At 41.2% G+C, this 107,215-nt stretch overlaps 2 protein-coding genes across 7 annotated transcripts; both read left to right on the top strand.

Annotated features, from left to right (window-relative positions):
• Positions 1 to 1,078: 1,078 nt before the first annotated feature.
• Positions 1,079 to 21,834, top strand: SYNM (synemin). The gene is made up of 4 exons (XM_066558927.1): positions 1,079 to 1,880; positions 7,153 to 7,277; positions 12,979 to 13,049; positions 14,549 to 21,834. Exons 1-4 carry the CDS (start codon positions 1,095 to 1,097, stop codon positions 18,187 to 18,189), a joined length of 4,623 nt encoding a protein of 1,540 aa, XP_066415024.1. The 5' UTR covers positions 1,079 to 1,094; the 3' UTR covers positions 18,190 to 21,834.
• Positions 21,835 to 40,505: 18,671 nt separating this feature from the next.
• LRRC28 (leucine rich repeat containing 28) lies at positions 40,506 to 92,952 on the top strand. Of its 6 annotated transcripts, XM_066558931.1 has the most exons (11): positions 40,537 to 40,597; positions 41,016 to 41,130; positions 42,879 to 43,096; positions 46,797 to 46,837; positions 49,398 to 49,435; positions 50,579 to 50,716; positions 73,139 to 73,345; positions 79,560 to 79,662; positions 83,074 to 83,249; positions 85,458 to 85,617; positions 88,456 to 92,952. In XM_066558931.1, the coding sequence occupies exons 3-11, from the start codon at positions 42,914 to 42,916 to the stop codon at positions 88,526 to 88,528; spliced, it is 1,119 nt and encodes a 372-aa protein (XP_066415028.1). In that variant the 5' UTR covers positions 40,537 to 40,597; positions 41,016 to 41,130; positions 42,879 to 42,913; the 3' UTR covers positions 88,529 to 92,952. The 6 variants fall into 6 exon arrangements, with proteins under 6 accessions (XP_066415029.1, XP_066415028.1, XP_066415031.1 ...); XM_066558932.1 differs by lacking the exon at positions 41,016 to 41,130 and having other exon boundaries at positions 40,506 to 40,597; XM_066558933.1 differs by lacking the exons at positions 40,537 to 40,597; positions 41,016 to 41,130; positions 46,797 to 46,837; positions 49,398 to 49,435 and having other exon boundaries at positions 43,050 to 43,096.
• Positions 92,953 to 107,215: the final 14,263 nt, after the last annotated feature.

Consider the following 107,215-nt stretch of genomic DNA (forward strand, 5'->3'; position numbering starts at 1 on the left):
GGGAGCTGTGCTGCCTTGTGTGAAGCAGCAAATCTCTGCAGAGCTCCCAGTGCTGCAGCACTGGGTGAAATAGAAATGTGTGTGTGTCAGAGAGGGAGAGAAGAATGCCTGGGGAGATGAGAAAGGCTGAAATGAGTCACTCCTTGTCTTTTTTGTCTAATTTGGTAGATAATACAGGGTGTGATGCTTCACTGCCTCCTTGCTGAGTTCCAGGCAGTCAATGAAAGGATCCAGCTGGATCCAGCCCTTATATGGTGCAAAATGAGGCCGGGAGAAGCGGGCACAGGGACACGCAGGCTGCAGGCGCCTCAGCCCCGAGGTGAGATGTTCTTCTGCCGGGCAAAGGTTTATGGTTGTGACACGAAGCCAAAATTGGAGGTGTTCCACTTAAAAGTAGTGTTATGAAGTGGCATTTGACACTTTATGTAAACATAAGCCCAGGCACGGTGCAGTAACAGCGGCAGGTGATGGCAAAGAGGGTAAATCCAGAAATCCCTCGTGGGGAGCAGAGCACCCGGGGCTGTGCTGGGAGTGCAGGATGAGCCCCAGCAGGGAGGAGGAGGAGAATGCCAGGGAAAGGGGATCAGGACAGCAATGCTGGGAGCTTCCTAAGCAGGGCCGGGCTCCTGACTAAACAGGCCTTGTTCTCCGAGCAGGATTTGGCTCCCTGAGCTTGACTTTACTTCCCAAGCCTGGCCTTGCTCCCTGAACTCAGCTCCCTGAACTCAGCTGCCTGAGCTCGACTTTGCTTCCCGAGCCGGGCTTTGCTCCCTTAGAAGGGCTTTGCTCTCTGAACGAGGCTTTGCTCCCCGAGCGGGACTTGGCTCCTTAAGCCGGGCTCTGCCCCTTAAACCGGGCTCTGATTCCCGCCCAGGAATTTGGCGGGAGCCGCCAGCAGCCGGCAGGGGGCGCCGCGGAGCAGAAGGGCGGGGTCCGGGGGCGGCGTCGAGTGCGCGGGGGCGGGGCCAGTGCTGAGGGCCGGGGCTGAGGGGCGGGGCCTGTCCCGGTGCCGCGCAGACCCCGCAGCTCCCGCCGCAGCCGCGCAGCGCCCGCAGCCCCAGGGCCACCGTGCCCCGACCCCGCGGCCCGGCAAGATGTGGCGGCGCTGGGAACCGGGATGGGACGAGAAGAGGGAGCTGCAGGAGCTCAACTCCCGCCTGCGGGTCTTCGTGACCCGCGTGCGGGAGCTGGAGGAGGAGAACCGCTTTCTGGCGCGGGAGCTGGCGGAGCTGCGGGAGCAGGAGCTGATCGGGCTCCAGGTGCCCGAGCAGGAGCTGGCCTGGCTGCGGATGCAGCTGGAGGAGCTGAGCCGGGCGAAGCTGGAAGCGGAGCTGGAGCGGGACGGGCTGCGGCGGGAGCTGGAGGAGCTGCGGGCGCTGGGCGCGGAGGTGCTGGGGATGCGGCGGCGCCTGGAGCCTGAGCTGGCCGGGCAGCAGGCGCTGCTGGAGCGGCTGCGGGGCGAGTGCGTGGCCCTGGAGGAGCTGCTGCTGGAGCTGCAGGCCGAGCACGGGCACATGGCAGAGCGGCAGCGGCGGGAGGCGGTGGAGATGCGGGAGCTGCGGCTGAACCTGGCCGCCCTGCCTCCTCCCTTGGCCGGGCTGAGCCTGGAGGAGTTGGAGGAGACCTACGAGATGCTGCTCAACCAGAGCTGCCGGGAGACCCTGCTGCGCTACCAGGAGCAGATCCAGGTGCTGCAGGAGCAGGAGGCGCAGCGCAACCGGGAGAACCTGGAGCTGCTGCGGGAAGAGAGCCGGCAGTGCCGGCAGCACCTGGAGGATCTGCACCGCCAGGGCCAGGAGCTGGTCGCGCTGCGGGAGCGGCTGGAGCAGGAGATGCTGGCCCTGCAGGACCGCCACGGCGCCGAGCTGGAGGAGTACCAGGTGGGTGGCACATGGGCCCCGCTCCCGGGACTCTCCCGCTTCACCTGACGCTCCTGTCCCTCGCGTTTTCCCTTCAGTTCTGATCCATGGCGCGATGTGAGCCCGACTTTCCCGTCCCTCCTCCTCGCTCTGCTCCGGGAGCTGCTAAAGCCGCTCTCACTCGGTGTGGTCCAGGCTTTACCACCCCGCTTTCCCTCCTGGCAGTGGGATTTCCCCAGGCTGGAGGAGGAGGTGGCCCAGCAGGAGCCTTTTGCTGCTGAGCCCTTCTCTGTGTGGGGCGGGGAGTCCCTCAGAGCCCCGGGGGTTTGGGGAGCGAAGGGTGTGACTCAGAAAGGGGACAGTGACCCTGAGGACATCATCCCGGTGACAGGTGCTGCCTTCCCAACCTGCCCTCGGCAGGTGGCCAAGAGCATGGAGCGGGCACACGGCCTTGCCAGGCTCCTGGCAGGCTTGGCAGGAGCGCTTGGGACACGGAGCAATCCCTGGAGCAAATGAACCGTGGGACACGGCCCTGAGACTTCAGGGTGGCCTGTCCCCATCACAGAAATAATCAGGAATTTCTTCCTGTTTTACGCCCATTCCAGTGTGCCTTGAGCCTCGGGAAAAGCTTGTGATCCCCAGCATAGTTAAGAAAAGTTTGTGTAAAGGTGAGAAGATGTTGGAGGTGTCAAACAGGGCCTAGAGCATGTGCAGCTGGGGGTTTGTTTGTGTCAGGGTGATGTTCCGTGTAATGTGTGATCCCCCGTGTGTGGGAGGGGATCAGCTCCTGCCGGAACAGCGGAGTATCCGCTCATCCAGCTCGGAGTGGAGAGCACATATTAGATCATGCAGCCCATCCATCCATTTCCTGAGGGTAACAATTCTTTTGTTCGTTGTTAGACCCTTTATTAACACCCTGCTGGAGCTCGGTGTGTGCCCGAACCCCGTGTTTGCCCAGCTTTGTGCAGATTATGGCGATGTTGGCAGCTGGGAAGGGACTGGGACCTGTGGCTGTGTGCGTGTCTGGTTTTTGTACTCTGCTGGATTGTTTGGAAGCTGCATAGTTTGCAGATGCTGTGAACTGAGACAGATTAGGTATGTAAGAAGTAATTGGAAAGGCTCTTAACTTTTAAATAATTTTTTTTTTGGTTTTGACAGGACAATTCATTCTGACAGTCACATATGTAAACATTCCCAAAGCTGTAGAAGATGACATATGTAAATCCCTCATTAATTAAATCTATCCAACAGGCAAAACCTACTGAAAATGTAAAGAAGAAATAAACCTCTTAATTTTTTCCATTTTATATTTAAAGTTTCTTAGATTTCCAAAACATGACCTTCTTTCTGTCTGTATTTTTATTAGGGTTTTATAAGGAGAGTAATTATTGCTCAAACGGAAGGCCTCTAAATATGGAGTAAAGAGAGCATTTTGTATAGCTTGCTGTCCCATGCCACAAGTTTTTCTTCTACAGTCAGTGAGAATAGCTTCTATTTAACTTTTTCAGCTCAGGGAGGTGTTTTTAAACCAGTTATCTCTGTATCTGGTTGTATTTCTAAAGAATTTGCTTTGAAAGGGCAACTGGAGAAACCTGTTGTAGATGACAGCAGTCTATTGCAGAAGTCAAATAATCCAAATCAATGGATGCTCTTGAATGGTCCTGATGCAATGCTCCAAAATGGATTGTTATTTTGACACCAAAATTGCAGACTTCTCTGGTACTCTCATGAATGTTTGGCATCTTTAGATTTTACAGGAAAAATAGTTTCAAATCTTAGTAATACAAGAAGAAAAAAGTGTGTTGAAAATATCTGACCATTTTCACCAGAAATGGAATATTATCTAGATATATATTCAAATATGTCATAGGGTTTATTAATTCTGAAGGATGTTGTGTTTGGGTTTAATGAGAAAGGCCTTTTTGCAGTTGCCAGTCTCCTGTACATGAGAAATAAAAGCTTTTCCTCACATCCAGGAAGAAAAATTATGGAATGCGTAGAAGCAGCTGTTTCAGGTTCCGTTCTTGGGATCAAAGCTTTTTTTTTTTCTCACTCATTTCTCTTACTGGTTGAAGTATGTTCAGCATGGGTTTTAAACTGCTCTTTAAAAAGCATCAATTCCATGCTTATTTATTGTAGCGTGTCATGTAGAAATGATATGTATGTGCAGATTAAAGTCAAGTTATTATTGTTCATTGCAGCTGCAATGGCAATTAGATTTATTCATATTTTCCATATATCATCCAGTTGCCTTATATGTTCATCTTTGCCTCCTGAACTGCCCTTATCCTCGCTGAAGCTTTCAGCAGTGTTAAATAGAAAAAAGTATTTGGAGTTATAATGCAGCTGAACCAGGCAGGCAGTAAATCATACACTGGAAAATTTTCACTGGTCCTGAGTGCTAAAGGGATGAACTCAGTAGATCTCTTACTTCCATAATTTTAGCTGTGTGCCATGAGAATAGTGATACAAAAACTCCTGGTGGTTTGAAAAGCCTGAATTATTTGTATGTAAAACCATCCATGGCCCATCCTGCTGCTCTGAAATGAGGCAGATATTTTTAACTGATAAGAGTGGATTTAGGATCACTTCCTGTGTCAGTGCTGTGAGCTCGAGAGAAGGAGAAAACATCTTGTCAAATGCACATTTAATGTTGATATGTCGTGTGCCTTTCTCTGTGTAGCAGTTTCAAGCCAGGCAAGTGCAGGGTGAGTTCCTCCCCTGCTGAGCCATGAATGAGCTATGGGATCAGTAAATAGTTCCAGATGGAAAGGGCTGGGGCCTGGAATCCTCTATTCCCTCAGTAGGTACAGCTTGGACAACCCAAGGAAATTCTTTCCCCCCTGCTGCCCTTCTAAAATTTCCCAGTGCTGCCTGGAAAGGAGCACATGAAGGGTGAGAAAACAGTTTCTATTCCTTTACTTAGTCCTAGCAGGACATCACAGAGATTTGGGGGCTGTGATTGATGTGGCTGGGAAGCAGATCTTTCCAAGAGAGTCCTGTGTGAAGAAAACACCAGATCTGCCAAGTAGAGGTTACCTTTTGCAAAATGGGTTTGTTGGCTCACAATCTGCTGGACTTTGATGGGTTGGTTTCTGTGCTTTTTGGTGTGCTTGGAGACAGAAGTTGAGGCCAGTTGTCTTCTGCTTTATGTTTGAGCATCAGTGATGGAGGGCTGGGTGTCTGCCACCCAGTCTATAGAGTGTCTGCTCCCACTGGAATGAATTCCTTTGGAACTACTGCACAGCTGGCTGGGCTCTGTGCCCCCTTATGGTAATCATGAGCTCCAGCTCTTGGATCCCCAGTGCTCCCCAGCCCCATGGGCAGAATCCAGGTGGATTTTCAAACCCAGACTAAAGAACTTGAGGGTGAGGGACTGAAGCTCCTGTGTTGTTGGATAGGTTTGAACAGCCCCTGTCTTTCAGAGCTCCCCATACTCTGTAGTCTTGTGTAGAAATTTCCTGTATGGATTTTTCTGGGACTGCATTTTAAAGCTCTGCACACGTATAGGTTATTCTGAGTTTAATTGTGGAGGCAAGAAACATCTGCATCATTTAACTTTTGTATCAGAGCTCTTAGGGATTGGTTTTCTTCTGCACCTTCTGCTGACTCTTGGTTCTGTTGCACCCTGGCCATTCCTGCTGGATAGCCTTTTCCATTTAAAAACAGTACTTGTACTTTTCTTGCCTTCTCACCTCGGTATTTTCCATTGTGTCTGTGCTGTCCTTGACCAGGATTGTTCCCTCAGAGCTGCTGAGGGTCTGCCTGGCCATGGGATGGTGCCTCCACTGGGGTCTGCAGGAGGCTGTTGAGGGCTTTGTGGTGCTCTTTCAGATATGCAGATATGATTTGTCTTCTGCCATAAAAGGGGAATTTTAAGTACACTGAAGACTGTAGGCAAGGATTGTCATATCAGGGGAAACATCAGTGTAATCATTTAGCAAGAGCTGCAAAGGCAAATGAAGAAAGAAATTCATGTGTTATATAGAGAACTGTACCCACGTGTATAGGCAAATAGAGGCAGCTTCCTGCATAGAGCTTTCTTTTTAGTTTTACTTAAAAAACCCCAAAACTATTAATGTTTGACATGCCAGCACTTTATATATATTCTTAGTTCTTACTTCTGCCTAGCACATCATGCTGGTATTAACAGCAGAGTCCCCTGTATCTTCATTTTTATGCTATTGCACATACTGTGATACTGGAGCACTTGCTGCCTATCAGTGATATATTTTGAATTTTTTAAAACTAAACCATCAGTGCCTTGATTTTCCAGTTTGATTGCAAAGCAGTTTTCAGCATGAAATCTAAAATACACTGTTGTGAATTCCTGTTCAATGTTGTACATGTGTATGAGGTTTTGCTCTGTAAATGACATTTCAGAGTTCCTGCATCGTGCAGAGTGATGTGAACAAAACAGAATTGGGCCTTTGTTGATATTTAGTTTCTGTCTTCCCAGCCCCCAGAACAAAGTGCAATCTATAGCATTAGTTAGCAAGGTTAGATTTGGTGTGTATATATATATATATATATATATGACAATTCACCCTTCATGTGAGAGGCAACACCAGTGATTAAAGCACTTTCTATTATTTTCTTCCTTCTGCCATTTAGTGTAAATACACATAACCTTTTATATTTGTTTGTGCTGCATAAGGTCATATATAGCCATTGAGATGAAAATGAGCAGTCTTTTATCCATCTTCTGAGCAGCAGTTAGGAGAGAGCTGTGTGGGCCTCAAAGCAGGTGTCAAAATCCTGCAGAAGACTTGAAGGAATCAATGGAGATTCATCTTTTACCTTGTGGGCACTGTGAGTGTCTTCAGATGCTCAAATTCCAAAACTGGTTTGAACCCACACATCTGTGGAACTGAAAATACTGATTAGCTTCTCATGGCAAAGCAATTGCTGAAATTTCTGATCTCAAGTGTGATTTAAGTGTGTCTTAAAATGACCAAATGAGTCACATATAAGTCTTATGAAGAAGTGTATTTTCCTTGCAATGTGTGCTTATGAACTTTTGCACAGGGCATCTGAATGGGTTTGACTGAAATAATTTAACCAGCTTAGTAAGGAATAAAATGAATTTAGCATAAAACTTGCTTCAGGAACAATTTATTTCAGCTTGTATATGAGGAGGTCATGGAGCTGATTTCTTCTGGTTTTTGAAGTGATAGAGCATTGATGTATTTTTGTATCAGTTTTTTTTAATTAAAATTTTTATGTTTTAAGGCATTGAAGTGTACAGATTTTTATGTTCTTTCAAAACTAAAAATAATTTTTTTCTGTTCAGAGAATAATTGATGCCCTGGAAGAAGAAAAGCAGTTCCTGACCATGTCAATCACAGATTACCTGAGGGACTACCAAGAACTCCTGCAGGTGAAAGCAGGCCTCATCCTTGAAATTGAAACCTACAGGTAAGATTTGTGGTCACACTATTGTCTAGACAGAGGATAATTTAAATCCCTTTTTATAGATATGGGAGCCCCATTCATCTTCTTTCCAGCATTTAAAATTTAAACAGTGACTTTGGGAGTCTCAAAGCTCTAAAGCCAATATAATTAATAGGAATCCTATTAACTTGGTACAAATATCGTGGCATGTAAGAAACCTTCTTAGTCCTGGTCGAGTGGATATTAGATTGATGGGGATTTTTGGGGCAATATTTGGTTACAAACTGAGGAGACAATATCCCTAAATTGCAATCAATAAAACTTGAGGTTATGTAGTTGCCATCAACTTACATTGCACATTTCATTGTTTAAATATGTTGATTAGTGACCACCTGCAGCTCTGATGGTAGCAGTGAGTTCCCCATCCTTGGTGCAGTTGTAGGATAGTGGGAAGATAACGTAAAAGTCTGTTTGATTAAGTCCTGGATTTCTCCATCCTTGATTTGTCATGAAAACATGTTTAGATCAAGTGTGAGATAAGAGCAAACCACATCTCTGTTAATGAATCTTCAGGACTATACCTCTCTCTACCAGCTGAGTAGTTGTGGGGTTGAAAATCCAAGAATCATGATGTATGTGGCACAAAACTGATTTGGAATGAAAAAAATCGTAAATAATCCAAAACTGATGAACTGGAGGAAGACCCTTCCTTCTTGTAAAGATGATGTGTTTTTTCTACAAATAGCACAATATTTTCAACAAATTTCATTGAGATACTGATCTTCAAATACAGAGAGATGTGCAATTATTATTGAGGAAAGGGATTATTTGTGAAAATTTAGTATCAGGCTACTTCTGTATTTTTTTGAGGAGACTGCCTCTGACATTACCTTGTCTACACTGGGTGCATTATTAATATTCAACCTGTGTAAATAGATGGGGTATTTCCAGTTAAATATAATATATGCTTCTGTGCATATATTATATTTAATAAATAAAGCCTTAATGCTGTGTCCTGAGTGTGAACCAGTAAGTCTGGATAAAGATAGCACCAGCTGCGTTATGGGTGAGGACTATCAATCCACTGATGCATTTGAAATTTAATTTCAGTTGCATAACTGAAAATATGGGAAACTTGAAATAACTTCTGAGTAGCTTGATAAGGAGTAGTGAGCAGAGAATGTCTTCATGAAGGAGCACCAACAGCCTGTTCAAGATGCCTTGTCTGCAAGGAGGCACAGACCAAGGCTGGTTTCTGGAGGAGATAAAATCACAGACAGTGAGGGACAAGTGATCTGCAGTCACTTGATAAGCAACAGTGTGTTTCTTCATGTTTGTTGGAGTGGGATCCCTGTGATCCTTGGGAAGCCAGTAGTGTCTGGAGCATTACTGTGGAAGTGGTGGCCAGTTGTGATCCTTATCTGGGTGTGTTAATTCTGTTAACTTTGCTAAAAAACATGATTCTTCTGAATTTAATCCCAGCTCTGTTGTTGACTTTCACTGCTGTTGTTAAACTTTCTCCCTTGGTTTATTCATCTGCAAAACAGGATTGGCACTGTCACAATAACAGAATTATCAGAGTTGTTTTGATGATTAGTATTCATCCAGAACTAGGAATGATAATTCCCAGGTATTCAGTTGTTTGAAAACCTTGTAAGCCCATGAAATTCTGGAATTTCTCTACAGTTGTATCACTGATTATCTGAGCATTATTGGTTTGTCCAAGGATTCCCTGTCCTGGTTAATGAAAGTAGAACAATTCAGCATCACCTGCAGTGTGTTTGTTGTCCAGTTCAGAAGCTCCTTAATCCATAGGATTTCTTCATCTGATGGATGTGAATGCAGCTTGGGTCACTGATGGCCTTGGCAAGGCAGATGTCAGTGGAAAAATTAGCATCTGCCCACTGAAGATGAGATAAGAATAAGAGAATGGGCCTTGCTACAGATAAAAAACTTCCAAATGCCAGTAAACAAACTTCATTTAAAATATCAGAAGCTGAAAAGCTATTGTTTTGTGGTTTTACATTTATGCAGTTTTACCTATTCCCCTTCTCTTCTTTTTCTCCCTTTATTCAAGAAAATAGTTCCTTTCTTCTTGTGTGTCTCTGTCAACCCTGTGTGGGAGGGGACCCAGTCCATAAAGTCAAGTAGGACAATTCTGGACAGCTCACTCATGTGCTTTTTCAAATCCTGTTCCTCTCCCAGGTCTTTTTACCTGTGGAGAAAAGGGCTTGTGAGCACAGCTTTAGCTGGTTTTCACAGAGGATGCTGGCAGATACCCTGGCTTATGCATACTGGAAACAAAAGGCACCTATTCACATTCAGTCCAGCATCCTGAACTTTCCATGGAGAGCTTCCCACCAAGGCCCTGGCATTTCCTTTCCTCCTGGCCCTATAGGTTAAGGGTGTGGTAGCTGCTCATGGAGCCTTCTTTCTATCTCCCACCCTCTTTCTTTTCTCTTTGTTTCACAACTCCTGCAGTTCTGTTACAAGGTCAGTTCTTTCCATTAGTCACCATTGCTCCTGGAGTGGGAAGAAGGATCACTGCTGCAAGGAACACCCTTCCTTAAGGTCCAAGTGTATTTCCTCTCTGACTCTGCTCACCCTTCCTGCTCTGGGAGCCGAGATTCACTCAGGAACAGAAATATGTGGCCTTGTGGAGTTACACCTCATGGGAATATTCATTCCTAAGCCCTTTTCTCACTGTTGAAGTAAATATTTATCAAGTGTCTCACAGTTTTGTTCTGTGTCCTTGGAACCCTTCAAAACCACAGCTACTTAACTATGCTTAGGTTTTATTTCCAGAGAGAAGTGGTGAATTAGTCACCCTGTAAAAATCTTGATTTTAAAAAGAGATAGAAAACCTGCCTAGAATCTGAATTACTCTCAGGCCTTTCTCCTTAGCTAGCAGAAACTTCTCTTCACATAGCAGAGGCTGCCCAGAGCCTGTACCAATAGGTTCAGGAGCTTTTCTGTCCTCTCTAAAATATGTTGTTAAGGGGTAAAATATTTCACTTTGAAATTCCAGTGTCATACAAGTGTTCTGTTCAGGTTACCACCCTGCATTCTGAAGCACCAAAGGCTGCACAACTTTATTTCCATGGTCATTGTTAGGATCTCTGAACACACTTGCCAGGTGAACTTTGACTTGTACTCCTTCATCAACACTTCTGACCCTTCCCATGCCTTCCTCTCACAGAATTATCACCAGCATTAAAGCTCCTCTGATCCACTCACCACAGCCTTTTCAGTCAATCTCGTTACTTCCCCTTTATAACTTGTACCATCCAATAGGTTCCAATCCTGTATGGGTTTTATTTTGAGAACACGCTGAGTGTTCAACACCTGGGGAATTTAACATGCAGTTACCTGCTGTTCTTCACACTCCTCATCCTCCCGTCCTGGGAGGATGGAAAAAGGATGTGGAATGGCCTTGACCTCCCTTCCTGGAGAGGTGGGATTTTTTGTAACTCCTTAGCAAATACCCAGGATAGAGAGGATGAGTTTTTATGGCTTGCTGGCCAACTGCCCCATCTGAGATTTTGTAGTGTTGTTTTTTTGTTTTTGCAGTTGAAATGAAGTCATTACTGTCCTGAATGCCCATAATAAAATTTGCACTACATCCTTTTGTTCTCTCTCCCCACCCCAACCACCTTATCTCCTCCTCCTGCCCTCATGGACTGGTTGTTTCTGTTGTCATCCAGCACAGGCTGACGAGCATGTCCCTGCTAACTTTAGATAAATGACATTAATAATGAGATGAGCTAATGGTGCAGTTGGATTATTTTCTGGTAACACTTAAATTAAGTGTTAACAAAATAGGAGTATATGTCATTTGGGACCCGATTTCCAGGAAGTAGCTGACATGGTTATTTTTTTTAGAAGAGTGCTGCTTGGAGAAATTTTTTTTTACTATTACTATGAGTGCTTTAAAGTTCATACAGTTGAAATTAATTCTTTGGGCAGTTTAAGTTTAAAAGCAGACTTTACTACCAAGAGGCTATTATTAGGAAAGGATGCAGAGGAATAGAGAAGGAAAATGACTTGCATAAACTCAAGCTATGGTCAAGCTGAGCAGCACAAGCACAAGCTGAGTTTGCTGGCTCAGTACAGTACCCTGCCCTTTCTCGTGCCAGTTTAGTACGCCAAGCTCTGTTTAACATTTTCTTGGGTTTCTGATAAGTGTGAGGTCATACATATTATAAAGTGCCCAGTGAGATTCTGATTCTCTGTCCAGTTTTACAGAGGTTTCAGGAAGCTTTGCCTTTCACTTTCAGTAGTAACACTTCAGATCCAGCTTTTCTGTGGGCTGCTGCCCTTTGCCATATACAGTTACCTCCTGGAACTTATTTTTAGTGACTTCATACGTTGCTGCAGCAACTGAACAACTGTTGTTTTAACAGCAGCCAGAAATCCTTGGTCAAACTCCCCACATTCCTGCTTTCCTTCGTCATGGTTAACACTTTCACTGCCAGCTCCTGGATGTGTTTCTGCAGTGTCACCACCAGCTTCTCTGGCAGGTCAGAGAAATTTGTTTGGCACTCACTGGCTCCATCAGATCAGATGTTTGGTCTTGGGAGCATTACATGTGTTGAAGGGATCTAATTCCTCTGAAGCTTCTCTCAGCTTGGAGAAAGATAAATTGCTTTTACTGTGGGTTTTTTCAACTCACAAAATAGAAGGAAAGATGCCCCTCTGAGCCTGTTTTAGGTAGTTCTAACCCAGCTTTTTTTCTGGATCTAGACAAATCCATCAAGGCAAAGAAAACCTTGCTAATGATATTTTGCTAGTGCCAAAGTGATCAGTCATGGGAAGTGTGAAATATACAGGTGATGCTTAGAACACCTGCTTTGTCAGTTTTGACATAAATGTCCAGCAGAGGTGTTTGTACCCCAATCCTAAGTGGCTTTCAGCTCCTGCCCCGGGGAGTCAGAAGCCTCGGCTATCACAGTCCTCCAGCCTTACTCTTGCCAGCTTTGATGTTGCAGCTGTGTCTTATCAGTGCAGAACATCTGGCATTCCCAAACCCAGAAATGCTGTCACTGGCTGGTAGGAGCAGCACAAACCCACCAAGTCACCGTGCTGCCTGCAGCATTGCCTTGCACAGGGAATGACCTGATGTAGCATTTCCAGGCTGCTGCCCTGGCACTTCCTGGAAGTGTGGGAGCTGTTGCAGTGTCACTGCCAAAAGGGACAGGGACAGACAGAGATGGCATTAAAGGAAACCAAGCAGCTTCTGACACAGAGAATTTCCCTACTCCTTTTTTTGTGAAATGTGTTGTGCTGATTTCCAATGGAATAGGGACTAGGAATAATTAATTTAACACTGTAAATTGTTTCCTCCAGCACTGTCTTTGATAGCAGAGGTTATACTTTCCTTCATTTTTCATTTCAAAATGATAGAACTTGCAAATCCTCCTGTAACAGTTCCCTCATGTCACACTTCAACACCACCTTTACTACTCTTTTACAAACAGGAAGGTTGCTGTCCTTTTTTCTTTTTTTTCATTTTTGCATTTTCTTTGTAAAACATCTTGCCCAGAGAAGCTGTGGCTGCCCCATCCCTGGAAGTGTTCCAGGCCAGGTTGGATGGGACTTGTTGCCACATTCCGCTATTCCAGGTTTCTCCTACAGGATAATTTTTTCAATTTCTAAGACTTTTAAATGTAAAATATTATGCTTATTGTTCCCAGTATTTTAATTAAATGCCCTTTGTGTTTTGCAGAGCTTTGTTAGAAGGGGAGAGCAAGCCATGGATTATATGGAGAGAAGAGTATGCAGGGAAACTGCCTCAAGGTAAAATATGAATATTTTAAAATTAATTTTGATTTAAATTAAATACAACTAGAAATTATTATGTTATACGGTTCCTGATGTATATTTTTATGGGTGTAGTGCAAAGTGAATATTGAATTTGTTTTGAGTGTTAATATTTTAAATCAACATATTGCTCTTCTATGTGAGATACCTTACAAAATCATGGCTTGAGTGGAGGACGTAGGGAGTGATATTTTGTAGCTCTAAAGAACTTCTGAGTGCCCATAGGTCTTAAGAGAGTTCTGAAGTATAAAGCAAGAGGTGTTTAACAGCACATGTAGTTAAAAATATGGAGTTCATCATCCTGAGGCATTGTGAGTGTTCAAAAGTTCACATGGGTTTAAAGAGATATCTTAGCAGAGTAAGGAAAGACAAATCAAAGACTTACTAAACATAAAGATGCCATTTCTATCTTAGGAGCTGCAAATCTCTGGAGGCTGTGAGAGTATACAAGGGAAGTATCACTGTTTATTTGCCCTGTTCTTATACTCTTCCCTGTGTATCTACTCTTGGTGCCTGCAAACAGGGTTTTAGATAAGATGGACCTTCACCGTGACTGCTGTGGCCATTGCAATTAATAACAGAATTAATCTGGATAATACTCATGAGTTTAACAATGTAGGGTCATTACTGTAGTCCCAGAAGACATTTGAAGGCTGTGTGCGTAGCAGGAAATGCAAGAGGCTCAGGCTGAAATGCTCACAGAGATCTGCCTGTGCTGTTAAATTGTGAGCACTGTGCCTGCATCTGGGCAGCACAGTTTGGATCTGGACTAGCCAGTACTTCTGCAGACAGTGCTCAGCATATTCACAGAATAGGGAAGGAATTACAGAAATAATACAGGGGACAGTGCCAAAAGTCAGAGGAGATGTGGTAGCTTTTTAGGAGTGAGAGATGTGAGTGGTGCAGTACTGGTTGGTCTTGACTGTCAGATATTCCTGGCACATTGTATTAATTTCTATAGATAGAGCCTAAAAGGTTCTTTGTTTCTCTCCCTTGTTGTGCTTTACTGTGTAGCTATGAAGGGTTGTGTGTGTGTTTGCAGCTTCTAGTATGTGTTGGCAGTGTGCCATTAAATGTCAATAGGAACTAAGAAACTTCAGTGATGAAGCAAAAAACCCAGCCTGTGATATTAACATACATTATTTAATAAGAAGTTGTAAATGAACATCAGTATAAATACAAAAAGTGTAATTCCTCAATAAATGCCACAATACCCAGTAGTGCACAACAGGTAAAATTAGCAAGATCTTGTAACTTGAGAAAAAGCTTTGCTTTCAGCTTTAATGTAATTTATGCACAGACTTAATTAACAAGCAAAACCTACAGGAATGCCTTTACAAAGCTCCACTGAAAATGAAGACATTATTTGTTTCATAAAACATAGTGCATGTTTTCATAGTTCATGCCGTCTATTTGATGAGATTTTAAATACAAACCATTATTTTAATGCTTGGTCACCTGTGTTCTCTTTGCAGATATTATAAACACTTTGTATAACTACACTGATATTTACTCTACTTATCAAGAAAGTAATAGAAGTAAAGCTTCACCAGCTCCCAGGATCACTGACACGAGGCACAGAATGCCAGTGACAAATATGAGCAGCTCTGCACATTACTCAGCCCACTCCACGCACGCTGGATCACACACAACAACGGGGGGAAGAACTTTTGGAAGAGACCTGCTTGGTTCAACATATCGCCCTTCAACCACTGTCACAAAGGATGAAAGGATTGTAACAGACCACAAAGAACTAAGAACATTCACTCCAGACTACAGTAGCTGGAGAAGCACTGAAATGCAGCAAAAGAGGATTCCAGAAAGGAAGAAAACAGAAGTTACAACTTCATCCACAGTATCTTTTTCAAAAGAGTCAACACATGCTGAAAGATCAGACAAGGACCACAAGCCTGATGCTGAAAGAAGTAAACCAGGCTTCACTAGATTTCCAGCTTATGAGCTGATTACCAGTGCAAAACCATCTAAATATGAAGAAACTATAATTGAAACTCGGACCACGCTAAAAGACAAAAGAGGAGGCAGCAAACCAACTGATGAGAAGACATCTCTGCTGAAAGAAAAAGATAAGCTGGAGAAACAAACAAAGGATGAGAAAAAGAAAACTGATGAGAAATCTTTTATAGAAGAAACTGTCGATTTTGGGAGGAAGACCGAGCAGAAAAAATATATCCATGAGGAAGTTAGCCAGAAGGTAACAGGGAGCGATATTTCTGCTGCAAGAACTTTGAAAAGTGAATCAAGCAAAAAAGATGCAACTGTGACCTTGGAATCAAGAAGCAAAGACGTCATTGAGATACCAATCAGCATTGAAAGGCCTGTTCCTGACAAAGGGCCTCAGAGAAATAAAGAAATAAGGGTACAAGGTGTTAAAACTTCCATAGGAAGAGAAACAGATGAACAGGTAACTCAGTCTGCTGAAACTCGCCAAGTGAGGATTTCAGAAGCAGAGTCCAGTGTGGAAGATCAAGAGCAAATTAGGGATGGGAGCCATAGAATGGGAGCTCTGCCAACCGAAAGCATAGCAGAGAATATTGTTGCTGACATTCTTAAAAGTTTCACACAGTCTTCTAGTTCACAGATGTCAACAGACACCAAAGTGACCTATTTTGATAAGAAAGAACAAGAAGATGAAGGGAAAATCAAGACTGAGTTCACAGTGCAGTCTCAAGTTCAAGAAGACATAGCTATTTCTGATGAAGGTGACTTAGGACAGCTATCAAACCAGGATGTTAGAAAAGTGATTCGAGAGGGCGTTGAGGGGACTCCTTCCAAAGAGGAGATAGAAGATATTGTCCATCACGGCCTGAAAGGAAGCGAGAGCGGAAAGAACGTGTCTGTGAATGTGGAGATTGTAGAGGAGCCACTGGATTACACCACCGATGAAAGGACTGATTTTTCAACACCTTTCCAAGTAGAAGAAGTGGAGGATTCATTCCCTGAGAGGGAGAGGCGTTATGGTGAGGAGGAACAAAACGTCACCTTCACGTATGAAGATGTCAAAAAGAAGAAACCGCGCCATGAGAGCTTCACTCATGTGGAAGAAGTAACCGAGGAAGATGACTCACCTATTGAACAGAAATATTTTGTATCTGTTCCTGATGAGCATCCTATTATTAATGAAAAAGATGATGACTCAGTCTATGGGCAAATTCATATTGAAGAAGAATCAACTATTAAATATTCTTGGCAAGATGAATTTTTGCAAGGCACACAAAGTAAGAGAGAGGAAGGTGCGAGGTCTCCAGAAGAAACCTACAAAGTGGTGGGGGAAGAAGCGAGTGCCCATATTTTAAAAGAGCATCCTGAAGGTGAAAGATCCCATGTTGAATCCATTGTTATTGAAAAAGAAATTAAAATTCCCCATGAATTTCAGACTTCAATAAAAGGGCTTTTATCCAAGGAAACAAAGGACCCTAAACATCAATTGAAGGAAGCTTTGGAGCAGTTGGAGGACAGTCTCCCAGAAAGTGTGAAAGAGGAGCTCTCTGCGTTAACAAAAGACAGCAAAGTGGATGCTAGTAACTTGGCATTTGATATCAAAAAAGTTGATCAGAAGGAGGAGGGGGGCTCAGTGACCATCGTTGCTGAAGTCAATCTGTCCCAGACCCTAAATACTGATGAATTTGATGTAGATCAGCTTGGTGAAGTAATCACAAGCGAGAAGGAGAAGGCAACATTACACTCCCTGAAGAAAGAGAGCTCGGATAGGAGCAGTGTAGAAGTTTCTTCACACAGTGACAAATACACTCCTTTTGCTGACCAAGAGATCTACAGCTCCTCCACGACGAGGCGGAGTGGTGGCACTGGCTATCACACCACTGAAAGGGTCGTTTATGACGGTTCGGTTTCAGAAACTGCAGATTATGGAGAGGCCTCTCACTCATCACACTCAGCTGATGAGACCAAGTCCCAGAGGTGTGTCAGGGTTGGCCCAGCAGAAGTCCAGGGGTTTGAGCAGGTCCTGTATGAAGGGCCTGGTTCTGAAACACTGGAGCTCAGTGCCTCAGAAGATCTTGTTCAGAGAGAGGGGCTGTCAGAATTCAGCCAATCTGTGAAGCACTTCAAACTGGGCCCCAAGGAAATCCAAACCACAGAACAAGTTATTTTTACAGGCCCTATTACTACAGTTGTAGAAGAGATGGATTCTGGAAATCTTTCTCAGAAGGTCTCAACAGACTTCAGCAGGACCACAAGACGTGTCACAGTAGGATCAAGGCAAGTGACTGAAGACGTCTCTTTTGAGGGGTCGGGTTCAGACTCTCTGGCACTCAATAGCTCAGATGGCCTTTCCCAGGCTGAAGGGGCTGTGGATGTCAGCAGATCAATGAGGCACTTCAGGCTGGGCCCAAAAGAGGTTCACACTGAGCACGTTATCTTTGAAGGACCCATCTCTGGTAAAGTGGAGGTCAGCAGCACGAGGGACTTCTCACAGGCAGAAAGTTCAGTCAGACAAATCCAGATGGGTCCCCAGGGATTTATGACAGCTGAAGAGATCATCTACCAGGGGCCTGTCTCTGAGCACACAGAAATCACTGAACTGGAAGACCAGACCTTTTCAGGAGGCTCAAGAGCCTTCAGGCACGTTAAAATAAGTCCTGCAGGAACTCATGCTGAGGAAATCATCTTCTCAGGACCCATTGCTGGAGTGGTGGAAGATCTTTCACAAATAGCAGAGTCCTCTGAGAGCAGCAGCTCTGTGAAGCATATTAAAGTAGGCTCCAGGGAAACAGCTTACACTTTCCAAATGGATGTTTCCAACCTGGGTGGAACATCTGCAGTGAAGAGTGCAGAACAGCAAGAGGCAGGGCTGGTGTCCAGCAAGCAAGAGCCTTCTGCTGGGCAGCCACAGGTCATCGTTGAAAGCAACCAGCTTGCAGGAAATGAAAGCACAAGAAGTGGCTACGTTCTCTCCAGTTTTTCCCAAGATCAGGGTGAAAAGGTGGTGGAACAGTCATTTTTTGATCAAACTGTGCAGTTGCAAAGAACGGTCGGCCAAAGGTCGGATACTTCTGAAGAGAAGAAAGTTGCTTTTGTCTACCTGGACCATGAGGAGGAAGATGATGAGGAGAATGATAATGATGGACAGTGGTTCTGAAAGGACTCTCTGATGAAGCCTACATAGCAGTTTGTTTATACCTATTTTATATTATCCTTTTTTTTAAAGAGAAAAAAAAGGGATGGGGAAACACTCAAACTATTTTGATTATTAATGCTGGACTGAGAAGTGTTGAATTTAAGCTTCTATTCAGCACATTTTATTTTATTGGAAATTTTATTTTTGGGAGAGATCATGCTATTAATATTTTTCCTCAGAGTTCTGTGTCTCATATTTTCAGATTTTTCCACCCATAGAAACAGGAATTTGCTACTGGGGAATTCAAAGTATTCTATTTTTTTGTTTGCTTTATAGCACACCAACTATTAAATGTGTGCTTGAATAGGACTTTTCAAATTATTTTTTTCTTAATACTGTATTGTACTTGGTTACTACAATATTACTATGCAATTCTATTTGAATCTCAAGCTACTAACCACAAATTTAACAGAATATGAGACTAATGAGTGGTAGTAGCTGATTTTCAGTTCCATTTCTTTGTGCTTTCTATATGCAATACCTAATGCATACATTATAAGAGACAGTTATTACAGCTATAAAATTAAATATGATCCTGTAGGATCAAACTAAGCATAGCAAGAATTGACAAAAATGACATTATTTTTATAGCTTGAATGCAGTGCAAAAAGAAAGAGGTAACACTGAGGTAAGAATTTCTCACAGTATTCCAGATGAGAAATAGTGAATTTTATGGTTAGGCAGTAGTATATTTAATATCTCTAAAATGAAAACAAATTTAAAAACTAGACTGGATAGTGTTCCCACTGAGGTAAGGAGATCTCCTTACAGATTCAGTGGCTGTGTACATTAGCAACCTGAACTTACTTTGCAGTTCATGGGTTACCTGATACTAGGTATTGCTAAAGGCAAGTGTGAAGTGTCAAACATGATTACATAGTGCCTAATTTCCTAACACAGTGAAATTAGCTGATATGTGTCCTGTTAGGAGGAAACTTTTACAAATGACATTGATGACACTTATGACCATTGTGTGTCAGCTCATTCCCAGATAATCCTTTGTTTACAAACAAGATGTCCTTTTCAATCACTCCCCCTGCAAACCCAACCTGAGATTTGAATTTGTTTTTCTTCCTTTTTTTTTTTTCCCTCTGTAACATGTGCCTTAGGCCAAAGTTGCCTTCTACTTAAATCATTTGCAAATAAGCTAATTTCACTTGAATTGCACATTGGTTGAATGAAGGACATAATTTCACTTTATAATTCAGTGACTTTATAAGTTCAGCTTGGAAGCCAGCACAGCACCACTGGCTGGCCTGACCTGGGCAGTGCTGGCAGTAACAAAAATAGCAGCCAAAATATTGTCACTGGGGTAAGAAATACCATCCTGGCCACGTATGGAAGTAACAAACAGAGGTGAGAAGCTGCTGTTTCTGCACACACACACACTCACAAACACAAGCACACACTCACTCACTGTGCCCACCTCTGCAGAGCAGACACACACCTGGCTCGGGGTGGCTGAGCAGCGCCAGCCTGGCCTGTGCTGACTCCCAGATTTTCTTCCTGTGGTTATGTAAGCCTAGTTTTGTGTGTGCTGATCCATCTTAGAATCCAGTTAGACTATCTTAGTCTGGCATGACAAGTCACTTTCAAGATTCCTTACTATTAACAGAAGTAGATTTCTCAAAGCTGACTGCTGCTTTATACTATGAATGTAAATGCAAAGCTGAGAAGCTCCGTGCTGACTGACATACCCTGCTCTCTCAGATATAGTACAGTTTAATCCATGTGTGCCTTAGTTTTACTAAGTTTGAAACTGTACAAAGCTATTAATGTTCCAAAGATTAACTCATGAGGTTTGTCTGCACTGCAAAATTTTCTGAACGTTTTCCTCATTTTGTCTGGAATCATTTGTAGAAATTGGAAATTCCACCAACAGCTGGAAAATGAATAGGAAACTGAGTTGTGTAGAAGCACTAAAGGCATGTAATCTAAGCTTATTTATACTGTTCACTGTGTAATAGATAATATTTTTTCAAAATTATTCCTATATGCTCAGAAAAGAGCTTGTGCTTCCATTTATAAATAGGATGTTAATTATTGTAATACTTCTAATCTCATCCTATACTTTTGTTTCCTTAGTTGACTGTATGATTTTAAAGGTGGCAACATCTCTGTGTTTAATAATCATGTATAAGCCAGAATTTTCCAGCTAGATGCCATACTGCCAGTAATCAGATTCTGTACTTCAAGTGTCAAATAACTGCATGAAGGAAGAAGTCAGGTCTGTAGAAAGTAAGAGAGGTAAAAATAATGAGGTAAGTTTTCTTGGAATTTTATTCAAGACTTACCATTCTCTGTAAAGCAGATACAAGAATATCTGCAGAAAATATATTTAGCAACCAACAAGAAGCTACTTAAAATGCCAAGCCCATTTATGAATACATTGTGGAATCTCTGACAGATTCAGGTGCTCCTTAGGAACAGTGATGCCAAAACTGTTCTGTTTATCTTCACCTGCTGAGAGGATTATAAGGTAAGGTGAGGGAATAAACCAGTGAGGAGCAAGTGACTCATAAAATTGAAGGATTTAAAAAAATTAAAAATCAGTGTTGCTTCCACTGAGGCAACAACAGCTCTTCAGAAATTCCTTTGCACATCACTGTCAGATGCAGTAGGTTATGCCAAGATACATTTCTGTTTTGATACATAGTCTGGAGGAAAAATTTGTTCGGTGAACTTTATTTCTATTTAAGAGCTGGATTTTAATCAATTATTGGGAAGCTGGGTTATTGTAGAGTACTGGAAATGTGCATTAGCATGACTTTGAAAAGATTTTAACATTTCAGGCACAGTTCCTTTGCATTAAGAAAGGCTGTAAAAACAAAGTTGCCTCACATATAAAAATTCCAAGTTTTAAAAAGGTTTTAATATAAGCAACCCATTTTCCACTTAGTTCTTATTAACCTGAGACATTTAGACATAATGGTAACTTTTGGATAATTCTACCTTCAGACAGCAGAGTGTTTTTAGATGGACAGTCATATCCAGCACGCTCGTGGCTGCATGTGCAGAACTGGGGCTGTAGGTCCATGAATTACTAATGAGAGCAAACACAACCTACTCCCTGGTGTACTAACTCACCCAAGGTGATCACTTTCTGCATAAGGATTATATCCTGTGGCTGAGCAGATTGGTGACACACCCTCAGTCAGCATGCACTTCTGAAGCTTGCTCATATTATGCTTTTTATTAAATAGAAATAACAAATTTACCGCTGAGTTTGGAATAAACAAAACGCTTTTCAAATATAATTAGTATTTTGGGAAGGGTAAAAACTCTGTATTTCTATGCTGATATAGACCAGAAGTGGGGCACTGTTTTTTCAAATGTGTAAACCACTGGTCTAGGAAGCAAATAGAGCATAGAAGATCAAGAAGGATGTGTGAGATAGGGAAAGCTCTGTGCTGCTGGTGTTTGTGAACAGCAGGTGTTTCAAAAGACGGTCAGAATGTTGAACCTGGGTTTGTTGATGTCAGCTGTGTGAAACTTTGCAGGCAGCTTGTGTTCTGGTCATTTGCAATGAAACTGCATTTTTTGTGGTGGTATAAGCTTTGTGATTTTACACTTTTTCACTCTTGAGTATTAAACAATGAAAATCAATGCAGATGTTTCTCTTTCTTCCTGTCTGATGTTTTTAAGGCTGCACTGTCCAAGAGAAAGGACTTAATGTCTGTAAATACCTTGCTCTCAGACTGGGCTAATTTTGGTTCAAAGAATGAACCTAATTTTTCATTCCAGCAAAGATTCACCTCTTTCATGCTGATCATAGAAATGATGGCAGAGCATGGCATATTCCTTATTCCAGCTGCACACAGCGCGTGGGGACCAGCAGTGGTTGTGGAGTGCCACAGGTAGTGGGAGAGGCAGAGTATAAAGCAACACAGAAAGTGGAATTCCCTGAGATTTCAGCATCATAATTGTCCTTGGAGCCTGGCACTTGACCAAGGTACGTCTTAACTTTTACCCTTTTCTAGTAAAGAAAACTGTTTTACACCCATTTAAATCTTTAATGGAAAATAATTATATATATATACACACACATATATATTTAAATGATACCCCTCAATGTACTGTAAAGTTCCTTTTTCTCTTTAACCATACGATTGATTTGTAATGAAAATATCACTCATACTTTTAACCCAGTTTTCTCTTAAATAAATGGGTCAGAATGAGAGTTTATGTGAAAGAGACTTTCTGAAGAGATCCTCCATTTTTAATACACTGAGAAAAAAGCACACATTCTCCATATATTGGAAAACAGGGAAGAAAGTATCTGAAAGTACTGTCGAAATCACAGCATAGTCTGAAGATGGTTAAGTGATCAGCAAAATAGTTTCCACTGGAAATGGCCTCTGTCAGAAAAAGTATGTTTTCAGGCTCCATTAAGTGAAGCAGTATTGCTGTTAAAACTCTCAGTGGTGAAGATCTGATTTCTCTGAAACTTGATGTGTTTGTCTGAGCAGTGAGGAATGGCAATCAAAATGGGTTGGCTTTCAATACATCAAAATTTCAGTTTCCTGGTTTTGACACACTTGTCAATTGTGATAACTTTTTAAAGATGCACTGCAAATATGGGGGTGTCTCAATATTCTAAAAAGAAGAGTTTAAATTTCAATGGAAATAAAAGATGTTTGTTGATACTCCAAATCTAAATAGTTTAAAAGGTAAAATTCTTTTTCCTGATCTACCTCTGCAACCAACAAAATAACAAGCAACCTTTTCTTCAACTAGGAAAAACTCTGGGTTTTGAAAGATATTATCTCCAGCTATTGGGTTATCCCAAACCACTGGTATTGGTTTTGATTTCCATTTCCAAATCATAACGTGAGGTTGGTGTGGCAGGGATTTACTGCTGGAATCAAACCTGCTTGGTCAAGTTTTTCCAGGTGAGAAAGTTAAGAGATGCTGAACCCTAATACCAGGTAGAATTTGCTTCACATTTTATAAACCTGATAGGAAAAGCAATACACTGTAACCAAAATGCTTCTGACATGCTGGAATTTCTATTTTCCTCTTCCTTACATTTGTCATAATGTGATTTGGGTCAGGAGTCAGAGGGGGACTCATGGTGGGTTGATGTTTCAGTGTTTTGGTCTGTGTTATTTGACCTTTGCTTTGTCAGCCTTTTTGTGGCCCTGCAGAACACGCAGGGAGGTGTTCTGTGTTAAATTTAAGGACAATGTTACAGGCTGTTGATTATTTTCAGCTCAAAGTTGTTTGCCACTTTAGTTTAGTTTTGTAGAATGTGCCTGTAAGAGACCCAGCTACTTCATATAAATTTTTAAAAAGACAACCTCTCTGCATAATTGGAAACTGCTGCTTCAGATTGGTTGAAGTTTCTCTTAATTTTGGCTTTACTTTCACTTAATGCCATTGTTCCATCCTGTGAAAACACAGAGATGCTCCATGACCAGCTCTGCCACAATTTGCTGTTATCACTTAAGCAGAGGAATTAACCAAGAAGATCAGTGATGGCAATGGTGGCACAAATCAAATCTCTTCAGGCAGTGGCTGCTAAATCAGTGACACATCTGACATTTAGTGGAGGAAAAAGCCTGAGGAGTGAGTGAGCAATCTGAGCTGCTGCCCAGGGAACTTTCCAACAGTTTGACTCATCTGTCTTTTCCATCAGGCATTTGTGTGACTCCCTGTGCCTAAATATCTCTGAGAAGTGCAAAGGAATAGAGATTCTAACAGGATGCAAGGAGATGCTCAGCCAAGAAGGGATCTAATTAAAACCTTGCTCTGAATATGTCAGTGGTTTCTCAAGTTGCTGTCAGTCCTTTTTTGTTGTGGGTGCCAAATGAGATTTGGCAGTGAAGATAATACAATGTGCAATTCTATGATACAGATTTCTTAGGCTCTCACTGGAGTAAACTGATAGAAAAAATTCAAATATATGTATTTCCCACTAGTATATACAGATGAAAAATAGTGTTACTCTGAGTAACACTGTAATTGTACAGCAATGCCTTGATATCAGTCTTTGCTAAACATCTGTTTCTTTGAAGAGGGGAAGGGTTAAAGTTTGGAATTCCTATAACCTAAGAACTGCCTATATTATAAAGATTCCTTAATGCTAGGTAAGCTGCACCTTTGCAGAATTTATTTATTCCATAAGATCCTGTTTCACTGCATGGTAAATAATTTGGTGGGTTGGATAGCTGGCAGTCTATTCTGTCCTTGTGTGAGACAGTAATTACATATAATGTACAGTATTAGCAGGTACTTTTTCAGTATCATGGGTATTAAATAATTTTTTCTTAAGCCTTAATAAAATCACCCTATTATTAGATAGGTTATTAGACAATTTGTACACTGGGAGGGAGAAAAAGCAAGGAGGGGTAGGAAGACTGCCACCTTTTGGTGCCACTCTCCAGACTGAGCCCTGGGCACCCGTGGCAGTGTTTCAGAGCAGGATTTTGGAGCTGGGCACTGCCTGAAGCTCTGCTCAGGCCCCAGGGTGAGCTCCCAGTTTGCTTTTTCCATTGGACAGCCAGAGCGCTTGGCGTGCTCACACCTACATCTGGAAAAACTTCCATTGAAATGGTTTCCAAAGAGCTCTGCTGGAAGCTACCCCAGCAGCTGCTGGTACAAAGCAGAATGGGCTGTTAGAGCAGCCACAAAGGCAGCCCATGCTGAGAGACCAGCCTCACTGTTTGAGTCCTGAATTGGGCAACTTTTGGGGCGTGGACTCGGCTTTGCAAGTTGTGTCTCTTTGTTAGATGCTGCTGCTCAGCATCAGATGAGCTATTGCACAATTCTCATTGAAAGATCTCTCTAAAAATTGGTCAGTTTAAGAAACCTTTTCCAGTTAGACCAATAACAGCACGATATTGTGTAGGATAGTAGAATGTTCCTGCAGAAGGAAAAGATCAGCTGCTGAGCAATGTAATGGGGAAAAGAATTAAGTTATTACACTGTTCTGTATTTTAAAATGTAGTGAGCCATAACATCTCTTAGACTGCTATAGACGCTTTTATTTTGAAGATAAAGACTGCACATCCATAAAATCCATCAAGCTACTTTAATATTTGTGAAAACTGATTGCTACTTTGCATATTGAATTTGCCAAAGAGGGGAGGACTAGCAGGATAATTGCTTTGTTTTAAAGAGAGAACATTACCAAATATAAAACATGATGTTAATTCTTTAAAGGGAAATGTAACACCACCCAGTTTTTCTTTAATAACTGTCTATCTTGTACTGTGGTTCTACTAAGATGAAATAGCATGACAATAAGTCACTTGTATTATAAAATCTGCATTGGAGATCTGCTGTTTATTCTTTGTGACCCCAAATATGGCTTTGCTTACTTGTGGGTGAAAATAGATTGACCTGATCTGAAGCCTGGGAGTTCAATTAAGTGTTCATTAATGCTAGAGTGAAAAAAGGCAGTGAAACTGTGCTGGCATTCCCGAGTGCATCTAGTTCTCTGTCAGAACAAAGCCATAAGGTTCTGTAGTGAATGTATTCATTTTCTCTTTTTCTGGAAATTTAGGAAGGACATGCTTGTTATTACAATCAATCCACTGAGTTGTTAAATTTAAGGACAATGTTACATGTAAAGCAGTTGCTGGCAGTCCAATCAATATATTGATGACTTACTGATCCCTCCTATCCTGACACAAACCTTTATGCTTGGGGAAAAAGGCAAAGCATGTTCCTGAGCAGTTGTTTTAATAGGGTGTTACTAGTAAAGAATGCCTCAGACTTGGGCCCTGGTCTCATGTCATTAAAAGAAATAAGTGGGACATTAACTTGATATAGGAGATGATCAAACACATCAGCAGGGAACCCAGCAACTCCGTTTTAGGACTTGAACAAGATTGCAAAGATTATTTTTGGAAAGCAAGTAGAAACATCCCCTCTCCTTTTGTCTGGAAACAGCAAATATTTTGTGATAACACAAATAAATCTCTTGCTGCTGGCAAGAGGGCAGGGGAGGAATTCCCCATTATCTGAGCTGTGCTGTGAGCCACCAGGCAAATTCATAGAACCACAGAGCCATGGAACAGGCTGAGTTGGAAGGGAAATTCCCAGGAGTGGAGGAGACTCTGGCAGATGGGCCCTGTCACCTGAGGAGGGTGCCCTCAGTGCTCTGCCAACAGCTCTCCTGCATCAAGGACACCAGAAGGGGACAAACACAGCTCCTTCAGCTTCTGCAGGTACAGCACGAGGGTCGGTGTGAGCTCAGGGTGACACAGGGAATGTGAAACTCCTGTTCAAGCCATAGCTGGGTCCCAGTGGATGGACACCCTCCCTGCTGTCCCAGTGCTGGGCACTGAGGCTCTGCTGGTGGCCACCATGCCCTGACTCACAGCAGTGTCCCCTGGGAGAGGAGCAGCTGCCTCCCGCCAGGCAGAGCCTTCCCAAGTGCTGATGGAATAGGAAATAAGCTGCACACAGGTTAAGATCAGATGGCAGAGCTGAAAAGTGTAACTTTTTCCATGAGTTACAGCTTGCAGATGCCAGCATTGGATCCTCCAGCAGAGTCAGCAGCAGCTACAAATATGGGATTTCTCCTCAGTGCCTGCTTTTGCACTTCCCTGCTTCTGTGGCTGCCTCGGATGAGCCAAGTTCCTGTTACTGAGATGAAGGACCCTGGCTCATTACAGAGGCAGCCAGAGTAAGATGTGCCAGGGTATAAAATGCCTATCTGAAAAGCATCTTCAGAGCACTGCCAGCTCTCCAGCTAATGGTTGTACCTGCTTGGGTTTCATGTGTGCTCTATTTGTGTGCCCTTCAGCCACTCCCTCGCTCCCTGGCGCCCCTCTGTCCTGGCTCCCTGCATGAGCCAGCCTCATTCCCTTCTTTCAGCAGCACAGTTGCTTTTTGTGAGAGAAACAGTGACCAAAACACTTAAGGGGTGGTCAGAGAGCAGAGGGGAAAATGCCAAGCCTTACTTCAGCTCTTCAGCTTCAATTTTTGTTGTGAAAGAAACTGAAAATAAATTTTACTTGTTACAGAATCCAGGTCTTCCCTGCATCTTAAATGAGCTAAGTTAAGGCAGGACAGGAGTAGCTAAATGAGATGTGCAGGACAATATCAGGTGTTGGCACCTCAATTTCTTCATTTTAACAGAGGAAGCATTATAAAAAAACCACAAAACCAAGAAAACAACCAACCAACCAACCAACCAACCAAAAAAACCCTAACAGAAACCCCTAAAACTTTGCTTTCTGTGATTTAACTTGGACAGGTAATAGTTTCCTGCATTTCTGCCAACTTGCTTTTCAAAACTGCCTCATCCAAAACTGTGTGAATAGAGCGAAGAGCTTGCCATTGTCTTCTGAGTTCCAGTTCGGGACTCTTATTATTATCCTTAGATCCAAATGTATTCACCAGAGATTTTGTCTTTCAATTTTCTGTGCTAATATTTGCGAATATAGAATGTGGAAAAATGTCACTAAAGTCTCTGTTAGGAACAAGAGAAGCAAACTGGGACTGACAAAGCAAATGTCTAATTGTGAAACTTTTCTGCTGTGGAAGGGCTCTCTCAAATTCTGTGTGAGGAAAAAGAACAAACTATTGCCAAAATTTGTCCTCTTCTTTGTATTTTCTTTCTTGCTGTTCATGGTAAGCTGAGTAGAAACACAGTGCTCTCTTTACTATGAAAAAAACTATAGCAAAAAAAGAGATAGAGATAGCCAGTTCAATTATTGAATTATATAAAAAAATCCATTAGGAATTAACTAAATATCAGGTAGTAATCTTTAATGCAAAAAGATGCTTTTTTTATCAGATACATTTTTAACAAACCTATAGTAAAGAAAAAATTAATTTCAATAATCTGTTTTCTAATTTTACTTTGGATTGTTTGAATTTTATTTTAATTTAGTTGAATTATACATTTATACCCGAATTGTCAATTCAAGTGTTGTTTACAAGCACCTTTGCTAGGAATGTGAGTTAAATATAATATAGCTCTTCATAACAGTGAAAAATAAAGCAATTTGCTGTTCTTCAGTATAAATGGTATAAATTACCTATTGCAAAGGAAAAAAAGTCCGGAGGCTTAGCTTTTAATTATAAATCTATAAATAAACATGATGAGCAAGTTAAAAAATATTTGAGAACTTCTGAATATTTAATGATTTCATTAGATCAAGGTGATAATGCTGAATTCTTTATTTCTACTAGAACGTTTTTGTCATGCTGCTTTAAAATGACCTCAGCATGACAAAACACAGAGTAACTGATTTCATTCTGTTAAGTGAAAGAATCAAAGACATTTTCCATATAAATTCTTTGGGATTTTGCTCATCAATTGCCATTAAAGAACACGTTTCAGGATTTTTCCCTTCTGCCGTGTGCTGGCCCTGTGCCCTCAAAATTGTGGCTACATTGTGCTTTCTCTGGAATGTTAAATGCTTTATTTACCTTTCAGTACCTTTCAGATCAGTTTTTCCCTTCCTTCCAGGAGGGTTTAAGGGCAGCAGATAATTAACAGCTGATCTTTGAAAGAGGTGTTTGTAAATTCCGTGCTTCACTTGCTGAAACACAAACACAATTAATTTTTTTGCGGATTTACCTCTGGCATCCTCCTCTTCTAATCGAAAATGAAGGTGAGAAACATTTCACTTCATCCTGCTCAAAAGCAAGCCATGGGATGCTTAGTGCTTTCTGTGTTCTGTTACTGAGGAGCATTAAATTCTGTTCTTGCTAAGTCACCCCAGATCCTGAGTCCTGTTTAGAGCATTAGCTCACCTTGCAAAGCCTTGGCATTTGAGCCAGCCTGTAACTGGTACCTCGGGGCAGCTGTTCCACCCTTTCCTGCAATCACTGCTCACCACCTGGGGAAGCCAAGGAGCTCTGTCCCTCATCTCGGGGAGGTGGGAGGAACTCCTGCAGCTCCTGAGAGCTCTCTCAGTGCTGTAGGGAGGGCTCAGTCCCTGCTCAGCACTCTGTGACATTTGGACATACAAATACATACATCAGAAGTGCCTTCCTCGTTTGTTCTACTCGGGCACAAGCTATTTTAGGCTGACATTTTCCAACCAGGCCTGAGGGAGTTAGATGTCTGAATTAAATCCAGTTTGACTGATTTGGACATTGAACATCTCTGAACTGAAATCCTGCTGATAGGCAGAGAGGCTGTACTAAAACAACATTATTAGCTCTTCAGTTATATAGAAATGTACATCTTGATCTCTTTGTTTTTCAACAAAGTGGACAAATAATTGAATCATGAGTGCAAATACAGGAATTGAACCTTGGAATAATATTTTTAAGTGAACATGCAAGATGTACATGCACTGAAAGTGAAGCTGCCATAGAGTTAAAACCCCTCAGCTGTTTTAATATGGAAATGATACAAGCACTTCCTATGAAAACACCATACTCTTGTCAATTTAAATATGTGTATTTTATTGAGTGACAAGCAAGTAATTCTTTGCAGCTGTTTCTCTCGTGAAAAAGCATCTTTTTAGGTTGTCATATCAAAAACTGTAATACCCTAATTTGTACAACAGTTTTTAAGCAAAGTACTAATGTGTTTAGCATAGCATAAGGGATGATACAAATCGGGAAAGTTTGCAGCAAATAGAACTGAATCCAAAATGAATGTGCCCATGGGCCAAATCTCCTGTGGAAATTCAGCCTTGACCTGGGACAGTGATAACCTGGGAAAGGACAGCAGAGTTAGAGAACCCTCTCTCCTTGTGCAGACTGTGTGCAAATGCTCTTTAAAGAACACAATCTGGAAGTGGCTCAAGCACAGAAAAGCAAAGAGGCAAACAATTCCTAACAAGGCTGCCTGTGTGCAGCTCTGCTGCTGGTATCACCCTCAGAAGGTTTACACTGAAGTGCTCTTTGCCTCACAAGCTCTACTTCAGATTAATATCATTTATGGGAAGAGCTGTAAACAAAGGGGAAATGCCTTGAATGCTTTTCAGTGCTGGGGAGAAGTGTTATTATAGAACTCTTGACACCAGCTGCCACCCTGGTAAGGCCAGTCTGCCTCAGGTTATCATTTTCCCACCCAGCACAGTAGAAAATAACAACAAAACTGCAACCCATAGACTTCCCCTCTCCAAACTGATTGTGCAGAGTTGAAATGAAAAAAAAAAAAAACCACCAAAATGTGTCTGTACTATCTGTTTCTGCATTCATCTAAAGCAGTATGAGCAGTTACCCAGTTCTGCCTGTAATACTTGGAACTGGGAGGAAATGTCCTTATTCTAAAGGCTTTGGGGAGATGATTGTTTGTGGTCAGGGTGGCTTTGGAGTGTCAGGAAGTCAAATATAAATAGTCATAACATGAGAACCTTGATCTGGGGCCTCAGAATGGACATCTGTGCCCTCCTTTGAAATGAACTGAAATTGAGGATGGGTGAGGTTGCCAGCATACTCTACCTTAATGTGCTCTATCAATTTGCCTTCAATGCAATTCAGTTTCAATTTCTAAAGCCCTGAATGTTCTAAAGGCAGGTTTACCTGTGTGATCCCCTCTCATCAGCAATGTTTCAAAAGTCAGGACATTTCTTTAATGTCATCTTCAACTGACTGTCTTTTGGAAATGACAATAACAATCTTTGCAAAAGTTCTCACCTCTGGAAATGATATTTCAAAATATTCTTATTTTTTTCATGCTCTTCCTTCAATCAGCCCAAGAACAGAAGGATGATCTGTTTGTAAGAACTCTTCTGGCTGCAGAAGAGCAGTGGCTTTTCTTACCCTTTTAAGGAAGTTCTCCCTGTGGTCTCCAAGACGTGTAAATAGCTCCAGGAAATTAAAGCACTTGAGATTTTGAAGTGGACAATTTACTTGTGCAGTTGCAGTTTGCTGGGAAAAGAGCTGCTTAGTAATCTGTAGCTGGAATTGATGTGGTATTGCAGTCATCAGTGTTGTTCACCTTATCAGCTGCTCTGGTGAGCTTGGCTGTGGATTGTTTGCCATTGTCCATGTTCATCACTGTCATCCCACTGGAGATTCAGTGCAGCTGTACACACCCAGCTGGAATCCAGAGCTGCAAACTTGCTGAAATGAAACAGAAGTTGAAGGATTATGGTGCTACCTAATGAAGGGACAGCCACAATTCTGAAAAAACCAACCTTGTAGGAAAGCTCTAGTCTGTGATGGGAAATTAGGTGTGAAAAAAAAAGGACAAAGATGTTCAATTCACCATGAGCTTGGGGCTGAATCGAGCTTGCAGTATCCTGGCAAAATCAAAGCTCTTCTCCCAGCCACAATGCTCAGCAAAAACTGAGAAATTTTTTATTTGGAAATTGTTGCTGTGTTTCTTCTGAATTTTTTGAAGCAAGAAAGCAAAGCTAATAATCTGACTGCTAAGTCAAAATAAGGAAGCAAACACAGAGAAGCACATGGGAAATCAAATGGTTTATGGCTTAAATACTGATAGTATTCATGTAAACTTAGATATGAGTGTAGGTTTGCTTTTCTGATTAGTACATATTTCTATTTCTGTAATTTCACTAGGCTTTATATCTAAGCCTTTTGAAGATAACTTATCTCTTCATTGAGTGATGGGAAAGAAGGAAAGTCCAAGGGACCTGAAAACAGCGGGGAACATTGCTAAGTGTCAGGAATGAAATGAGAAGTTTGCTTCTGTCTATCACTTGGGTTGGGAAAGTCAAATACTGCTGGAAAGGGATTTTATTTCCCTTCCATTTGTTTTCCTTTTATAAACTTGCCATCTACAAGTCTTTCATGGCCTTCCTGTCTCTGATCAAGTGAAGCAGCCTTTTAAAATATGCATAAAACTACTCTGCTAGCAGTGCTTTTATTCACCAATGAAATACTGAGCATAAATCATTGAGGGGAAATGTTATTTTCTCCCCACACATTGATTTTAACTGATCTGCTTGCCCTGGCTACCCGGTGCAGGTAGGGAAGTTAAAGAATATGGGCCTACCTTCATTTTTGAGTGACCTTCTGTCTGCAGCTAATATATTAGAAATATTTTAAAATAATTTACTCAGTTCTGCAAGAGCCCTGTTCTACCCTGGTTCTTCCTTGATGCCCATTTCTAAAAACAAGCTTGGTTTCTTCCTTCCTCTAACATTCACTGGAGTTCGGTCTCATTGAACTTCCCAAGATGAGAATCTGTACAATCTGTACAATCCCTTGGATATTTCATATTATTCCACTTAGAGCTATAATGTGGAATCCAATATTATGAACAAATGGAAGAGTTCACATTGAGCTGAATTTCAGCTTTACTAAGTAATTGATTTTCCAAAAAAGATCCTCCCCTATTCTAGTTTTATATAAATAAAACCATAGAGGAATACTATGAGCTTTTGAGATGTGTTGCAATGTTCTTGCAATATTTGCATATTGCTGAGTTCTGTGCCACAGGTAGAATTTGAGGAGGAAAGATAAAAGTGGAAAATCTGAATAAATCAAATAGGAGAACGTGCTGTAGCTAAATTAACAGAGCACCCTACAACAAATACTCACTGTGTCTGAATATCAAGACATATCCCTACTGAACAAGGAAAGTCCCCTTTGCATGGTTCATCTTCTGTGGGTTTTGGACTCTTTTCCTATCAGGTATTGAACTCAGACTTTTTGACAGCAGAGGTCAGAACACTGGGAGTCTTTTAAGCCCTTATGTTGTGATGCTTTTATCTATTAACTTTGCTGTTATCTTTCCATGCTGTTGCTGTGCACTGGTCCTTGACTTTGTCTTTCAGCCAGGAAAAGTATCTTCAGTGGTTGTTTCATGTGGTTTCAGGACAGAAACCAAAGGAAAAGGACAGTTTTTCTAACACAAAGGATTTGCCATTCATCCTGAATTGCTCTGGAAGTCAGGCATGTGTGGTGAAGAGATCAGGGAGGAAACACCTGCAAATGGAAGTAGGAAAAAGTTATTTGCTTCACTGCCCTGGTTTTCTCTGCTTCAGGGATGGCCAAAGTCACTGAGAGCTGAGCCCTCCCATCAGCAGAATAGAACATACCCTGTCATCAACCTCTACACACTTGACATATGCTGTTAAAGGCTGGCATACTCTACCACATAAATCTTCCAGGGAAGTGGGCTTCTCCATTTCCTAATATCAGTTTTCTCTCTTTCTCCACTTATTTAGGGGAATATTAAGACTATTTAGACTGATTTTTTAAAACATAGAGGCCAAATCATGGTGCACTAATCCACATGGTTTTCCAAATCCAGACTGATCCATTTGTCAGGAGTCACATTACAGATTAGCCACCTCTAAGGACTGGATATACACAGAGAATGCCCATCTTTAAAAATATAAACCACACAAAAGAGCTCTGGTATAAAATTCTCCTTTGGTTTTAGATGTTTTTCAAACATCTAAATAAAATTAAATTATTTCCTGATAGCAGTGTGTCTGTCCATAGTCCTACCCAACATGGGACCAGAGTGCAGCACTGAGATGCTGACAGGGATTTATTCCTCAGTAGGCAAATTTTGTGTTTTGTATGTGGCTGGTTGGCTGGCTTCTATTTTATGAAAGAAACACTCATTAATTTAAGGATTGTAATGAAGCTGTAGCTGTATTGGTGGGGCTATTTCTAATTTGTAGCAATGTCTCTTCCTGGCTTAGGGCTATGAAGGTGCCATCACTATAGAGGAGAGCTGTTCTAAGTATATAATGTGTATTTGAAAACTTGAACTCATTGACCATGATGCTAAAAACACAAAAAGGGTTTAACAGACCTAATTATTTCACTGCCCAGAATTTTGGGGTCATTAATCTCTGGAAGAGTCTATATGGCTCTTTTTCCTATGCCTTTGGTGGAAAATAAAAAATAGGTTCAGTGAAATAGTTTCAGCAGAAATGGCTCTGAGTCTTCATTTTACTTTTGAATGAAGGCTGAATTATCTCCTTTGGTCAGGCAGAAGATGTTACCCTGCTCCAGACAGATGGCCTGGAACAGCTCCCTGGGAGCAGAGCTCTGCCAGACACAGACATTTTGTCCCAAACACTCCTTACACCGAGCAAAGGGGGAGCTGGTAACAAATATTGTGCCATGACTTTATAATGTGGAAAGATCTTTATCAGTGTTGTGGTGCAAATGTGACAAAGGCAGGAAGGAGGTGTGGACTTGGAAAAAAGTACCCACAGTCAGCAGTCCAAGACCTTGACCACTGCCTAAGGGCTCCCCAGCCCAGTGTGCCTGGACTGTGGTTCCTGACTCAGAGCTCTCAGGACAAAGTGCTCAAGAATTCCCATGAAAGATTTCTGAGAGGAAACACAGCATTAACAAGAAAAGAAAGATCTTTGGCTTTTCTCAAAAACTAGAAATTCTGTGTTTGACAGGAAACAGCCTATCGAGTGTCTTCCCAACACGTGGAGCATCCTGGTGTATATTTAAGCTATTCCTAGAGTGTTCAATAAAGAGAAAGGTCAGATCCCAGCTGTAACCAGATGGATGGTTGACATGAAAAGGAGAAACCCAGCAAGGTCTCTAAAAGCAAATCTCCCACTGGTCTCAGGAACAGAAGATTTCTATATCTGACTTCCCTCAAACAAGTTCCACAATATGCTTGCATAAATCAAAGAGCGGCATATACACCATGCTGCCCCCCTTCACTATTTATATTCCCTTGGAATGAAAAATAGCTCACCACCTGCCTCATTTCTATCATAATGTAACAGGTCACAGAGTTAACACCCTTCAGAAATGAATGGCAGAATTAAATTACAAAACTGGTCACCTTATACAACCAAGACATTTGGCACCTCACTTGAAACCTTTCCATAGGAAATACAAACATCTCATAAATAGATAAAAATGTTGCTTCAAGTGTGTGTATAGTCACTAAAATACTTTCATTTCAAGCCTATATGTGCTAAAATTATGGAACTGTGTGGGTGAGAGTATAGGGATTTAATATTTTATCAAATTTTTAAAGTAAATTTATGGGAACAATGGAGCTTTGCTGATGATATGGAGTCTCTCTACAAGATATGAATTTGTTTCAACACCAGATCATGGGATTTCTCAGAAGAATAAATGGCTAAGAGAAAAAATAAAATAACATTAGGCAGCAATAGAACATAGATACAAGAATTGGAGTAGGTTTGGTATCTGGAAGAAGGGCAACTTTAGAATAATTAATGCTTAATGTTAAAACTACTGATTTCAGTTGAATTAATAACAACTTTTGGTCAAATTAGATCCAACGAATCATTAGAAACACTTGGGAATCTTTTGACAATTATTATGAATTCAGCAGATCTGTCAGCTGGACTGAAGGGAAATGCAGTGAAGATGAAAAGAAAGGAAACCTGGGGCAGGCAGAAGGATGGAGAGAAATCACCACCACAGAGCTTCGATGGCAGCTGAGGGCGGTAGTAAAAAATAATATTATTGAGGACACATAAAGATAGACCAAAGAACATTTCATGCCATTTGTTGCCTGAAAATAATAAGTGTCCATGTGCTGTCTAAATTTGCTATTCAAGTTTTACTACTTTATTGGTTTGAACAAAGCAAAACTGGAGACAATATTTTAAGTGACTTTAACCAAATCAGTCAAGTTTAAAGAGTTTCATAAAGTGAATTCCAAACAATAAACAAAATTTTATTCATTAATGCATTTGTGACATATAGCAATGTCAGCAAGTTGAAAAATAGTATTTGGTTAATTAAAATTAATTTGAAAGCCATGATTATCTTGTCAACAAGAGGTAACACAAAATACCTCCACATCAGCCTCTTGCTCCTTTCACAGTCTTTAAAGGACTAACAGCTGAAAAGCCATGGGGAGCTGCTGGTTTGGTACCTCTGCAGTGATCCCTTATTGAGATTTCCCCATGGAGCAGAGGCAGAAATGTTGATTCTGCCTATTGTTGTATTTGCTTAACACATTAACAGAGGAATTTGGTTTCTGGGGCAGTCAGTGAGGCATTGTTCTTTTTCCAATTGAGATTAATTAGATCAGTGGGAATTTAGAATGAGCAGAAGCTGCATGATCAGGGACAAAATCCACTGCTTGCTTATTCTGCATTAGGGTTGCTCCATTCCAAATGCAGCCTGTCCAAATGACCAGTGCTTTCTATTACTTCTTCGGGAGTCTATCACACAACAGAATCAACGTGATTACCAGGAAATTTCCCTCAAAAATTAGCAATAAACTGTTTTAAAAGCTTCCATTTTGAGCAATGCTGATTTGAAGCATTCCAGGCAGCACAAATAACTTCCTTTGAAATTAGGTTTTTCACTAGCATTACTGTGCCATTGAAAAAGGAGTCAGTTCGAGTTTAATAAATACAATAAAGAATAAACTGAAAATAAAAAGGCTTGAGCCAAAGGTGGATGATGTCTAAAGGTTGAATACTGGCATGCTGGCACTCGGTGTGCAGGAGCTCCATCTGCCTTCCCACTTTTGTACTGCTGCAGAAAGCCAGAGTTAAAGCATTTATGGAATCAAAGTCAGCAGTACTGTGATGAGTCACTGTAACTCTATTCCACTCCAATAAGAGAGCTTTGTCCCTAAACCAAAATTACTAACTGAAAGTTACAAAAGACTTCCTAAGAAGAACAAGGACTTTCTGGAGAATGGATTCTTTCTCCATTAGTAAAGACCAAACATTTTAGAGAGTTTACTTCTTTCTGGTACAAGAGACAAATCAACAAATGATGCATGATGCAAAATAAACCTCCTGTGGAAAGAATAGAGACAAAATTCTTGACATTTATACCAACTGAATCTTGTATCATTATGTATATGAAATCTGGATTGACTGAAAATATCTTATGTAAGATAGTGTGAAGTGAAAACAAGGGTAAGAAGAATGAAGATTTGAAATTCTACAAGAAAGGATGCAAACTGGAAATGTTCTGTTTTCTTCTTCAAGTCTTTGCAGAACCTGATGATGACACAAGGCGCTGGGCTCTTGTTCAAAGAACAATAGAAGAAATTGAAGAAATGGAAGTTATTAGTCTTTAGATAAGGAAGAAAACCACCCCTTGGTGTCTGTAAGAGCAGAAAATGAAATTGCATATTGAACTGCATAAGAGCTTTCAAAATTCCAGGCAATGTTTATTTTCTAGCAATAAGCAGAAGACAGTAGGACAGCACAAAGCATTCAGCCCCTGTGCTGGAACCCTGCCATGTACAGGAGAGCTCTGCCATTTTCCTTGACCACTCCAAATGTCCCAAGCATGTGTTAAGCAGATTCTTCTCCAGTCTGAGCATGGGAAAGATGTTCTCTGGCTGTGAGAGCTGGCACATGCAGCAGGCTGGGTCACTACTGCTTCACACACTTGTGCTAACACTTGTACACACCAGAACCTAAAGAAAGCTGAAACTCCATCTGCTGATCACTGGATTGATCTGTGCCTAGAAGATTCCTCCAGCCCACAGGACCTCTCTGTACCAGGCATAGCTGCATGAGCTCAGTGTTTACTGATGGATTTGTGCCTCACCATAATTCTCAAAACACGGTGATCTCCAAGATAGCCTATTTTATACTGCTACTTGACACACTGAAGAGCAGAGAATAAAAATACTTGGTAATTACCTGACCTTAAAGGAAAATTCTCTTGCTGTCATGCATCAATCACACTGAATTTTCCTGCTGCTAAAAACTGACCTTTAATTGTGAAGTGGGTATTTTTATCATATTCCAAATTTACAAAGTCTAATTTAATGCACATGATTCAATATCAGTGGTATCCACAGCACTGGGTGGAAAAGACTCATGCAGGATTATTAGGGAGGCAGAACCTCACAGTGTTCAGGACTCAGATTCAGAAATTCACTGAGATACTTTGGATCTTGTAGGTCTGTGTCATTGAGAGCTAGGAAACTTGTCATAAAAACCTCAATAAAAATAATTTCTTCATGTTTCACTCAGCAAAACAAAAGAAAATGTTGGCATAAAGTTTTACTATGCAAAGGTATTTTCAATTGCATCTTCCCAGAGCTGTCAGTCTCAATTAGTTGCCTTGTGTAATAAATCTGGTATAGCATCATCTCTTTTTATTCACACTATCTTCATCTGCCTTGTGTGATTTCAGCATACACAAGGGATCACCAGAGAAGCTGTGCCCGTTTGCTCCAGCCACTGGATTTGTTCCAGTAAACCACCAGATGATGGTGGATCTTCAAGCCACTAACAACTGCAAGCTACTTGAATAGATCTACTTTAAACTGGCATTTCAAAGCAAGTTTTATCAGTTTCTTTTTAGGCACAGATAAGATCAGCCATCCTTCTTAGCAAGATGGAAGAGCCAAGTTCCCCATGCTCCCAGAAGCACAAAAATAAGGATTAAATTAGGGTAAAAAAACAGTAATATTTACTTAGCAGAGAGATTGCACCAGTGTGACAAGTTAGATAAGAATGCCTTGGCAACCATGAGGTAAATGGTCTCCTCACCAGAAGATCAGATTCCAATATCCCTGCTCCACTCATCATTTTTAGCCTTGTGACTACACGAGCAAGACTGGACACCTGTGCTGGGCAGGATCAGAGCTTTGGGGATCAGCTTTCAGGTCTGAGAGCAGCATTTTTCAGAGATCACCATGGCATTGGCTGAGGGGGAAAAAACAGAATGAATGAGTGTGATGATTCAGGCTACACAAAACAACAAAGAGAATCCTGAGCGACCTTTCAGGGGGAAAGACACAAGAAAAAGTGATGTGTGTTGGTGTGAGCAGAAAAGAACAGACAAAATTTGCTCTCAACAATATCAGAGTGCAGTAGTCTTATCTCCTACCTGTTACTCTCTCAAAAAATCTCCAACCAAAAAACCCCAAACCATTACAACTTATGTGTAAATAAATACATTAAGTATCCTGGCTCTGTTAAGAGCAGGTCACCCAGGAAAAAAGCTTCATCTTTCCTTTTCTATTTCAGTAGAAGACAGAAACACAGTTTCTGTCCTGATCAATGACTCAATATTCTAGAGAAGTACATTTGGTTTGACACATTGAATTTTCTCTGAGAAACATGTTGCTAAAAGTCCTCATATTCAGCTTCTACTTTGGTCGGAAATAAGCTTAACTTTTAATTTCTCAGATATTTATAGAGTGAGACCAAAGTGACATTAAGAAGTGTGATGTGTTTGCTGTTTTTAAAACCATGGTGGTCTACAAGCAGACCACTTTGTAACATCAGCTGAAAAAAACAGACAAGTGCTATCAACCACAGTAAGAAATCATGTATACAGAGTGATATAACAAATATGGAGGATGGTGATTTTTGAAGGGTAAATTATTTCAACAAAACCCAATCTATTTTTTTCTGAAAAAAACAGCTCCAAAAAGACTGTGATTGCAAAGTAAGATGGAGCAAATGTAGTTGTCACAATCAATTATTGTCTTTCAAGTGCAGGAAAATGACAAATGAGCCATTAAGAGCTGCTATTCTTTATTTAGAACTAAAAAAGAGAGAAATGAGTCTGCAAGGGAAAAGATCTCAAGCTTTTCTGCATGTTGATTTATTTCAAGTGAAAGTTATGTGAATACATGGAAGAAATATCTTCTGCAAAGTGTTCATCTTGGTAACCCTGCAGACCTGCTGCGTGTATCTCGTTAGGACCAGTTTATGTTAATTTGTCTGTGGAAACTGGAAAGAGGATTCTGCAGCTGAGATTCTTTTTTTAGCCAGCTGTAGAGGTGATCTTCAGCAAAAAGCAACTTTTTAATACCCGGTGATGTTAAATACCCTGAGGATGAAGGAATTAGCTGTCAGCAGAGAACTGACAAGACACAAACAAGCCTTTATGTGTCATCCTAGTCCGTGTGAATGCACGTAAAATCAAAACATTTCCACAGGGCAACTATCATGGGTAAAAATGTCCGTGGTGGGCAGGTGGTGGGTGCAGGCAGAACCCTATGAGCGCCTCCACTCTGTGTTAACACAGAAATAAAAGGCAGGTAGAGGGTGGTCCCTGACCACAACTTCTATCAGCAAATGATGTTCTCCTTTATCAGCGATTAACCAGGGATGACTTGTTAGCACCGTGGGCTGTGTGAACATGGGGGGAGGCATGTGGAGCCCCCATGTTCGCTCATGGAACCGCATCGGGAGGAACCGGGACAGCGGGAACACCCGGAACATCTGAACACCGGCAGAGACCGGAACAACGGGAACACCCGGACACCTGAGCACCGGCAGAGACCGTCACACCGGGATCACCGAGACACCGGCAGAGACCGTGACACCGGGACCGGCCGCAGCCCCTCAGCCCACGGCGAGGGGCGGGCGCGGCGCTGAGGGGGGGCGCGCTCCCATTGGCTAGCGGAGGGAGGCGGGAGAGACGGAGCGTTGTGATTGGTCGCTACCCACGGCGGGGCGGGGCGGTGTCTCGCGAGAGCCGCGCGGCATCCGCGGTCTCGCGCGGCCCGGGCCGGCCCGTCCCGCCCCCGGGTCCCTGGGCCGGCGGCGGCGCCGCTCCCGCTGCGGCGGCCCCGGTGAGTGGCTGTGACCCGGCCGGGCCGAGGGGGAACGGGGACAGGGCCAAGGTGATCGGGTCCTGACGGTGGGAGGTTGTCTTCGGTGCTTTGCCCGTACTGTCTGCTCGCCGGACCGCGCGGGCACGGCACCGCTCCGTGAGGGGGTGCGCGCTATGGCCGGGCCCCATCGCCCCTGTCTGTCCCGTTCCCTCCTTGTCTCCCCGTTTCTCCTTCTCTTCCCCGCGTCCCCCTTCCCTGGTGCCCCTCTCTGCCCCTTCTTTCCCCCTTTCCCATCTCTGTTTCCCCATAATCGCCCCCTCTCCCCCGTACCCCCTTCCCCTTCCTCCTCGCCCTTCCCTGAAGGTCCCGGTCCCTCACGGGGCCACGGTCACTGGGTGCTATCAGCCCTCATCCTTCTTTTTTACTCTCCTTAAAGAGCATGGTTGTGGCTGTTCCTCTTCGGTAAGGCTGCACCTCCTCCGTGGAAAAAGATAATTGAGAGAGGAAAAGTTTGGCTGGTGGTGGAAGGGAGTGGAGGAGGTTCCTTTGAAGTAAGAGCCAAAGTAGATTGTGACTGGACTTTGCATCTGTGGCGTTGCATGTTTGTGTGTCCGTGTGTGCCATGGCTAAATGTGCAGTTGTTTTATGGAGCCACAGCTCTGTGAAGAGAAGCCCACAAGTGCAGGACACCTGAAAACCATCTCTGGACAAATTGGAAAGCTATTGGATATTTGTGTGTGTATTTTGTCATTTCTCAACTTCTGATTTGAAAAAATTCAGAGGAGGATGACCTTTCCTTTACCTTGTCTTATATTGTAGAGGTATTAATAATAAATACTCAGGTTATGCCCATTAAAAATTTTAACACTTTTCCAGGCATTATTTTAATGCTGATCACAGAAGAAGAGTTGGGAATTGTAATGGCTTCATTTCCTTGCTCTTCTGGTCTAAGAGAGCTTTAATGTTAGGAGTGCCAAGGGCCAGTGTGTGTGCCCTGTTCCCTAAAACAGCTAATGAAGAGACAATGGTTAAAAACCTCTTAAAAACTCACAAATGTGTTTTGCTCCAGAAGGACACAGATCACTGCTAAGAGCTGTTATCTGCAAATCAAGGGAACTCCTCAAACTAATGAAGTAGTTTGATTAATAGTATGGTTGGGTTGGCACTCTTTAGTTGGAGTTTTGTGTGCCATGCCTATAACCAGATGGGATTTATGATTCAGGGCCTTCACTTCCAATATTTGTTATGATTAGAAACCTCTCCTTCAGTGAAGGATTGAACTAAAATAGAAAATGTTATTGGTGGGAAGCAGTTCTGAGTCCTTGCCTTTTGTTAATGGCAGTTAATTTATATACACAAGTCTGTAGCAAAATGGTAACTTTAAATTAATGAATAGTCTGGGTTTATTATGTTTTTTATGAGATTGTTGAAAAGATGCAGCATTGCTGTTGTTGTCTAAATCTAGACAGCAGAATAATGACTTGAATTTTGGTTATATCTGAAAAACAAGTTGAATAAAGTCAGGTTTCAGATACAAGTTAATTTTTAATTTGCCTTCCTGTTTTTGTTTTCTGGTTTTGAAATTGTCAGTTAAAGCTTGACACTTTGTTCTTTCTGGTTTTATTTTTAGTAGAGCAAGCTGAAAATCTGCTGTCTTATCTAACCCTTTATAAATTTTCTCACTGCAAGTTTCAGATTTCTCATATATTAGTGTAATATTTTTAAATGGCTTTACTGCCTATCTATCCCAATTACCTCTTCCAACTGGTAAATTATTCCACCAGTTTTATATGGGAAAGCACTTCAAACTTTCATTGCCTTTTGTCTTACTGCCTTAAAAGATAATGGTGATTTTAAATCACCTGAGACTAAAATCCTGTATTAATTGTGTGTTTTTCTTATCTGTGGGTTCTTCTTTTAGCACATGAGACAGGATGTGGGACATCAGTAATGGTTAAAAGAAGTTGCTTTTATTTTCTTCTTGTAGTGGCAATTTTGACAAAATAATCCAAAAGGTCCATTGAACATGTATGAAGCTAAAAGCATTAAATATAAACAAATATAACAAAGATTTTATTATTTCAGGTCCTGTAATGCACTAAAGCTTAATCCAGAAAATAGTCCAAGACTTGCTTCTAACACAGCTTATGGTGTGGATGTTCTGGGGACTTTGTGTATTAACTGGAACAAGTGTGTTTAGATAAATTATCAGAGAATTTGTAATCAGGAACTCTTCCTGCAAAAGAAGCACAGCTACACCTTGGTAATACTGGGCTTTTTTCCTCTTTTTGTCTCCTAGAAATGGCTCTGCTCTGCGAAGAGGCCATGCAGTAGATGTGGTGCTTAGTCATGGCATCAGAACTGTGTAAAACAATCTCTGAGGCAAAGCTGGAAAGGCACAAGAACTTGTTCTTGAATTACCGAAATCTCCATCACTTCCCTCTGGAGTTACTGAAAGATGAGGGGCTGCAGTACTTGGAGAGACTTTACATGAAGAGAAATTCCCTGACCACATTGGTACGACAGTCTCTTTATTGCAATGTTTACTGTCTGTGTGCTTAGCAATGCTGATTTTGAAACAGAAAGAAAAGAGATTATATTATAGATAATCTGACCCTGAATGATGCCATCAGCTGTAAGATGTGAGTATTTAAACTTGCATAGGTAATGTAGAGAATAATAAATGGATGGATGTTCGTGACATTTTATGGTTACCCTTCTCAAGCTCTCAAGACCTCCTGGGGCTTTTCTTGTCAGGCTTGTTGTTCTGTAGGGTTTTTTTTAGCCTATACATTTTACTCACATAAGTGGTCAGTTTCTCCTGTTAGATGATGCTATGCAGCCTATTCTACATTTCTTCATTAGGCTGAATGACTTTTTCCCTTGGTGTGTGCCTAATTTCCAAGGCAATGTCAATCCCAGGGTCTAATTCCAGCCCTGCTGTTAAGGTGCCAGTAAAAACTTGTATCTATGGGCTGCTCTTGAGAGGAGAACACAGTTATATGTCACAGTTAATGTGGGATTTTCTTCTGGGATTTCTTCTTGTTTTGTTGTTGTTCCCTGAACTGAAGAAATTCTCACCCTGAGTCAATGTTGTGACCTCAAAATTCAGTGTGGGGCAGTTAAATAACTGTGAGAGGTGTTCTAAGCTGGTAAGACTCTATAGGCTAGAGTCAGAACTTGCCACTCTCAAGAGGCTCAAGTCTCCAAGTTTTCATTTGTGGTTGCTTGATTGGTTTGGATTTGTTGTTTGTTTTGTTGGGGTTTTTTTTTGGTGGGCTCTTCCAGCATATGAGAGGTAGAGGAACTGTAGGGCATGACTACTTAAAATTCACCAAAATTGTACAGTTTTCAGGGTTTCCTTGAATCAGTCCATACTCCACTTTAGGGGCCAAAAGCTGTAAGGATTCTGAAGATTTTATGCCTTTTCTTCATCTTGAATGAGTCATTTAAGTTGACATGTACTGTAGAGAATTATTTTAGCACTCTGGTTTTGGGCAGTAATTTAATAATGTGCAATAATTTAACAGGAGGAGAGGATTCATGGTTACAAATCAAAACTGCTGTAAAATTAGCCAAAGGCTGTAAACAGCTCTGCCTTGACACTTTGTGAAATTCAGTGATGATTTAGTGCAGTAAGTTCACAAACTTTGCGCTGCTCAAAAGATGAAACAATAAGGAGGGTTTTGTATGTAAGCGTTAAGACCTAGATAAAGAAACTGAAACAAAAGTTAAAATGTAGGTCATACTTAGGCAAAATTGCTTTCAAACAGCGTGAAGCAGAGCTTGATTAGATTCACAGCAATCAGGATAACTTGCTCATAATGTGCCTTGTTGGGCTCTCATTCAAGTGCTCAGCACTATTGTTGGAACAAGGCAAACAAATTTGGGTGTCATTCACTGAGCATCTGTTCCACAGAAGAGATGTTGGAAGTTGTAGTGGACCAAAATAGATCAAGTCAGCAGCATGTTACAAAAAAAGGCAGATGTCTTTTTGGAACGTGGAAAGTTTCACAATCTCCATTAAAAGCAGAAGGAAGTAATTATTGATGCTGTTAAAGCACAAGCTGGAGCAGAGTTTCATACTCAAGAACAGCCTGGGTGAACTGGAGAGAACCTAGAGAGCAGCAGTGAGGGACCTTTAGAGAGCATGTCCTGAGAGAAAAGGTTAAAGGTGATGGAGAGGAAAACCAGGAGGAGCTGGGGGAAACAGAAATCACAGATATTTTTACAGAATATAATTTCATAATGAGGTTTTTCGATGTCCACTACTGGTAGGACAAGTAGTGCTCTCAATTTTAGTACAGTCATAGGAAATCAGGTACACTGGGGCAATGGGGAGAGTGGAAATCTCAGCTGAGAATACTTGAAAACAAATTATTGAAGGAAGATGTGTCTTATACTTCTCTAATGCGAGGTGATGAGCAATAGCTCATCAATAAGCACTTCAAATTGCATGAGCATTATTGAAAACCATCAAAACAGGACCTGAACCATATTTCTCTAAAATTAGGTGGTACTTTTGTCCCACTGGTTCATTCCTTCAGAATTCTGAAAATAAATGACTAAATCAGCTTTTGTTCTTTACTCTTCTCAAATGACTCTTGTCCTTGACAGATGACTCCTATGAAATGTCTGGGATAGTTACTCTGACAGAATTTACCTTGGCTAAGAATAATTTCATTTTTGTCTCCATTGGCAAGATGGAAGTGATGGAGTGCTGTGACATAATGAATGGATCAAGGAGCCATACAGCACACCTGTATCCCAGCCCCAAATCTTCCCACTTCTCAGTTCATTTTTGATCACATGAACCTTCCAGTACCCCATTTCCCCATCTATTAAAAGCAGATAGTTGTTTGCCTTGTTAGCTCTGTCGGAAGCAAGATCAAGTGTAATTGATTTTAATTTCCTACCTCAGAATGCTGTCCTGTTCTGACAGAGCAGCAGGTGGGATGGTGGCAGCAGTTTGTGCTTCAGGTTAACATGCTAATCGTACTGAAGGCAGTAGGATGGCAGTGAAATGGGCTTTTCCCACACTTTGTCAGGGTAGGCTGGGCTGTTTTGTGCCTGAGCCCATTTTCCCGGTTAAGCTGCGGTGTTTGCCCGCTCGGGTCCGGCCCGGCCGGGGCGGTCACTGCACCGCGGCGGAGCTGCCGCCAGGGGGCAGCGCCGGATCAGCGACAGCGCCTGCCGCCCGTGACGTCACCGCCGCGGGGCTGAGGCATCGATCGCTGCTCCGAGCAAATGCGGGCTCGGGGCCCGGGGCCAGCGCCGGGCATGCTTGATACCTGAATATTACCTGTTTCTCCATCTTCACGTTATGAACGCAAAGCCATGTATGCTAGAGAATATGGCTATTTAAGGGATCGTACATCATGTTTATTCACATGAATATTTCTAGTTTTAACAGGAATTTAATTATGTGATCAAGCTGCTTTTGAAATGCAGTCGTTTCTGCATATATCAGTATTGTAACCCTTTTTTTTCATTGAAACAAATCTATGTTAGAGCAGGTTTCTTAAGTAATAAAACTGTCTTAACTTTGAATAATTTTGAGTGTAGTTTCCAACACGACATCTGAAGCTTGTGAAGCCAATTTTGTGATATGTGCTCATGGTTATAAATGCCACCAAGAAAGAGAATTACAGCTAGGGATCAGTTGGCAGTTAAGAAATGATATGCATATTAATATGTAAATATGAAAATCTAGTTTGATGGATTCAGCAGTTCTGGCTTGGTGGTAATTGATCAAGCTACACAAAGATTGTAGGTCATTTCCCAGTTTAGCAGCATTATAAAATACATTCTGGTTAGACATCTTGTGTAGTTCTTGTTCTGCTTGAAGTCTGTAAAGGCTGCAACTTCTTAGCAATCTCTTCCCTTCAACTAACTCATTTATTTGAATATATTTTCAAAAGAAGATGAGGTAATCCATCTTTTCAGTCTCAGAAATCTGACTCCCATTTTGCTGAGGACATGATAATGTCACTTCTAAGCTGTAGTTCTGTACAGTAGTGAATTGCTCACCCAGGATACATCTGAGATTGCCCTGATGGACATTTGGGGTATGGAACCAGGCTATTGTATAGACATTCCTTGTTGCCATTTTTCCTGCTGACATGTTGTAGTATGATGATTAAAATGACTTGGGTACACAATGTTTGTGTGTCTGGTTTTTGTTTAGAAACCTAAAAAATCTCTAACTCTCTTTCAGCCAGAAAACCTTGCACAGAAGCTTCCAAACCTCGTGGAATTGTGAGTTTGTGTAGGAGTTCTAATATATTTTTATTATGCTTATCCGTCTCATCTTAAAATAATCTAGAATCTATTAGTTGCATATAATTTTTCTCTTAAGTGTGGAGGGCTTTCTTGGAGGGCAAGAAAGGGTAATTTTTTGTTGTTGTGTTTTCTTAATTTGTTTGTTATTGGGCTTTTTTTCTGATGGAGGTGTATTAAGTCCAATTTTAATTTTTTAAAAATTTCTTGTTTATTGTATGTGAAGAACTTTATACCACTGTCTCTACTGCTAAGAGGAAAAAACCTTACCCCATAAATTCTGTGTAGACTTGTCACACTGATAAAGCCCTGGAAGCTCCCAGTGCAGTGGTCAGAGGGTGGTGACAGAGCCAGAGTAACAGGTTACAGCCTCCAGCCCATCCCTCGCTGCTCACTCCCACCCCAGCTCCCAGGGGTTTTATGATCTCAGTCGTGCTGATTGCAGTAATCAGGTTTTGGAACCAAGTCACAGATTGTCAAATGGGAGCAGGGATGAGCACGTAGGGGTAGTAACTGTGGAATGATGATTGCTGTAGGCAGAGCAGTTTATCCAGTCTTGTCCAAAAAATGGATGTCCCGTGAACTGGATTGTTTTGACAATTAATTTAATTAAGCCCCTGAGACAATGTTTTCTTCCTTCCCCTTTTTCTCTAAAGTTGTGATTCCCTTCTGTGGTAGGATTGGCAGTGGGGGGTTAAGAGGTTTGTCCTTTTCTCCCCTTTTCAGCCCTTTGTCTCAGTTTCACATGAGTACCTGGTGGAGCTTTGATTGTTTATTTCATGGCCAGCTCCCCACAGGAGGTGTTTGTCTGAGGAGTCCATGCTCTGATCTTGGCATCCTCATGTGGCCCTTTACCCCACCTTGCTGGTGCCTTGTCCACAGTGTGGCTGAACTGGTTTGTAGGTCACTGCAGTCTCTGACTCACTCAAGAGCAAATCCTATCTGATTGTCTTGAGAGCAGTAAAATTAATATTTTTATATTTGATATCATGATTTGCCATTGGGCATCAGGAAACCTCTGTGTTATTTGATACTGCTTTTAGGGAAAACCTGTTTAAATTACAGCTTAAAATAATTTCTTACAAACACTGATTTATAGGAGTCAAGCCTGATTATTTGGTATTCAGCAAGCTCAGTTGTCCCACCATTATCCCACACATTCTGGTGGTCTAGAAAGAGCTGCAATGGGCCTGTGGTTTGTGTAGCTCTAATAGGACAAGTCAGTTTTTAATGAGACAATAAAAGGTGTTTTGTTGTCAGGGAAGAGACCACAAAACAAGGATTTATTTAAAGAATAATTTGGTACAGTAGCTTTCAGTTTTGAGAGACAAATTATTTTGATTTTCCTACAAGTTATTACATCCTTAGTTATTTCACTTGTGTGTCTTTCTTTGTATAGCATGCTCCTGATGCTGGGCTATGAGGTGTAGCTCCTCATAATACAGGGGTTTTTTAGCTTAAGTGAAGTAGTTCACAAATATTTTCAGGAGCTGCAGCTGAAGGGATAAGAGAATGCTCATCCTATCTTTCTACAAACATGTTTGCTATGCTTATGTTTGTTAAGTTTTTAGCAAACTACAATTTTCAAAGAGAAAGAGAAGGTTCAGGTGCCCCATGCAGTTGAAATATTTATACATTTTTTCCCTTGTTCTGTCTCCCTGAAAAGAGAGGTTCCTACTTTAGGAAATGCTCTTGGAATACAGTAGGAAAAAACGTGCCATGAAAATAATTCCGTGTGTGCCTAAGCAATTGAACACTGAGTACTCAATATTCCTTTGCAGTTGGATATCAGGATTGGAAAATTTTGTTACTGTTATTTTCTACAAGATACAATTGTTCTTTTGCAGCAACGATGATTGAAATCTGAAATGTGTAAAATCTAAGATCAGTGTTTATGTTACCAGAAGTACTGGAAGTGCTCCATCAGAGGGTGCTGAATATTCTTAGTGAGAGATCTGGCCACCCTCTGTAGCTGCATAAATAACCATGTGCAAGATTGGGTTTTTCTTTTGTAAAATGTACTTTAAGCTTGAAAAACCCACTTTGAGTGAATAGATCATGTGCTTATTTCTTCACTAAAGGTGTGAGAGTTTATGTGTAGGGGAAAATGTTTGTAATTGTATAACTTGTGTGGGTGTGGGCTTTTTTGCTTACCTTGGCCAGCATTTAGTGTCAAATAACCTGGTGATCAAATATGATTTATTCTGGTTATTCTCTCTGCTTATTCTTTTCCCTTTTTGTTTTCCTCCATATGACTTGCAAAATTAAAGCCTGTTATTATTGTAACTGTGAATGGTTTGTTTTACATAATTGTATGTAATTTTCTTTTATTTTTATGGTAATCATTTAATAATCCAAGTGAAACTTAAGTACCTGTCCATTGCCAGTTTATACAGTTTCCACAGCTTTTGTGGTCATAGGGAGGAATGGCTTTGAGGGTGCTCTTTCAGTCTGAAGCTGGATATTTTGCAAACTGATCATGTAGCAGAAGTCCTTGAGGGTAACAGGTGGTGTCCTCTGCTTTTTCTCCTCCCCCCAGGTACCTTCATTCAAATAACATAGTTGTTGTACCTGAAGGTAAGTAATCTACCAGCTCACGATAAGTGGCAGGAATCATAAAATATTCATTTTTCTTCTTTTGAGGAGACCTATTTTTCCTTTATTTTCCCATAAAACATTAAAGATTTTCATACAAAATATACCAATGTAGCTTTTAGTTGATAATGTCCTTGTTTATGCTATGTTAAATTCTTTTAATGAATTCTCAAATGCACCTAAATGCTGTTTGCTCCAGTTCTAATTGCAGAAAGTGAAAAGGCTAAATGGCACTCATCTGCAGAAACTAAAAATCCAGAGTGTCTGCTGCTTTCAGGCAGTTACCACACTGAATACTCTGCTGGTTTAGATCATGACAGATTTGAAACCCAAAGGAGCAAGAACTTGTACTAGTTTCTTTTCTTTGTCTTAATTGCAGTTATGCTCCCAACCTGAGGAATTTGTGTTCAATTTATGCTCTTTTTGAATGTAAATTGGGTAGAGTCAAAGGAATAGAAGTGGTTTCAGAGCAGAATTGTGTGAGGAGGGTCTGGATGTGGTGGTGTTTGCAGGGGTCTTAGGATGAGGGAAGAGATGAGAATGTTGACTCCATGTTTCAGAAGGCTTGATTTATTATTTTATGATATATATTATATTAAAACTATGCTAAAAGAATAGAAGAAAGGATTTCATCAGAAGGCTAGCTAAGAATAGAAAAAGAAGGATAACAAAGGCTTGTGACTGACTGAGACAGTCTGAGCCAGCTGGACTGTGATTGGCCATTAATTAGAAACAACCACATGAGCCCAATCCCAGATGCACCTGTTGCATTCCACAGCAGCAGATAATCATTGGTTACATTTTGTTCCTGAGGCCTCTCAGCTTCTCAGGAGGAAAAATCCTAAGGAAAGGATTTTTCAGAAAATGTCACGGCTACGTTTGGAGATGGGAGTACTGTGTACATCACTGTGTTTGTTCCCCTGTGTCACTGCCAGCAGAGCTGTTGGTGAGCTAGAGCAGCATTTCCACAATTGATGTCACTGAGCTGTGAGACCGGCTTTAGCACCTCGAGATGTGCTCACACACAGCTGTTGGGTGCTGGGGCTTGTCCTCCTCTCACAGTCCTGTGAAGGTTTCAATGTCACTCCTGGGTCACATTGATGCTTTAATCTGTTCTCTCACAAGCCATTGGCTCCCTGGTTAAGCTGCAGTTTCTGGACCTGAGTGACAATGCCCTGGAGATCGTGTGCCCGGAGATCGGCCGCCTGCGCTCCTTGCGGCACCTTCGCCTGGCAAACAACCAGCTGAAATATTTACCTGCAGGTGAGTGCAGTGTCTGGGGGCTCACAGCCCTCACTCACACACCCTGCAGCCTCACTGCCACCTGATCTGCTCTTGCTGCTCCGAGTGCTACACCCTGCACTTGCAGGATTGCAGTTTGTATTGCTCCCAGTGGGCTCTAGTTAGGGAAAAGCTGTGCTCTGTGTGCTTGCAGAGTCCTGAGAAATGCTGCTGAAGTGGGAAAATGTATTTATTTAACAGCCTTTGCCATCGTATCAAGAAAATATTGAACTTCTTTGAGAAGGCACAAAATGCCAATGACAACTGTCATTATGATAAAATGATGTTTCTTCCTATTTTTCACAATAGAAAGGATTCCGGTCTTTCCTTCCTTTTTTTTTTTTGCCCAACAGCCCCAATCTCATATTTTCTAAAAAGACACATGTCTAGTAGCTTTGCCTATGGCAGTTCTAGCTCATTGTGACAGTAGATAACAAATGTTTGTCTTACTAGTTTATAATAAAAAAGCAGAACTTATTCAAAGTAAATGTGACACAAAATCAGAAAAAGTTGGCCATAGGCAGATTTTGAATGATTTTTTTTGTCTTCTAAATACTTTGATAAGCAGATATAACATTATTATTCTTCTATCACCCTTATATCTGTTCAGATAAGATGATGGTGATTTTCAAATACTTTTTTAATTTTGGTTTTCAATTTTCATTTGGTGTATTTGCATTTTTTGATCTGCAGAGATGATAAAAATTTAAGGCTATGATTTCAAAAACTGGTCTAACTTAATCTAACAGGATTAGCTCTTGGCTCTATTTTAACTAATTTCTCAATGTGACCTTCATGTGTTTTAAGTTCACATTGTCTAGAAATGTTCTGCAAATGCTCCTTGAAGTTTTGGGTGCAGAAATCTTGCTGTCCTTTCCTTGCACTTTTCTAGATGCTTAAAAAAAGTCAAAGGATGGTTATGATTAGAAAGAAAAAAAAATGTATATGACTATGTAAATGCTCTGGAATGAAATTAGATAAACCTGTTAAACATTATGACCCAGGGCCAATAAAATTTCCATCAATTTTCAGATGTCCTACATTCAAAAGAAAGGAGTGACTTGAGTGTGCTTTATGTTCCTCAAAGATAATTTACCTTATGGTGCTGTACCATGAAAGAAAGACTTGTTCAAAGAAAAAGTGACACATTTTCTGCAAAACTTCACACATTAACTTAAAAAGGTTCCAAAAAAGACTTTCAAAAGGATAATTTACATTACTGAAGAGTTGATTTGGAGTCTACCACATTTGATTAGGAACTGGTATCAGCTGAGACTCGCTGCATTAAATTTCTCCTGAAGTTGATAGAGAATTTGGTCCTGAGCATTGTCCCTGAATGTGTTTTTTGTGTGCATGACAAGTCTGCATGCTTAGGAATTGCTTGTTCACTGGGGACTGCAGCAGTGTGTGGTCTCTGTGGTGGAGTCCCTTGTGCCACTGCTGGTACTAATCCTGTCCCTGTCTGTGGTTGGTAACACAAGTGTTACCAGCCCAAGCAGGATTAGCCTTTCACTCACACTGCATCATTTCCCACTGGAGAGTTAATCTCTTGCACTGTTTCCTAAACAGAAGTTTAGGAATTCCCTAAGAGGGCTTCCAAGCATGTTTTCTTAGATGTTCTCTGTAAAATTGTGAAGACTTCAAAGACTTCATTAAAAAAAATCTTAAGAGTTTCAAAATAACACTTATGTTCAACAATTGAAAAAGGAGAGCAAAATAATAAATTTTGATGAACTGTTTCATCCTTAATTATACTGGTAGCATGAATCTTCATTATAGTGTCAGCTAGCATTCTGTTGGGAAAGCTGGCAAAGTTCAGCTGAACTAGGATGGGATGTGATTCCACTGCAGTGCATCATTTTACTGTGTCTTCACTGCTTCTGTGCAGCAGACACTGCACTGCTAGGGAAAGACAGCTCTAAATGGCTCTTAATTTATAATAAGGAGCCATTTAAGATATGACTTAGCTTCTACTTGTGCAGAATTTAAAGATCTGCATTTAAAAAGTGCTTTTGGGTTTAGATGACAGTCATTTATGGAAATTACTTCAGAGTGGTTGCACTGGCATTCCTCTTGGGTCTCCATTCTCCGTGTCTGGTGTTAAAAGTACTGTCAGTTTTTTCAAAATTCCATGGATATCTAGGAAGATAATCTCGGTAATATCCGAAATCAGTTGCTAAAAAATATCTTTCTTACAGCTGCAGAACAGTTGGATGGTAAACGTTTGCTATTATGTGTCTGAACAACCCCACTGTTCTATTGCATTTTAATTCTTAAGAATGATTCTTTGCTGTGTCTTCCTTAATTGTGATTAAGAGCTGGAAGAAACAATGCAATTAATAGCATATGTTGATTCATTATGCATTTTTAATGGTTCTGTTCCACAATTGTGCTCTTAATGTTCATTTTTAGTATTTAAGATTTGCCTTATAGAAATCAAATTTTAAACTAATTGAAGTGGTGTGCATTTAAGATTTAGATTTAAGGCTCTGGTCTGATTGTAGAGATTCTTCAGACTCTGATAGAAGTTGAGTCTGTGCTGTGGTTTATCTGCACTGGGATGGGCAAGGTTTTAATCTCTGAAGTGCTTGTTTTAATAAAACATGGGAGAATTTAATAATGACACCCACTCTGCTTTTCTCAGGTATGGTCAGGATTGTTAATGAGTTTTAAAAAATCATTTTAAGTCAGGAGATGGGGGAGAATGATAAAAATACATGCAGCAGTGTGGAGACATAAGCTTTAGCTTCCTGAAGAAATCAGGCAATAGAGGACTGCTGATGGAAAAGGGGCATTAGGTGAAGCATGGAAATGGTGTCCCTTGGAGATGGGGAAGCACCTTCTGTGCAGTGGCACTCTGGTAGTGTGAGTGAGATCCTTCCTCTGTGCTCAGCAAGTGCTCCCAAATCGCTGCCACCCTCGGGGCAGATGTGAGCTTTGGCCTCAAGGCTCTGCTTGATTTGCCACTGCTCGGGGCTTCCATCAGCCTCCTGCAGCTGTTGTGAGAGCTGCTCAGGGGTGACTCAGCTGAACTTGATGAGAATTAAAGGGAAAAATTTGTCCAGAATAAGTGTGTTGAGACTGAAATATAATAGCAAATGGCTGTAAGAAAATGCTTAGTGGAATTCTCTTAATGTCATATTTTGAATATACTTTAGATAAGATTAATAAGGGGACCAGCTTCTGCCTAATGCAGAGTCTTCAGTATCTACATTCTGGGGTAATCAGAATCCCTGAGAGGTTCTGCCTTTCAGAGACGAGCTGATTAAAGAGTTGCAGATAAGTAAAAAGAGATTTAATGTTCTAAAGTTCTCTTGAGGACTTGTTTTCATTTAAATGCACAACGTTTTTTTGTTCTGCAAATTGTAAATCTTGTAGCTGCTGTCTGTAACAGTTTCTTAGTTCATTTATTTGGCTCTGGTAAATGCAGTTCTTGAACATGAAGTAAGTTTTGTCAAGTTTTCTACTATTTAAATGTAGCACTTAAATAATCTAAATTCTTGAGGGCCATTTGGAAATGTGTGACACCAAAGATGTTACTGGAAGAAGTCAGCACAAATGAAAGATGGTTATTTTATTTTATTACATTAGTTCATGTAAGAGCTTGACTTAGACATGACACTGTGTTTTCACAGTAGCTGAACTTTATTTTTTCAGAGATTTCTCCTTTTGTTCAGTGAATTGATATTTCGTTTTAATTTAGAATCGTAGAGTTAGTTCTATATTCAAGTACTGTCAGAAGGAAATCTTCTGAATCTTTCTGAATTCTCTCACTCACAAATTACTGACTAGAAGGGTCCCCTTTGTTTCTGATGGTTATAATGATACTTCAGCTCCTTTCATTCTTGAGAAATAATATTTCTCTTTGTGTAATAGTTATTGTGTCATTTGAAAAAAAAAATCCAGTGAGATACATTATAAAAATTATTCTTGAAGAGTACCCAAGTCAAGGTTCTCTGTTTTGCTGTTACCATTTAGATTTGGTTTGACTTTAGCCTTGGAGTCTTTTGATGTGTAGTGGTGGCTCTTCAGGTTTACATTTTGGTCTTATAGCTGGAATGCATGTTTGGGTAACAGATGACTTAAAAGAGGGTGGATTATACTCAAATTTGGATTCAAGTTTCTTATTTGACAAGGATTAGATTTTTTTTTCCCATTATTTGAGAGGTACTTCTCTTTAGAAACAGCAAGTTTTGTACCATCTTGTTCTAAGATTTAATTAAAAGTGAGGTTATGTTTACTCAGCACATGCTGGAGTTAATTATAGATTTACTGAAATGAAAAGCTTAATGTTTTGCCAAGTCAAGAGCAAAAGCTAAGTAATTAAAGAAGAGGGTATGGTTTATGATCCCAGCCCATCTTTTGGCAAAATTCCCTTTAAGAAGAGGGGAAAAAAAATCAGCAGTTGTCTTTACATGGGCTAGACCATGGTTCCCTTTGTGTTTGTTGTTCAGGAACTTTAAAAACCAAGAGCTGAGTGCATTGACCAAGAAAAAAAAAAAAAGTGACCAAATAATAGCAAGTTTGTTGTCAGCAGTGGGATTGCTGCTTGTTGGAATGGCAGAGGAAGTGCAGGTGATGGAGCACTGAAGGGATGCAGGTCTGTGCCAGAGTCCAGGCAGGTTCCTCCCAGCAGAAGCAAAGTGTGGCTCCCCTGCACATCCACACCTCTGGGTTGGCTCTGCAGCTTGCATCCACTTGTTGCCATTTTGCTTCCTTCAGGCAGACTGGAGGAAAATGAATTTGTGTGCCTTTGGTGTATTTAAAGTGTAAACTGCAGCAGTGTTAGGGGAGGTTAACAGCACAGAGACCCTTCCTTTCAGTTCTCTTCAAATCCTTTTCCTTTTTAAGGCAAATTGTTTTAGAAATATAATCAGTTTAAGACTCATTAAAATACATTTGTAGGCTTATAAAACTTTATCTTCAAAGCATTTGAGAAAGATCCTGTGAAGCTGATAAGGGAGTGTTATCCTCATTTTACAGAGTGGAAAAAAAGTGTTTTTAACAGAAGTGATTTGCTCCAGGGCACAGCAGGAGTCAGTGTTAGCCAGAAATAGAACTTGGGTGTTCCCATTCCATTTGTTAAGACCACACCTTTTTGAGGCTGATCATATTTAATGTTAGGGAGGATTGAGTCTTCCCACCCATTATTAGGAAATTAATAATTATGTCTCCATAATGAATAACCCTCTAAGTTAATAGGAAATTAATAGCGGTAAGATCAGTGAGTTTTGTAACTGAACCAACTTGTGCTTCCAGAAGGCTGGAAGAGTTCAGGAAGATGAATTTTGAAATACATAACTTTTATAGATAAATACTACATCATTTTCTCTTGCACAGGTAACTTCAGTGTAATGACAAGGAAGGTTCCATCATTACTAAAATTATAAATCAAACGATAATCGTTGATTGCTGCTTTGTCTGTTTACACAGTAACCCTTGGAATGTTGAGTGATTATTGCAAAGTCTGCTTTGCTTTGGAATTTCCTTCACTAATTGGGGCAAGGAGAAACTTCCAGATATGAAAACTGCATATTCATTTCTCTCACTTTTTTAATGTTGCTGTAAAGTACAATATCTGTATTTACTATTCATACCAGTATTTAACTGGTAAAGACTTCTTGAATACCCAACTTAGAGTTCTGAATAGAACTCAATATAAGGGATTTCAGTAAATCTCAAGTAAAGGCACATAAACACAACTTCTTCCCTCCCTTCTTTTCACAGTAGATTTCCACTGATGGGTGCAGCATGCCAGTAATTAAATTCTTACTCTAGACCCTGGCATGAAAGTATGTGGTCCTAACTCATTTTTTTGAACTTGTGCTCCACATTTTGATTTAGAGGCTTCAAAATCAGGGGAATAAATTTGGCTTCTTACCTTTTCTCCCCAGATTTCCCTTCTGCTTTTATTATTGTCTCTGGTTAGGGCAGATTGCTTTGATACTTAATAAAATTCAAAATTTTTTTATAGTGGTTCTGAGCTTAAAAGCAAAGGCACAAACTGATGCAGACCCTGTTCTTTTTTCCAAGTTGGCATAACCTTAGTCCACTCTGCTTTCCTAATTTAGTAACATGGATAAAAATATGCACGACGGGACAGGTTTGGTACGCCAGGCACCCATCCAGGAGCGTGGTGTTTTTAAGTAAATGGACTTGTGGGGATTTGAGGAAAACACAGATTAGGTTACATGAGCTTTGCACTCTGGAAGTATGTGACTATTTAAAGGAGCATGGCCTCCTAAATAAAAATGTTAATTATTATAATAATATGTTGTTTTCTGTGAAGGAGTTGATGCCTAATTATTAAAAACAAGGTTTTCTTTGCACAGATCTGTAAAATATATGCTCTGTTTCATAACTCAATTCTAGCTTCAGTTTGCTTTAGAAAACCAAGGGTCAGCATACTAAGCTTTACATTACCTCTTAGGTTCAACAACAACTAATTATAACTTTTTCCTAAATCAATGCAAAACTTACCCACACTTGCCTTTACTGTGTTGTGTTTTTCACATCAGGCTTAGTAAGGCTTTGGTAATAATGCTGTGTTAATCCAGAAGCACAATAAAAATACCTGATAGTATCTCTAAGTCATTCCTTAGATTTCTAGGAGGAAAAGCTTTTAAATGTTTTGGCTTTGTATAAACTCCAGTACAGCTCTATCCAGGCAGTCTTTAAGGACTAAATTTTTTTAAGGGAAAAAAAAAGAAATTACAGCAGGGAGGAGTCAGGAACAAAATGGCAACGTGGATGGGAAATGACAGGGGTTGGACTCTGAGACAGCCAGAGGTGACCAAAGCACAGGGCCATGTATTGTACAGCTGGTATTCCTTATGGATTAACTTCCATGCACGTCCAAACACACTGGTACCTATTTAATTAAAGGATGTTGGTTGCTTGAGATTTTATAACAGTCTGCCTTGCTCAAACATTTGGTTTGGGTTAAAATCTCAGGAGGACTACTAGTATTTCTGAGTGCTTGAAATTTATGGGGAGGGAAGTGAAGACAGAGAATAAAAGAATTCCACTAAATTCCTGGAAATTTTCCTTAACTGAAGTTTTTCCTGTATACCCTCACCTGTATAGAATGTCAGAATGAGTCATCTGTGCTTAGAGCTGCTCACTGTTCTCTCTTTGTCTGCTTGCCCCTTCTTAGTGTTATTTTCTTTTCCACTTCCCCCCTGTTGAGGGGCTTTTAAAAGCCTCTTTGTTACTATCATACAACATTTTTCAGTGTACCAGGAAGGTCCGTAATGCCACTGGATGCTGGTAACAAAAATAGTATAAACATAGCCAGAAAAATTCCAGACCTATATTTTATGGTTTAAAATGTTGTTCCAATGTAGGCTTTTGTTCCAACACTTCGTCCAGATGGGATTCTATTGGGTGCACTGGAACTGAAATATTTCCCGTAACTGTAGCAGAAATGACGTTAAGAAACAAAAAATCCAACAAAAGTATCTCTTTGAACAATGGCCTGCGGTATTCCTGGTATTCCTCATTCTGGTGGTGCACAGCAGGTCCTCAGAAATGCATGTGCTGAGTATGTATGTGTTGTAATTCAGTAATGTGAAAACTAATGGGAACCAGTTGGAGGAAGCCATCAGTGTCTCTCATTGTAACATTTAAATTAGAGATTCAAAAAATGCTTTGTGTATCAGGCTTATTGGACTAGAAAATTCCATCTTAAAATTTGCTATTCTAATTTTGAGTAATCACTGGAAAATGTATTTAGAAATTAGGCTCCTTTAATGAGCATAGGCTTAGTTAAAAAAAGAAATTGTGATATGGTTCAGTGCATTATATTTTCAAGTACCTGCAATTTTATGAAACAGATTTTAACTTCTGTGGTCATTTCATATCAGAAAAAAAGATGAGGCACACACTGAAACTGAAGCCTGGCATGGAGGCTTCATGTCAATAACTGGAAGCCTAAAATCCTATGGTAGCACAAGGTAATGACCACCAAGTGTTTTCAGTTTTCTAATATTAGCTTTGTAATATTTAAAGGTCACTCAAAACTGTAACATAACTTTATTGATTTTGATTTTTTTTCTTCTTTCTTGCACATTTTAGCAAGATTATAATGATTTTGGCTCAATCACACTTTTTTTTTCTTTTGGCCTCTAGCTTTGGTGATGCTTTAACTTGAAAAAAATCTGTGCCTGATTGAGTTTTGACTGTATTTAAGCATGAGAAGTATGCTGATGTAATTACTGAGTTCATTAATAGATCCAGGAATGTCTGGGAGCTGGGTGCTGTACATCAGCATCTCAGACATCCTTGTTTTGTTGGAATTCCTTTGTATGAACTGGGCAGAGACTTACTAAAATATTCCCTTTTTATGTGGCAATTCTTCCTGGCTGCCAGATTGTAGTGATAGTTATGGTGGCATCACCTGTCTGGACAGAGACATCTCAGAATGACATCACCTGATGTCATTTAGTTCTGATCACTAATTACTTTATTAATAGATTGTTGAGGGTAACGCTGTATCCATGTGAGGCTGCCTGTGACTTGATATTGCCTGATTTTTTTATTTTCCGTTCTGATTTTATTCTCAATTCCAAATCCCAGATCCTCATGTTTTTCATTTAGAAACTGGATTCTGAGAATGGGCCAATGCTGCCATTTGTTCCCTTCTGTTCCATGTGAGATCCTAGTGAAAGTTTTCCATGCATCAAACTCACAGAATTACCCCCTCCAGCCCCTCCCCATTCCTTCCCTCCTTTGAAGAGGAGTTCCTAAGAAACCTTATGAGGTGTAGGTGAAACCAGGATGGGGCAGGAAGAGCCAAACTAATTATTGCCCGTGGTGCTCCCAAGCCTGTTGAGCTTCTGGCTTAGCAGTGCTCCTGAAAATCAGAATCCTTGCAGGGACACGTCTGCTGCTGAGCTCTGGGCCATGGGCTTTCCCCAGAGCTGTTCCCCTCGAGGGCTCTCTGATAGGAGATAAAGGAGTTGGAGCTGCTTCTAATGGGGATACTTGGATGATTCTCACATTCCTGAGAGGATGGGAGCAGATTTAACTGGATTCTCTATTGTTCAGAGATTTGGTGCTGCCTCTCAAATCCTGGCTCCTTCTTCTGCTCCGCAGTCCTTGATTTCTCAAGTGACTGTAAGCCTCGTTTCTCCAGGGCTTTTCCTCTTGTTTGTGGGGGTAGGCAGGAATTTTGAAGATGTTGAGAGTGCTTTAAGTAATCCTGACAACCATTCATCTGAAGCTTAAAACTCTGTGAAGATGTTGGAGGTCTTAATATGACTGTAGAAACGTGGTAGTTATGTTGCATGTTCTTATGCCATTTTATTAAATAAGGAGTCTTAAGTACAACTCATTTCAACACAGTTCATTAAACATAAAATTGCATAACATTTTTCTAGTAAACTCAATTTGAGATTTCTCAGTGAATTGTTAAAATACAGATTTTTTTTTTTTAAAAAGGGAGAGACTTTCATGTCCAAGTAACTTCCAGACTTTGCTTTTAAAAGCTAGTTACATGGTGTATGCAAAGCAATAAATTGAAAGGAATTTAAGATTAAATATTGATTTTAATACTAGAGTGAGAAGCGGTCTTGAGATGACAATAAAATGAGTAATAGGGTGATGTGGAGATGCTGCTAGACAGACAGATAGTTGATACAGTAATGTACCAAGCTGTCATTGAAACATCTGACAGAAGAAATGACAACCTGAAATTTCTAGGGTATATGGGAGCAGAGCCCTGATGGAATTCCTCTCCCCACTCCTGCCATGGATAGAGCTGCCACTTAGGAGCAGAGGGTTTGGAAAGGAAATCTCCTGACCTTTGAATGTCCCCCCAATGTCATGCAGAGCCAGGGGCCACGAGACAAAAGTGGGAAGTTTATAGAGCAATATATAACTTTAGAGAACATTAAGTTGTCATTGCTGCTTTGATCAGTGATAGAATATACTTTGATAAAACTCAGATAAAGGGCTTCAGGCTGTAGCATCAAAACAATGCATTGTGTTCCTTTTAGTTTGAAATATGTATTTCTACAGTCTGTTTTTAAGGAGTGGAATGTGCTCGTGAGAACTGATTAGACCTGGCACACAGACCTAAATAATGGAGGTCAAATAGAATTATTTGTTTTTTACATTTTGATTGTTTGAAAACCTGGGTTTGAAATTTATGGGGAGGACTCGTTGTGACACTATTACATACCACAGAAAAAAATCAGTCTGGAAGTGGCAACAGTTATGTTTGAATTCAGTCATTATCCCATTTGTGGTGTTTGTTCTATGTGAATTTATTGTCTGCACAGCAAATGAGAGGAAGAAGTAGAGGGTCTTTTGTTGCTTTTGGTCAATCTTATTCCTGTGGAGTTGAATCTAAGATATACAAAAACAGACTACAAGAAATTTCATTTTGCAGTATTTCTGTGTATTCTTGCTAGGAGTGTTTGAAGGTGTTAGTTACATAAATGTATCTAGAAATCTATAAAGACTATAAAACCTAACATTTCTAGTTGTTTTAATTTTATGGATTATCAGAGTAGGCTATAAAGCTTAATAGATCATCACTCTGTTCATAGCTCTGGCAAATCCCCTCCCACCTCCCAAATTCTTGGTGGCACCTCTGATAATCTTTGTAAATGAGAAAGTGTGATGGGTAAATGAGGAAGTGTGATGGCTCGTTGCTTGTCTGGCTGCTTTGCTGTGCAACTGTCATCAGGAGTGTAATCACTGTTGTGTTTATTATGATAAAGTGTGTTAAAGATATTGTGGGGGGTTTAGTTTGCTTTTATGCTGTAGGAAAAGTCCAATCTAACAAAAAAAGGAATCTTTAGGATCTTTTACCTTTATTGTTACATAAGAAAAAAATCTACATCAAAGGAAAATTCATCTAAGTTACTGCAACTTCTTTTAAGGTGTCATTCCCCTGCTTTTGAAACTTCTTCCCTCAACATGCTGAACCCTTTACCGAGAGCACAGCAAAGCCTCCCCTTTGGAATTTGATAGCAGGGTTTTTCCTTGCTGGGGCTGGCAGCAGTCGGGTTCTGAGCAGCGCCCGGGGCTGTCAGAGGCGGGTTCTCCATTGTGCAATGCGTGCATCAGCCTGGCTCCATCGGGGAGCAGCGGGAGGGTGGCACTTGGACTAAGTCAGTCTCCCTCTGAGAAATTAACCTCAGCTCAAGTCGTCCTATAGTGCCTCATCTCAGGCCTGCTTCCTAAGTAAAGGAATTGAAGAAAAAGTTGGTTTGTAACTCATCTGTCATCACTGAATTCTTCTGCTGATTATCTGATTGTAAAGATAAGCCTTTACTGATTGCCTGGCTCAAACACATGTGAGATATATGAACCTCTCGCTTCTGCAACTTCAAAACAGATGCTCTTTAAAATACTTGTAAAAGTCTTTGGGTTAGAGCTGTTACCCTAAAGTAAAACTGAGCTTCAAGGGAATTTGAAGGGCGTCTCTCATAAACGTTTGCCAATAGCTGTTCACACGGGTGAAGACAGATGTGTATTGATAAGGCTGAGACCAAACCTCCGAGGTGGGGATGTATTTTGAGAAAGATGTTTCCCATCCAGATGGTGTTGAGCTTTCTGTAGTATGAGAACGTCTTTAATACCAACAGTCTGTTCAGTGGTGTTTAGTCAGGCTTTCAGAGAACCTCAGCTTTGAACAGATACTAAACTGCAGGTGTTTTTTCTCTGAAATTTTTCATCAGTTTGTAAATGTGTGAAAAAAAAATGGTGGTAACTGCTTTGCAGTTTCCAGGTTTACCTCAGAAAGGCCTTAGTGATTTCAGTGTGCTGGACTGCCAAGGAGCTCTTAACTTTGTTTTCCTGCAGTGACTTATTTTGGGAGGGTCCTAAGACAAGTTCAAGTAATCCATCCAAGCAAAAACAGCTTTTCAGGGGGATTATGTCCATGCTTGCTGCCTTTACTGACATTGTTTCAAAATAAATTTATCTGTTAATTCTAACTAAACTAATTTGCTAGTAATATTTCATGTAAAACCTCTTACTAATTTGAAATTTGTGAGATTTTTTTTTTTTTTTTTTGGTTGCACTAAACTAACATTTGTGACAGGAAAAAATAGCTCTTGAAGCTTATTTTTTATAGTTTCTAGGGCTGGGTTTTAAAAGTTAACTGGCTTCCCCCTTAAACTCTAAAGTCTTTATAAATAAAGTTATCTATGAATGTACTTTTTTGTCTCTTCGGTTTCCTTGTTTTTTTCCTTTCTTTCCCTAAGCTCTCCCTAAGGTATGTACAGTGATTAGCAGTATTAACAGGTAGTTGATTTTACTTGTGCATTAAACAAATGCAATTTACTAGTAGGGATTGAGTGCTCAGGGAAGCTTGGAGAACAAAGTCATTCAGTCTTTGAAAGGCAGCAAACACTAACTGTTAATGCTGTGCAATAGAAGAATTTTATAATATATCGATTTCCATTTTGACCATATTGACCAAGTGTAATTTAGTTTTCTGCATACCACTGTGAGAGAGTTAAATTACTGCTTGTTATTGACGTCCTTGTTTTTACTCAGCTGCTCTATTAAATGAATTGAGGCAAAATAAAATGCATCATTTACTGACACTAAATCTAAATGGAAAAAGCCTGTGAAGAGAATGTGTAGAACTCGAGGTATGATGTGAGATTAACCTTCCTGTGGTTCATGTCACACACACAGAGTTTGATACCTGTATTTCAGTTAACTTAATTTTATTGCAGTGGTATTTAAAATAAAGACTTGTGTTTACCTTAGCATTGTCCAAATCTGCATTAAATTGTCATTCTAGATGGAAGGCTTTGATGCCAAGTAAGTGCAAGTGTACTCTAGTTGATAATTATTTAACTTTTGAGAGCTTTATGAACTAAGACTATTTATTTGTGTAGGTAAAGGAATGCAGTTCAGGATTACTCGAATGGGGGGTTTGGAGTGTAATTGCAAGCTGTACTTGTCTGCTTTGTGCTGTTTTGAAAGACTAAACAGCAGAAACTATCACTGATTAAGACAAGACTTGCAGTTGCTCTCAGCATTTATAAAATCAGGACAATGCTAGTGTTGCTTGAAGTCAGATGTCTTCTTTTTTTATTGGTAATCTTAGTTTAAAACTGTTAGTAGTTGGTCCATAGCATTTTTCATGTAGTAACCATGTCACTATAGCAGCTCCAGCCTCCCCTTCTGGGCTGGTGAATTCTCCAGGCTGCTGAGTTCAGCAGAGACAGCTGGGACAGTGAGGAGGAGCAAGAGAATCTCCTGGTGCTGCTGCTAGAAAAGGATATCTGGATCTATAGTTTTCATGGCTATTATAGTGGGAATATTTCCTGTAAGGTTTAGCCAGTCCCTCCCCAGTAATTACTGTTGCAATTTGTAGTAACTGCCAGTGGCCTGGAAGAACTCTTCTTTTCTTAGGACTTAAGACATACCCATCCAGTAGCATTCTTTAAAAAAAACAAATATAGTGACTCCACTGCTGTAAACGTGGCTCCAAGCTAAAGATCTCCCTTTGATTCTTTTCCTTATCCCACACAAATTTATAGTTGCATCTTTTTGTTAGGAAGGCCAAATTTGACCCTCAGGGAAGGGTGTTCTGTGGTGTCTCCCAGTAGTACAATGAGTGAGCCATAAATTGCCTTGCTACAACAGTACTTTCCACTGAAAGATGAAAATTGAACCTGGACTATTGCTTTTGTTATGCATTTAGTGGAGAGGAAGAAAAAAACCCTAACTAACCTCAAGAAGAAGAAAGATGTGTCTGTTGTGAGTTGGCTGGAAACAGTTGATAGCAACAGTCACAACAGATTGGTCTTTGTCTGGATTATTTAGACACCAGTGCTGTAATGAGTTAGAAGCCACTAATCTGTGTTTGTCAGAGAGACCACTCTGTTGTGTTGATCTCAAGTTGTTCCTTGGATGAAGAAAGGAAAAAGCTGTCCTAGAATTTACAGCCAGGACTAGCCTTGTCTCTCTGGCTTCCTGAGCTGTCCTTAATCTCTCCTTAGGATGCTCCTTTTGTTTGCCTTGGTTTCAGTACTGGTTTGTTGTATTTAAGGAGCCATCTTCAGCTGTCTGGCATCGTGAGTTCAAATCATCAGCTCTGTATTTTATGCACCAAGTTTTTCTGGAAGGCTTTTCCCTCCCCCTTCCATGTATTGATATTAGTGCACATTGAATGGTGGACGATGTGCAGCAGTAAAGATAGTCAAACATAAACAAAACAAGAGAAACATAACAGGTCTCATGCTTTATTCATGTCACTTTTGTTTATGTTCTTACCACCCAGAAAAAGGAAAACAGCTGCTCCTCAACAGAAAGATAACAGCAGAAAAACTCCATAAATAAGAGACATTTTCTGTAGAGTGCTAGTAGAATTTTTCATGCAATATATTTGATAAAGTATTATTTTGATTCTTTCTACTTAATTTTGGCTGCTCTAGTCAAAATTTGAGGTATCATTTAATAAAACCATAGAATAATATGAATACATTAATTTCATGTCTCTTGTTTGTGTAACAACAGTACCTTGCTGTGGGGCAGTGAAATAGGCAGAGCACACTAGAGCAAAATGAAAGGATAGGTTGTCTTCTGAAAAAACAAACCAACCAAACAAACAAAAAACCCCAAACCAAGAAAACAGCAAACCTGATAGTTTCATGGCCTTGAGTTACCTTTGTGCATAAACAATTTTTTCCTCTCCCTGTTCCTCTTGCCCTTCCTCCCACCTTTTCCACTTTTCTCGCATATGATAATTTCTGGTATTTTTATCATCTGGTTTATCCTAACTGTTCTCATTGAAACCATCAAATTGTGGACAAAAATGTAATTCCAGACCTGCAGTGAGAGGAAATACAGGCTAATAACCACTGTGGATCTGTGCTCTGTGTGCTGAGAGAAGCCCAGAGTGCTGGGCCCATGGCATTCAGACAGCTGCCAGTTCTGTTAACTGAAGTTTAATTGTGGTGTAAGATGGGGAACCACTGACCTTTAGAAGAATTTGACTTAATGAGACCCTCATACCTGATGTCTATTTTCAGCCATTTTTAGCTGACCTAAAATTACTGTTTAGCAAGGTTGGACTTTATGGAGCCACTTCTCTCACCTTTGCTTGTGAATGATGGCACAAAATAAATAAAGATTGGTACTAAGTTTGCATGTGACATTTAGCAAGGTTGAGGGAAAAAAAGATTCTATTTTGGTATGTTCAGCAGAAGTATGTATTTTTCACTTGGTTTTGGGCTTTGTCTGCTTCTTAAGTGTTTTGGAGGAGAGTCAATGTAGTTTATGGCTGAAGTAGGTGACACCAGGAATTGGGAACAGCTTTGAGGGGTGTTACGTGACTATGTTCATTCACAAAGACTGTCCTGCCCCAGAAAAATCTTTTCCCCTGTTCTTTGCAGCCAGAATATTTGTGTGAAATGCAGCCATAAGCATTGCTTTGAAATTAATAGATTGAAGTTTGATCAGCTGGGATAGAGGCTTTCTTCTTCCATAGAATTTTTATGGGTTTGAACTCTTTGAGCACCTTATTTAAAAGTGAGTTATTCATAAAACAGTTGCTGCAGTATCACAAGATGTCTTCCAATACCTCCTTTTTTTTATTTTTTTCTTCCTTTAAAAACCTAAGCAAATATTAGCCTATATGGGAGAAATATGAGGAAAATCATCCTCAGATCTGTTAGATTTGCAGACCATTTTCCAAGCTCTCTCACCACAATGCAGAGAAAGAGCTGCATGCAGCAGTGTCAAAATGTAAATGGGATTCAATTTGCCTGCCCCTTTCATTGTCCTTAAATCTAATGATACCAATTTCAGTTATGGTTAAACTTCCTTGTTTGAAGATGGCACAGGTCTACCTTAAGTGTCAATTTGTGCTAGAAAATTTAATTTTTATAGGCTATGGAATGTGAGCTGCGTGGTAGAACAGTAAATGTAATGTAATATATAATAGGCTATTTAATTTATTTTAACCATCTTAAAGTCTATTTAAGTCCTCCTGAGACATCCCAGAGCAGATCTAAAGGAGATCTTCTCCATCAAGCTCTCAGCAGTTTAGACTTACACTTCCTGTCTGTTACAGTTTTCAATTGATAATAGTATCCACTTCAAATTCAAATGGCATGTATAGATTTGGATTTTTTTTATTTGTCTAGTGGGACAGGTACTAAGTTCTCTTAAATATGGAAGACTTCAAGCACTTTTCCTCACTGGTGCATGACTTTACAGGACTAATAACGAAATGCATCTTGTGCTCAGGTTCATGGAAGTTGATTAAAACATTATTTCAAGAGTGAAGTAGGGTGAAATTGCACTATTGCCCTTTGGGAGGGGCAAGTGTAGCCAGTCCCTCTCCTCCTTCACTGTTTCAAGCAGAGCCCTGACTTGCAGCACCTTCTTATCGTGATTTTCTGTTCTTTTTTATTATGGTTTTCTGTTCTTTTTCTTCCCATTTCTATCCCTTAAGTCTAGAAGTTCTTGTTTTTCCTGCTGTAGGACAATTTGGTTCTCTACCACATTACTACTACTTTCAATACGTGGGTTGACAGCAACCTGAAACCTAATATTTTTAACCCAGGTACAAAATGAGAAATCTAAACAAAGCAGACCCTTGAGGAACACCACCACTAGTAATATTTTCTCCATCCCAGTAATTTACCATGAGGTGTGATCCTCATGTGTTACCATTAACTAAGAAATTTCATCAAAGAGAGATAAACCAGTATGACATGATTTAAATTTGAGAAGATCTGGGCTGCATTTCTCTTCTGCTTTCTATTTATGTTCCAGTCACTGGTTACTCTTGGGTGCTCTTTCCCCTTAGAGCAGTTGTTATGAGATGCTGAGGAACACTGAGCTCACATTAACAGGTTCTACAGTTCTTCTCCAGCCCCAGGCTGCTATCCCAGAAAATGTCCTATTCATTGAGAACCCTTGTGCCCAAATCTGCAATTTTGATATATAACCCTTTCTTTTTTTTTTTTTTCAGTATTCTGGGATGGAAATTTTTTTAAGCAGCCTCATTTCATTTTAGTAATGGATGTGGTAATTTGCAGTGCTTTGTCCTTGTTCCCATGAGGTATTCTGTCTCTGTCCTCACACACACCATTATTCTTACAGGAAAAAATGATGCAAAAACCTAATTTAATATTTGGTTTGTCCTCCTAATTTCTACTCCTTGTTGACATCAGTTCTTCATTTCTTGCTCTTAATCTCTTGTTGAGAAACCATTTGTTTGTCTGTGAGTTCCCATTTTCCTGGCCTCCTGGCAGTTTGCATTTAACCTCTGCAGCCTGACCTCTGAAGTGCCAGCTCTCTTTGCTGATCAGTCCCTTTTTCCATTCCTTGTAGGTTCTCTACTTCCCCTTAATATCCTGCTTTGAGGTGCATTCTCATGCAGGTAGGTCTGTAGCCCTTTCCTCTCCCTCTTTTTAACTTTACTGGGATATAAGGACTCAGATTTAAAGTAAACCCTTCCCTCCCATACACTCAAATCCAACTGTGTATGTGTTTCATATATCTTAGGATGAAATTTTGGTTTATGGCCCATCAGGGAAAGGTGGGATTACTCTTGAAATGTAAAGAAAAACTGTTGGTTATTTTTGGGTCATGCAGCTGGTGAGGCCTGTACCCCCAGAAAAGATTAAGGAAGTTTGAATTGCCTTTGGCAATTACTCTATGTTGTATAGGCTGCTTATTTCCAGATGGGTGGTTGGTTTTTTTTTTGTTTCCTTCACGTAAAACCATGGGAATTAATTTGAAAAGCTGGCATTTAAACCATCTGAATGAGAAATAGATTTTTTTTTTCTTGATGCTAGTTATGTTTATATAAACACAGTCCATTTTGTTAGAAGGTCAATAATTTTGGACATTCCCTGAAATCCTTTCCTGGTTTCACTTTTTTAAAGAAAAATATTAAAGGTATGCTGATGTTTCTTTTTTCATTATGTTGGGGGCCAAATCTATTTGGCACCTTTTTGTTGAAAACCCCAGCACACAAGAGGACAGTTCACTTTTCCATTTTTCCAAGTAGTTGGGAGAGCTCTTAGAGCAGATGCCAAAGCTGCTTTTTGGAGTTGACTGATCCCTTCTGACTCTGCATATTATCAAGGGAGAAAAGGATGAAATGAATTCCCTGGTTTTGGAGCACAGGCCGTGTGGGGTTTCCGTGTGGTGGGTCCCGTGTGTGGGTGCCATGTGGGGGTTCAGTGTGGTTCCGTTCTGTGTGGGGTTTCCATGGGGTTTCCGTGTGGGTCCCTGTGGGGTTCCGTGTGGGGGTTCCGTTCCGTGTGGGGGTTCCGTTCCGTGTGGGGGTTCCGTTCCGTGTGGGGGTTCCGTGTGGTTCTGTTCCGTGTGGGGGTTCCGTGTGGTTCCATTCTGTGTGGGGGTTTCTGTGTGGGGGTTTCTGTGTGGGGGTTTCCGTGTGGGTCCATGTGGGTTCCGTGTGGTTCCGTTCCGTGTGGGGGTTTCTGTGTGGGGGTTTCTGTGTGGGGGTTTCTGTGTGGGGGTTTCTGTGTGGGGGTTTCCGTGTGGGTCCATGTGGGTTCCGTGTGGGGGGTTCCGTGTGGGGGGTTCCGTGTGGGGGGTTCCGTGTGGGGGGTTCCGTGTGGGGGTTTCTGTGTGGGGGTTTCTGTGTGGGGGTTTCTGTGTGGTTCCGTTCCGTGTGGGGGTTTCTGTGTGGGGGTTTCTGTGTGGGGGTTTCCGTGTGGGTCCATGTGGGTCCGTGGCGCCGCAGGGCCCCTCGGAGGCTGGAGGAGGGCGCTGGGTGCAGAGCCTGTGCTGAATTTCCGTGGGCTGGGGGGTGTTGCAGTCCCAGTCTGTCAGCCCCTCCTGTGTGCACATTGGGACCATATGGGATTGCCCAGCTCCATGTGCTGGCAGCACTCCCTGCAGATGGACACGGATGGAATGCCCGAGTCACGTTTGGGCTCTCTCTGCCTGCACAAATCTGTGTGCTCCTGAGCTGGGGGGTGGCAGAGCTGCTGAGGAGTTGGGGTTTTTTTCTGGCTTCTGGTATCAGAGTGGGGCTCAGTGCTCTGCTGTGTTGATTTTGATACTGTTAACCCTAGAGCTAATATAAATTTTAAATTACACTTTTATGAATTTCATTTAAATGTAATTGGAACTCCTCAGTGTGGTCTAATGGTGATGTATAATTCTTGTCTCTTTCTTACCCTTGGGGATGCTGGGGGAATCTCTGAAAGTCCCTTTGTCAGCTCTTTTTGTTTGGGAATAGCCTTTTTTTTTTCTGGATCTGCTGTAAATTTCCAAAGTTCACCTCTGGTATATCCTAGTGCTTGATGAGCTGACAGCAAAAGAGAGATTTGCAAGTCTTCCACTGTGTTTGTTAGCCAAGGCTTCCTGCAGTATTTATGCTGCAAGACTTTAAAAGCAAGGATAATAGTATTTAGTAACTAAAAGCTTGAAAAACTTATTAATGGACTGTTTATATTTGTGTTATTCCTCTTAATTGTTTCCCTTAGCTTTAATGAGATGAAAACCAATTTAGTGTCATTAGTAAGTGTCTGAGCATGTTCTTCAAACTGAGCTTTGAGCACTATGGTGGGGAGTCTGGGGGTTATATCTTTAATATGAGGGTTATATCCTTAATATGATGGCACTTTGTTGTTTGGCTTAGTCTTAAACTTCACTGTGGGTCAGTGGGTGTTTGTGCAACATGTGGCACTAGATGTTGAAAGTGGATGTTTACATCTGGTATGCATTGGGAGATTAAGGTAGAGAGGATGAAGTTTTGGGTATGTGTTTTTTGGATGAAGGATAAAGTGAGAATACTTTTATTTCCTCTTAGATTTGAAACATATCATTCTAGCAATGCCTTTGAAACTCTGCCAGCTTTGCCAACCGTAACATTTATGGGATTTTGGACCTAAACTGAACTAGAGAACTGTTTTTAGTGGCAGAGAAAAAGGTTAGTGCATGAAAATAGCTGGGCCTATTATTGACTGCATGTGGTCAGTGGTTTGGCTGAATGTAGGTGGCTCTTTTCCTGTCACTGTTTTCAAGCATATGGCTTTGTGATGAATATAAAACTCTTTCGAAATGAGATCTGCTGCAGTTCTTTTTGCACAGTAGTCTTATGCTATTTAGTAGTGATTATTTTCCTTTTGTCATTTACTTTCAATCATGTAGTAAAAAAAAAAACTTTTCAAGTAAAGCTTATTCCTGTTGACATCAAAGCTAAGAGGTTTGAAGAATGTGATCATCTGTGTATAGCAGCTGCTTCTGTCAGTAATATTTCTAAAAGGATGCATAAACTGTGTTGCTGAGTCTTTATTGTAGTTGATGCTGGGATTGTTTGCAGTGGGCAGAAACTCCCTCTAAATGTGCACATGCATTTTGTTTAATGATTACTTGTGTGAAAATCTCTAATACTGAGTTACAACTTCCCTTTCTTTGCTTTTCATGTTTCCAGTCTTGAAAGTAACATTTATAGCAGTTTCTCCCAAGGTGAACTTCTTTTTCCCATTGTGTACAAGACAGCTTGGGTTAACCCAGTGTTTTGTTTCCTTCTTTGTGTGTAGTATACAAGGTGCAACCTCAGAGCTCAGGGAACAGTGAATTTTCTAGCTCCTGCTGCAGAGAGCTTAAGGGCACAACAGGTTCTGTTTAACTTTAACTTAAACAGTGTTACCCTATTTATATCTTTGTAAAAGATCTGGGTGATAGAGCTGTAAATTGTACAGATTGTGGATTGTGTAGATTGTCTGGTGTTTTCAGTGTAGAAGATTCTAGTGAATCTTGTTTTAGCAGCTCTCAGATGCAAGAGCTGATTTCATTCAGCTGAGAGCAAAGTACATTTGGGTCTGCAAGATGCTGAGAACTGCAGCAAGTTTTAGGGGCACAGAGCACTTCATGAGTTGGTTCCATTGCTGTGAAGTATTTTTAAAACAAAGCAAAACTGTTCTGTAGGTTTGGGGGAAATGTTATGGTTTCCTCCTGTTTGAGGGAAATAATATATAGAATTATCCAGTTTTTAGAGTAACTGTAAAAGAATAACTAAATAAACAATGAGGTAACTTGCAGAGCTGCTTAACATATTTTGAATGTATTTGTCAGTCAGTCCTGCATTCTGTTTCACAGGCCTGTTCACACAAGGAATAACGCTGTTGCACAAGTGAGGCTGCTCCTGTGATCATGCCTTACACACTTTTAAGAATTTAGTTTGTTACCTACCTAAAAAAATTACACAATACTATTTGAAACACAAAATCAACTTTTAAATTCTTGAAATAAAAGAAAAACCAAACTTCTAGACACCGTAATTATTGCAACGGTAGATTAGAACTTAGTGAAATATCTTCCTACAATATAACATAACAATATCACTCACAAGTTATTAAGAAATTTCTTTTCTAATTTAAACTAGCCCTTTTGAACTGTATCATGAAGACAGAGCTGTTTTTCCCAAGCATGCTGGTTGAAAGACTGTCACTAAGCAAGAAGTGCTATGCATGTGTTTGTAACTCTTCTTGCAAGAGAATCTTAAGTAATCCCTCATTGCATCCTCAATATTTAAAAAAAAAAAATTCCTTTGAATTATCCTGAGTTTGGGGTTGTGCAAAACACTCTCAATATCAGCAAGCTTTGTAATGTGTTTTTGTTTGCATTTTGTTTTTTTTTTTTTCCTCTCGTTCTGATTTAGGACTGGGAAAATGCTTGATATTTTGGCAGTAGTAATTGTCATAATTCAGGAGTGCTCTATGAAAGATCTCTTGAACGTACTGATAAAGGTTCCTAACTGATACTGATAATCTCCATCACCTTCATATTCCAAATCTTTGATACATGAAGATGATGGAGATTATAATGATGCCTCAGGTTTTAGCTTTTATATTTTTCACATTCTGTGCTGCTTTAGTGTGTAGTTCTGAGCTTCACATCAGGGCATGGGGAGCTCTCTGCACAGTGCAGGAGACAAAACAATTCCTTCTCTAGCTGGGGACCAAGGACAAATGACCCAAACCTCAGCCCCAGAGCACAAACCCCGTGGGCTGGAGAGAGAAAAACAAGCAGGGTGGGACTGCAGGGGCTAAAGCTGGAATGGGACAATGAACTGCAAGGTGCAAATGGAGCAGAACTGATCCCAGGGACAGAGCCCGTGCCCGGCCGTGCATTTTGGGGCCATTTTGGTTCATCTTGGGTGCGGCCCTGGCTGGGCTCTGGTGCTGCCCAAGGTGGATCCACGGAGGAGATGCTTTGAATAAATCCCTGCTTTATTCTTTAACCCCCCCCAGTCTCTGTTCTAGGTCAGCCTTCACAAGGCATCAATCAGTATCAGTTCTCAGCATGGGTTGATAGAACAGTATCTACAAAAAAGCAGCATTGCTGATGAGCTTTAATTTTAATTTATGTGAGGGTTTGGTTTTTTTTGTGGTGGTTTTTGTGACAGCAGTTACAATTCCCTTGCCTGTTGTGCAGAGGTCGGAGACCTGCGGGAGCTGCAGACCCTGGACATCTCCACCAACCGCCTGATGACGCTACCCGAGAGGCTGCACATGTGCCTTTCCCTGCAGTACCTGACTGCAGACAGGAACCACCTGTGGTCTGTGCCCCGCCACCTGTGCCAGCTGCCCAGCCTCAACGAGCTCTCCATGGCTGGCAACCGCCTGGCGTTCCTGCCCCTCGGTGAGTCCCCACCTGGGGGGTGGGGGGCAGCAAAACAAACTGCCCCAGACATGAAAAGCAAAGCAACAAGTGAGTTTCTTTGGTGGTCCCCACAGACTCTGTTTATGGAGCTGTCACGGGGATCATATTGTTGGAAAATATGTTAATAAAAAAAATGCAGGTTAAGGTTTCGTGGTTTTTTTTAAAGCTATCAAATTTGCTTTATTTTTAGCTAACCGAGGGGAAAAAGTTTAAATGATGTGCTTAAATATAGTACTGTGTAATCTGAGTTCCACCACTTTGGGTAATGATCTGTTTCTGTTTGCTGGATCTGATGATTTAACTAAGATTCCTCAACTATGGTTTAAAACTTGTTGTGGAGTCCCAGTAACTCCATATAAATTACTTTTCAGCATTAGGAGTGTCAGTACCACATAATCCAGTGCAGGTTTAGTTTGTGCTGTGTACAGGCATCCATCAAAATTTCCACAGTAGTAGCCCAGGGAGGAATTGATGTGCCTTTTGCTCAACCCTTTGAAAATTTGGAAGCGTGGAAGCAGGTCAGGAGTGGGAGGTGCAGTCAGTGTGTGGGGGTTTGTTGGGGGCAGTCACTGTGTGTTCCCTTTGGGAAAAACAAATCCTCCTCCCTGAACTTGTCACTTTTCAGCCCTGCCACGGGCTAATCTCAGCTGAGATACAGACACACATGCAGAGCTCCCCTGCCATCTGAATAGCCATTAATACTTTTTCTAGAAGACAGAGTTTGGTGTTAATTAGGTGCAGATTAAGTTATGATAATCACATTGGAAAGAAGCTGGAAATTGAGATGGCTAAAAATGAGATCATAATTTCTAAATTAATTACCTTGTATAGGTTTAACTTAATCTTTTCAGTACTAGCAGTTCAGTTTTTAAAGAACTTACTGATCTTTCTGAATTTTTTATCACCTTAGTTTTTATTGCTGGAAACTAAGTGCAAATAATGTCTCCAGACAAAGTGTTGCAGTTACGTCCCAGCATATGTCATTATATAAATGAGAAAACGAGTTCCAGGATGCATCATCCAGATCCCCACTACTAAAACAAGCAAATTGCCTTCCCTTATTTTGGCAAATATTTTTAACTCTCATGAGAGCGAAAGTTTAACAATTTTAATTTTGCAAAAAATCAGTAAGATGAGATGTGAAATTTTAAAGGATAAAAGTTTTTGCTACTTTTGCACTGCACTAGTAGCTTACCTGTGAGCGAGCCATGACCTGGATGAGCCATAGATCTGCCAAAGTTTTAAGTTCAAAAGGAGGAAATAAATCTCTAATATAATGACACACCTTCTTTTTTCTTTATTTTTAGACTCAAATTCAAAACATTCAAAAGGATCTTTTAAAATAACGGGAAACATCAAAGACTGTCAATTGACCTTGTTCAGTAGTTCTTAATACTGACTCACTGGTGAACATTTGGAGATAATTTGCTATCTGTGGATATGAAACTGAATCATAAATCCTAGAGTTCAGAGGAAAAGCAGCACAGTATAAATGTAAATGTTTAATTCTTCCTCTGAAGAATCAGAAGGCTTCAGAGTGGTCAAGATGTGATGAAATAAAGTAGAAGAGAGAGTGCATTGAAAAGCAAAAAGATTAAATCTATCTTCTGTTGTTTGGGAAAATATTTGTCTTGGAGTATTGCTGAAGTTAAGGCATAATTGTAGCATTACTTCTGCTTGCTGCACATGTTGGCTGGTGGGGCTTTTGTGTGTGTTCTTACATCCAACTTCACTTTACCAGTTAATGACTGATAAGGATGCTAAATAATGGTGAAAAATACTGCAGAAATACTTTCAAGTGATAGTCAAGCAAATATTGTCAAAACAATTTTTTGCAGTTAGGGAGCTGTGTTGAAAAGCAGAGAATTTATTCATCTCCTGACAGAATGGTTGAGGTTTTTTCTTTTTCTTATTAGATGTGTCCATGTTAAAAGAAATATATTTGAAACAAATTGCTTAATGCTTATTAAAGCATTATTTACTTCATTTATTTCACATGGTGGGTGGCATCTACTCAGTCAACCAGGAATCTGTTCTGCCTTGTCCAAGTTTGTCCCTCGTAGCTGCCAGCAGAGCCTCTTGTGAAGTGTAGTGGAAATCTGCATTTTCCTGCTCCTGGATTGACGGCTGCAAGGTTTATTCCAGCAGCAGCACAGCCCTGCTGGACAGGGATCAGGAGGTTCTTTGCCCTGTACATTCTTTTAAGTTTGCAGGCACATGTGTCTTGGGAAAAACAGTGTAACACTGTTAATCAGTTCTAAAATACAGCAAAAATACCTGATCCCACTCCCTGACTTTCAGAACAGGACCATAAACAAGCAGATGGGTAAACAATAGTGAATTAGTAATTTGTTTTGCAGAATGCACCTAAATCTTGGATATGCCAGTGTTTTGTAAAAATCATTTTTCAGTATTTCACTTTATACTGAAAGAAATGAGACACCATGGATCTCAGCCTTAGGAATTGGGTCTTCCTAATAAACTAATTTTTAAGAACAACTCCAGAAATTCTGTGTATAAGTTGAACTGGAAGCTGCATCCTGAACAGTTGTATTATTGTCATGGTAACTTCATGCTCCCTTAGTAAATGGTCTTAGAAATCTGCTGATCATTGTATATCAATCTAGTTACAACATAAATTATCTTTTGACAGAAAATTAACTTTAAATTTTTAGCATTACCGAGTGCTCGGGTGCCTGACAACAAATTCCACTGCAAGCAGAAATGTGAATCTGATGACACTGCAAAAATAAAAATCATTTGTGTAATAAAGTACAAATATAATTAAAATAGGCCATAAATTCTCAAGTGTACTGGCAGTACAGGGGATGTTATGACAGCAAATATTCAGTATTATATCACTTTATTTGAGGGTTTATGTGCACTTTTTCTTTAGAAAATGGGTCTAGTAATTATCAGTGCACAGTAAACAAAGGTCTTATTCTACCTCAGTATATGCTGCTTTTGTGTCCATGCCCTCACAGTATGGTTAAAAGAGCATCAGTGCAGCCACACAAGGGCTTTTGTTCCATCTTCAGCCATGTGGAATGCATATGCCAGGGCCCTGAGGTTAAAAAAAAAGGGAAAAAAAAAAAAGAGGGAGAAAAAGAAAAAAAAATAGAATTGGGGTTTGTTCAGGACTCATGGCATTTGGTCATTTCTGGGAGAGAGGTCTTTGATCTGGGAGGCTGGAAGGAGGAAAGTGGAAATGTTTTAGACACAGTACAGTGCTTGCAAAAGCCACATGAAAACCTTCTTTGTAGCTTTAGCCTTTTCAGAGATGGGCAGCTTCCTTATTGCACCGAGTTCTTCAGAAGCATGGTTTTTAGAGAACTTTTAACAATATTTGTTGGCTGATATAAGACATAAAAATTAATGTGGATGGGATACAAAGAGCCTTTCAAAGTGATGATTTATTAAAATTTAAACTTTATGGATAATGTTTGAAACTGGGAAAAAAATCTTTTGGAGTCTAGAAGATGCTTGGTTATTTAATGCAAAGAAACTCTATCAAAGGAACATTTATAGTTACAGGCTATTTGGCTTTGGGAATTGAATTTTTCCTACTGAGATATTTTGTCTAACATCCAAAAATTTGCTTTAATTACCTAGGAAATGCAGTCAACTCAGAACTTAGAATCTAAACATAGCATAAGATAAAGACAGAGGGAAGAGATGAGATGCAGCCTCACTCCCCCCTCTCAGTGCATATGAAAAGAACAGCTTTAGGGCTTTTTTTGACTTGCCTGATTTTCAGCCCATTTGCATACATCTGTGTAGAAACCAGCAAGATGAGCCTCTTTTAAAAATTTTCTGCCATTCTCTAAATTAATAAGTTAAACAGTAGCACATTCAAGCTACCCCAGCAACCCATAGTTTCCTGCTGGTTTTAGTCTAACTGGCTTCTGCAACACGAGGGAACATTCTCTGAACATTACATGTCCCATCCACCTGCTACCTGTTTTAAATTGTATTTATTTAATTGTATCCTCACCAGCCTTACAATATTTTATGGTGTTACATTGCCTTTGTGTTGCAGTATTTTTATTCATTGTAGGATAACAATGGGGTTTTGTTTCATCTAAAAATATCCCAGAACTTCACTAAACTATTTTCAGCCCTGCAGTGGTGAGCCCAAATAAATCATCTGGTGGAGGTGATGCTCAGCAGCATCTCCAGCAGTGCCCATCAGTCAGCAGAGGGATTTGTGCTCCCATCCTGAGGCAGGACACTTGATGGATGCAGCAGATAGTTCTGTGAGCTGGAATGTCTCTGGGACAGGGTCAAAGCAGCATGTGATGGTTGAATGTGTCCCTTGATGTCCAGTGACTCTGCTTTGAACAAAGCCCAGATTATGGTCCCTGAAACCCCCACAGACTGTTGCAAAGCAAGGGTCTGTGTTAAAGGGGAGAAAAACCCAAAACTCTTTTTTTTTTTCTCTGTTAACACTTTTATTTTAGAAAAGGAGTCTCTTGGTTTTCTGTTGGTATCAGCACTTGTCCTTTATATCAAAGATTTGATATTGTGCCACTCCTCAGCACAAACTTGTAAGGTTTCTGGTGCTCACAGCTGCCATTCAAATGGGTGATAGCTGAAGAGAGTCAGTATATTTTCAGATGGACACACATCTGGGGAGGGATCACTCAAAATATCTGCACTAAGTGGTATTTAGGACTCTTGTGTACAATAAAGCTATTCAGTAATAAAGAAGGGTTTGTATTACCTATTGTTGTAGCAGGGAATGAGAAGAGATCAGTATTCCAAATAGAATTTCTGAATAGAAATATTATGGGATTTGTTTTAATTTTTATTCTTGGTCATGATTACAAAGGGGACAGAAGCTGTGCCCATTTCTCCAGTTACCCTTATTTCTGCCAGCCAAGGTAACTGATAAAGATGGAAGTCAGAATTAGTCAATATTAGTATTGTCTTGCTGTGGCTGATGCAGCCAAATGCTTGTTTATCTTAGTCTCTCTAAGGTCCTCATGAAAGTTTAACAAGTTGGGAGGCACACAGATTATTTGTGTTTTTCATGATGCAGTTTGTCTGGGTCACAGCTCTCCTGTCCTGTGCAGAGGCTTTCAGACTTTGTTCTCCTGGTTTGAGCTTTGCACTAAACATAGAAACCTTTTCCTACCCAGTGTCTCAAAGGGCATGGGAGTGCCAGGTGAGTTGGGCTGCCCAGCTGATCCTACACATCAGCTTTCCTAGTCCAGAACTCTTTCAGACTTTTCTGTTTAGTTCAGTTTGGTGTCTTTTGAAATGTCTCTCATTTGTTTTTCACTTCTTTTAATAGCGGACAGTTTTACCACTCAGTAGACCTTGCTAATAAGCAAAATTCTCATTTCTGAGAATTCTTCCAAGAAACCTTAATTTTCCCGTTTAATTTTATTTTTCTAAGCCAAATAAAATAGATCCATACTCATATGCTTCTATCCAGAGGTATCTTAATAGATTTCTAGTCCACGAAGGCATTACTTAATCATGCTGTACTTGCTTCTTTTGACTACCAGCCATGAATATTTTAAGAGCAGTAATGCAATCAGCACACCTGCAGAAGTATTGATCATTTATTGCAGCCACAACTTTTGATGTCTAACATTCTGCAGTTTAATGCTTTGTGCTTTCTGGGGCTCTGAAATTCACTGCACCACACAGACTCGTTTCTGAATGACTGCACTTGTATTTGGTTAAGGCTAATGAATCCCAGCAAGGATCTCTCCTTGGAGAAGGGAAGGAGGGGGACAGAGCACATTCTTGTGTCTGTCTTGCCCACTTTCCCAAAGATAGAGAAGCTGTGATTTCACTGACATGAGGCCAGTTAATGAAAGCAGGTTTGACCTTATGAACTTGAAGTATGCATGGAGGATTTGAAATCAATTGTCCCTTTGCTTCTTCAAACTGACTTCAGAGTTTGTCAATGTTAAAATTTAATTATTTATAATGGGATTTTCAGGGCTTCTGAAAGGGGGCTTTGTTTTGTTTTAGTAATTTGAAATGCTTGCTTCTAAACAGCTTTTCAGCTCATCCATAATAAAACCATTGGCTGAAATTTTACAACTGAGAAGTACTAATTTATGTTTGCTTACATTGAGTCTGATTAGCTTATTTATAATTAAAGAGAATTGCTTTGCTTATAATTGTCACTATGACATCCTTTCTCCCCTTGACTTTTCTTGTTTTCTAAACCCAGATTTAGGTCGTTCTCGAGAGCTCCAGTATGTTTATGTGGATAACAACATTCACCTGAAAGGCCTCCCATCTTATCTGTATAATAAAGTCATTGGTTGCAGTGGGTAGGTATGAATTCATTCAGATTCATTGTGTACCTGTCCTTGTAAAACTTCTCCTGTATCATACAGCTAGTTATTTTTTGTGTGTCTGTGATTGATTCAGAGCTGATGTTACTTGGAGGGGATTACTGCAGCTCCCTGCTCTGTTTTATTTTTGTAATAAATCTTCTGTGTTAATTGCTGACTTTTGACTATTTTAGTATTAAGGCATAACAGTGAAGTTACTCTGAAAGAATTTGTAATAATAATGTAAGGTCTAGAGCTGACTTGAAAAGTTGGCCAAAAGTGTAGGCTTCACAGAGTTTCCAGAACTAAGGAAATAACAAAATAATTTTAATATATTGCAGCATCTCTTTGTTTCTAAGTGCTCACATTTCTGTAAGTTGTTGGTCGTATCTTGAAAAGTTATGTGCAGCTCCTTCACTCATTTTACATCCCAGTGTCAGCTTCTTGTAGGTCTTGGTACCTACTAACTAAAGTGACTTTTTATAGGAGTTATGGATTGACAGGTTTATTTTTACATGTGGATTTTAAAAATATCCTGGGCTGTCTCATGTTTGTGGTTAGAATGCAAGAAAAAAGTGGTCTGTGTAGGACACTGGCTTAATTCTTTCTGCCCTGACACTGGCATAAATTAGGATCAGCACCCCTGATGAATGGAGCCTTACTGGTGTAAAACTGATCAGAAGAGGATTGTCCCCATTACCATCTAATTATAAATTTCTGGTATGCTCACTCTCAGCAGATCTCGCATTAAATATAAATTCCCTCTCTACAGCCTGCACTCTGCTGCAATATGGGAGATGCTGAGTCTTGGCATTTTAAGGTTTTTCTAATATTCCCATGTCAGCTGCTTGGTGATATTTAAATACTTGCAGTTGGATTACAGTTCTGCTGAACTGTGTGACTCGCAAGCTTTTACTAATTTTGTTTTTCAGGAAGGAGAAATTCTAGCCTTTTTTCTTTCAGAACTGATTGTAAATTGTTAGACAGACATTAAATTGACCTTAAATTTAACAGAATTGTATTGATTGTGACCAAAAATAGTAATGATAATGCAGGAGGTGGTCCAACTGCCCTGCCTATTTCAGGTGGTTTTATACAACAACCATGTCCTTTTTTTTCATTTTATACTCAGTGAAAAGAATTTTATCTCTGCACTGACCTTGGTGAATATCCTACCAGTTCTTTTTGCTGTTCTTACATGTACAGTGCTGATGAGACCACCTGCTACTGTCTCTGATATTATAAATCTAGTAGAGAATTACAGAATCTAGTCTTAAAAATCTGGTATAGAAGAGACTAAAGGAGTTGCAAGTGTTGCAATGAAATTGATTCTTGTATGCCTCTGTGAAATGAAAAGTGATTTTCTTCCTTAATAATGAATGGTAAAAGGAGATAATTTCTAGTAAGAAAAAATGTTTTTATTTGTGCACCAAACACAAATAAAACTGTTGTTGTGAAACTATCTTGAAACATTAGAAAATATTTTTAAGAAAAAATTCCAGTATGAGAAGAGCACATATATATTGTTAAGAAACCAAAGGTTTTATTTGATAATGTGCTAAGAGACTTTAAAATTGTGTAATAATGGTCATGTGAAGAATTTCTGTGTTCTTTCCAAGAAAGCATTAGTAACCAGGCTAAGGTTTTCATGGGTCAGGCAAGAGTTGAAGATCCAGGCTTTAGTGCTCTGTCTGGCCCTCCACTGGAGAATAAAATCTGACAAGCTGCTGTTACTGACATAAAGCTTGATTTCTGAAAATAGAATATAAATTGCCTTGTGTAAGTATTGAATCTCTGTCTGGGCATCCTGCAGTCAGACTGACTGAAAAAAGTCTTTTATATGAGAGGTGATGATCTCAGCACTCAAAATAAATTTTGATCTTATTTTTTGCAGATTGGATTTCATAGTCCCCAGTTAGGGATTTGTCAGTCTTGTTGAAGGCAACCAATAGGTGGTCTCAGCTTTTTTTTCCCCTCACTTATTTATCCACCAGGCTTCTTCTGCAGCTCCTATTTTTCCCCAGCTGTTTAGACCATCCTCTATTCCAATTTTTAACCTCCATGGATTTTGTGTGTGGCATTAATAGCCTCACCCTTTACATGAAGTAGACCAAATGTCCCAGCTCTGAACTGCAGAGGCTGTAGCGAGTTCAGGGTTTGTTCCTTAGGGAGGTTGGTATGGGGTTGTTCAGCTTGAAAATACAACACTATAGATTTATTTATTGTGATAACTAACTCATTGGGAATGGATCATTGGAATACTGGATCTCTGAATTCCACTTATATTTTAACCTCACTAATGGGAAAGTATTAAATATTTATCAAGAGGCTTATTGACTTTCTTGCTGTTTAATGCTGCTGTTTTTTGGTTGTTTCCCTGGGCTGTTTCTCCTTTAATCAGAAGAGATGAGATTCTTTGTTGTCAGAGCAGTACTATGAGACTTCTTTCACATCTGATAAGGTTGAGAGTGCTTACCTCCGTTTTAGGTCTAATATCTGGGAAGGCTGACAAATTTGTGTTTCTGTTCCATTTGTTAGGACTGGCCCTAACAAGTTGCTCTTGGCTTCAAATTTCAGTTGTCATAAACAATTCCAATTCCCCTGTTGACTTCCCCAACCTCTTAGTAGAATTTTCCTATGCGTGTCTCTCTGGTATGATCGCTTGCAACAGGGATCACGTAAAGAGTTATTATTTTTACTACGAGCTAAGTTTCTCTCTCTGGATCCAAATAACCTTCCCTTTCCATATATGATTTGGGAAGGGCAAGGCTAATAGACTTATTAGGATATCTTCCCACTATAGATGGCTGTTGTTTTTATTTTTCCTTCATCCGCCCGTCCCATGCCCCTCCAAGGGAACTCTGTGGATGGGGAAAGGTGTAGTACAGAATCACCCAGTGCCACTTAAAATGCATTTTTTGGGGGGGCTGGAGTTTGCCTCATGTGTTATGGTTGAGAAATCCATGATTGTTTTCAGCTGCTTGATCCAAGACACAGGAAGCAAACTGTTGGTTAGGAAACTGCTCCCCTCAGTAAAGGATTTACTAATGAGAGGCTAAAAGAGATTGTCACGTGGCAAAGTAATGGGCACGTGGCATACGTGGTTCACCCCCTTGGGTGTGTTCTCATTTCTTTATGTTATTTGATGAGTAATTCCTCCAAATGTCCCATGTCTAGCACATTACAGAAGGTGGGAATCTGTAGAAACATAGAATCAAAGAATAGTTTGAGAAGGGACCTTTAAAGGTCAACCCCACCATGCACTGCTCTCTGCAAGGAATCCTTGAGGGGTGCTGCACTGGAGAGCAGTATCAGGCTTACTTTGGGTTGGTCATCTGGGTTTCCCTGTAAAGTTACTTTTATTATTTTTTTTCTAACCACTTTTCTAAATGTCTTGTGTCCTTCTAGTTGTGGTTCTCCAATTCAAGTTTCAGAGGTGAAACTGCTCTCTTTTTCATCAGGCCAGTTAACTGTGTTCCTGCCAGCAGAGGTGAAATCTATAGGGACAGAAACAGATCATGTCCTGCCTTTGCAAGAACTGGCCATGAGGACCCTCTATAACACCTACTACAGGTTTTTGAAAGGTATGAAATTTTCTGCTTTCTTCAGATTACAGAAAGAGTGAAAGTGTTTTCTGGCAGTGATCGGAACATTTTTAGCAGTTCTTCAAAGGCTTGGGCAAGGATTTATATTTTAAAAGATTTATTTAATCAAATTATGTTTGAAATGCTGCATTAGAACAAAAATGTCCAATATCTCAAACCAGAGTTCCAAAGACTATGTCTGAGGTCAAGTGGTGCTTATAAATGGTTTCTTACTTGAAGCCTGTATGAAGAAGGACACTTTTTTTTGCAGGAGAAACTCTTTAATGGAGATAGGAGATGAGAAATACAGTTCCTGAGGCAAGATCAGATGCATCAGCCAACAATGCAGCTCCTTGCCAGGCAGCACACTCCTAAACTGGCAGACTTGTTATACATAAGGCAGAAGAAATGCGAGCAGCCCTCGGCCATTTCAGCACAGCGTGACAGCTGAGCTGCTTTAGTTCTGCCCCAATTCAGGCTCTCTGCTCTAAAGTGGCCCTTGGCTCATCTGGTTCTGCATCATGCAATCACATGAGTTAGCAATATCTGATGATAACCTGCAGATCCTCTCAGATCTGGATGTGTTGTGACTCCCCACTGTTGATGCTATCTTGGGAACTCTCAGCTTTAAAGGTCAAAGGAGAAAGCGGAAGAGTGGAGAGTTCCAGTGGGAGGATTAGAGGGGTTATGGAAAGGGTCTCTTTGTACCTTGGCCCCTGGAGTAAATCCTCACTGCTTCGCCAGGAGAAGTGTACAAGGAGGTCTGCCTTTTCTCACCCACTTGTGACTTGCACAGTCATTTCTGGAATCCAGCTGTGTGGATGTGGTTCCTGAAGACGCCAGAGAACTTTGCTGTGGGAGTGGGAAGGTGATACTGCAAAATCAGTGTAAGGGATGGTTTGTAAACGGTTTTATACAAGGCTGTGAGGGTTACACCCATTTTCAGCCAAGATGCAGAACCTGAAAAAGATGGATTTATATATCCATATACACCCACCCATAGACATGTCCTGTTCTGAGTGAACTTTAATAAAGACTGTGGGCATTAGCACTGCAACAGCCCAGTTTTGGTGAGCAGGAGCAGGGCCTGTGTCAGACAGGTGTATGATAATGCTGTGCTGGGGAAGCAGGTGGCACATATGATTAAAGTAGCAGATTTCATCCGTCACTGCCTAAATTTGCAGTTTCAAGAGTGCTGTTAAATACTTGGCAGCTGCTGGGGAAGTGACAGAAGTGACTGGACTACTTTTCCTCAGTCTTTGCTTGGCTGCAGAGTGTGACCTTTTCTTTCTGACGCACATGTCCTGCTCGTCCCCTCCTTGGGGCCCTTGTGGTACATTGTGTCTGGGGTTCAACCTTGCAGAGGTGGAAAGCTGAAACCAGTGTGATAGCATAAAACTGATTTATCAGGTACTGCTTCTTGTCTTGATTACTCAGCACCTAAACTCACTCACCTGTCTTGGCTGTCTCTCAGTTTCTAGATGGAGATTAGCATGTGGGGTTTAATTTATAAAACACTGTGTGGTTTGGGCCAGGCCTGGGAAAGTGATGGCTCTTTCCCAGGAAATGACCCTGGAGTCCCTTTTGGTGAAAATGATGGCATCCTGTAGGCTGTGGGGGAACACTTAACAGATGAGGAATGTATTGATCTTTTTAGAGTGGTCTCTTTGGTTGGGCCTATGAGAATTATGCTGGGCTGGATTGAATTTCAAGTAATTCCAAATACTGCAAATCTCTTTTTGCTGATGGTGGAGTTTGGGCTTTGTAGCAAGGTTAGCTCTCCTGCTGGATTGGTTGCTGAAATATTTTAATAAAATACTACTGATGTCCTTTTCATAGTATTGTGTTGTTATTAGTTACTAAACATTTGTCTAGATATCTCTGTGTCTAAAACTCCTTTATGATCTTTTAATCCTTTCTAATATTTGCTCCAACTATAATACTTTCACCTGGGTATTTTAGCCCAGTTAAACTTATGCCCACAGATGCTAAACTTGTACATTTAACTTCAACTTTTTGAATTTAGACATGGAAAGCACTATGTGCCTCACTCTAATTGTGGTAATTTGTATTACCTCATTGTTGTTTTGACAAAACCTTAAGAATGTGAGGCAGCTGTTTTCTGAATTGTTCATGGATCATGCTTGTGTTTGCCTTTAGCATGCAATCATTTTATTATAAATATTTTTTGTTTCTTTTCTTCTCTAGATTTAAACTTTCTGACTCCAATCTCACTACCCAAAAGCCTCTTGGAATTGCTGCACTGTCCCTTGGGACACTGCCACCGCTGCAGCCAGCCTATGTTTACCATTGTCTACCCAAAGCTCTTTCCCTTGAGGGAAACTCCAATGGCAGGATTGCATCAAGGGTAATTATACAGGAAATTACACTGGGGTTTCATTTAGGAAGAAAAACACCTTATGGAACAAAGCATATTCTTAAGGATTTTTTTTTTAAATTTAGCATTTCAGATCCAAAGTCCCTAGCCTGTGATTGCATGTATGCATTGATAAATATTTTATTCATGAGTCAACCAAAATATTTCTGTTAGACTGTTAAAAGGGTCTTCAGATACGCTTGTCTCAGGCTGGTGTGAGACAGGAAGGGGTTTGGATAGGATGGGATTGAGCTGTTTGTGGTTGGACAGCACATGCCTGGCAGCTCTATGCCCTGGGAAGGAAGTGGTACCTAACACAGTAATTGCCCTGATGGTCTCTGACTTCAGATTGCCACCTCCAAACAAAAAGTGCCTCAGGATCAAGATGGAAAAAAACTCTAAATCTAGAGCTTAATTAAAATGTTCTGCAGTAAAATACTCTTGTTTTAATTTCCACACTAATTAACTTGAGATATGCTGTGGAAGCATTCTGCATAGGAACATACATTTTGTAGCAATACATGTTTTTAATAATACTTCAGTTTTATGGTTGTAGCAGTTGTGAAAGTGTTTGCAGGATTCACAAGTCAAGTGCACAAGCCCCCACAGACTTGCTGGCCCACTGAACAGTGCAGTCATAGAAGGGACTCAAAATGTTGATATGGTTCAGGGAATGTTGCCTTCATGTAGACAAAGATAGGAAATGCCTTTAAGGTGAGCCCTGATTGCTTTGCAGTGATTCTTTCCCTAATCCTTATTAGTCTGAGTGGATACTGTAGCCTTCCGTGAGCCATATCAATGAATCCAGTTTGTGCAATGGAAAAGCATCATCTGAGGAATTTCAGCTTGTACTATTTGAAAGGTAATAAAGGAGGTTTAAAGCTAAGTCACTTGGAGTTAAACAAGCAAAGGTGATGTTAGATTCTTGTTAGAGAATTCAAGTGAAGCCATTAATTACAAAGCATATACCTAAAGTATAAGTTCCTGTATAATGCAGGAACACCACTTAGTTCCTGGCCTGTGGAAATCCATTGATTTGATAGTGGATTTGATCTTCCATAAAAAGAAAAAGCTGCTTTTCCATAGGAAGATCATCAATAAAAGAGAAGAGACTAATGGGTGGTTCAGGTTGATGATACCTGTTTTACACAGCTGTATCACAGCCTGTTTTGCTGTGAGTTTGTAACATGAGAAGCATCTGATTTGTAAGCAATTCAGCTTTATGAAATGAAACAACTTAGGTATGCCAAATCTGGGCAGCAGCCAGAGGGCTGCATAAATGCTATTTTGGAAAAGCCATCTTTCTTAGAAAGATCTGATTGCAGAGATTGCACGCTTCAATTTGCCACTCTGTTACACTTCAGTCATATGTCGAAATTCAGTGGATTTCAGGTTGAGTGAAATAATTAACTTCCATATTACAGTCATAATACTCTTAGTCATGTTATAATCATGCTATAAAGAATCTCTTTCAAACATTCAACAGTATCATTTTCTAAGAAAATGATGGAAAACTACTGGCTAGTCACTAAATCCATCTATTATCCTGAATAATTCAACAATGTGAGAGTTTGGACTACTTTGTAATTAATTGCTAAGCATTGCTCATTGTAGAAGATACAGTTACAAGATGATAGACATTATCAGTAGATACCTTTAGGAATTATGAAAATTAAGACTTCACAAAAACATAGAGCTGTTTTGGAAGAACACTATATTAACATTCAAAAATGTAATAATTAAAAATACGTACTTCTGCATGGTTTTCACTTGTTTCAAAAATAGTTATCATTCCTTCCCTTAGACAAGAATGTACTGTGTTCTGCAAAATGCCTTTAATGAATCCAATCTTAAGTAGCTGACATTTGATGCAAATCCACAGAAAATGAGATCTAAACAGGGCAGCCTGTCATCCTTATCTCGGTAGCTTGTGCACTTGACGTGGTAAGATTATGTGGAATTGTGGGGGTGTGATAGCTGGTTTAGAAAGATGTGAAGGACAGGGTTTCTGTTCTAAAGAGCTTAAAGTGACCATGAAAACACACAGGGTAGGATCCTGGGCATTTGAACAGCACTGATTAGCACATGCCACATCCATGCCAGTAACTCCTGCCTGGATTTCCGTATCACGTTCTGTATCCTCTTAGAGGGAAGGAGAGTTACGTGTTGGACTGGATTTCTGTATCTGAAGAAGCACAGATGCCATGAGCACTGGGTAAAGTGTGATTTCTGGGTTAGTGAAGAACAGATCTGAACATTTTGAAGGCAGATATCTCAGTCCCTGGCAGGCTGGAGCAGGAGCAGGGTCACTGTGAGGCTCGGATCACACTTGCACAGTGCCATCCCTGCTGCACTGCGTGGCACGGTGTGACAGCACTGCCTGTCACTCATCCTTTCTGAAGATCTGCTTGTTCACTCTGCTAACCAGGGAGGACACTGCCCTTCAGTCATGTCATGCCTACAAGCAGTAATTTAAGAAACACACAAGCAGGGCTAAGGCTGCCCAGCTATTTTCCTGTCAGCTGCTAAACCTGCTGGCTGTGACACTCAGGCACACCCTGCTCAGAGAGAAAAACCACACACTGCTGCTCTAAACCCAGTGCATAAGAAACCAGGAAGGTTTTGAGAGCCCCTACAGTGTTTCCCTGCCTTGGTGTCAGGCACTCAGACACAGCAAATGAACCTGTGCTTTTTCTGGGCTGTGGAGATGGGCTAATCCTGTATTTTACAAACCAGCACGTTGTCTGTGTGGAATGGAGCCAGGAGCTTTAATCTTTACTGACAACTGTTCCCCCCCCCTCCCCTTTTGTTGTTTTTTTTTTCTTCTAGGAGGACAACTGTTAGTTTTGTGGCATACTGCTGCTCCACCCAGTGTCTGCAGACTTTTGACCTACTGAGTTGATAAACATTTCAACCTCCTCAGGAGTGGTGCCAGTGTAAAGCTGCGTTCGAGGCCGTGTCCCCGTGGTACTGGAATACCGTGCGTGCTTGTGCCAAAGCAGCAGAAGTGCCCAATCGGGAACACTCTGAGGCACTTAAATCCTGCCCTATCAAATCTGGATGAACTGCAGGAACTTTTCAGAAGTGTAAATACCGAGCTTTTAAAAGTATTAATTTCTTTCTCCTCCAAGGCAGCACACAAACCAAACACATTCACAGGCTCTGACTTCAGGGTTTCCAGTATTTTTCAAATGTGCCTGATTTCAGGTTGACCCATTGCATCATTTGAGGCAGTTGCATTCCTCTAAGTGGAAAAAGAAAAGTTCATTTATGGCAAACAAATTTTCACTTATTCATCCCTATCCTCTTCCCCTGTACAGCTGCAATCAGGTGTATTGCTGTAAGCCTGCAGAAACCTTTGATGGATCCCAGTGACTTTTCCATAGAATTCAGCCTTACTTTCTCCCTCTCATCTTAATGTTTACTGCAGCAGAGTTATCCCAGTTGTATACCAAGTCTTTGACAGTTCTCTGTGGTATTTAAATCCACATGCTAAAAGCAGATCTTTCTTTCTAGTATCATTAAATACCACAGTTATTTAATGGGAGTAACAGGGATATGTCTGGAGACTGAAGATCCTGTTTCAGTGAAGGCTGGTACTGATGCCTACACTAAGGGCTCTTGCTCCAGCATGTTTGAGGGTGTGTTGTCTTTATTTTCATTGCTTTATTTTTAGAAATAGTTCTCCTTTTGTTCTGTGGAATTCTTCAGGAAGAAGACAACTTTAAGTATCAATTTCCCTTGGAAAAAATCCAACTAGTAATATGATAGTAAACCTTTATATTTATTGTATTTTTACAGTTGCAGGCTATAGATCTGCAAAGAGCTGGTCTTGATCTTTTTCTAGATTCAGCATTTGGCTGATTTGTCCAAGTGTGTCAGTGGATTGTGTGCCTTGGAGAAGGCTGAAGTCCAGGAGCAGGTGTGTATCTCCATACACAGGTATATTTGCACACATGGATACCTGCACAGAAGGGCTGGGACATTTGTTTTTATACATTAATGGCAGATTTGGTGCAAATTGCCACTCTCTATCATATTTGTGGGAATCTCTTTTTGTTACATCTTGTTTATTTTAAATAAAGAACAAAGGATGGAAAAAAGTCCCAAAATGCCTACATGACTAAACATTTTGATTTTATACTAAAACAGTTTATACGTGATCAGCCCCTTTTGATTTGTTTTTGAATATATAATATTTTTTTAAATATAATTTGTTCTTTTTTTCTTTATTTTCTATTTCTTAGGTATAAACCACTTGTTGATTTAGCACAGTGTGCTGCTCTGTGCAGTAGGTAGTTACAAGCTGAAATAGATATGAATGAAACAGTTTGTTATAAAAATGGCAAGATAAAGAGACTTATTTGGTAGTGTATTAGCATATGTTGTGGTGAGGTGTGCGTACTTTGAAGGCAGGAGGCATTAAAATGTTTTCCTGTTGCCAAAGAAGCATTTGTTCCCTCTGCAGGCTTCCTGGCATCTCTTCAATAAATAGAGTATCTTAAGAGCTTAAAAGAGTACCAAAAAGGCAGTTTTGAGGGTGGAATTTTTAGGTTGTGCATGTAACTTGTAAAAATCTTTCCTGGTTTTATTGGGTTGGTTTTAGAGAGTTGAATTAGCATTAAGAAATGTAGAACTTAATCATTCAGGAATGCAAGTATCATCTACTGCTTAAGAATTGTGAAACTTTCTAAAATAAATCCCATTTATTAAATCTGCTTTGCAGTAGGGGAAAGAGCCATCTCCAAGCAGCCTTGGTGCTTTTGGATTTCTGTCTGTGTCGTTTCCCATTGTTTCCATGTTGGAATCCCAGCAGGCCCAGCCACCCCACAGGGTTCACCGCTGAGGCAGCAAAATCCACCTTCAGCTTTATCCTTTTCCTTCAGTACCTCAGAGCTGAGATGTAAACTACCCATGTACAATTATATCTGTATCAGAAATGTGCAAGTGTAGGACAGAATCCACTTTTGTAAGAACAGATTATAAAAGCTATGGTAGTGTTACAGATGTTAATTTTTATACGATACTCTGATCAGGATTTTTCAGTATTAATTTTTACTGTGGCTTCCTCTGTCTTTGAAGGAGATGTTTTCTTGGAAGTTTTTGTCCTCTTTTTATAGCAAGTTGTAGACTTGAAATCACAGTTTATATCTGAATTCAGTCTGTAAATACTATTTTGGAGTTAAATCTGACTGTGATCACCTAAAAGACATCAGCATTTGTTTTATTAGGAGTCAAGAAGAGTGAAGCTTGATTTTATTATTATAACTATTTATTTATTTTTTTTTCTTCTTCCCATAATCTAATTATTTCTTATTGAGTCTGCATCAGTCTCTTTATTATTGTCTCCAAGTGCAGTTCAGAAGAAATTTAGCCTGTTCTATAAGCAGGATGAATCTCAACTAACACTTTAATAGATGATATTTCAAGAATGGAATGTTCAATAAATAAATGACTTAAACATGCAATTGAAGCTGAAATGTCATACCCTATTTTTATAAAACAAAGAAGGGGAAAGCCAATATATAGACTGAGAATGCAGCTTAAGTTCATGTTTGATGTTTTGGGGTTTTTTTTAATATGAACAGTGTTTGTATTCATCTGTATCTTTGGGTGATATTCTTCTAGATTAAAATAACTCCATTCTCACTTGTCCAAATTTTTCTAAAGTTGTTCTGCTGTAAGAGTATTTCATAACCAGCAAGCATGAGAGCCAGCTATGCAAATTGCAGAGAGGGATTTTGTTGCTGATTGAACTGTGCATCACTGGTTTTTCAAGATGCCACAGTGCTTGGACTTCTCTTTAGTTGGTTTGTTTCTGGGTAATTTTTGATTTCTTGCTCTGGTTTGTCAGGTTAGTCCCCACCTAGGTAATTTTTTCTGTGTACTGCAAAACATCAGGTGCCAGATGTTGAAAACAATTACCATCTGAAAAGTTTTTTTGTTGTTAACAGTAGATCTTAATTTTTCACTTAGGGTGGAAGCAGGAAAAGTTTTTTGATTTCTATTTTCTCAAGACATTACAAAGAGAAAGGTGCAGGAGAGGCATGAGATAAAATAAGTCTTTAACCCATTGATACTGCTATAAAATTTTTCTAAGATTAACTCCAATTATAATTAGGGATCACAGGCATAACTTTTGTTTAAGTTGTGATAGTAGAGTAGGCACCATGTTAATAAAATTCCAACCCTATATAGAGGTAGCTTTTGGTTCTGCCATGAAGGAAATGGAGGAATCTCTGGCTTTGTTTAAAAATCCTTTTGAGTGCTTTTGCCATGGACACTGTTACATTCAGAGCACTCTTCCTGGGAACCTTCCTCATCATCTCTCAGAGGATCAAAAATGCCCTTTCCTGTACAAAGAGCAAGGTCTAATGTAAAGAAATGTGTATTTTTCTGTTTTGATGCTTCTCCTGGGCTCTTACCACGGTTCATTACAAACCTTCTATTTACTTGGTTGTGGTGAGGTTGAGATGTTGCTCTGAGCAGAGCAGTGCTGTTTATTGCCAAGTTGGCTTCAATTGCTGCAGATTGAATTCTGCTGAATCCCTTTTTCTGGCATTGAGGGGAGCACAGGACTGTTCTAACACCCGTGTGGGAGCAGCGTGTCAGGTTCTACTGACAGCACAGCCCAGCTGAAGACTGCAGAGTGACAAACCTGTCACTAGAGAGGACAACTGGCTTTTGAAGGCCACTTTGGCCCACCACAGTACCACTGATAACAGAAGAATTTTTGCCCTGATGTCAGTGGACAATGGGTCAAGTTCTAGTTGATGAGAGGGAGGAATGTGTGTTGCCATCTTTGTATTTCTTGCAAAAACTGGGACGACACCAGAATTCATGGCTGCTGCTCTGTCTGCAGCTGCACTTCCATAATTCCAAGATGTAACTATCTTTGCCTCTTACCTCCCTCTTAATACTACTCATGTTGTTGCAAAATGTTATAGTTAACTTGTGATGGAAGAGGCTGAATAAATTGAATCCAGAGTTTTTATTACTTTTTTGTATTGCAGACCTATTTTGTAGGAGACCGAAGGTCTGGTGGAAAGAAATGGCAACGTTCATGTGAAGTCTTCATTGCTTTTGCTTTTATGTGCCCTTTTTTGGATTATAACTTGAACTCTGTTTGCAACTGAGTTCATTCTGTGTCTGTGGAAAGCACATGTGCATTGCTTTCTTGCTCTGTATTAACCAAATGTCACTTAGTGTGAAGGTGAGCTTGCTAGATGGTTTATTTAAAGTTAGTGGTGCAAATTATTGTATGTGCTTGTTAATAAACTATATTTTTGGATAGAATTACCATTCATTAAAATTAACTAAATTCTTGCTCCTGGGACTATTAAGCTATGTTAGAATGTAGCATTTAATTTACATTTCAGTTCATTTGCATGGTAATTAGCTAATAAGTCTCTTGTCCCAAGGCTGAAGAGGTGGGGTGAAGACACTAAAAGCACTCCCAAGCCCAAAACACCACTTCAATTCATTTAATCCCTTTGTCTCAGACAATGTAGTTCATCAGATCTTGCATAATAGGAACAAAACCCATATGGAAACATTACTTCAGACCCTTCCACGGATTGATCAAAAGGAAAATAACTTTCTGTAGGGCTGTACTGCCACCCTGATAGTCCAGAGATGAGGCTGTGGTTCATGGATTCCTTACTAAGCAGCATTCAGCAGCTTTTTTTCCTCATTTAACAGATATCATGGGAACGAGGCTGCCAAAAATAAGTAGAAATTAAGCATCTGTTTTTCCAGTTGTTTCACTCCTTGCTATGCAGCATTTTGCTTCAGTCAAAGCTGCTGCTCTTCATGTTGGGATGAGTTCTTTGAGCTGGATGCTGTCTGGATTTCTGTGTGTTGGGTGAATACTCAGTGTCCATTCTCCAGTGAGACTTGTGGTGGCCAAGGTGACTCAGATCAGTTGTAAACCTTGCAGGTTTAGGTGCTGTCCAGACTTTCCTGAAGCCTGTTTGGTAGTTAGTTTACAATTATTTGCCTTTTTTGTATTTTACAAATGACAAGGTAACTTTTCTTGCCCTTGCAATGGAGGTAACCTCTGTTTGCCTGGCAGCAGGAGGATGTGAGTCCCTTAATAAATGGGAGAACAACCCTTAACCTATAACTTTTACCAGCCACTGATGTGTCCCTTATGAATTAGAAAGAAAGAAACGGGAGAGCTTAACATCCTTTTCCTTTGCAATTAAAAGTACTTGGCATAAATGCAAGCTAAGTGGAAACTTCAGTGACTGAATAATGCTATTGTATTCAGGAAATGAGAGGAGCTGAGATCTCACTTGGAAAGGCACTGGATGTTTTGTGACTTCTAAGCCAAGATTTAGGGCTGTTCTATGTGGTGGCATTTTGAAAACTTGAATGCCATGTTGAACCCGCTGCATCTGTGTCCCCCAGCTTCAGCAACAATTTCATGTTACAGTAGAACCCTCTCTAGCCTGCAATGAAGAACCCCACCAATATTCCCTCTAGCTGGCTCAGGACTATCAGATTTCTGTCTGCTGCTTCAGCAAGAAAGAAAGCAGGAGTTGACCATATGCTTTTTTTATCTTTTCACATTTTAAATAATAAACCCCTCACGTCAGGCTCTTTGAGCACCCACTGTGCCCTTCAGGCACCTCCTGCTCCCAGGCAAAGACCTTGACACATCTGTGAGAGATCTCAAGTCTCAAGAACAGTTCTGTTGTTGGAGGTGCTGAAGTGATTTGCCTTTCTGATGATGCCTTCCAAGTGGCAATCAAGGGCTAATTTCTCAAGTACCCTGATGCTCTTTTGTATGTTCATGAGGAATGTAAATATTGACTGGCTCTTTCTGCCAGAGGAAGCTGCCACTCGTGGAGCCCTGTCCTGGTGCTAAATATGACTACAGCCACGTGATGAGGCCTGGCCATGAAATCACAGAGTATGCTGAGCTGGGAGGGATCCATCAGGATCATCCAAATCCTGGCCCTGCCACAGGACACCCCAAGGTGTTCTGCTGTCATTTGCTGTGAACCTCACACAGTTATTAGGAGGGTTAATCTTTTTCCTCAAGATCAGCTTTCTTGTAATGAAAAATGCAATACTGTGTTTGTTTATTGATCAGTACTATGAATGCTCTCTAAGTGCACTATTATAACAGCAAATCAAGCTATTTGATTAAGAAAGCAAAAAAATGCATTGTTAAATCCCATTTTGGTGCACATAGGGTCCATTGGGAACACTCACATTTTGTTTAGGAATGAGAAAGAGAGCTCATAATTCATCACAAAATGCAGGTATGGTCTAAAGATGCTGATGACATTGCCCGGATCTCATGAAAGAATAAATTTAAGAAGATAACCAGTGTTTCTTTTAGGGGTAAATATTAACTAATTGTATCAAATATGCCCCATTTTGGTTTTTTTGTGTTTTGAATTCCTAAAATTCGGCACTTGTAGCTATCATTTAAATCTTACTAGGTTTCCTTTATACTACAGAATCCTAACCATTGATTTTTATTGTTCAAGCCATTAGAAGAATCAAGCTGAATATTGTTAGGTCAGTTTGTGATAACTGTGATTGCTTTGCTGGCACTGAAGTTCCAAAGCAGTCTAAGCATGGCCTTGAATTTGGCTGCCTTTGATTTTGCTGTGTCTCTGTTGGCTCTCCAGTTTCATTTTGCAAAAAGCTGAATCAATGGAGATGATACATGAAGAGAAGAATTACCAAGAAAAACAGCTTTAACTTTCTTCAGAAAGCCTGGCTTGGAATAGGGCTGGCAAGGTCTCCTATATGAATTCCAGGTAAATGCTCCTTTTAAAGCAGGATGAAAAACAGTGGGTTGTAGGCAGTAGAGAACCCCATGTCTAAAAGTACCAAGATTAATTATTCTCTATATTCACACCTTACTGTTCTATGTCTTTGGTTCTATAAAAACTGAGTAACTGCCCAATAGGGAGTTTAGTTGTATCTTACATCTTTGTAGAATTAAGATTGATTTTATACTTCTGACACGCTCATTACTCTTCACAGTGTAATGCCTCTTCTGTTTCTCTGCCTGTATAGTTGTAAATAATAGCCCTTGTTTCCTCCCTCAGTCCTCACTCCTGACCAGAAAATGTTGTTCTGCTTTCTGGTTGGAAAACAGACCCTGTTATGACCAATATTAGAGCAGTTTGTTACCTGCACAGTGACACAGGTTTGTGCTCCACCAGAGACACCACCTAATAACATTTCTGCACAATTACCTGGATCCCAAATACGTGTTCTGTTCTGGCTGCAGATGAACTGAGGGATATCTAACTTGAATTAATGAATTAATGTATATCTAATCCTGGCTCTTAAGCCTCCATGATGAAACATAGGGGCTCGAGTTGCTCCAGTAGCTCGGTCTAGACTGTAGCCAAACTTCTGTCTGATCCCTATAAAGATACTTTGGAGAAGGTTTGAAATGAAAACCTCTATTTAATTATCTCCTTTTTCCCTCCTCCCTCCAGGAGGCTCAGATGGTGCAGGAACTGATACCTGCTAGCTAGAAATGTCTTTCCAGGTCAGTGTTGTGCCAGCTGTCCTCCCCGCCGCGCCGGTGTCGCGCTGGCTGCCGGCCCTGCCCAGCTCCTGCTCGCTGGCCCCGAGCTGCCAAGATGGAAAATATTGATTCCAGTCCATCTCATTGAAGTATTATCATGAGGTGTTCACAGACATGCTGGGACTGGTCTTTTACTTACAGGAACATTTATCCAGGGGGATCTGGTGCGTTATGTAGCAAGAAACTGCAAGAGGCAGAATGAATTTACTGTTTTCACTTACAGTCAGTAGCCTGAGACCTTACTGTGGCTTTAGCTATTCTTGATTAATTTCATATGTGGATGCTCCTATTCCAGAATAAAAGTGCCTTGTTACGAAAGAATTTAATTCCTTTAATTTCATTTGGGAATAAATATATCCACACACCTGGTGTTTAAATCTGAGAGAACTATTTCTTTATAAATTTACACCCTGTTCTGTTTTGGATCAGATCTTGTGTGTAGCTAAATCCTTCTATTTATTTAACAAGATCTGATTTATTGCTCAAAATTCTTTCTTTTGGGAAGTACCTGGTTGGAAAATAAAAATTCTGCTTGCAAGGATAAGACTGGGTGGAGAGGGGGCAAATGAAAAATTGTGAAAACAACTGGTTTGGAAGCACTGCATTGGAAAACATTGTTACATGTCAGGTCTTATTCTGCTGTTTTATTCTGAAACATCTGGCTTTTGACACTTAAAAAAAACCTATTTTGATGTTTTTCAAATTGAGAAATACAGCTTTGAAACATGGCATGGAATATTTATGTTTCCTGCCATGAAAATGTCTTTTATGTCTCCATCATTCTATTTTCTGGTGCAAACACAGCTGGCAGGAATGGTTTGGACTGACTTTGCTCTGCCTGGGTGTTAAGGTAAGAAGCTGCCCTCAGAAGTCACTGTCTGTCACAGCCCTCCTTGCTGGATGTGGTTTGAGTTCCATGGGCACATCCCAAGGTCTCGGCACCGCGGTTTGCTCCGTGTCCTGGGTGAAGCTGGTGAGGGAGGAACTGGTGAGGAGATGTTTTTCTCTCTGACAGTGTCCTCGGGCCTGCTGAGTGGCACAGCGGTGATGGGGACATGTTCCCCTTGTTGTCTGTGTCCCAGTGTGACATTCTGCTCTGGTGCAGGGCTTCACTTTAAAGCTTTCTGTGTGTTAGCTGCTTGGATCTGGCTCAGCTGCCACAGGGGTCCTGCTGTCATGGGAAGGATGTGCCTGTGCACAGTGCAGCATGTGCACTCTGGATGCATAAGCACAGGGGAGAGCTTTCCTAAAGATGTATTACTAAGCTCTTTAAGATTTAATGCTTTCTCGAAGTTCAGACTGGTGTAAAGGAAGGCTTAAGCAGCTTAATGGGTTAAAATGATCCCTGACTGTGTCCTTCAGACAGTTTAGAGACCCTGCAGCAAGCCAAGCGGGCCACCTGTTCCTCTCCCAGACAAACAGGTTCCCCCCTTGACCTTTATTCTGCCACCCTTCAGTTTTGCCTGGCCTGGCTCCATGTGTGGAGTGATTGTTCTGAAGTTTGTCATTGTTTAAAATGCCACTTGCCAGAGTTTAATGTGCACAGCTGCAACCTGAGCCATCGCCGCGTGTTAATAAGGCTAAAACCATTGGACTGACACCAAAAGATCTGCTTGCACTTGGCATGTCATAAATTAATATCATTCTTACCTGCCAGGGATGATTCACTGCTGGCTCAAAGCGTATTTAAACTTTGGAGGGTGCCAACAAACTGGGCGGTGGTTTGACCTGCCACGTGGCCCAGGACTGCTGCTTTCCCTGCCTCCGCCTCGCCGCCGCTGCTGCAGCGTGTGGGGAAACAGAAGCTCTTTATGGCCTTATGAGAGCTTGTGTTTGTGTGCCGCCCTGGCCCTCCTGCCCCCATCTGCCAAAGGGCTGGCCTGTTTGTGGGAACATCTCACTGCCTTTCCAGTTCCTGGCTGGACTGCTGCTGCTGGCTTTGGGAGCGGTCCTGGGGGTTAATGCTTCACTGGACCGTGGCCTCTTTTTGCAGCAGCTCCAGAAGGCTCTCATCCCACTGACCCTGCCTATCCTAGGCAGACAGGTTGTGCCAGCATCCCAGAAATTGCAGATAAATTCCATGTTAGAGGAGCACACTTGACCAGCTAACAGCTCAGAGCAGGTGGGTTAAGCTGGTGCCCAGGGTAGGGAGCCTTGGAGGCGGGAAGGGATGACCCCCATGGGAACGAGGAGATCGGATTGCAGGGTTATATGCCAGAGGTTGAACGTGCTCCCCGGAGCCCAGACTCTGGGGCTCCAGTGTCACAGCAAATGCCCAGCAGGGAGGTGCTGCTCTGTCCCCAGGGATGTGCTGAGAGCCAGCAGTGCTGCTCTGTTTGTCCAAGTGCTTCCCGGCTCCGTCCAGGAGACTGCACTGCGGCCCTGGGCTGTTGCGGGGCAGGGACACAGAGGGGATGGGAAGGAATGGGAGACAGTTAAAGACATTTTGCCCTTTGTCCTTAAAGTCCATGGATGGGGAGAAGGTGTGTGTCTGGGGAACTCTTCATATATCTTTAATATAATGACTTGAGATTCATCTCACACTTTTTCCTCAGGGCTAATGTGTTCCTCATAAAATACTGTGAAGGCATAATGAGGTCCTTCAGCTAAAACTGCTCCTTTGTTTTCCATGGTGTCCCCATTGCCTGTTTACTTTGGCTCATCCAAATCATTTGTTAAATACCAGGTTTGCATAAGCAGGCCTGTGTGGGCTTGGGACCCCTTAAGCCTCACTGTGGACATTAGGAAGGATAGAAACAGCCTCCGTATCTGTCTGTGATGTGTTTCAGTCTGGAAATCCCAAGTGCTGCAGGGAACAGGGTGTAACCATGATCTGGTTAGGGGTAATTATGGTCGGCAGTGCCAGGAGCAGCCTGCAGCCCTCCTCATGTTCCCCACCACAACTGCACACAGCCTGGCAGCCTAACCCTGATGGAACTATTGCATTATCCTCACCACTGAATCCACTGGCTTTTGTTTTCCTTTCCAGCAGGGAAAAAAATAAATTACAAATGGTCTACTATGTGTAGGTGAATAATGAGGAATCCTGGAAAGGGGTCATCCTATCCAGCAGGACAGACAGGAGACCCAGTTTACCTAATGACACGGTTGTGGTCACCTCCTGAAGCACGTTCAGAGCCAGAGCAGAGGTTAGACAGTGTCTAGGACAAGGATTGCAGCTCTCCTCTGCTCAGCTTGCAGACACGCGGTGACTGAGCTGCATAAAGGCTCATGCTGTCTATATTTTATTTTGTGGGTAGTGCGGGCTGTTGGTTTTATTATTTTCTCTTTATGCAAGGCTGACAGGGAGCGTAGAGCTGGTTGCTGGGCAGTGGGGATTGCAGTTGGTAATAAAGGTCTGTTTTCTCACTTCCTCTATTTTTGTCTCTGGGCAGGATGAGGCACATCAGGGGAAAATCTGACTTGAAACAGAAGCTCAGTTTTTAAGTTGGAGTTAGACAGTCCTGCTGAGAGAGGTTTGCTCACACCACAGCTGTCCATCAGCTCGGGGCACAGCGCTGAGGCTGCTCGCGCACGCAGCCCCGGGGTGCCACGTCTCTCCTGGACACATCTGGAGGGGACACTCTCACTCCAAACCCCTCATTAGTTTGCCAAATGACATTTTGGTGCCTGGGGCAGGACGTCTGCTTGGTTGTCCCCCAGGTCCTGTGAGCATAATGAAAAAGTGACACACATGCTCCTGTAAGGAGGGAACGGTCTTTACCAGGCATGGAGTCAGGACTCCTGAGTCTTACACCTTTTCTTCCTCTTTCTGGCTCCTCTGGAAATGCTCTGTATCATCTCTGTGAGCACAGAGATGTCTCTGTGTGTGAGACCCTGCTGGTGGTCTGTTATTTGCAGGAGGATTTTTTGTTTGCAAGGAGAATTTTGCAATCACCAATTGCAAACTTTTCTCTGGAAGAGTTCTGGTTTCAGTACAAATCTCTGAATCTCTCCAGGTGAGTCTGTTTTCAACAAGGTCACCGGATATCCTCACATCTGCTCTGATGAGGAGATGAATGAATCCAGCTGAGCTGCATTTTGTGTATGCCCTCTCTAAAATGAACTGCAGAGCTGATAAATTCTTCACCCCTTGCCCCTGCCAGCTCTGCGAATTGCAGCTTCTTTCAAAGCTGAAGTGAAAGTGCTGGAGTGCCACGGCACCACTGCAAGTGTCACTTGAGGGACAGGCTGCAACAAGCCTGAACATGTCCTAGAGCCTCCATCCAGTCTGGAAGCGGGAGTGCCAGTCCCTCTACTCCAGGGACAGTGCTGGGATGTGGTTTTTTTCTTGTAACTTCATTTGGAAGCCATGAAGAATCAGTGCTCAGCACTGCTGTAGGCAGGAGGGGAGGACTTGTCCCCCCTGGTATTGGTGGTCAGTAGATGTTGCAGCAAGAGCCTGTAGCTGATATTTGTGGATTTTGGGTTTTGCTGTATAAAGAAGATGAGGATCTAGCCTGGGGTGAGGGTGTTTGTGCTTTGGCAGTGGGTGTGAAAGGAGAAACTCCAGAGGGTTGGGCGGCAACACGCTGGTTCTGTTCTCTTCCGTAGATGGCCTTCCGGAGACACGGTGGGCGAGTGGAAAATGTAATGAAATTCCCAGAGCCTCCTGGTGCACTACCAAGGTATTCCTGCCAGCTTTCCAGCCCAAGATGTTGGTGCAGCTGTAGGGGCCCAGGCCACAGATAGAGGTGATTGCAGATTAACCCCCACCAGAGCAGGATTGCTGAGGGAGAGGTTTTCTTCACCTGGGCAATAGCCCACACACTTACCTTTGGGGTAAAATGAACTGAACCAAGAGCTCACAGTAGATCAAGCTCTTTTCAAACTAACTTTATTTTTTAAAAGCTCGTTTGTTTGTTCTGCTTCACAAACTGAGCAGTACAAGCAACAGTAAAAATGTGGTGCATCCCAAATTCTTGCTGTGAGGATGGGTTTCGTGACCACTGCAGTCTGCACAAGGTCTTTAGATCCAAACCATCTGTGGGGCTCGGAGTATGCAAACTATTCATGTTGTCTTAAAGATTTACCAGAGAGCAGGGCCTCAATGTGCTCGAATCTGTAGGAAAACAGAGACCTGCACCACTGATGGTCCTGGGGGTCTTGTTTGAAGCTTCAATTGAATAGATTGATCATTGTCCTGCAGCATTTAGTGGTGGAAAAAGAAGCAGGGAGGGGGTTTAACAAGTGTCTCATATGGTTTGTGTTGTCTCTGCTGTGCTGAACCTTTCTTTCTGCTCACACAGCAGGGTTTTGCTTTGCCTCTGTTTCCTTTGTGCAGATGGCAGCAATAGGTTTCGTTTCCCCCCCAGCCGTCAAATTAACAGCCTTGGCGAGCTTTCCTTTGCTGGCTAGTTTTGGGTGGTGCTGGAGAATTGCTCCACTCAGTACATTTCCAAGTCTGGCTTTTTAAGCCAAGCTCTATAAAAATAAACTTTTTTTTTTGTTGTTTATTTGTTTGAGAGAAAGGACCTTGGGAAAGCAGATATGAAATTTGCTCTGCCTGTATTTTGTCCGCTGAAGGAGTTGGCTTTGAGTTGCATTAGAATAGCAGATTGGCTTCTTGCACAAATCTCCCACAAGCAACGGGCTGAATTGGGAAAAGCTGGTGGGCAGAGGTACTGGAAACAATCTTCTGAGTTACAGCATCTGCAGGAGGGACTAATGAAAACTCTGGCCTTGTATCTCCAAACTCTCTTTGCGAACAGCAAAGCTGTTCGACCCACCCAGTTGCACTGACCAGCTTCAGAATACCATGATAGCCTGAGCTGGTGAATTTGCAGTGTGATTTTCTTCTTCTTTACTCCAGTCACAGTAACCCAAATGAATCTCAAGGAGCAGTAGCAGAATGGCAGCCCCTCACCATGCACTAATACCAACATTTAGCTCACAGAGAAATTAGTGATCCGAATAGCTCCATCAATACCACCAGAAATAGGTGAAGATTTGACTTTTTTATTTTACAAATGTAACAACCCAACCCAGAGGAAGATAGGAGCAGAAGGTTTCCTTAACCTGTGCAGAAAGCTTGTGGGAGGGACAAAAACTCAAACTGAGCCAAGTGCTCCTGAGCCCTTGTGCCTTTACTACATATAAATAAATCATGTGTATATTTATAGTAGATATAGTTTATATGCTGAGGGAACTTAGCACAAATCAGAAGTTCTTTCATTGCCTCCCTGTGTGCCTTTCTAACTCAAAAAGCTCTGCTCTTGGCACCTCTCTGTAGTACAGCAGCATGTGTGGGCACATCTAGGTTGGAAGCTTTGTGCATGCTTGGTGCATCTTCACCTTCTGGGTTTTACTTCGTCGCAGAAACCCGTGCTGTGCCAGAGACTGCAGGACCCAGGCTTTTGGCCATCTCCTGTATCTTGAGGATGTAGTTTGAAGTAATCACTCATCAGGTGTTTCATTTAAACTTGCTCCTGCTTGAAAAAGACCCTGTGTATCCAACATACTGCCATGCCAGGAACAACAAAAGCTCCAGAGCCCCTGCTCAGCCTCGCATTTGTTTCTCACATGTGTTCCAGGACTGCTCTCCTCAAACCTCCTCACTGGTTGTTTTCCTCTGTTGCTAGAGCCGTATGTCTCCAAAGGAAGGCCCAGCTCTGCCATTTGAACAATCCTCCTCCATCTGCTGCTCCTGCTCCTGGAGCTGTGTGGAGTGGCAGCGCGGTGACGCCGGGCCTGCAGACACTGCCTCGGTCCCTCTGGCACTCCTGTGTTTCCAGGGAGCCAGGCTGGGTGAGCTATGACCAACTTGCATTTTAGTGCTGGGCTTCAGTGGTTTCAGTTTGTCAGGGATAAAACCACTGCCATCAGCAATGAGGATAAAAATTTACTGGGCATTCAGACCTGCTGTTCCTGGGGAAACACCAGATTGCTCTGCTGCTGGGAGTTAGTTCCCAAATGTGGTCTTTGAAAACACGAGGAATAAGACCATGGACAAAATCTAGTCAGATCTACTCCACAGTCTCAGTTCTTTGTAGGTTAAACCTACAGAGTGCTCTAGGTTTAATTCTTCTCTCCTGCCCAGTTGGACTTTTATTTCAGTGGAAACTGTAGTCTGAACAGCAAGCCTCAGATTTCAGGGGGTTATGCAAAAAGGACTCAGAGATGCATCAGAAGTTTTCTGTCCTTATCAATGTGCAATATTAAGGGTAAAACCAGACACTTCACAGAGCACTGGAGAGGCCAGAAGGTCTCCTTTGTTCTGTGTGGGGTTTTATGGACGTAGATGTGGACTGCACTGCCTGGAACACAAGTTGTTTGTTTTAATTTACAAATTAAAAATAAAACTATGTTTATTTGCATCACTTGAGGAGTCTTTTGCTCACAGCTGCTTCAAAAGTGAGCTCTGACTGCCAAGTAAAATAAAGTTTAATGTTACAACATGCACTGGGAAGGGTAGAACTGAAAATTACCATGCCAGCAGCATGATACTGTAGGTACAATATTTAGAAATCCATGCAAAGTGCAGAATTTGGCTGTGGCTTGTGACAGATGTGGGACTGAGGTGCAGAAGGTGTTGCAAAATGTCAGGCACTTACAGTGAGAACTCCCATGGCTCTGAAGGTGAGGGAGCCATGTCTTCAGGGAGGCCCTAAGGAGCAGCTCTCTCTTGCCAGACACCAGCTGCCAACCCCTGTCTGGCATTCCCATTATGGAAAACTGGTCAGGAGGTGGCTGGAATCCCTGGTTTCCTTTTAGTCCTCTCTTGTCAGGCTTTGTGCTCTGGTGAACACTGGAAAACATGCTTGTTATGTTGGGCAGTGGTTTGCTCCTAAAGATTGATGAGGAGAAAGCTCATCTCCCTGGGGCTGCATTGTCCTCTGGCCCTGTGGACGTGTCCAGAGCCTGTGAGGTCTGCGTGGGCTGGAGCTGGGCACAGCTCTCGGCCTGCAGACACCCCCAGGGCTGCAGCAGGACACTTGTCAGGCAGGGATCTGGGGTTTGCATCTCTCTTCGAGGCCAGGGAACTGGTTTGTGGGGCAGTGATGGCTGCTGTGGTCTCAGCTGTGTTTCATCTGACTCATCTGGTGCAGTGGAATAAATGAGCAGGGTCTAAATGTTGCTTTACTGTGGCTGAATCTGAAAGCTCAGCTATCAGTACAGTGGGGCGAGGTACTGTATTTATTTACAGACTTCCCCTGCCTTTAGGGGACAAATGCAAGAAAAAAGAGAGGAGTCAAGGCAGAGGAGGCTGGGGGAGGCTGCTCTGTTTGACAGCTGCATGCAGAAGTCCAAGTCAGATCTTTTGACACCCAACAGAAAGACTCTTTCCTCTTGTTAGTGACAAGGAAACTGGAGGAGTGTGGCTGAGGTAGCCCAGATCAGATGGAGACAGTGTCATCCCAAGCCCTTGGGGGGCTCAGGCTGCTTGTGTTGCCTGCAGGGTGAGGAAGGTTTCCTGCAGAGCAGGTGCTGCCATTACCTGCCTCCTGTAGCATGTGCCTGTTTTGTGTTGTGCAGCCTTTTGTTGCCGGCCCTCCTCAGTTCTGGATTGCTTTGTGACCATAATTTAACAAGGCAGTTTACAATGGCTCTGACACCATTTGGGTAGATGAAGTTGGCTCAAAAAGCATCCACCCACTTGCTAAACAATGCCTCAGGCTCTGAACACATTAAACTTGCTCTGCTCTGCTGCCTACATGCAGCTTTCCAGGTGGAGTTTGTTTTTGATGTTATCCATCCTCCTTGATGGCTCGTGAGCTGGCCAACTCTCACTCCACCTCCCATCTCTCCTGTCCATTATTTGTTGTCAAATTTTTGGGAGCCTTCTCGTGGCAAAGTCTTGCACAAGCAGGAATGGTCTTTGCTTTAGGAAATGTCTCTGCTCATTCATCTGGGCAGAAAATCCAAGACTAGGATAAAGAGTTTAATAAAAAACCAAAGGACACTGTATGTGTATTTGTTGGAAAACTCTGCTCAGTTATCTGGATTTACCTCCCAGGGGTGTTAAGATACCAGAGTTAATGTAAATTCTATCCCTGTTTTTTTAAGAATTGGTGATTTGACTGGATTTGACTTCCTGGAATTGCAAAGACATGAAATTGTTGAGAAACCTTGATTTAAGTTCAGTTTGATGTGATGGAGACTCCAATTCTGAGTAGAGCTTTAAAAAACCCAGCAATCATCCCACCAACAACTACTTTCTTTTTTTAACCAGAAGCATATAATCTTCCTTGGAACTTTTCTTAAGCACCAGAAGGGCGAAGAGGTGGATGCTGTGAGCTAGAACACTTTTTGGTGGCAAGGATTCTGCTTTTTTGGACTTTGCTAATGCAGATCAACGTGTGTATATGTTGAAACTCACAGTGAGTAAAGAACAAACAGCTGTCTGCCATCCTGACAGAGTTGGCTGGGAAATGGCCCAAACACAGAGAAGTCTTTAAAAAAAAAGAAAAAAAAGAGGAAAAAAAGGGAGAGAGGAAAGTGTCTGTCTTCAAGTATGTTTGAAATAATGAAAAGAACCGATGTGCAAAGCGATTAAGAGATCTTTGAGGATCAAAAGCCTTGATTCAGTTTTGCCAATGGAGCAAAACTTTTCATCTGTTCTTATGTGGACCTTAAAGTAGGGCAGAAGGGTGTAGTTTTTAAATTATTTCATTTCAGGATTTACTTTGGGCAGGGGGAAAGGGTTCTTTCTGTTTGTTCTTGCTCTTGTTATTCAGTGTCCTTAACACAAAAGGCCAGCCTGGCTCTGAAATGAAGAGCAGGGTCGTTCTATGAACTGGTGGTTCATTAGTCTCCTTTTGATATGTCAGAACAGTAAGGGACCCTTTTATTTTTTTTCTCCCTTTCTAGTAATGTCTGTGTTCTTAAATCAAGACATCTTCCCTCATCATGCTGCAGTGGCTGAATCTTTTTCAGAGGTTTCCTAAGTGGGTTGTACCAATAACGTTCATCTCGTGCACACAGAGCAGAGAGTCAAGAGTTTGATGCATGAGGAAGCCAAACCCAAGGATTTTCAGTGCTCTGTGCAGTGAATCCTACTCCCAGCTTTGTGTTCAATTGGAGCTGGATGCCCCCCACCAGGTTATTTCTGAGCTCTTTTTGCTGGTAGCCTCATGACAGCAGGACCACAGAGCAAGCCTCGGGAAGGTGGATCAGGGAGGCTCACAAGTGCAAATCGCTGGATTCCAGCACTGCCAGCTGGGCAGCAATGTGCCCTTTCTTGGGGAAGGGGTGCTGGAAGTAGCAGCAAAAGAAGATGAAGAGATCTGGGGCTGTAAGAGTGAAGACAAAAGATTGGGAAGGAGAGGACAAAACTCAGCAATGTCCTTGTGTTTGGGTTTCTGCAGGGGACAGTGGAAGAGCTCCCTCTTCCTGTCCCTGCCGGCTGTAACCATTGTGGGAAAAGCCTTCCTTGCAGAGTGTTTCTGTGGTCCCAGCATCCATGAGGCAAGACTTTTCTTTCAGCATGGATTTGCAACCTGTAGGATCAACAGGAGATCATGGATTTGCTCTGTAGGGTCACCAAGAGCAGCTCTGTGGCACCACACACCACCACCAGCAATGGGGTGGGTTTCAGAACCAAGGTGCAGGTTGGGTGGGTTTAATGACAGGGGACACCTCAGTGGTGGAGGAAGTTGTGTGTTAGCCCTGTCTCATTGCAAAGAAGCTGGTGAGAGCAGAGGTTCTGTGTTCCTGTTGCCACTGCAGATATTCAGGAGCAGCATCTGGTGCCACAGGTGCTTCCTGTGACCTGGAGCTGATGTACTTCTGGTGTGTGGTTTCCTGCCCTGTCCTGACTGGGGTCAGGTGGTAGGTGTGCTCTAACCTCTTCAGTGGGGCAGCTGTGACAAAAGCCTGTTCTTTCTCTGCTCCAAAACCTAATTAATACAAGTCATATTTTGTCACCACATGTGCAGCAGAGATGGCAACTCCCATTTCTGCTGCTGTGGGAACCACATCCGTGTGCTACACAGACCCTGTCACGCTCTGGTGACAGACCAGTAGCACTACTGGGAGCCTGAAAACAACAGCAGCAGAAGCTGAAAACTGCGTATGGCAGAGCAA

Source organism: Molothrus aeneus, chromosome 13 (genome assembly GCF_037042795.1).
Source record: "Molothrus aeneus isolate 106 chromosome 13, BPBGC_Maene_1.0, whole genome shotgun sequence".
Classification (NCBI taxonomy): Eukaryota; Metazoa; Chordata; class Aves; order Passeriformes; family Icteridae; genus Molothrus; species Molothrus aeneus.

What these genes read in the sequence shown, in the direction of transcription:
- SYNM (XM_066558927.1), top strand. Translation starts at nt 1,095, where the DNA reads ATGTGGCGGCGCTGGGAACCGGGATGGGACGAGAAGAGGGAGCTGCAG. An exon ending in CCGAGCTGGAGGAGTACCAG is followed by an intron (nt 1,881 to 7,152) that starts GTGGGTGGCACA and finishes TTTTCTGTTCAG; the next exon opens with AGAATAATTGATGCCCTGGA. An exon ending in CTTGAAATTGAAACCTACAG is followed by an intron (nt 7,278 to 12,978) that starts GTAAGATTTGTG and finishes TGTGTTTTGCAG; the next exon opens with AGCTTTGTTAGAAGGGGAGA.
- LRRC28 (XM_066558932.1), top strand. Translation starts at nt 42,914, where the DNA reads ATGTGGTGCTTAGTCATGGCATCAGAACTGTGTAAAACAATCTCTGAG. An exon ending in CCTGGCGTTCCTGCCCCTCG is followed by an intron (nt 73,346 to 79,559) that starts GTGAGTCCCCAC and finishes TTCTAAACCCAG; the next exon opens with ATTTAGGTCGTTCTCGAGAG. An exon ending in ATGGCAGGATTGCATCAAGG is followed by an intron (nt 85,618 to 88,455) that starts GTAATTATACAG and finishes TTTTTCTTCTAG; the next exon opens with GAGGACAACTGTTAGTTTTG.